The sequence below is a fragment of the Hippichthys cyanospilos genome, chromosome 15, assembly GCF_059441005.1.
Source record: "Hippichthys cyanospilos isolate Australia breed blue-spotted pipefish chromosome 15, RoL_Hcya_1.0, whole genome shotgun sequence".
Classification (NCBI taxonomy): Eukaryota; Metazoa; Chordata; class Actinopteri; order Syngnathiformes; family Syngnathidae; genus Hippichthys; species Hippichthys cyanospilos.
Genome location: NC_142383.1, coordinates 4,477,499 through 4,621,677, shown reverse-complemented (window position 1 = coordinate 4,621,677; position 144,179 = coordinate 4,477,499). Strand labels below are relative to the sequence as shown.

Genomic DNA, 144,179 nt, shown 5'->3' with positions numbered 1-144,179 from the left:
GTTTCAAAATGTGCAATCCCCTCTACACCTTTGTGTTCTACTGGCTGAATGTGGCTAGGATAAAGAATACTTGTTCCTTCATGCTTGGGGGGGACATACAGTATATACTGTGTATATATACAGTATACACAGATATCCATCTGCACTTGTTTTGGTCATTGTCATCTCACAATATGGCAAATTTAAATAATACCACTTGTCGCTTCGAGTTTGTCTATCCATAGCAGACAAATAAACAACTTTTAGGATAGATCACAATTGTTTGCAATTGGCAAGCTACAACTCCTTTCATCGGTACAATAAGCCAGTCCAGATTCTGAAGGATGGACCCGTTAATGTTGACTACTTGGAAAGCATATGTTTCACTTCTATGTATGTCTTTCTCATTTTTCTGCAGCTCAGTATGGAACCTCTGGCCCAGCTCACATGGGCTAAATGATTTTATCAAGGCAAACACGACAACATTAACCAGGAATGTGTGTGAAGAAAGAACAGCCAGCAGGGAACATTTGCACAGCCTCTTCAATATTGTCTTCACTTCAACCGCATCCATAAAAAAACAAGTGAGCTGTGATTAATCACTGTCATGGGGCTGTTAAAATTAGTATATCAACATGGTAGTACATTTCAGATAAAAATCAAAATTATGTGCTGTTCATTTCTCTGCATTAGCTTCAGCAATATTTTGCTGGTGTCTGTGCTGTGGAATTTATGGGGGCCTTGCAGTCCAAAGAAAAATGTTTCACATGAGAAGTGGAAACATGGGATGGAGTGGAAATAAAAATAGCCAACAAAATAAAACAGGGCAAAGTATTGTGTACAGATAGTTACACAAGGAGCAGCAAAAATATGAAAAATGCCCACATCTGTGTGTTTGTATGTGTGTACATGAGTATAAATATATGAATACACACACACAAAGATACATATATATATATATATATATATATATATATATATATATATATATATATATATATATATATATATATATATATATATATATATATATATATATATATATATATATATATATATATATATATATGCATACATTTAGAAAACATCATAAACAAAAAATATAGAAAAGATGCCCATATTCCCTGGTGAGGGGGAGCCTAGGCTAATTTTGTATTTCTTAATTATCTCCAGCTTCATGTAGAGATAAATCATCTTCTCTCTTTAACATCACTAGCAATCTTGGGACCCATGGCAAACCCATTCAAGTTTGAATTAAGCAGTAAAATGCACTATTAATACGGTTTTCAATCGTTGGTGCTAGTGCCATCCCTCGCCCCCCTTTCCGTGATCACCGGTTTGCCATTATTTCAAGCCAAAACCTCGTGGTTCTGTCAATCGTCAGTCAGTCGTTCACTCCCGTCATCTTCGCCACTCCTTCCCAAAAAAATGTAACCTTCATCATCCTACTAAAAAATAAAAATAAATAAAACACGAAAATAAACACGATTTACAATTTGTTCTTAAACCAAAAGCAACATATAACCTTACTGCACCTTTATTTTTAAATTCCTCACCGACTAACTTGGATTTCCTGGCTAAGAGCCAATCAGAGTGAGATTGTCACTTTGCTTCCCAAAATGCTTTGCTCAACTATGCGCAAGTGATTTGTCCAATCGCATCATGTTTAAAAAGCAAGATTGTTTCATTTTCATGAAAAAAATGACTCTGAAATACAGCTGAAACTGAAATTGAAATCCCAGCCTTGTCTTACTCATGACCGGCCCACAGAGACTCACAACTTTCAGTCGTCTCAGGAAAATGCGACATTCATACAAGTTCATACAATGTATTAGGTTGCATTGGTGTAAGCATTTATACTTGGCATCTACTTCATCCTACTTTTGAGCTTTCATTGCTACATATTGAATATGTTGTGATGACGTAGTTTGCAAATGTTTGTCCAATAGATGGTACTGTTTCACTCTACCTCTACAGTCTGCCTTAAAAGATGGGAATAATGACTTCCCATCACGTTACCTTCGATGGCTGTGTGTGTATGCTGGTGAATAAAACTCTGCCAAATAATGGAATACAGTATTGATTATCAAGCATTGTCTGAAATGTAAATTCTCAAATGCTCCTTCTCAAAAGGTATCTGCATAGCTTAAACCTACTTAACACATGCTCTCAAAATGGTGTTGTAAAAATGACACCCACAATAATACACTTTTTTTTGTGTGACTTTGTAACACAGTTTGAGATTTACGTCTACTTTCTTTAGAGTTATTGAATCTCATTGGAGCAGCTGCACCTAATGTTTTGACAGGTGAGTGTATACAATATGCAAGTAACCTGTTGCTGGTTTGACATTCGGCTCTTTTACTTTAAGGCACCCTAGCTGCCTTAGATACACAGAGGGGGCCGTGGGAGAAAGTGACAAAACTTGGAAGGAAAAACACGCAGGAGCTAGGAGAACGTGCCCAGTCTTCACAGAAAGACTCTTACTGTGAGAAAACAGAGATTCTGCACCACTGTGCTGCTCAGCTCTCCGGCACTTTACGATAAACATCCTAAGGTAAATACTGCACATTATAAATCGTTGGGGGACATCCTGCTTGAGAACCTTTGCTTGTACAAATAGTGTGAAAGTGAGAATAAGCAACACAAACTGCAGGCATGACAAAAATTCAGTGTACACCATAAAAAGTGGAGAGAGGAATGCATTCTTGAAATAGATTTAAAGCTGTGGATATACAGTATACGCAGTGGAGTTTAATGGTAAGGGCACAGTTGGAATACTTTCTTTTATGACCAGGAATGGAATCGTCGCTCATTAGTATGAGTTTGCTTGCCTAAAATGATCAAAGTTGACTCGTGAACATCTCCCCAGGAAGTTCCCGCTATGGTTTTGTCTTGTCGCCTGGGGGCTCTGCACGCCATATGGAAGACATGTGCACGTGGTTATTTCCTCATGTAGACAGCCCGTCTCTTTGCTGTGTTCTATGAAGAAATTAGTAGCTTCTCATCGAGAATGAGATTACTGTTTATCTTTGTCTAAACCTGTCCGTTAAATCATTATTAGCTGGCTAAATGCTGTTATAGGAGTGAAGGGCCTCAGTGTGAGTTATGGCCAAAAATCTGCTCTATCTCGCTGCCCAATGATAGATGGCTGTGGTTTTAGTTTGGGTCCATTATGAAGAGCTCCTTGGTTCCTCCAGGCCTGGAAACTGAGGAAATTTGAGATAGGGGCAGCAGTGAGTCACAAGGAGATAATCCCCATTTGAAAGCCAAAAAAGACATGACATAAATCAGTGTAGTTAATTTTGCTTTTGTCCGCCCATATCATACTATTACTCCTCCAGACATTAATAAAACAAAAAGCAGCTTCTCTGGGGCCTTTAAAATGGTTTAATTTCAACATGTTTTTGTCAGGTGATGTTTAGTCTTAATTCACGAACAAGGCAGTCTCCAGCCATATACATATTTTATCTGTGATGCTTTGTTTATTTATTTTGTCATGTTGTTGATGTAATTTACATCGGGGGTCCCCAATCTTTTTATCACCATGAACCAGTTGGCGCTCAAAAGTATAAAGTGTAAAAAAATATAATGTGCACATAATTTATATTGTAAAATGGTAAAGAAAAGAAATTACACTAAACAAACGCTGTCAGAGTCTATCTCTTTAATATCAAACATCGCTTTAGTTCAGTTACTCAGGTAAGTTGCATATGCAAGAATTAAACATCTTACAAAATATTTACACAAATTACATTGATTAAATCAATCATGTAACTGAATTACAAACGCTGTTCATTTCAATACAATATGTTAATTAGATGCAAATAAGTTGTTATCAATGCAAAACTTTGCATATGTTAACGTTTACCAAAGGGAAATACCTTGCACAAATGCAAATACTAATGAGCTAAACGCATAAAGCGGGAGAACTATATAACATGCTGAAGATAAGAACTAACATTAGCTAACTTGTTATCCACAGTCACATGTTGTTAGATCAACAAACAAACTAATTTTGCTCATATCATCATAAATGACATTCTTACAAAGAAAGTACAACTTACAGACACTTATAGCCAGAACAACGTGTGTGTTCCCAACAGTGACTGCTCTCAACAGAAACCACGCTTTCCTTCCTCACTCCGAAATGTATTATCAACAGCAAAACAACCCTAACCCTAACAAGTCAAACAAAGCAGAAAGTAAATGAACTGTTACAGGATAAACTAAATCAGTTCCAAACATCATTATTTTGTGTGCCTGGTGGTTGGGGACCCTGATTTACGTGACATTAAATGGTTCATTCTTAATTTTGAACGAGTGTTACTTTTGTTTTTTATCTTGTGTCTTGTATGTCACTCACGTGAGATGTTTGTGCCTCGTCCCATCCCTAGTACTTATTAAAGGATCGTTATTGTGACAACATACCGAAATTCCCCAAATATACGATACTTTTTTTTTTCCCTAATAATGAAGGCCAAAAGTATGTGTGCATCCTATAAGCGGTAATTTAAAATTTATATATTTTTTTTTCAGGATTATTTGAGGAAGTGTAATCCGTCAACCACATAAACCAAGTTTTAATGCAAATATGTGCATTTTTATATCAGCAGTATTCTTACTTACAATAGTTACTGCAACAGGATGAGTTAGAGGAGCGTTGTCAAACACACGGCCAGGCCCCAGTTCTGCTCCGCAAATGGGTTTAATCCGGCCCCCGAGGTTATTTTGTAAAGTATAAAATTCATCAGAATTTTTTTTAAGAAATGAAAAACTTGAAATATTTTATGCGTAATAGTTTATATTTGATGTTTAACAGTGATGTTGTACTTGTTTTATTTTGGACAGTATTATAAAAGAATAATACATTTGTAATTGTTGTTTTAAAAAATATACCATGATTTTGTTGGTCTGGCCCACTTGGTAATAGATTTTCCGTCATGTAGCCCGCAATCTTAAACGAGTTTGACGCCCCTGAGTTAGAGAGTGGACCTCAGTTGGCCATTAGAAAAGTGCCTGTTGCAGCAAACATCAGTTAGTGCTAGCTGATGTTGTTATGGCATTATTTTCATTAAAAGAAGCGAGCAGACTCACCAAACATCTGAGCACATCCTTATTTGAGTACGGAAATATTACCGTATTTTCCGGATTTAATTATTTTGTAAATGTCTGCCAACAGCAACATCCTCTCTTTAACAGATTGAACATTCCTGCATGTTTAGTCCCAACATATTTATAGAAAATGGAAGGATGGATGGATCTGTTAGTTAAATAGCAGTTCAAAATCGAGATCAATACTTCAATAGCATCTTTCTTTGTCTTCCTTTGTTTGATAGTTTATTTTAGTGAACATAACACATTTTACATAATTCATATCATAAATACATAAATAAAATTACTGTATATAAAATTTACACATCACAAATTTACCCCAAATTTTATACTTTCTTCTTATTTAATTTAGACAAATATATGTATATTTTTTAAATAATATATTGTTTTAAATCTTTTTGAGCACAGCCATTGATTCAAATCTTTTCAGTTCTTTTTGATAGTTGTTCCATAAATTGACACCTCGAACAGATACACACATTTGCTTGCTGGTGGCAAGCAAAACAAAAACAAAAACAAAAAACAAACAAACAATAAAAAAACAAAGACAAGCCACACTGGACTATAAGCTGCAGGGCTCAAAACATGAGGAAAAGATCGCTGCTTATAGTCCGAAAAATATGGGACTAAAATGGAGAAGATCGTGCAAAAGTTATGATGTCTCCAGCTGATTTAATGAAGAGTAGCACTGGTTAGATAACACGGAAAGGATCCTTTGAAAACACCCTTTGCTCGTTTATCAATTGCGGTCTTTTCGCATATACAAACTATCATAAAATTGGTAAAACACGGAAACTGCAAAACTTTTGGTATTTATTTCAAAATGAGACACATCCCAAGGAAAAGAAAAACAATCGCGTCAAGCACTTTCACCACTGTGGTCACTAACCCCTCACAGTGTGGGAAGTCTGAAATACACTTAAGGTAAAACAGATATATAATTTACAAATATGAAAAAGAAGAAAAATATGAAGGGTTTACAAAAGATGAGGTTTATTTAGTTTTGCAATAGTTTTTACATTGCTGTCAAAGTGTTAATGCATCATAGAAATAACATAGACGTAACATTGAAATGATCAGAATTTGACCCCAAAAAGAAGAAATAAAATCACACTTGGTGAGTGCTTCCCTTTACTTATTTTTTTTTTTTCTGACTTCATCCACCTGCATTATACAGATCTTGGCCCGGTGAGCTGCATTAGCACCTCAAGCTGGAAAATTGCACAAGATGTCACCGACTATGCAGTACAATGATTAATGTGGCAAAACACTTCCTGTGCTTATTAAACAAGGAGCAATTGCTTGCTGACTATCAAAGGACAGCCGTGGCCTGAAGTTCAGGGAATAAAGTTCAAGAAGAAAACAGCATGATTAATGCTCCTGGCTAAACTTAGCAATAACATTAATTGTAGCATCATATACAAATATATATATCATCTTTCTCAAATTGCAACTTATAAATATTCAGCAGTCCATAGAATATGATGAACTTAACTTTGTGGGGGGTGCTTCAAGACAAGAACATTAAAGTTGAATTGTATTTATCTTCACCGTTAAGCGCTGAGTTTTGCTTTTATGCAAAATGTTGTGCTGCACAATTGAATATTGCATCCATCCATTCGTCCATCCATTATCTTGACCACTTATCCTCACGAGGGTTGCGGGTATGCTGGAGACCGTCCAAGCTGTGGTGGGACAGTGTTCGGGGTTGATCCTGAACTGGTTGCCATGCAGGGCACATGAATATTATAATACATCAAATGAAACTAATGATTTTCGGTGATGTATTAACTGCCTATTCAAATATATTATGAATTATCAGGTCCATGGGACCTCAGTTTTATAGGATTGCACATAAATCAAACACTGTAGTTCATACGAAATGATATCTTACGTCTTTAAATTACATTAAGCATTGAGGGGAAAAAAAACCCCACTAAACGATAAAACTAATGTATTTACAGAAAGCAAAGACATGCCAGGATCTTTGGATGTGCCTGTATGTGTTATTAATCATTCACTAAAAACGTGAATCACAACTGCATAGCTGTTGGCACATTGATGATAAGAAAGGTATCCAAACTTAAACAAAAATATTATTTTGGCTTCGGTGAAGACGGAGGCTCACTGAGATTAAATGCAGACAGAAACACTCTGCCATGTTACTTTTTTTCCTCTGCTGCTTTGTTACATGTAAAATGCATTTATCCAGACAATTCTTATAAATTAGAAAACAACACGGCCCAGGCTGGGCCAATGTGGTGCTCACCTCCATCGCTGATTTACATGTGCTTACATCTGCATTTGAAGTTTTAACATGACTTTTAAAAGAATTTGACTCTTTTTTTTTTTTTTTTAAAAAGGACATTTTCTTCATTTTGTATCACGTTTTACTGTCAAACAAATCTTGTGAGTGATTTACTGTTGCAACATCTAATTGTATAAACCAAATAGAGCAGCAGGTTTAGCTTTTCTACTGTCCCTCTACCTTTATTTTTTGTGCACTTGGATAATTTAGACAGTTTTGAAATGTTTACACACTTTCTGGAGTTTCTCCAGCACCAAGCCAGTTATTCATGTGTGCATGTATGTGTGCTTGCTGCCAATTTAGACTGTGTTATATGTGTACGTCCATGCTCCCAAGTACAGTATATGGCAGTTCAAAAATTTCACAGAAATTTTGAAGAATCAAGTCGATGACGAACCGTTAGAGCAGGTGTGGTGACAATTACAATGGTGACAGGTGACATAGGCGGTGAGAGATCAGGTGAGGGTTACAACAACGGATACAAAAAAATGTGTTTTATCCGGCTTATTGTTTTCAAAATGCTATCAGCTATCAGTCCAACAGTGACGGACTGCCCACCTCTATATTGTCCTTTATATTAACGAAAAAAATGCCCAAAAATATCCGAGGCGGGTATCTTACATTTTTTGCTGGTTCGACAGTCGACAGTGCCCCGTCCCCCTTCCATCATCGTCGGTCTGCCATTTTTTCAAGACAAGCCAAATTGTAATCATTGGTTCCTCAAACCGTTGAATACGCAGAAACACATTTTTATCTAGACAGTGCGAATTTTCACAGAGGAGCTCAGCAGACAAGTTATGATGTGGACAGTGGTCATACCAAAAAGACCTCAAACAATGGCAGTATGAGTCAATTATCGCATTATGATTACGATTATCCAGGGGCATTTATAAAGCTTTCAACTCCCGTCTCCACCTGTGGGTTATCCAGTGAATTCTGTAGAAGTTTTTGCGAGAGTTTCCTTTTTTGGGTGGATCTTCTCAGCATTGGAGAAATATGGTACTTGCAAAAACTAGTCTCTTGCTCAGAATCCTTAGTTTGTGTTTTGAAATTATATGTTTTTGTATTAGAACAGTGATAATCCATACGAGAGTTAAGTGCGCTGACACGTGTTGTGAAGCTTCATAGTCATAGTGAGAATTGTTTTGTAAAGACTTGATACTCACAGGGTTTTTATTCATAGTCACAAGAAAAAAAGTCAAACCCACACATTTTTAGTTTGCAGTCAGGGGGAAAATATTCAAAACACACAATTTTTCTCCGTAGTCACAATAAAACTTTAATCTTACTCCTTATGAGAGGAGGGTCACTCCATTTGGTTGCCAGTGAATTTGGCTACAGTATATTGGCCACACGATCACGGTGTGCCTAACAGTATGTGCTCATTTAAACCCATTTATACAGTGGTTGTATGAAAATAAAGTAAGGACATCTCTTCATTTTATGAGCATGATGATCCCCTTTTATTGTGGAATAAAAAGGTAAAATGAATCTTAATATGAAATGAATGTGATCAAGACTAAATAATCATGATAAACTTTCCTTTTTGCAAGATTTTTGACATTCTCTCTGTTTTTATTTGTTCCTGTATTACAAACACGACAGGTCACAGGTTCTGTAAAAACGATGACACCGGCTAGACGTGTGTTGCTACTAAAAAGTGCAATTTACAAGGTTACTAAAAAGCTTCAAAGTGTGCAGCAGGATGTTTGTGCGAATAAAAGAAAACAAGTTGACTCCTGACGATAACGAGGCGAGACGCGTATTCTGAGGTCGCGTAACAAGCCTCGGCTGCGGCGCGCCAAACTGTGATTTCCGCCTATTAAAAGCACAAACCCGGAGCTCACCCTGGTCGTCATTATGGAGACTTGTTTCCGTGCGGGTCAACGTTGACGTGGTGCTTGTCTCTGATAGCCTGCCTCCATCTAATTGTAAGAACACTCATTATGGCTGATAAGGAAGAACATAAATCACTTAGAGAGGTTTGACCTGCAGCTGCCCCTGGATGTTTTTGGCTGGGGGGAGGGGGGGCACTCATGGGCTGACTCATAAGATCTCATTACATCTTTGTCTTGACAAAGATAGCCACATCTAGCATAGAGATGGAAAGACCCGCTGTCATACATGTGGCCTCTTTTCTGTGTGGTCAGATGAAAGAAACCTGGCACCATAATAGACAAAGAGTCAGCAGTAAGGACTGTCGTATGTAATGAAATGTTTCCATATTATTCTGTTGTTCTGCATGTTATTGTTGTTGTCTACCTTTGTTGTTGGTAGACTGGTAAAGGATAATCAGTGGAATGTTTTTAAGAAAATAAATGCACATGCTGTTTCCTAAACGACAATAAATCAAATGACTGTTGTGGTTGGTTGTTAATTCACAATCTGTATTCATAGTATTTATGTATGGGATGTCTTTCTGTCTGTCTGTCTGCCAATCAATTTATTGGCATTAATTGTTCCCCAGTGATCAGTCACAAGGGATAAGAAACGTATTTCGCCATTTCAGCAGTAAGAGATTAATATTTCATCTCTAGTTAATTTGATAACTAAATGATTTTTCATGCACAATACCTTTAAAAATACAGTTTACCGATTTGCTCTCAATTAATCAATGACCTCATGTGCTCAAGCCTCACTTAATGACCTATCACAGCTCACCTGTTTGTGTGGTTGATCATTGCCTGAGCCCTGAGTATGTAGATGTTCTGTCATTTTCAGTCGGAAGCAAGCGGCAAGATATGTTTTTAAAGGGGATAATTCAACATGAAAAATCTTTTTTTTTTAATTAATTAAAGCCAAAATATTAACGTTTTACAACTGAAAATAGCTAAATAAGATTTTTATCCCATGAAGTACAATACAAATTTATATATATTTATGAACAAACAGTCACAGTTTGAATTACTACTATAGTAATACAAATGTAATTTGTTATTGGTTTTGCGTCATGGAAAGAGCCTTGAAGTGGCTGTTTAACCCCTTTCACTACCGATTCTTTTTTTGTTCTGCAGGGGGTGGGGGATAACAAAAACTTATGGCATATATTACTTGTTTATACGTCTGGAATACTTGGAAAAATAGTTATAAAATTACCACTTCCATAAATTATGTTACAGGCCCTGGAATTTTTTTGTCCCATAGGATTTAATAATAGCAACCATATTATTATTATTATTATTATTATTATTATTATTATTATTATTATTATTATTATTATTATCATTAATAATAATAATAATAATAATAATAATAATAATAATAATAATAATAATAATAATAATAATGTACTGTACCAGAGAAGTACATAGTAATCAGTGTAATCTATAGTAACACACTTATATAGCACATATTATCAATGTATTTCCGCTGTACTAAATGGTTAATTCACCAGATATTGTACAATAGAACCTACCTTGTTGACAGTGGGCCCAGCACTGGCTTTTTGTGTATGAAAAAGTTGCTAAATGGCACTAGAATTGGTAGATAGTTGGATAATGAACAGGTAGGATCCCATTCATCTTATTGCTACCATTCCTATGCCCACTGCCTTTTTCTGAAAAGTGTAGGGACGCATTGTCCCAACGGAAGTGAAAAAGTTAAATGAGTTTGCGTTTTAATTGTGTACGCTTTTTTTTTGTGCTGAACATATGCAAGGCCTGCTCATGTATCAAGTCTGAAATCAACAGGGAAATACTTGAATTTGGCTATGCAGCCACCTAAATTTGCCTTTAATTGACTTTCAGGGAACCTGTTTTTTCCCCAAATCTGGTTTCTGCTCGTTCCAGTTCATGTAAGACTTTGGCTCCTTAAAACAATCTTCGAGGAGTGCCGATGAACAAACTAGCCCGCAGAAACACAACTGCAAGATATAGCTCACTAGTTCTCATATTAACAAAAAACAGGCTTGCTCGTGGCCCAGCAGACATGAGACGGAATGATCTGGAATGATAAAAGCTAATAGATGTCTCTTAAGGACTGTAGTTGAGCAAATAAATGCCATTGTAAGTGAAAATGTGATAGTTTTGCCTGATGTATGTGTACAAAGTATTTTGTCTGAGTTTTACAATGAGAAAAATCGCCACCCTTCTTACAAGCCTAGTGTTTGTAAGAGTTGGTGGGGGCATGTGGCACTTTTCAGCAGCGGCTGTGTTTCGTTATGAAAGTGGTTGGCCTTTGACCCTGCCTACACGTTAATTCGCTGCTTGAGCGTTGACATGGCACAACGTGTTTCTTCGTAGCTTTAAACACACCTTGCCTGTCTCCTCCAGAAGAGCAGACCTGCGCATGACTGCGGTACACTGTTATTTCAGCACATGGATAATTTTCTTCTTGACACACCAAAATCCAGGACAAATATTCTCTTTCTCTCTCCGATGTCAGTTTGGACTCGCAATCAGCAGACTGAACAGTACGGAAAGAGCAGACTGGAAAATTTTGCTTCTCATGAGCTCTGTTGAGACGCCAAAGGAAAACAATCATTACACTGGACAAAAAGTTTATTTTTACTTGCCAAAGAAGACATGGATGTATTCATGAATCAATGCAAACACTTTTAACGTTCCAGTGCATCGGCTCCGTATCCAAATTTCAACTACCATTGATCACATTTATTCCTACTTTACTTCATGTAATGTATTTTACAATCTCAACAAAAGTGAATGATGATTTTCACATTGTGTATTTTTTATGAAGGCAACGAGAGCAATAATCTCACACGAGTGACTTAAATGCTACCATATTTATGTTATATAAACTTCCACAAATATATCACTCAATTCCACCTGACCACAGAAGACACAAAGAGACAAACGTTGCTTCAACATTTCAGGCATGGAACATTCCGCCTCGCTGAGCTGTGTAAATGGACAATAAAGAACTGTATGATAGCTAACAGATCTGAATGTGGGACAACCCATGAACCAACTCATTCAAAATACACACTGCTGACTTACTTCCAGCAACTTGGTGGTTGAAGCAGATGGCATATTATTCCAAAGGGCCCATATGTCATACTCCAAGCTTCTCACTTATGAGATATTTTGTTTTTGTATCTACAAATATGAAATCACTTGGGAATATGCTATCAGACAATGGGTAATGCTCCCCCTGAAGAGCAGACTTGGGTACACTAAACAAAAATTATATTGTTTCAGGTAAAACGAAAATGAGTCCTCCAAATAATTAAATGAGTAGTAAGTGAAAAAAACTACCGTAAAGATGTTCTGAGTAACTGGTGAGTAACTTCTGATATTTATTTAAATTAGGAAGTGAATGTCAAATATTAGAAACTAACTAAACTAAAATTTAAAAATAGAGCCACCAAAAAAAAAAAAAAAAAAGTTACCCAGGAGCATTATATTTATATAAGCTAAGTGAATAAATATGTAAGGTAATGACAAATTTCATCACAAAGGAAGCAATTACAGCTTATATAGAAAAGATAATAACATTGGGCCTCAATCGCCCGCTTTCTGTATGAAATACAGTACAGTATAGGAAATCTCAAGGACTGGTACGTTTCCATTGTTCTTCTTGAAAATATAGGCAATCTGTATTTGCAAATAACACAAAGGTTGAGATCTCCCATGGACATCTTCATTGTGTTTTCACCATTTCTCTTCCATTATTTCAAGGCTTTAGTCTATCACCATATGCACTTCATGTCAAATTTTTGCTGTAGTATCTTTTTTGGACAGGGTCCACGACACTGATCCCTTTACTGGGCACAGCGGCCGCTTTCGGCTGATCGTCTTATACAGGCAAAAATGGCCTTTATTTGGCACACGTTAAGTATGTAAGTAAAGTGTTAATATTCATAAACAGTACCTATCTGTCTATCTGTCTGTCTAGCAGGCGACCAGTTTGATAGCCTAAATTGTCATTGCAATTAAAATGAAATTAAATGTGCAGCCCAGCACTAACACTAACCCGTGCAACAAACTTTAACAGTCATCCGCAATGCTTAAAGGGCTATGAAACAGAATGGAGTAAAACAAACAAACCCCCCCCAAAAAAAAAAACCTCAAGATGTGCAATCTCAGTCAGCCACTTACACAAGCTTTTTGCCTCGTTTTATTTACAAGGTGGAATAGTGCGCTTCAAGGTAACATTCGTAGTGGGTATTGTAAACACAAATAGGCCTGTTTGCAAAGAATTTAAATTTATATCCTCATAAATAACATTACAATCTGTGCTAATCATACCTCTGGGATTTGGTTAAAAATGTGCCCTACTGATGACCCTGATTGAGGGCTGAGTCGGATCAGCTCACAAATGACAAAGCAGCGTTGTAAAGTTCTAAACAACAAGAGCATGTGATGGTAGAGTCCTTCTGGCCATGCATATTTAACATGGTTACAGTTTTGTGTTTGTGTGTGCATGCGCGTACATGTGCATGGCTGATTTGGTGAAAGCCCTCAACATACATACAACATTTACCGGTGATTATGTAGCTACACATTATACAGTGTTAATATTGGAGCACCAATCATTACACATTAAAAGGGAATAGTATTCATAGAATATATTTTGATAACTTCAACATTCCATACAGGGATGTTATGAACATTACACGTGTGGAGTTAAAGCAAAAAATTTTGTCTCTCATTAAACTGCGTAAACCACAAGCAAATGATTATGGCAAATTGGTGGCTTTTTGTCTCACTGTCGAAAAGGATGGCCACTAAAGATGCATTATCAAATGTTTAGATATCCATTACATCCCAAAAAGGGGACTCATTCACATTTCTTACTTATTACTCAACTCACACACATCCCCAACAGTTGCTTTTAGATGTTCTGTCACTATGTTTCATATTCTACAAATTCTACTGGGGCATAGATCACTCCTCCTTTGACAGGTTGTGTATTTGCTTGTGCATGTTAAATTGTGTTGCGCTGCCCTGCGAGTGAGTTGACTCATAAGACCTCCTGAGGTTACAAGTGTTTATGTAGGCAAACAGTAACAGTGTTCGGGTGTGTACTTTAGTGCCGGGTGGCCTCCTGGGTGGGAGGAACACCTGCCTCTGCGCTGTCTACAGTGGCCCTGAATCCCCTGTGATATGTTTTAATGTTGTTGTTATGTTACTGTAACACGTTGTCAAAGGATTCACTGATATACCTGACAAACCACAGCTATGCAGCAAGTAGAAGTAAGTAGAACCCATTTACCCAATGAGAAACATTATTTTCTTATAACGTTTGGGGAATGTTTATGTGATAAATGTAAACATTTTAGGATGAATTTTAAATTACTGATCAAGAATGATTTGAATGTTTTCTCTCGCTTCTTTACAAGTTTTTTTTTTCGGTTTTTTTTTAGGTGCCAAAAAGTAGACCAAGTCTGGTTTCCACATCATAAAGCTGCATCTGATATGTAAAATCAGCCAAAGTTGCTACACATGAATAAATCACCAAATTAATTAGCCATGTGCGCATTGTTTATGTTTGCCAGAGCATTGCAAACCAGTACTGTGGCAAGTGTCCTGGTGGAATTGTCCGATGATGTGGCTAGTTATAAAGGAAGCCAGACAATACTTCAAAGTAAAACATTACATATCAAGTAATGTATGGAACGAATGGCATTAGGATGATTTTATTTTCATTGTTACTCCCGGAAGCATGGTCACATTATCATGTTCTTGATCATCAAGGTTAACCCTGTGAAGCTCACAGCATTATCCAAACAAAGCTGTGTTCTTTTCTTCCTGATTAACCACGAGATTAAAAACAAACATGGCGCACAAAGTTGTCAGAAACATTCGTAAGTCATCAAGTTTTATTGACTAAAATGCGGATGGACGATTATTAATATTTTGATGTCTTTGTTCTACTGTGTCAATTTGAAACAGTGACTTATTTATCATTCATTTTTGTCTGATTAATCAATCAAATAATCGACTTACACAATACTTGTGTAACTTTTAACTCAAAACACTGATCGTTGATTTGCTTTTTATCCTGTACAATACACAAACAAGACATTATTGCTTGCATAATATACAGACTAGAAGGCCGAATGGATTGCAAGGTGCAGTCTCATTTAACAGATCTGGACATTTTCACATATAGAAAACGTTGGGAGTTGGTGAACATTGAGGAAAACAAACCAGTACTGCAAATGTCAAACTTTATCCAACTTCAATTTAGCATCCAAACATAATGCATAATCTCAATTTTGGAGGAAAATAAAGGACTTGAATTGTGCCTTGATGTCATCAAAATATGATATACATAGATAAGGGCTTTATAGTAATCTTTGTTTCTGATTAAGAGAATTAAGAGTTAGGATAATTCTATTGGCCTTCAGTCAATCACCTGTCACAGATCTCACCCATCTTGAAGTCATCGACACTAAGGGAGTAAGCTGTTTATTTATGTGCTCGCTTTCAACGCAGTCTTTATTCGTAGTGTTGAGTGGAAATACACATGGCTAACATAAAACTGAACAAGGCTTCATTTTTACAGTGGGGCACATAAGTGGTCTATGTGCTATTGTGGTCCCCATTATGGAATACGTGGGAGTTCTGTAATACAGGCCGTCCACTGATGACAGCCAATGTAATTTTTCATGACTTCAAAAATAACTTTCTCTTCAAGGCTTAGGTCTGTATTGCCACAAAGTCGAAGGTCACTGCTACTAAGGAAGATTGTACAACTATTTGGTTTACTGATATTATCTTATTCTTCCCCCAAAAGGTTTGTTTACCAAAGACCCTAGCCAAATTCCATCTGTTTAAGCATGCAACTAAATTGAAGCAGACAGAAAGGAAAAAAAATGAAGTGGAAGCATTGAGACCTGAATTGGATATTTTACAGGAGGCTCCCCTTGTGAGATCAAATTAACACAAGCCGCGGGAGACATTCTTAGGGACTGACATGACAGGAAAATTAATCAAGTTAAATGAAGGATTATAAATTAGAGGGTGTCAAACTGGTAACATGCCATTCTGTAAAATATGTTGGGTATTTTGACGTTCTAGTGAAACCTCACGAAAGTCAAAATACTGAATCTTAGTTAACTTTTAATCCCATCAACACATCTTTTGCATTCTTTCATTTCACTCCACTTTTTTCGATGGTTTTTGTTTAAAAAAATGTCCACTGTGACTTACAGTAAAACAGGTAAGGGAGAGGTAAATCAGAAAGCACAATCACATCAATGACACAACTGTCCTTTGGAGGACAGTCTTTAAGAAGACTTATCCATTTAACTGCTGCCGCTTATGTTATCCCTACCCAGGAATATTTTATTAGCTTGTTCTATTTCTTTCTTTGTTTTTTTCCATGCAACCTGTTTTCATTATAATGCAAGAAGCTGTTAAGCTGTAAATGGGAACAATATAATGTAAGATAATGCATCAAGCATCCACACTATTGTCCGTATATGTATGTCTTCACATCAGGGCATTCCAACCAAGAAGGTCTGCTCCGTAATCAATATTTGAGAAATGTTATATCCAGGTGTCTTTGGCAAAAACGTGTTTCTCTATCATAGTCACACACTTCATTGGCACCTTTGAGCATTTAGTTTTCAAAGAAACTGACAGAGAAGTAAGAATCTTTCATAAATAGAGATGCGAGTGTGTGATCTCTTTGCTAACATGCTAACAGCATTCTAACAACACTAACGTCAGACGCAACAGCCCATTGTGGTATGTTGCACGTGTTTTTATGTGAATGTGTACAGTGTTAGCCATAGCTAATCTCAATTTTATTTTTGTTAATTCTAGGGAGATAGGGTGTGGATGGAACGATGAAAGATGAAAAGTGAAAGATCACAATAAACAACAATGCAAAAAACTTTTGTCTCATTTGTGGGCAAGCCAGCATATTAATAAAACAAAAAAACACATCGCAAACTGTAACATCACGGTCTGTGATAATGCATTACATTACATTCATGTTGGCTCGAGCGCTGTTGTCTTGTGTCTTTTATTCCATTTTCTCCCGTTACCAGAGACAATATTTTTCTGTTGAGGCGTTTCATAAGCTGAATTTTCTGTAACAAAAAAACTGTTTTGGGCCATGCGAGTGAGTCACTAAAAAAAAAAAAAAAAAAATGCAACTATAGGGGCGGCATGCTAACTCCATTCAAAAACCCCATCTGCAATTTCAACTCAGAACATTCCTGCCGGGAGGGAGACACTCAACAACCATGCTGCATGACAAGTGTTTTTCATTTTGACCTGTTCTCTGTTTTACATTTCATTGCAGTTTGGCCAGGCGTTAGTTTGCAGCGGCTTTGTCAATTGACACTCCATCTCCTCTGGCAGACCAAACAAGAGCAGACACACTTCCTGCTCCTTGTGACATTCTCCCAAGGTGGCAAGTTTCATCACTGCTGATTTAATGAAAGTGATGAGCCTCAAATCACCCGCCATGTAGTCTGCCACTTGGGGTGCACTGCACATGAAGGAAGTGACAGAAAACAATCTTTTAGTTTTACAATTTTTGTCTCTCAAAGAAAACACGTCCACCCTTCTGTTTTTTTTTTTTTTTTTTACGCCTCGTTGCACTGAAGTGATCATTTGCACCATTTGATTCCAATATCCAAATGTGATCATTTAAACACATTATTGTAATGGCCTGAGTTTATTTTAAAAGAAGGTGATACTTATCTATTAAGCAGGTTTGTGATATGATAATGAGTTTGTAAAGAATTAATTTACTGAGATAATTACCATATTTTACAGTTGTGAAATGATTTAGCAGAACAAACAGAAAAAGTCTCAAACTATTTCTCATCCAGCTTCTTATATCATTTTGAGTCACTCATTCATTCTTGTAGCATAGCAAAAGTGACATATTTTATAAAGACCAAATACAAAAATAACAAGAGACTGGTCATCATTTGGAAATCGAGGGCAAGACATTCTCACAACCTACCTTCAATCATCAAGAAACAACCTTTGAAAAATGTTGCTTGAATTTACTCATTTTTGTATTGATAAAAGGCTACACAAAAAAGTATAAATCCAGATGGAGTTTCTAAAATAAGGTGCATCGTCTATTTCAGTGATTTTTATGGGGGGGGAGTTCATGAAGTCACTTCAGGGGGCACCATGAGATTATAGCAGGGTTTCTGCAGGTAGTCGCACTTTTAAATGAAAGCTTCATAATGCTGTGGCATTAACAGGATATTTTCTTTTAGCAGTAGCATCTTATTGCTAAATTGTGTCATAGTGATTCCATTACAAATTCTTGTATGCATTCCTTTTGTGACGTTTTATATGGATGCAAGTTATTATTAGTAGCGCATTTTCAAGCAGGTGAGAATTAAACATGAAGGATGTATGACAAGAGTTAAGCATCAGGGGGCAAATCCTACACGGTGGGGTTTTCTGAATATATATATATATATATATATATATATATATATATATATATATATATATATATATATATATATATATATATATATATATATTATATTAACTCATGTTTTCCTACTGCATGCCAAATAATATTTATAAATAATACATGTATTTTATAAAAAGATGATTGCACTTTATATTAATATAATCTATTCTAAAATGAGAGCAGCTCCATGGTGCAAAACTAGTACTAACTGCCTAAACTGCCTAACTAGTACACTTTTGTTGGATTATAATGTGCAGACAAAACTTGTGGTCATCAAATAAGGGAATACTATACCTGTATTATAAAACGATAACCAGGTTTCCAATTTTAGTTTTCTGTATAAAAGCAACTCACTACAAAAGTACAAAAGATGCAGATGAGCTCCTTATTTATACACACACTTCACATTACTTTGCCATTGCCAGAAAATGCCAGCCACACAAAACACACACTGGACTCAGAAGAACATGACACAATTTGAAAGGCAGTGAGATGCCTGGAAATACATATGCTAGCCGTCTCATGGTGGACTGCCTCCAAGTTTTGATACGCCCTATTATGTACTGTCGGGTTTAGTTGCATTCACCCCGTTTCGCTACAGCTGACGACGTTCCTCTTGACTTTCTCATGAATGCCGTGACAAATTCTTTGACAGTTAAAAAAATCTCGCAGCACATCACGGCAATACTGATCTGTTCAGTTTGCCCATCATGCCTGTCCGTGTTGTCTCAAATCATCTTGTTTTGTCCAAAGAGGGATGAAAGGAGCCTGCAGTGGTGTTAGCATGAATGCCGTCTACAATTACAACTTTTGATAATGAAAACACTACATAACAGGGGGACCTAACTTGTCCTGCTTTTTTTGGGGGTGGGCAATCTGGCTCCAATGTCAGCAATATTGCATGCCTTTCAAAAAGACACATGATCAAAGTCAGATTTGACCTTGAAATGATGTGTAATTACATCCAAAGACAGGAACGAGAGAGCCTGCTTTATATTGTTTTTCTCCTGTCTCTTGTCTAGGACATATCGGCAAGGGAAAAAAAAAAAGCTATGAGGCATCTCTCCTTTCGCGATGGCTGACATTTTCATTGAGAGTGACCTTCAGACACGATCTGTGGTCACAGGACAGACTTACGAGGGAGCTTTTGTTTTCCTGATATAAATAGAATTTTCTTTTTATATTTAAAGCAAACTTTTGAAACAATGCAGGAAAGCTGCTAAATTCATAATATTTTGCAATACATGATGTTATCTTCCTCATATGTACATTTACTTCCACTCAATCTACGCTGTAATATATTCAGAATGTAAGTCTATTCATTTATTAGTGGTTCATTATTACTGCCATTACTGTTTTTGTTGTTGTTTTTGTTTTATTACCTCCCTCATTATTTGCTCGATTATGGAATGTAGTCTGCTCGGGGGAGTGAACAGAATAAGAATCTCATTGTGTTACTTTTCATATGACAATAAAACTCTTGAATCTTAAATCTTGAAAAGGCATTAAAAGAGATGGAACATTTGTGGCCTAATTTTCAGGCGCATGTGCACTTGGAAACAAACAAACAAACAAACAAAAAATGGCTCATCTTTCTTTTGTTACCAGGGCAAGTCCTCCGTTAATTTACCACGTTTGAGAATTTGACAAACAGTGATGTGACTCGCTGAGTGTTCCTGCTTTCGCATGAGGAGCGGAGTTTTGGCAACAGGAGCAGACAGAACATGAAGTGGAAATGTAGAAAGTCTTTTTACACAAAATTCCAACAATCAGAAATTAGACCTGAAAATGAAAACTAATTTCAGGAAATAGTCTTGAACACTGTGCGGATGCCTAAAATATGAATAAAACGGCAGAAATGAAAAAGATGCTATGGGCATATCATAAAGGTTTCTTTTTATGTTGTTTGCCCTCCTCCTCTGCCGCCACTTTTTGGAAAATGGCCTCACTTGAAATTTAATGTATTGTAACATTTAATGTGGTGTTTTAGAATGACTTACATGTAAAACACGATTCATAATCTGAAAAAAATCATTATAAACCACTCTGGGGTGGATTGATTTAAAGAAAAAAAAAAGCAAACAAACTAAATATTATGAAAATAAGGCATTTCAAAACCAATACACGATATATTGGAAACAGAACATGATATTGCAATATACGTATTGCGTCACTTTGTATCGCAATATATCGATATCTATTGATATTATCTCCCAGCACTAACAGCAACTCATACCGCAACACTAATTTAAAACCTTTTTTTTTTCATCAAACCCCCTGAGCAGTGGACAGTGATTTTGTTGGATTGGATCCAGGTGCAGGTAGAGAAATTCTGCAATCCACTGGTATGTGTTATGTCACTATAGTTCATTCAGAAATAATACCATTATGTTGATACAAAACCTGTTCAATAACTGAATAAATTAGAAGTCAGTGAAGACTTTTGATTTGTATTTATTAAATGTGATGATCTTTACTTAACTCATTAAAATCAAAGTAAAATCTCAATTTGTTACCTTAACAATCTAATAAGAAAAGCCAAAATCTCTATTAACTTTTGTGATTTTTGATTGCTATGTGACAATGAAAAGAGTGAATGATTTCGCCTTCTGAGATGTGCAGGTCTGTCGGGGTGCATGCATTGTAAAAATGTGGCTATCCATTTAAATTCAAAATGCAGAAACCACACAGTGTGGTTTTAAAGGGCGTATGAAACCAATTCCTGGTTAACCCTCCAGAAGCACCCCCACATTTCTGCAACATTCATCGAAGCTTTATTTTTTTTTTCAGCTTGCATATTACTTTCAAATCCGAAATAAACAGCTGTTCTACTTCTGAACTTAGCCCCTGTGATCCGGCATCACGACAACCAAGACAAACAGACTCCAACTGAGCTTTTATGTTATTTTTGTCACTCATTTGCAACATCATTAATGATACAAATCACACGCCATACTTACAATGACAAAGAAATATTTATTACATCTTTTTTTCCATGATTGTTTAGTTATAGCTGCTCCAACACGTGTATTTACAAATAAACACCCTTTCTGTAGAAAAGAAATCTAGCAAGAGAGGAAACAGAGGGTAAAAGGTTACACTCATTACAATGTTAAAACAAACATTGAGTTTGGGAAGGTGTTTGATGCAAAGGTAACACAAATCTTTTCTCAGACAAAAGCACACCCTGGCATTTGTATGTGCAAAGGATGAGAAAGCAGAACTGCAAACCAGAAACGCAGTGAAAGAGAAACTGGACCCTTCGGACCAACACGTCTAGCGACACCATTTGTTCAGAACATATAAAACATCAGCAATACAAGTTAAAATCACCTCCTGAAACATCATCACATGTCACATACAGCTTGAGGTGATGATTAATCAACAAAGGACCACTGAGATATACTGTAATGCAACACCTGTATGAACTGGAGTGTCTCTATAGAAAAACAGACAGTAGATTTTGTAGCTCTTAAAGGATCCATCTGGTCTTGATTAAGGCCCTTTCCATGATTCATGAGTGTAAGATGACCGCTGAATGTTCAATATTCTCCACGTTTTCACGTCCCGTCGGTGTAATGCATCTGCTTTGTATAAAATACATATAAAATGAACGTTTTCTAATATCAAACATTATTTTCACTGATCACCCGTCAAGATGGGTGTGAACAAAGTATCTAACACTGTATGTTACAATAGAGTCATTGTTGGATACACAGTATCCAGGAAACCGGGTGTTTTTCTCATGGTGACATGGCCGAAGGTAACAATTTTATGGTGAGTAGACTATTGGCGGAAATCAGACGTACGGAGGTTGGCGGTGGAAGGCAGGAAAGGAATGAAACCATTAAGTCCATCTTTTGTTATCTGCATGGATCTGCGAGGATGCGAACACAATAAAAACATCCAAAGACATAGACGGGGAGCTAGTTAAGCGCATCTGATATCATGCGATGCAAATAAGTCAGTGAATGTAGTGATACGAAACATCAAACTTCAACATGCATGTTAATTATGAATGTAGCACCCACATTTAGCAGGATTCTCAGAAATCTAGAAGAGAAATCTAGATGAGAAATCTAGAGTAAATGTGCGCTTCACAGAGAAACGTGAACTATCAATTACAAAATTATTACTTTGTGAAATTCTTCTTTTTGTAGAGTAGTTACAAACTAGATATTTTGCATGTAAAAAAAAAAAAAACCTGCCATTCTTATTTTGATTATATTATTTGAGTTTATCCACAGAATATCTGTCATTCTTTAAACTTACTGGACTAACACTTGACTAAACCAAAATGAATAAAGCTAACAAAGCAGTTTGCTTTCCATCCTGTAGGAAAATGTTATGGGCCTCTGTGTTAACCTTTTTTTATTGCTTGGCACAACAAAGAAATTATGCTAAGCACATCTTGCTTTGTTTCATTTACTGCACGTAGTGGCTTTACTTTTTACCATTAGACAACTATTCTTCCTCTTTCTATGCAGTTGATTTTTCAGAGCAGCAATCGGCAGGTACACCAGTGTAGTGTATTTTTTTTTTAAACAAAAAAGCTTTATACATGACAGCATGTGAACAATATATGGGCACCTGTACATAAAAGCTGAACTATATCTGCATTTAGGTAAATTCTTCCACACCAAACATATCCAAGACTGTTTCTATTTTTCTGTTCCCACAAAGTTGGTAAACATCAAAATGCCATGAGCAAATGAATGATTTTTGATTCAGTGGAAACAAAAGGTGTAGTGCCAAACGCTGCATCATCAACATTCGTCCAAATCTGAAACAGAACTAAACCCACCATTGCTATTTATATACTTCAGTTTATGCATTTAAACATCCCAGAACTCTTTAGGACATGTGTTACTATATACAATAAGTGTGTTATGACAGTGATTCACAAAAGGATTAATGCAAGAGGAAACCTACAACTGTGACATTCATTAATAACACATTTGAACACATATTCCACACTTTGTACACCCTGATAGCACATCAGACTTCTTTTCTGTCTTCCTGGACTTAGTCACCCCCCCCCCCCCCACCCCCCAAATAAAACAAAAAAACAGATACACAAACTATATTTAATATTATTATATGGTATTTCCAAATGAAATGTGTGTTATGGTACTTATCCTGATGAGTTATTGTGTTAAAGTGTTTATTGCCTTTTTACTAGAGCTACAGGCTGAACAGAAATCACAATAAATAAAACACGTTGCCAGGATTAAAAAAGAAATAAAAAATCTTGCACGTAATTTCCAATATTTTACTATACACCCGTGTTGGCTGCTACACCTGAAACGTGCTCTATGAACATAAAAAATACTAAATTGTTTCAATCCTGCCACTAAAAATGAGTGCTTCTTTAATGTTCTCAAAATCTTTTCATCAACGGCTACTCCAGAGTCTCTTAACAAATTGTTCAACACCTTTATCACCTGAGGAAGGTTACATTGTGAGAGGCTTGCCCTCACCCCCCATACAAGCAAAAATCTCCTTTTTTCTGACCTGTGGCAACCAACGATCTTCTCATGTGAGGACACAGACAAATCCTGGAAAGTTTGAGTGGTCCTGCAGCGCTTCTCAAAAGAATGTGAACACTGGTGTTATGTGCATTTGTGTGTGTGTGTGTGTGTGTGTGTGTGTGTTTCTGTCACAAATAAATGTTAAACATCTTAGAGATGAATAGTATGAGATTCTGCCTCTTTTCCCATGGGCCACCTGCTCCAAGGTCAGTCATTAGATGCTTAAACGATTTTCACGGTCCTTTCCTCTTTCAATGAGAGAGATTGTCAGTGTTTATTTTTGTTTCTATTTTATGTAATTAAAAAAAGTGCTCCTTAAGGGGGAGGGTTTGCAGGGTCGGGCAGCATGTGGTCCAACCGGGACAGTCAATTCCTGGGCGTTTCCTCAAAGTGAACGCTATAAAGACAAGATGGCTGCCAGGAGTATGAGGGCAAAGCTAAGCGGGAGCTCGGAACAGCAGCGCCAGGCGGCGGAGCTCACGTCTCTTCGGGAAGGCTCTGGTGACTCGTGACTGATGTCATCTGAAAAGAGCAAAAGATAATCGTTGTTGTTAGTGAATTGGCAAATTATCAAATAGGATTTTTAAACTAAACAGACTGAGAGTGTCTTTATTTTACAAATAGTAACGATAGCATCATGAGGTTAAGCACGCATGCACTCCCAACCCCATAAAATCTCTGTGGGACCAATAAAATAATGATTTGACTGCGCTGTGGTTTTTGGAGCTATTTCAAAACCACTAAATACTACACGGAGAAGACAGAAATTACTTCACACCACTTACATTAAATACTTCCCCTACCCACCTAGAAAAATAGTCATTTAGTTTTTCCATTGCATTTAATTGGTTAGACTTACAATATTCTATTGTGATTTGAACTTTTCAAAAGGTTTTATAATTAGTTTTGGTAAAAATAATTCGCAAACAATGAAAATGTTATTTTATTGGATTTGAAGTTTTCACAGTGAGGCATGCTGAGTCTTTTCAGGCATCCACAATAATTGTCAAATAAGGACTACAGAAATCCACTTTTGACTAAAAGTAGCAGCAGTAAACATTGTAAAATGATGTGGTAATGTTACAAGCCACAGCACGAATTCAGGTGCCAGACAAGTTGTCAGGATAAAATACAACCGGTAGTAACTGCCACGGGGGAAATGGCTATCACAGGGTTCCTTCTACTATTAGTTTCCTAGGTTGTATTATTTTCATTATTTGAAAAAAAACCCCAACACAACAATTTTAGCTGTCGTTGAAGGTATTAAACGACTCCACTTTGTTCTCTTTAATTGTTCGTGTTATTTTTTTTAATAAGACTCAGTTGGAGGAGTACCGACAGTGACTTGCACAATAACTGTTCTTAACGACCAATAGTATGTTTTCAATATATTCGTAGGTCTAGTTATCATCAAATTATATTACATGGGGGGTGGCACGTCTCTGCTGCCATGTTTGTTATAGCAACACCTCCTGCTGTCCGTAATGAAAAACGGTCAAATTATTACACAGTGTCCCTTTAAGGCTATAAACAGAAATGTGATATGTGTATTCGGATACAGAAAGCAAAGTACAGTATGTCAGTAAGCTGATTGTATGTTGAAATTGAGTAAGCATAAAAATAAGATTATATGCATGAATTGATCAGAATTATGAGCAGTTATGAGCAATTGAAAGAGTTAAGAGATACACAGACCGACATGCATTTACAGAAAAGTTTGCATTAATTATAGTTTTACGCATGCACAGTTTGACCTACGGTATTTAAATATGGTCATAAGATGCACACAGAAATATACACACGCATGTAATAATTACATGAAAGCATTGTACATACTATAATTCAAATATTGTCGCTGAACTAGTGCACTATGTAGTGTTTCCTAGTGATCATAAAATGAGTAAAAAGAGGTAAATTTTAAATTAACATTTACCCCCCCCACACACACACACACACACACACACGCACACACGCAAACAGCCCAAAACTTTGACCAACCTCTGGGTTCTAGACTGTTGTGACTGTTTTCGTCAAAGTCGACCCCTTCCTGTACGCTCCCAGTGTTTCGCACACAATTGTCTTGAAACACAAAGAGGAGAGAAGAAGACGTGTGATTACTGAAATCCAACGTCACTCATCTACAGTCCTTACAATGAACAACTTACTTTGTGGCCTAACAAAGACTTTGAGACGAAGGCAGCTCCGTCTTCCTTTGGCGTCTGTGAGGGAAGCTGTGGGAAAAAAAAAAAAAAAAGCCAGTTAGACACATATAACATAAATGTTTCCAGTTTTTCTTTATTCAGATATATTTCAAAACAAACAGCGATTGACATTTTTTTTTGCAGTAAAGTAGCAGCTAGTCAAAAATGTAATCTTCTTTAATTCCCCAAATATAAGACACACCTTTTTTCCCCCAAATGAAGGCCAAAAGTATGGGTGTGTTATATAAACGGTAACTAAAAAAATGTGATTTTATTTTTATTTTTTTATTTGACATCAATCGAGGAATATTGATCTGTCAACCACATGAGCTGAGTTTTGATTCACAGGTGTGCGTTTTTAGATCGGCCGTATTTCTTACTTAAAATAATTACTGTAATGGGAAGCGCTAGTGGAGATGACGCCAATTGGCTGTTAGCATCAAGTGGCTGTTGCAGCTAACAGCTGCTTATGTTAGCTGAGGTTGTTACGGCATTATTTTCAATAAAAGAAGTGGGCAAACTGTACCAAAGTCCGAGTCCATCCTAGTTCACACACAGGTATATTACTAAAACCGAGAGGAAACATTATGTTTCCAGCTGATTCAATTAAGAGTTCACTGGTTAGAAAACACATAGAATTAATCCATTTGACTCATTTATTAATTATGGCCTTCTAGCATATACACATATCATAAACTTGGTGAAACATGGATGCTGCTCTACTTCAAGTATTTATGGTAAAACAAACTTAAATGGCGTCGCGAGGAAAAAAGACACGAGTGCTTCAAGTGCATTCAACAATACAGTGATGAGGCAATGTGGGAAATCTGTAACATGCTTAACTTAACTCGCAAGAAATACATAATTTAAATACATGAATACAAGAAAATATTAATGTTGGCACAGCGTTGGTGTGTTTTATACAAAGAAAATACCAAAATGTCACCCCAAAATTAAGGGTGTGTCTTACACACAAGTGCGTCTTGCATTTGGGGAAATACAGTAATTATCTTGGCTCATTTGCCACTATTCACAAAAACTAATCGACAAAAATATAAAAAGCTCAAATTCAGTTGTAGTTTACTATGAACTATTGGTAAAAAAATAGTTATTTGTGCGTTTAAATAAGTTTTTGTTGAATATTCTCCTTTTGTGTATGACAGTAAATACGTACTTAATGAAATCCGGTCTGTGCTTTTTCTAAATGTGCACATTTTGCCCTTCATTAAGTGACAATAACATTCCTCTTTAAGTTCAGAATGAACGACTTGGCAAGGTCGGTGTTTTTTTTTTTTTTTTAAGAGAAGGAATTCAGCTTCATCTCCTTTAAAATACTCCACCCCAGAGGAACGTTATCTCTTTTTTTGAACTTCCTCATCCTGGTGTAAAAACGTTTAGACTGCATCCACAGCACATTCCCATAAAGCAACTCAATGTCATTTGCACATTTCCATCCCTCATTTCTACTATGCTCACCTTCAACATGTGCAGCAGTAGTTAAAGTGGTTTGTGAAACGTTTAATTTTTTTCCCTTAAATAAAAGTCATTCACAGACTACAAGAGCACTTGGGCTGCCTTCCACTATTGCCTGGAATATTTTGATGTGTGGTCGAGCACTATCTTCGTCTGACAATCTCCCCTCTTTCTGGACTGACCCCGGTCATTTCCTGATGCCTCAATCTGCTTGAAGGGTACATTTACACGACAAAGATCTAGTAAAAACTTCAGGCTTTTTTTTCCTTTGTGATTTTTGTAGTTCTTCTATAGACTGTTTCGAAATGATCCCGGTTCACATGAACCTGCAGAATCGGCTAAGAAATCTGTGACAAGACACGGCACACTTAACCGGTCACAAATATCCTGTTCCTGTCTCGTCTGTCCTCGAGGACATACTGACTGTAGAGGTATTTGTTGACACTGACACTCATTCTTTAACACTCATGTAGAAACTCTGCGTGACAGATTCTGATCCAGCGATGAATCTCAGTCTTTCCACTTGTACCCGTGACCTAGGCTCTCATTTCAAAAAGTGCAGTATTAGATGCTGTATGGCTGTAAGAGGAGATGAAAGTCGTCGTAAACCTCGCCATGAGTGGAATATTAGATGTCAAGTAGCTGAGGGCGAATACATGTGAGAGAAACAATGCCAATCACGCTCTGTCTGTTCATTTCAACCAGTATCCAATAACTTACCGCTCAGCCAGATAAAACTTACGAGTCTAACTTTGTGTTTTTGAAGTGTGCTGCCATGATTTTGCTGTGCGGTCTTATTCAGTTGGCTTGGGCTAGTCCTACATTTCTTGGACTAATATAAAACATGTATTGCTTCACTCAATAAATGTCAAGGGCAATAGATGTATCAATATCACAGTGGCGAACTAATTCACTAGACCACCAACCAAAGTAAGGTTTAAGCTGCAACTGCGTATTGGTAATTACTAAAATATTTTTGAAGGTTCCATAAAGCAGAGGTTCTCATAATAGGGTGCGCAGACCCCTGCGAGTCCGTGGCCAGACTGCAGGGGGTCTGTGAAATAGTTTGGGTTATTAATAAATAAATATATACCTTTGTGTTAATTTCATGTTATTTTATATTAAATTGTGAAAGTATTCATTACTCTTGATCAATTCAACCAGTTTAACTCATGCAATGCCGGATGTATTTTCACATTTTCACAGTCCAGGCATTCAATCCCAGATACTTCAGTATTGATTTAATACTGAAATATCTGGAAATTAATGTCCTTAATGTACTTAAGTATCGGTTGTCCGGACTCTTAAAAATAAATGTAAATATACGACCCTGGCAGTGAATGAGTTAATATATTTTTAAAAATGTAATAATTTTTAAATCTGTCAAAATGCATTTTGTGTCGACAATTGCTTGCTATGGGGGCGATGAAGCCAGTAAATATGGCATTTTATTTTATAATGCTGTTTTTGACCAAATAATTGTCAGCAGCCTTTTGGGGGGAAATTCGCCCGGTTTGTTACAAGGGGAGTGCAATTTGTAATTTTTATTTTCTAAACTTCAGTTTAGCTGCAAAGTAGCAAATATATTTGTATCTGTTGGTGAATAAAAAAGGTGCTTAGATATGGCTTAAATTATGTGGTTTTTTTCAGTTTTGTTTCAACAAACATTTGCAATGGCAGTCCTTAGAAAATTTGCTTTCTAAAAGACGTCCCTGACACCAATATGTTTGAGAACCCCTGCACTAGACCACCAACCAAAGTAAAGTTTACACTGCATCTGCCTATTAAGGTTCTTTAGGGGATCATACAAATGTAGAAACTTGGAAAAAAAAAATCCTATTTTTATTGTTTTAGCTGTTATATAGTTTAATTACATTTACAAAAAAGTGGTTGAATAGTCTTTCAATTTCTGAACTTCTGAGGGAAGCCTAAAACCCGACTGAATTTGATAACGTCCACATGAAATGCCTCAAAATGTTTAAGTAGCTCATTGAAATTAGTCCATATTAAAGCACTTTCTTACCACCACGACTAATGCGGGATGCACAATAATTATCGGACTGATAATTATTGGACCGATAATGGTAAACAATGACGTCATTTCATTCAATATCAGTAAATGCCAATATTAAAAGCCACCTCAAATACACTTATGTTGCCCTGGTTTCGGTCACTTAGAAAAGTGGTCTCCAACCTATTTATCACCACGGACTGGTCAAGGCTTGAGATTTTTATTGCAGAGTGGGACTCAAATTGTACAAAAACGTATGCAAATTACATTAAGTCAATCATAAAACCAAATTACAAGTTATTACTTTAAAGGGAAATACCTGTCACAAAGGAAAATGTGAAGGAGTTAAACGAATACAGGTCATCACTATATAACATGATGAAGATAAGAACTAATATTAGCTAGCATGGTATCCACACTCACAAGTTGTTGGATCAACAAACAAACACATTTTTGCCATATTATCATACATCAACATTCCTACAAAGAAAGTATGTAAGTTGTACTTTCTTAATTGTAAGAAAGTATGTAAGTTATATTTTCTTTGTAGGAATGTTGTGAACCAGATATCACTGAGACAAAACAATTTGTGCGTCACCGACTGAATGCTCTCAAAACCACACCATCCTTCTCACTTCAAAATGTAATATCAACAGCGGCCAGAGGCGGCGCCAAAAAAACAAAGATCAAGGCAAACAAAGCACAAATGAATGAACTGTTCAATGACTGAAAAAATAAGGAGATACACATGCAACCAGCTGAAGTCTCCCCTTGCTAAAGAAAACAATATTTGCCTAAAATATTAACACTTGGGGGTTGTGATGGGACCCATTTACTTATATGAGTGCCACAGCCAAGATCATCTGGCCTGATGGTTGTGGTATCAACTTTTCCTTTTTAACTGTATTTCTAGCTGAAGGTAGAGCTTGCAGTTAGCCGACCAACGAGACCTGCGTGGCCTTTTGTCAGGTTCAGTAGGCGCCTGGGGCAACAAACACAAAGGTAGAGCAGCTAGAACGAGGTATCGCTAAGATAATTACTGAAACGGTTCAGAAAACAGATGGATATCAAACAGTGACACTTTACTGCATCCTGCTGGACTTGCTGGAATACAAATGGCCATGGCTTGTTGAAATGGAGATGGTGAGTGATCGTTTTATTCATTTGTTTTTATTTTGTTCTTGAAGAAATCTTCATATATGAAAAAAGGCAGAAAGCACAGGCATGTTAATTAATATATTCTTTGAAGCATTACTCTAAAATATATATAAAACACTAGTCGGGGTGATAACATATGACTACCTTTAGAAATACAATAGGTATGGATATGAATTAGCACTTTTGAGATTGCTATATTGTCTGAGGAGACAACAGACCAGAAAGCAGTAAAAAATGAGACTGGTGTCACTAAACACTTTTTAAAACTAATTCTCTGGTAACGTGAAATTGAAATGTTTATTCTTTTATGCCGAGGTATCAAACACATTTTTACCGTGAGCCACATTGTAGTTTTAGTTTCTGTCAGAGGGCCGGAATAATCGTGAAGTCAAATAAATTTTAAGTGTGTTCCTCACACACTTACCTAAATTTTGAGATCAGAGGTCAGTACGAACTGTTCAAAAGAGAGATTGAGAACAAAAAAAATGATATATTTTTTTTCTTCACAAATTTTAAAAAGTTTAAGACGACTTGCAGGAACTTCAAAACAGTATTTTGCAGGCCACATAAAATGATGTAGTGGGCTGGTTCTTGCCCCCGGGCCTTGAGTTTCACACCTCTGTTTTAGGCTGCAACAACTGTTATATCAGTAAATATCAGTTATCATATCTGTATTGAGAAGTGGTATGTTATAAGCATCTTATTAGTGGAGAAAAAAACAACAATAGTCATTGTGCATCTCTACTACTGATAGAGTAAATACTAACAGGGAATCAGTCTATGCATGTCCAACTTTTTCAAATAACACAAAGGACACCCACAAAAATAATAGCTGCGTTGTTGCTGCGTTCGTTCAGCAAACTGTTGCAACACGCTTGAAAAATACTGGAGGCTGCTGTCATGTTTTTGAATGCTAAAAAGGCCAAACCACTTTAGAAATAAAAGAAAATAAATATCGGCACCCAAAGTGGGAAACACTCAACTGCTCTTCTTTCTATGACTGTGAGTGCAATTATGCACCATTGGTGTCATATGATGGAGACAATGACAAGAATACATCATTTTTAAATACATGTAAATATATATATATTTTAAATACAGTCTATTTTTAGTGGCCACATATACATTCGTCATGTAGGAATCAATATTCTTGTGTTTTCATTAAGGTTCGCACCTCAAATGTATTCAATTTTTTAGTTTGCCACTCACATTTGATTCTACTGTGTTCTGTTCTCTTACTTTCCCAGCAAATCCAAACATCCCTCCACAGACTCCAACAAACTAGCAATTACACTCATGTATCCTTTGCTTTGCTCATGTCTGCCACTGAGGCCACAGTCTGGCTTTTCTATCCTGAAGCGACACAGCTGAGCTCCACAACCACTCACAGAAACTCCAGTACCACTCCAGTATCTGCTATTCCACTTCCACTTTCCACTCAGAGCAGAACTATATGGTTTGTCAATTTTTTTTAAATTGTATGCAAAAACATAAAATCTACTCTAAATCTTTTCCCCATTCTCTGTGGTTTAAGGAAAAAAAATAATTCAAGGGCTGCGAATATTGAAGCTATGTGTGCTTCAATGACCTTACCTGTTTTTGCATGAGAAGCAGGAAGTGAGAATAGTACAACAAAAAGGTGCAATGATCAACTAGACCTTTGTAATTTGGGGGGAATTGTGAAGAGTGACATACTAAGTGAAACAAATATTTAAATATGTAATGATTTTTAAAGATGTGGAAAGAGACTGAAAACGCTGAAATGAGAACGAAAGATATTGAAAGATGTGAAATCATATTGAATTTAATGTTTTTTAAAAACGTGTCACTGAAGAATTGTGATATTTTTGTGATAAGTGAACATTTTGGCATGTTCATTTCTATCCTCAATTAAATGAGTTGAACATTTAGAATTTGTAATGAGAATAAGGCAAGTTGTTTTTTTTCTGATTGTATTATTGAGAATGAATGGAAATTTCTATTTGTCACAATCAAAAGTAAATAAGAATTTTGGCCATGCACATTGAATGAGCTGTAGTTTTTGAAATTCAAATAGTGACAATGTCAATCTGTTCTGTTCTGTAATTGGAATTTTTTTGTAATCTAATGTTGAAAATGTAAAATTTATGGCATTTGTGGCATGTTGAAAAATGGTTCCCATTGTAACTAAATGAGCTGAACAATATAAAATTCAAACAGAAATGATAAAAATGTGAAATGATGGAAATTGGAACGAATTATGAACAACCTTTGTGGAAAACCTGACCATTGAAAATGAATGGTGAATTTGGGGATGAAAAATGTGTAATTTGGGGAAAATCAAGAATATTTTGAATGAGAAACATACAAGCCTCTAAAGTGTGAATTTGGGGAAAATTCTGAATAGGTTAATTTATGTGAAAGGGGATACGTGTCCCAAAAATATGAAATATTATAATGTACATCATTAGTGGTCAATTACGATCAATTACGAGCCAGTCTGTTTTTCATACTTCCCTTCAACCAACACACCTGAATCAAATGATCAGGGTTGTATCAGGTTTCTGGTGTGTTGGTTAAGGGAAACATAGAAAACAGGCTGGATTGTGGCTTTTGAGGACCAGACTTGGCCTTCCCAGTTATGTATGCATAATGTGAATGTTTTAGACATACACAAAAAAATATGAATAACATGTTTGAAGGACTTCGGCCATTACATTTCAGATCAATTAGTGTCATTGATTTTTCCTGTGTAACACGCTTTAATACTTTATACCAGTCTTTCTCAAATAGTAGGAATTATACTGCTTTAAACTGTTAGTCAGCTTTGTTTCAGAAAGTAGTTGGATACTAGCTCCAAATGTATGAAGACATGCTAAATTATTTTAAAGAATATCATTATCAGTTTATCAGTCACAAAAGGTGATGATGCACAAAAAAAAAAAAAAAAAATATATATATATATATATATATATATATATATATATATATATATATATATATATATATATATTATTATATATGTATTTTTTTGTGCATCATCACCTTTTGTGACTGATAACGATATTCTTACTATACACACACACACACACACACACACACACACACGCACATACACAGTTACACAGTATAGTATGTATGGATGTGGCTGCAGCCTCATGATCAGGATTATTTCAGATTTGGTGCCAACAGAGAATTGCAGTCAGACATGTAAGGCCTCTTTTGCGAAGGGAATTAGCCAGACCCTGATATAAATACTGAGGGATCAGATTGTGTAAGGATCGGTTTTATGTTGGGGCCTTTTGTGCTTGTGTTTCTGTGAGAAGTTAAAGGGAAAGCTGCTTGTGCTGTCCAAGCCCACGTCATTATCGATGTAGATCTACGCCGAGTGTACACAAGCGCTGAGCCTGGGCGTTTGAAGCGTTGGGGGCTTTACAGGGAGTCAGTCATCTCTCTCACACGGGGAGAGACAGACTCTCAACTGTCTCCTCTGAAAATTGGATTTCTATCCCCTGAGATTAGGATCAGGCTTTCCTTGCTCTACTACAGCTCTATAAGAAAAACATGCCGTCCTCTGAGGCCTTAAGAAGCCAGCAGCAATGACTTCATAGTCATCTTCGTAACCTTTGGCCTCGCTAGACCAGCCGGCAATACTGCTTGGCCTTTATGCATGTCTGCCAGACGGCCAGTAGCCAACAGCAGGTGTCATCTATTTGACGTGACCCCGCCTCCACTTCCCTCCTGCCTGGGGCCAGTGACAATCACCGTGGAGGAGGATAAAGGAGTATCTGTCTCACAGAGGCAGGCAGACATGACCCCCACCCCCACCTCACTTTGTCACTTACAGAATCCCAACCCGAAGTTGACGCGCAATGCTTCAATGAGCTATCGGCTATTGTTATGCTTTGTTCCAATACGACACGGTCTGCAGTGGGACCAAAGGCGGCAGCTGCTAAAACATAGTTAACTGTGTATAAAATTAGCATAAGCGTAGCATAATACCAACGTGCAGTCCGAGTTCACTATCTGTTTCTGCATCAGTGAGATATTCAACAGCTGTATCACATTATTTTCTTGCCCATTATGTATAGCACTGAGCATCTGATGGGCCTCCAGTCAACAGCAACAGTCTATGCTAAGGCCCCAGGGTATTTTCACTTTTATAACCCACTGTTCACCCTTTCGAAAACAAACGTAGAGAAACAGCAGCAAAAATGGCCATGCATCATTACAAAACTGACTGTCTACTGTTGATGTTGCGTGAGTCTTCAAACAACCAGCGTGAAAAGATTATAAACTGAAATGCCATGATCAACATGTTGGTCAAGCTTAAAAGCCGACCCTATTTGCTGTCCTCAATAGCCAGGGTACCAGAGTCGTACACATATTGTCAGTTTCAGCGGATACCAAATCCTGAGAGCCAATAAAAACATCTCATATAAATCATGCAACCTAGAAAATCAAAATCCTGCAGAAATATTCCAGACGTAAATTTGAGATTAGATTTGTGAGAAACAAAACATTTACTTTCCCAACATTTGAATGTAGTCTTGTTCCAACGTTAAATATGTGTTGTGAGTTGACAATCTTTTTATTGGTTACATTTACTTGTCCTCGACTTGAAATGCGATCAAAATACCACAAATCTACCAACGGGAGCCACTGTATGTGGTTTAGTCACTCTGTTCTGTTGCTTCAGGGCAGTGACATCACTTATGAAAACATACGTTTCCAGCTGCTTGTTTTCCTGAGTCTTCTCACGAGGAAAAAAAAAAGAAAGCCGAGCTCAGCCAGTAAGCAGCACAAGACACTTCAGTCTAAAACCTAAACAGTCAAAGTATTTTTCTCCTTGTGACTTGCGCTTTGGGTTGACCCTCACACCCCAGGAAACCAGTTACAGATTTATTTTTCTTTCTTTTTGTTGTATTGCTCCTCAACATCTTTTTCACATTTCTAAAGTGATAACATTTTCAAAATACTGCATAGTGGAAAGTAAAACACTAATGCATGATTTGGAATTCAACAAAAATCTTCGGTTAAAAATATTATATTAATATAATATTATTACATTTTCTTTCAAATGGAATGCCAACCATTGTCCATTACCACATAAGGTAACCGTTTGACTTAAATGTTACAAATAATGTCAAAGCCTGCATAACGTAACAGATTAATGAAATAAAGTTTTTGTTTTGAGTGGTTTCTGTCAACGGTAAAAATGAGTACTCACAGATGTAGTAGTACTCTCTGCCAGGACGGAACTCAAAGCCTAATGAGAATGGTGTGAAGAGCTGGAACTTTTCAGAAAACTTGAGCGGTCCATTTGAAGACAAAGGCCTGTTGCACTCCCAGCGTTTGAAGCCCTTGGCAGTGTGGTCACATGAGCTGTAGCCATCATAGTTCACCATGTAAAGCACATAGCGCTCGGCCCGCTCATCCGGGACCGGGCTGATGTAATGTGGACAGTAGACGTCAAGGTAGTCATTTATACACACGTCAATGTGGTAATCTCCCCGATAAAACCTGAAGAAAAGACAGAACAGAATAAAATGTTAGGATATCTGGAAGTGTTAGAGAACATAAATGCATTTGGAACTGATCTATAGGTTTATATGTGTTTGGTGAGTACACTCTGAAATTGTAGGATTTTTCACGGTCCAAGCTTGCAAGATTTTTTTGAAAGGAAACTTAACTAGAGATGGGTGAAAAGGTATCGTTTCAGTGCTGATACCAACCTTATACACTCTATAATATAGAGTGTAGCGATCCTGGGCTGAATGAATAAACTTGACTTGACCTTTTCCTTCAGGTTAAAATGTTTAAGATATTTATGTCCCTTTGTTAATGTTTCTTCCTTACTTGTACTAGCATCTATCTATAAAATATCAAATTAGCTTATTCATAATCTTATTCATCAGCTGTTTCTAGGCTACATTTATGTAGTATTGCATTTCAGTATGCCTGACTCAATTACGTAAAGCCACTTGGAAGACTATACCGAATCCCTTCACAACATTCCATCAATCTGGCAGAAAGCCTCCTGTGATACCCCCTTCACCAGTCCAAAGACATGTATTAGTGTCAGTGCTAAGTGGTGATGGTTTGCGGTGGTGCAAACATTAAAGACCCAGACAGGGTTAATTTTCTGGTTCAAATTCGCCTAAAGAGGAATCCATTCTGGAATGTGATCGTCATCAGCAGAGGAAAACTTTTAAACAGCTTGTGCATGAGTTTAGGAAAATGACACACATGTTAAAGCTTAACTGTGCTACCAAATCTCGCCTACTGTAAATTGTGTGGAAAAGAGACAGAGAGTAAAAATTCAGCAGGGATAAGACAGGTATTCATTTGACACGAGGATGATTGGAAACATATTCCCAAAGGGGCTTAATAAGGTTGCATATTTGAGACTTTTAGCGGACGGCGATTAAGTCCATAGTGGCTGGCTGTGTCACTATTGCTGCTAATGGGCCTTGGATCAGGATCACTGACATGCTACAGAGGTCTTGAATACTCCTCTGTTCACTGACACAGAAGTCGCAAAGAGGGGGAACAAGCCAGCGACTGTGTCCAAGAATCCAACGGGATGGGCCGATGCGGCTGCCAAACAACACAACAGGTTTGTTTGGTTTGGTAAGACTGGAATTAGCTGGATCCAGAACACAAAGTGAGCCAGGTTCTGCTACATGTGGATGCTATTGGGTAAACAGTTGCTGATCTGTAGCCAGGTGAAAACCGGAAAAGAAAAGGATTGATACACAGCTGTTGCAGCTGACATGTTAGGGCTACATGAGACGCGAGTAGCATGATGGGAAGTGTTCGGGGTATCAGGTTGTTGCTACACAAAATGTACATGTGCTGTAGGATTAGTGGGCATAGAGGAGTGGATGTGTGTTTTGTGGCATTGTCATTTACACTCAAATTTTTTTTCTCTAATAATATCCTGGTTAAATATGAAACTTAAGACCATGTTTTCACCAGAAAACCCCATCCCATCCAATATTTTGGCTCCAGGCAAACACATGTCTTCCCATAGCCTTGCTTATATTATGACTAGCAGAGGGCAAGTGGCTCCACGGTATCATGACCTTAGCCAGAAGCACTGGTCTTGCTTTGTCCTCATGTCTTTACTGAACCCCATAGGTCAGCTTTAACTTTTCTCGTCAGCAGCTTTCTATCAAACCTGACCCAAACTGAGGAACTTCCAACTAATCAATGGCAAAGTTTGGATAAGTTTGAACGAGGTTTTGAAGATGGTCAATTTTGTAGTCGTCAGTCTGAAATTGTGTCTGGAGTGGGGACGATGTTTACTCCCGGATTCAACAAGCTTCTACAAAGCAGTCTCTAGTGAACAATTCACACTTCCCCTGCATACAAATGCCACCAAATTACCACCAAACGAGAATTCAAGCAGTCAGGGGCCACATCTTGCAATCAAACAGAAATAGGTTGTAATCATTTAGGATTTGGCTCTTTTGCCAGAGATGATACTTTGAAAACAAAATCCTAAATGTATGTCATGGAAAACTTGAATAGAGTTTTACAGCAAGGCTTAAAGCTCAAAGACTATAACTCACAACACACAAAAAGAATATACAAATGCCTCGAGAGATGCCATGACAAGGAAATGAAAACACAGTAACAAGCAAGATAAGGCAAGAAAATGAAAAAGATTGATTTATGTTCAGATTTTGAAAAAAAAAAAACGTTTTCCCGGTGAGGGTAATACAGACTTCTATTTCCATCAGATGATGCCATCAATAGCAAGATCGACCATGATGAGAGGATGTCCGGGGTCGACACAACCACTGACCTTAGCAGCGGATCATCGAATGATTTGTTTCAACATGTGGGTCAAACATGTCTGTACGCTACAAACTTTTTTGAGACGCATATCTTCTGTGCATACTTACTTACAATCAAGCCTGGTGTCACCAGGTTGTGTTTCAAGCTGTGTGTAAAGTAAGGGACGGGTTCCCATCCAGTGGTGTGAAAAGTCAAATAAATTCCTGTTTTAGTATGGATTCTAAATGACCATTGATTCTTCTTCAAATAATACTGTTATGCTCTTAATACAGGTTTTATGAACAACAATATGCACAATAGGTGGGAAATGTTACAGTGGGAAAGGATGTTCCCATCCTTTAAAGTGAGCATAAGAGGGTAACCCAGATGTTGGCCAGATGAACGTACGTAGATGCTCTTTAGTAACAGAAATAAAATAGTGCAAAGCTACAAAAGCACAGCCAGAGTCAAGATGTAGTCAAATAGACACCATTTTGAGTTTTTACTGTCCTTTGGTTTCGATTAAGGAATAAGCTGAACAACGTTTTTTGTTTTTTTTTTCATTCTGCTTTGATGTTTATTATCTTTGCCCTAAGAAGATCCGGAATCCCCCACTGTGCCTTCTAGAGACAGTTTTCCTCCCAGGTCATGAAATACAGATGTAAATGTGTTATCACTGGCAGTAATATGACACACACCACGATTTCAATTACCGGTAACTCAAAAGTAAGCATATCTAAGACTACGTTAGAATGGCATTTCGGAGTCACTATATCGTAAAACCCAGTCTGTCAATGTAAACAGATTGCTTTAACCTCGAGCTTTTTCCATATTTGTATGGTATTTATTATAAAGTTTAATCTGTACCTCGGTATCCTTTATACTTACTGAATCTGAATTATTAGCTCAACCATACCATAAACTTAACTATGAGAATAGATTGACAGTGTCTTGGGAATTACTTTTAAACCATCAACTCCACAGTATATTCAAATAGAACTTTTATTTATTAGAGTTTCTACAAGATTTGGTTGCTTGTGGTGCCTTTGTTACGTAATAAGCATACACAGACAATTTCAATTGAATGGATTTTCCTTCTTTGTTATTTTTTGGGGGGATGGTATTTTGTTTTGTTTTGGGGGTGGATAACAAACTTTCCACCCTCTCTAAACATAATGAGCCCTCTGTAAATAAAAATAAAATATATGATTCTAATTCCATTTGCAGTTTGGATTAATGATTCGGAATTAGTTGAATGCCTCAGCCACTAAAGGGTTTATCAATGAATCTGTAACTGGAGCTCTTAGCAAGGCACATAACTACAGATAATCCCTCATTTCAGTCAACTCCCTACCTTGTTTGCTTTCTTTATCCCCATCTGTTGTGTTGGCCTGGAACCTTTAAGGTATGACAAAGGCAGTATGGAGAGAAGCAAACACAGTGTTTCATTCGGAGAAGGAAAAAGGAAGTGATTGTAAAACGATCGAGAAGAAAAAAGACTGACGAGTGAGTGATGAAAAGAAATTATGAGGGAGGGGAAACGTTTGACACAAGTCACCAATAAAGAGAAATGGAGGGAAGCATAGAAAGTAAAATATTTTCTTTTGATTTATCATGCATTAAATGCGCTTTTAGATGATCGACTGGAGAATGGTCGTGTATAATGCACTGATTTGATCCAGAGATTGGGAAATTGGAAATATAGTGTGAATGAATGAAAGGAACTATGTTTACCTGGTAAGTGTTTCCTTATAACTACAGTCACGGATTGGCTTCCCAAATTTATTTGAACAAATAAGGAAGGGCATTTGGCTAATAGAAACAAATTAAACTCCTGTCTAAACACATTCACTAACATGTAATGACACAAAGACGCACATACAGACTGATAGGGTGGTATTTATATTTACTCCTCCACAATCTTGTCCTCAAAGTTTTTTAACATCCAACTGAGCTCCCTGGGTTTCCCACTAGAGGGTACTCTGTGCAAATAGGGGTGGAAAGCAAAGGTTGTGACATGGTGTCACTAAATGAGGTCAGGCAATTTGCCCACAGGCAGGGGAGTCTGCATCAACCTTTCTCCCTCTCTACGCATGTCCCATCATTCGTAGTATTGCCGCAAGGAATTTTAAGTCATTATTACAGAGTTAGCTAATTACATACACACATCTGTTTGTGGGATTTTGCTCATGAGCACACACACACCCACGCACACAAGCACACACACAGTTATTAAACACATAATGTCCCTGTCAAGGGACTCAGTTCGATGGGGAGTTGACAGCAGTAAGATGGGAAAATGGAGCTTGTAAAGTATAGACAGTTCTGCTTTTTCCCCCCCTCTGTCTCTGTGTTGGGAACAAAGCCAAGGGAGATGAATAATTGGTCTCAGATTGAAAACACATTTCTGCTTGTGGGAAGCCACCTAAGATACCTAAGAAATACAACAGAGGCTGGAGAGCAAGCGAGAGGAACCACAGACAGGAAGAATGTACAAGTGCAGTCTGTTTATGGAAGCTGGTGGTCCTGACTGTGCAAATCACTACTCTTTGAATACAGCTGGAGCCCACCATGTGCGTAATGTGCTATGTAAAGCTTTGCATACAGATTTCTATTCATAATGCATCATTCACATTCATTTGTGTGTATCAAAATCAATGTCTACACAAAGTGTTTTTACTGTACTGTGTGTTTTTACTGCAAAATTTGTCAAATGACATTGATTACATAGCCTAGGTTATATCATTTGGAACATGCAAACATCAAACAATCAATTTATACTTTTTTCTGAGAGAGCAAAATTAAAAAAAAAAATGTTCCACCTAATTTCACTTTCTCAGTGGTCATGTGTTTTATCATGACATTTTCTTACCATACATTATAATAAAGTTTAGTTCACCAACAGAATAATGATTACTTAGTAGTCTTAAGTTTAAGGAAAAATAGCACAAACGTTTCATGAAATGAAAGTAACTGTACATAATATTATTAATGAAAACAATTACAGTAATAATTAATAACAACAACAACAATACTACTACTACTACTACTACTACTACTACTACTACTACTACTACTACTAATAATAATAATAATAATAATAACAACAGAAAAGGGTTCATTGGTATAGATGTGGACCTTATTAAAGGGAACGAGCTAAAGCAAGGCTGGACTGCAGGGTGGACTAAACAATAGCAACACAAATACTAGTAAGTGTATAAAAGCGCGGAGTTGAAAATATGGAATAAACATTTTTACCGGCAAACTTGTTCAAACACAGAACTACATTTGGACATTACTTGTAATCTAAATGCCGAAAACATAGCAATTTTCCCCATAATGCTACAGGGGTTGCACTTTAACAACCCCTTCCATTATGGGAACAAATGCTACGGTTTAATATTTATATGAACCGTATATATATTATATATACGGTTATATTATATTATATATATATATATATATATATATATATATATATATATATATATATATATATATATATATATATATATATATATATATATATATATATATATATATATTAAACATTTGGCCTACAAGTTTAAAAGTACGTTCAAACATATTTTTAAATGTTTTCATACTTACTTGTAAATACATTTGAACATATTTGTAAATACAAGTTCAAACATAATGAAAATATATAACAAACATACTTGTAAATTTGTTTGAACCTACATGCAAGTATGTTCAAATGGGTTTGCTCATCAAAAAATTCCAAATAGAAACCAAAATTAAGCAACAAAACTGTATTAAAACAAAACTGTTATAAAACATTAACACACTGACAAGACAATGAGAAACACAGGAGCACACAGGCACAGACAAGAACCTAACAAGACAGACATGGGAGAAAGGGACACAAGGAAAACAACAAAAATTCAAACAAAACAAAAACCAGCAAAAAAACACCGATCATGACATTCACAGTGGAGACATGCCAGACCGGTGTTAATTAGTGACAAGATTATTCTGATGAACGAGGAGGTCAAAGCCACAATAGCAGCATGGGGTTAGACTAGAGTCACTCAACATACACGCATTATACGGACACATGTGCGCACAACAGGGCACTGTCATTCAACATGGTGTAAAACCGCAAGGGTCTACAACCAGGAGTCATAAACCCCCCTCTGCATCAACGATTGTTGCTTGGTTGCCATGACACCAGTTTACAAGATACAACTTCTGATCAAAAGGAAGCTTCCGCTTTTGGCTAGCACATAGTATTCATACTTGACTATCTTGACATACAAGCGCACATGAGCGCCGACATACAAGAGCATGCAGCCTGATGCCAACGTAACTCCAGGAGGCCCAGAAAAGGTCCCGTTAAAATAACCCCATTAATAATGTCCTATCATCAACTGCTGGTTGCAAGTTTGCTGCTGAATACTATAAGCAACGCTATGCGTTGGTATGATAGCATAGATGTCCCTTTTGAGGACACTGAAAATGACCTCTAAGAGCAAGCGTCCGACGCTGCCACTCAGCAAGTAGATATTGATCTGACACCGTAGACTGGGAGCTTAGGTCAAGGGTTAGTGACAGTCCATTATTCAGCTTGAGAGCCAGTCTTTGGTCAGTGTCTCAGCCCAGGTGATGGACTAACCTCATCACCGTCCATCACGGTTGCGGAAGAATGAAAGGTAAAGTGCAAAACAGATCAAGTCAAGTCAACATTAAATCCCTGGTAGTTTCTCCCCACTATTTGAAAAAGACTGGACTAATGTAAGTCTGATCTTAAAAGACTATCAGAAAAGAAAGTGCATCCATCCATTTTCGAGAGTCGCAGGCATGCTGGTGACCAGCTGCCTGCGTAAAGGCAGTAGGCAAAGGACAGCCAATCAGAGAGCATAGTGAGACAAAAAAAACATTCATGTACCCAATCACACCTAAGGACAATTTAGAGCGTCCAATACACCTGCCATGAATGTTTTTGGAGTGTGGAAGGAAGCCGGAATGCTTAGAAAGAAGCCACGCTGGCTCTGGAAAAACGTGCAAACTTCACACAGGAATGCCGGAGTGGGCTGGATTTGAACACGGGACGAACGTGCTAACTACTCTTCCATCAAGCTGCCCAATGAAGCACATATTAATTAGTTTTTAATGTTTGTACTTTGTAGGGAAAAACAAATCAAAAACAAAACACAGGATTACAAAGAAGAAATCCAATATTTCTAAAAACAAATACGATTGTCAGATGTTGGCAGTCCATCACCTTTGACAGTCTGTGGTTCCGTCACAGACAGACACCCATTTTGCAGATGAACGACAACAAATGATGAGAAAACTTAAGAAAAAACGACAAAGCAGGAACAGAAAGGAGTTTTCATCTCTCATTGCATTTGTCACTCACCCAAAGAAGTGGGCATTCCTTTGAGACTGAGGTGGCCATTTTGGCCGTCCGTCACTGACATATTTGCAGATGGATGATGAACAACGGGCTAGCAAAAACGTGTAAAACGCACACCTCATGGTAAAAAAGTGACAACAGAAAGATTGGTAAAGTAAAATGACGGAGCGGTACACTGATGATTACAGTTGAGTTCTGCTTGAAAAATGGCGTACTGATGATGATGCAGGGGAGCCCAGGGCACTTATGAATGATGAACAGAAAACATTCATAAGTTGCCCATCCTCTAAATGCTGGCCTGCCTAAACTTTTTTGCTCCAAGATCTACTTTTCCAGCAGCCAACCTCCCGCTATTGACAAGGGGCTAGTTGGTTTGTGATCTTTGGGAAGTGATCTGTTTATTCGCCTAGGCTGTCTGTTAAGCCACTGTATCGTAGTCAAAAAAGCTTTTGAAGAGGTCCTCAAAATCCTTCAAAATAAACTATACTTATGGTACAAGTTACATATGACACGAATGTCATTACGCTTTTAGTTTGAAGTTATTCACGGAAGCATAGTCACGACAGCACTCAACCAACTTGATCATCTTTGGTTGCCAGAGTGAGCAAGCTGCGTGAGCAAAACGGTGCTGTTCTAATGTCAATCACATTCACACAGTGCTGTTCCAAAATGAATGTCAAACAGTTAATATGCCAGAGGTTCTCAAACTGTTTGGAGTCAGGGACACCTTTTAGGAGAGCAAATTTTCCCAGAGCACCCATTGCAAAGGTTTGCGGAAACAAAACAAAACAACAAGAAAAAGTCACAAGTTATTTGGGTGGTCCATCACTGTTTTCCATACATCCAAATTTGTATTGGACAACTTTTCTTTTGTCTTTTCCTCACTAGCTGAACAAACACGTCCATAGCTAAGTAGATAGCAGAAGTCCCACAGGCGTGAGGGTCAAATTCTTATATGAAAACGCAAATTACGTGGGTCTATTTGATAAATTTCTAAAGTATTACATTTTTGAAAATATATTAAACAGGTTGAATTCTGTGCTTTATTGAAGTCATGAATACACTGACAATTTAAGATAATAGAAAATGAAATTAACAAACATATATTTTGTTTTAATAATTTATTATGCAGACCCCCTGCAGTCACGTCACGGACCCCACTTTGAGAACCACTGACCAATGCAATGCATAGAAACAAATAAAAAAAAAGACCACATTCAAATTGTCCTAGTTTGCTTCTTTTTGTATTTGAATATAGGGTTGCCAATATAATAACTTTATTATGACAATACTTTTGCGATGGTTCAAATAAATCTGATAAAATCTGATCTTTTTCAGCTGATGCCAATGAACCGAACATCATGGAATCTGCGCCAATTTTTAATCATACTGAAGCTGGGACGAACCGAGAAACAACTATCCCCGATCAACTATCAAGCAGTAATCCCCCAAAAACACTAAAATAAAGCTAATTATGAACTGAATCGAAGAAGAACTGAAGACATGTACAAGAGTTAGTGAAATGAGCCCAGAATTGGAGTTGTTAGCTCATTCTTATGAACTCCAATTGATAGACAAGCAGCAGTATTTTGGACCAACTGGAAAAATGTCTCCTATAAGCACATATACAGTACTTTGGTGTGCACTTAATTGGCTATTTGGAAGAAGGCATTCAATTGTGATCTGAGGTGAAAACAAGGATTGCATTTATTCATACACAAACAGTCAGATACTTACACACTCACACACATGCACACACACACACACACACACGCATGCGCAGCGGTTCACACCCGAAGTGTGTTTGACGAGCATGGCCCTGATCACCACAGTGCAAACTCAGACCCCTGACCTTTCTCCCCAGGGGCGATCTAAGCTCCCCGGCCTCCCCTATCACTTTACTGCACCCCAGGGAGCTCCGGCCGCCCCTCATGCCGCTGCTCACCACACATTCTAAACCTGCAACCATGGGAGGAGGGAACAGCAGCAAAAGAGGGGAACCCGCAACGTCTGGAGTCAATCAACCACCCATGACAAGCTGCCCCCCAAGACATACACGCACACATAGACACACACATGCTCAAATACACATATTATAACACCAGCATTTATCCACGAGTGGGGTCTCACACACTTCAAAGCGTGGTAGAGCTGTCTTGGTTGAGTAATATGTGCTCTATGGGGAAATCCTTAAAAAAAAAAAAAATCCCAACGAGTGTTTTGTTGGAAGCTTGGAATGGGAGGAACAAGACAACATATGAGTTGCTGAGAGACAGAGAAACACAGTGCAGCAAAGCGGCAAATCAACCACTGAAAGGAATGTGAAAGACAAGAACCCAGAATGATGTGAGAACATTTGAGCGGTCTGGAAGAAGGGTGGGAAAGTACACGTGCGATTTAGGTTTCCCGTAGGTCCTGTTTGTGTATGTTTGTGTGTACGGAATGTCTGTGTCTGTAACTGTGTGTGTGTGTGTATATGCGTGTGCATTCATTCGTGGCAGTTTGGTTCCCAATTAAAACCCCTGCATCTCATAATGCAAAAGAAACAAACAATATGATGATTTGAATAAATCTTATTATAAAAACACATTTTATAACTTGCAGCATGGCAGCACAGCTGGGGTGTTCCACAGGGAGTCTGCTAATTCATGCATGCTGAGGGTCACTTGGTTAACTGAGGCAGGTAAGGGCATCAGTAGGCTAATGCAACTGGTAGAAAATAACAGTAAGAACAACACACAAAGGAGGCCACTGAGACTGTCCTTGAGTTTCCACCAAAACTTGTAAGGTTTTGGAAAACTTAAAAATGCCACATGCCTGCTGACTCCTCATCCCTCTTTTGAGGGTGTTTAAGGAGACCAAGAGTCATATAGTTGCAGGCATGCTGCTTTCTAACTTTACAAAATATTAGCTAGCTAACAAATTACAATTACAAAAATAATGATTAGCTATAGTAGTCAGCTGACTTTAAAATAGCCAGTGACCACTTAGTAGTCACACTGTAGTTTCTTCCCTTTCAACTCCCGCAGCAGGTTCAGAAAACAGCACATGTAACATCATGTAAGAGCTAAACATAGAAGTGCTCCGCATGCCAGTATCGAGCTGAAACACCACCTGGTCCTCTCAATCTGCCCCTGACGGTCCTCATAACACCACGCCAGCCTGTCCTCTTGACACAGGGCGTCTGTCAAAGTCTTGTCCATCAGTCAACAAATCAGAGACCATCTCCGCTAAAATGTTGAGACCCAGCTCTGATTAGTAAATGAAAGATTTTAAAAAGTAAAAGTGTGTATTTGATATTCATTACAACCGCTGAGGCGTTTCAGTTCAAGGTGTTGGTGCAAGTTCTTCATTCACATATTCCCCAATGTGCAAAGCAGTCAGTTATAGTAATAGTTCCACTTCTTGGTTGTTTGTGGGCAAATTTCAATGCATACACAATGAATTCATACTGTTACCCAACATGAATATCTCTGAGAGGAATACAGTAATATGGGATAATGTACCTACAGAAAGGCAAGGGGAGCTACAGGGGTTTACTTGTCATGAATCTGTAACTAGACAATTTGTAATAAATTACGCATAGCAGTTACCACCCCAATTCAACAACTGAGTCACCTCAGTGATTTCAAAATGTGTGCTTTCAGTTTCCGGCAAACATAAAATAAAATCATACCTGCCTGGTGGGTCTGAAATGTTAGTGGTCAACCAATTGAGATACTCTGAGCTTTTGGGGTTAATTGACCTATTTTATGATATACACATAGTTTGTGGTTTAAGTGGGTCATTTAGCTTTGTCTGCCTCCACAAATACAATAATGTGTTTGAAAGAAGCACAACCGTTAGTAATGCTCCGCGCCGCCTTTTACGCCCATCAAATGTGACAAAATTACTACACCAATTAACGTATGAATACAAATTGCCTTTATTTTAAAATTGTTCCTGAAAGCATATCGCGACAGCAGTTGACTGGACACTGAGTTTGATGCTACATGGAATAAGTCGCAAGTTGGGACTCTCGATACAAACAACACAAAGTTGTTCTGAAATTACCGTCAATCACCAATTCAGGGCTCTAAAAAACTTCTTGATACTGCACTGACATTGTGTTGATTTCATCATTTAGCATAGCTTGTAGGATAAACCAGTCACTAGCTAGTGGTACTTAGGTGCAACATACTGGTTGGTGAGTACAGTCGGATTACTTTTCAAAGGCAATTTAATCGACGTAAATGACTGCACTCTGATGCTGACCAAAAATATGGCGAATAAGACTGAGGCAATTAGTAAACACAGCATAAAAAAAAAAAAAGTCGTACAGCACAGCTAACAGGACCCGTACATATTTTATTTTGTTTCTTAACTTCCATATTTCTTGGAGTACAAGTCGACCTCAAATAAAGGTTGACAACCTATGTTCTATTTTTTTTTTTTTTTTTTTACTTCAATTTGGGTGACTGAGAAAAACACGAATATAAGTCTAGTTCTGACTTTAGTGGTTACATAGATCATGGCTGTTCACATAGTGTATGTTATTAATATGTTATTAAAATGACAAAAGTACAATACTTTTAGACACATTTCTTCATTGTTCATCATAAAACATATTGTTGCGGTTATTGGGGGCGGGTGGGGGGGCGAGACAAGTGCAAGGCATTGTTGTACATGTTTGACGCAAAAGCTGAAACTAACGATGCAACAATAAAATGATTTGAAGTTTCAATGCTTTCTTTTTTGACACAGTTGAATGTGAATTCATCGAAATACCCTCATCATCACTGTCTGACACCCCACATAACTCCTCCCATTTAACTCCCAGACATCCTCTTCTTCCTGCTCGTCATTTTCGCAAACATCCTCGTTACACTTCCACGGGTGGCCATCTTCAGACTCGTCCAAATTGTTTGAAAAGGAGGTCTTTGGAAATTATTTGCTGATCATCTTACTTGGGATATTGTCCCAAGCTTTCTTTACCTAAGTGACAACTGTTGTGAGATCGGAGCATGGATAGTTGCCCTGAAGGAGACTTGTTGTTTACAACAGAGGTGATAAGGTGGCGCTTTACGAAAGTGCATTTCTATGAAGTCCTGTGCAAACACACTTAGATGCATGCTATGTCAAATTAGAGGTATATATAATCATTTTAAGCCTTGATATTTCTTATTTCAAATCAATGTTATTCAAACACAGACATGTAGAAAAAAAAATGGCTTGTTTTGAGTTATTCAACACCCTAATTTGAAGGATGAAAATGAGGAAAAAAAACAAACTTGACTTGTATTACGAGACATACGGTATTAGTATTAGAGATGTTCTGACCAATGTTGAAAAATGAACCTATCAAATAAATGCATTTACAGTTTAACATGATTTCTTGAAAACTGTGGAAAATTAATTCATTTAATAGTTTATAATATAATTTTTAATCAAATCTTTTTTCTTGTTCTTGTGGACTCAGTCTTGTGAGACATCTAGTCTTGCTGAATTTGTTCCTTGTCCCTTACTTGTAACATTTTTTTTTTTTTTAATTTGATGCATTTTAAGGAAATTAAGTGCTCTTAACTACACGTGTGTGTGTGTGCATATCACTATGAGGATGTTGTCACAATGGCTATTTTTCACCACCCATAGTTAGGCATGCGGGCCGACAGGTTACCACATATTAAAAATTCAAAATTTCAATAACTGCTAATACCGTCTATAACCGGTAAATTGTGCATTTATTTTTTTCACTTCTAGGAGATGATTGGACAAAGCTTTATCAATCTAATTCAAGCTATGACACTTAAACAAAGTGTTTATGGCAAACATAAATGCTTATTTAAGGGTTTGGTGATAGCATTCAACATTATTTTACTTAAAGGGACAATGTGTAAAATTTAGATTGATTTTCACTATGAACAGCAGGAGGTGCTGCATTTACCATTAATGTACCAAATATTCAATATTTTGTTGAAAAATTCAATAGATTGTTTTCAATGAAGAAAACACTAGAGCTGTAATTTTATTATCATGGTATTCTTGGCTCAAGGTTACCATACTGCCAGAATCTGACACTGATCAATACCCACTCATTGTACATTCACACACAAATGACCATAAATCTCAGTTTTTTAACTGATCTCCATAGTATGGTTGCAATTTTGTATTCTCCAAAATCTGGTGAATAATTGTAAGGGGAAAACAAATATTGACTCCCAGAGTGCGTTTGCTGAATTGATTTCTACAATGATTGAAAAGGCCCGACGTGCACTGTTGTTATATTTAGAAATGAAATACAATGACATCCACCAAACGCACGTGCCTAGCATGCTGCAGCACAGTCTGCCAAATTCCCAAACCTGTGAAATGAGGCCTGCATCTATACCAAATCAAGATGCACTAGTTTTTAAGCCTGTCCAGTATTTATCTAGGAAGATCCCATTAGGTATTATTGAGGGGAGAGGGAAATCTGGATCTGATAGGGAGACTAAACAAAAGTAATATCACCAGCTGCTGGCCACTCACATTCAGCAATGCGCATTTCAAATATTTAACTCAACTCACATGCAAGACACGCACCTCCAGCTCCGCATGTCTCATGAACGGTATCTCTGGAGTGCATAAAGGACCCTGGATCAGCTATCAACCTATTCCTCACTATGATGAGTGTCCTCTCTTGGATCAAAAAAGTTGGTGATGACAAGAAAGGAGCCATGTCAGCAGATGCATGTTAGTTTGAGGAAGGATTTACAACTGGATGTGCTGATGGAGAAGGTCATAAAGGAGCAATGGAACCACTGTTTATAGATCTCCTCATCTCAGGCTGTTTTCCATCTCAGCAACACATGCGAGGAGACATTCGACACATGTGTATCTCTTTTTCCTGTAATGTCTTAGTCAGCATTTAGCAAGTGTCTTTCTTTGCTTATCCGTCCTTTCTTTTTCCACTGTGCACCTGGGTCAAATAAAGCATTTTCAGGCAGTCGATTCCGCCGGTCGGCCCGTCATTATTGGCCTGGTTTAGGGAAACAGACTGCAGTGATTAGCCTTAGCCGCTGAACCGTCTGCCGCCTCATTTAACACACCACTTCATGTAATTGTTATTGGAGAGGTGATGCTATTCTGGTGTCCACACCGCAGCACACCTGCTCTCACACTCCGACCTCTCTGACAGTGAGTGGCGGCACCATCAGTGTTGTTGTAAATCTTGCAGGTATAAAAATAAATAAATAAATAAAAGGTTCAGGGGTACCAAAGACAACAAGATCTAACATAAGTATGAAAACATTAGGGGAAAAGAGGACCTTTTCTGCTTCAAACATGTCGCTACAGTTTGACTATTGCAACAAATAACAGTCATCGTGGAGCAATGGCGAGTTAAATGTTGAACCATTTGTTTTTATTTGCTTCAATCTCGGTTGTCAAATATGTTCGAGTGACTTGCCTGGTCTGTGGTGCAATGACGGTTGCTTGATACCACTGAGAATAGCATGCATAACATTTTTCATGACCATACTTCCAAACATGTTTAGTCATAAACCCAGAATTCTGATTAAAATCTTTTATTGGATTACTTCAATAAAGAACTATGCTTTCTTTACATTTTAACCATATGAGATGGAATGGTCCACATATATTGCTTGCTACAAGAAAGTGCGCTGTATTATTTAAATTAATTTCGATGACATTCACAAGTCAGTCAAACTCCATGCTCCATGACGGATAGCCATTGTCAGACTTCAGAGTCATGCTTCATTAGGGGCTGGTCAAAAAATTCCAAGTTTAGCACAAGTTAAGCACAATGTGTATGTGAGAAGTCTGATGGGTGATTTTTAATTACTCATGTCTCTTTAATTTACAGTTGTTTCCAATTTATGTCGTCAACACTCTGTTAAGTCTTCATTCAGTACTTTTTCTTTTCATGCAGTCTGCCTATTTATGTAAAGGTAAAAAAAGAAGGGAAAAAATCGGATATTGAATGGTATTCGGTGGGAGGGTCAGTGGAGGTCAGGTTAAGAAAAATATACAGCCCTACTGTGAATGACTCCCTCATCTCTCATCTACAGCCCCAAGGGAGACAAAAACAAAGAAGCAGGGTGGACCTGTCATCTTTACCTTTCATCTCTGCTTATTTTATACCACCATCACTTCCTTCAACTCTCCAATTGCCCTTTTTTTTCAATCAAGGGCAGCCATTTTAACTCTATGTAACACTGCATGAAATCCTTTTCTCTTTCTAGATCCATGGTTACTAGCACCACTCCACACACTCTCCTCTTCTGAATGGCATTTGACCACCATTATTACCTTTTGGAAAGAGCAGCGTCATCTTGTGTGCAATATTTTTTCATCCATAATCATTAGAAAGGCTGTAAAAAGAAATGAGCACTCTCACTGAGTCCTCACATAATGGACTGAAGGACTGGTTGGACTGTGGCTGCTCACAATCATCAGCTATCATTATTTTTTATGACTTTAAGTGTGTGGCCCTTAATGTACATCCTTCCTCTCATTGCATTTGAACCCGAAGAGGTAGGAGTAGTGGGTGGGGCATCCGGTTATCAAAAGAGCCACAAGTTTGATGTGTGCGCCAATTAGAACTAATTTGTCAAGCCATTTGGCCAAGGAAGTGCAGCAAATGCACTTATTGGACAATTGGGACTTTCATGTTCATGACAACATGGTGGGATTGCAAACTTGATGTTTTATAATTGGGATACTGATATTTCTTTTTTTCCTGTGTAATCAAACATGGTAATAAGTGTTGTCATTGTTCCTGTATAAAGGGACACTTCGACTTCTGCACTACTGAACAACTACTGCCATTGAGAGTACAGTGGAAAGATGTCATGGGCTGCCCATCATTTGAAGGCAGGACCAGTGAACTTTGACCCCTACAACCAGTGGACGCCATATGCCCTCATTCAAGATTCAAAAGTTTTATTGTCAAATGCATAGTAATACCACATAATGAAATTCTTATTCTGTTCACTTCCCGGAGCAGACTACATTCCATAATCGAGCCAATAATAAGGTAGACAATAAAACAAAAACAAACAAAGAACAAACAAACAAACAAAAACAGTAATAGAGCAATGAGGGCAGTAATAATGAACCACTAATAAATAATAGACTTACATTCTTAGCATATTATGGAGTAGATTGAGTGAAAATACTGTATACATATGAGGAAGATCATGCAATGCAAACTATTATGCATTCATCCATCCATTCAATTTCTATAGCCTCTTATCCTCACTAGGGTCACTGGCTCGCTGGTGCCTATCCAAGCCGTATTTAGACAGGAGGCGTGGGGCACCCTTGCCAGCCAATAGCAGTCCCTGTGTGCCCTGTATATGGAAATTCCCCAAAATAGATTTGTTCATTGAGAGGGCACATTTTAACCTGGTGTACCTTATAACTCCATCTGCCTTATAATCCAATTTATCCTATACATGATGACTTCTAAAAATCGACCAGTTCATTAAGACTGCATCTTATTTGTTTATTTGTACTAAACATTGTACATGTGCCATAAATATAGAACTGTGCATTGAGACTGCACCCGATGCACCATAAAACCTGATGCATTTTATAACCTGATGCACCTTAGACCCAAATGCAACTGACAGGAAATTTTCCAAAAATGGATGTATCCATTGATTGCACTGTATACTCTGTTGCACATTATGGTCTGGAACACAGTGCTCTCCTTTTGTTTTCTTTTTAACACAGTTTTTAAAAAGTTTATACAGACCGAAGCAATGGAGCCGGCAGCACATCGACACTCTTATAAAACGCGACTACGATGCATCCATAAAATATAACAATGCTAGAAAACTTTAGTTGAAAACACTTTTCAACCTGGATCAATCAACACACACAACGGCTCTCAAATGCATGGTCAACCACCCAGTATGCACAGCACACTCAACACTCACTGCGCTAAAACACATAAAACACTTCAGAGGATCAACACTTCTCAGATAGCGTTTACTCTGTGAACAACATCCAATTACACAAACACAGTGGCTTTCAGCAGCAGACTGAGCTATTATAATCACATATGGACACAAACATTTGGATATTTTCCATGTAAATTTTTTAGAATTTAATTCCTGGGTGATATTAATTGGATGTCACACTGTTAACAAAGCATGTCATTGTGGGAGGTAATAGGCAGATTGATAGATGATGCAAGTGATCATGTGGAAAACTGTGCGTGGCAAAGATTGAAGACATCATATAACACATTCAACCTGTCGCATTGCACCTTCAGGTCATCTCAATAGAAGAGAGGTCTCAGTTTAACACCTACAGGTCACAGAATGCTGCATTTCTTTATCATCTTGCACTTGCTGGGTCTAACCCTGAGCGTAACCCCATTGAGAAGCCGCAGGCAGCTAATCCGCCTCAACAAAGCCTTTCTGCTACCCTGACTGTCAAAGCCATCATCAGTCAGGTAAAGCAAACTGCTCACATCTCACCAACCGCACAGGTGGCTTTACTGACCACTCTGAGTAGACTACGGGTGTGGACTTGTGTGTGCAAGTAGCTGAAGAGAGGAGAAAACACATTTGTTAAACATTGTACCTCTGCTTTTGTGGCTAGATGTGTGTGACATGCCTGGGCCTGAGGGTGCATCCATCATTTCCCTCAAAATTGATTCGATCGTCTTTTCTCACGACAGGTTACAACTCAAATCCCCATAATCCCTCACATGATTACGTTCTGGTCAAGACACATGCCTGCATATATACACACACATTGGCACCGTCCAATATTTTCATTTTACGGAGTACTTCATTACAGCAAGCAGTCAACATATGCTTGAGTCTAATCCAAAACAAAATATTTTCTATTTTTACAGTATTCATTTATTATTTATTGGTTTAATTTGTGTTTTCACTATGTATTTTATTGCATGCCCAATTTCTCCACATGTGCGGCACTTTATACGCAGCAATGCCTGTTGGAAAGTGCTACATAAATAAAAGTGAATAAAGTTCACACAGCACAGTAAAGTACACTAGCTGGCCATCATGTTTTATAAGTTTCAATATACAAGAAGCATGGAACTATCAATGTGCAGTACACATCTTTTGACTTTGAGAAAATGGTGTTATGACATTTTATAAATACATTTGAACACAAGAATGCTTGAACACATTGGCAAATATGTACATTTGAACATACAGTATTTGAATAAAATGAAAAGATTATGTTTAGATGTACTTTAAAGTACATACTTGTCAAATGCTAAAAACTTCACATTTATATCCCATAATGACTTGGGATTATTTGCATACGTAAATAGATATGTTTGAATGTGTTTACATTTATGTTTCAACATATTTGCTAATACACTTAACACATCTTCATTTTGCATTCATGATATCAGGAGAAAAATCATGATGTGATATGATACTTCCTACTCTGTAATATTTGATCAAGATTTAGTGTAGTATAATTCAGTGTACCACCTGCAACATTGTAATCTGATCAGGATACAAAGTTGTTAAATCCTGCTCATACACTTTGTTGATTCTATATTATTACACAAAGGGTACTGTATGTTTGAATGCCTGTGCTGTGATAACTTTGTTTTCCTCCCAGGATGAATAAACCATCAAGTTAAAGTTCAGTGGTGTTTGAGTTAATTAAATACTTTTTTTAAATCCACGAGGTCAGTTGAGCGTCAGTTGCCAGAGGCGAAAAAAAAAAAAAGTATTGACCAAAATAAGCCAGGAAGACTAATTCGTACGACCGCCACACCGGCAGAGTGAAACTGCATTCTTGTGTGCCTTCTGGCTCTCGTCCCTCTACGCTTGTCACCAGGAAGCGCAGGGCCTTGTGTGAGTGTAAATGCGTGTATGCACAAGTGTGTGTGTCTGTGTGTGAATACGTCTGTCGGTCTGAAGAGCCTCTCACAGGCCCTGTTAGCATGCAGCTGGTGTCAGATGACAAGAACTCTGGTAGCAGTGTGCAGATGAGAGGCAATTGGCTGGTGTAGCCAGACTCCAGATTTGTCTTAACTGAACAAATGTAGGTTAGTTATGTTAAAAAAAAAAAAAAAAAAAATATCACAGTAATTGAACTTCCAGGCAAATTTAGAGTCAAATGGTCATTCAGTTATTGCTTTATATAATGTGTTAATTCTGCTTACTTAGATAGCTTTTCCATTCATTTTTACCCATTCTGGTCCATGTGTGAAGAACTGAGGATAATGTCAAATATGGCGCCTTTAGCATTAGAATCTTGGTTCTTATGCTAATAGATGTGCCATCAATTGCCGTCGAAGTGCAGTCAGCATTGTCTGTGTTGGATTCTCAACAATGAGTTGCGTAACTCTTATTATTATTATTATTTTCTCTTTTGGCAGAGTGTATCAGTTGTACACGTCTTTTTTATCGTCATAAGGCTCAGGAATGCACAATATTATGATGTTGGATTTGTTTATATATAGTATATTCGTATATATGGATAGAATGTTAGATTATACATTTATTTATATTATACATAATGACGCTACTATTAATTGTGTACAACTGTTGTAAATGCTGTAAACATTAATGTAAAATGTTAAAATGATCATCAAACTTATCAAACAAAAACTGAGGTTGGGTAATAATGTCCCTCTCTTGTCCATTGTTCTGTGTTATTTAACTTCTGGACAGAATACATGCGCATTTAGTCATTTGTATCAAGTTTCTGTGCAGACTCTTGGGCCTAGTTGGCTCAAACAGTAAAGGAAGTGAGCTAAGACCTCACTCATGGGTCACAAGCCAGCTGTGTTCATGTCACTTTGAAGAACAAAAAACAGAACATAAGGAAAATCAGATGTTTGCGACATCTCGCAATAATAATGCTATCATTGAAGCATAAAATCCATATTATGACATTTTTGGAGCACGAACATAATTAGTCTGTGAAGGTCTTGTTGGTCTTGTTTGTCACATATGTTTTGTGTAAACTGTTTTCAAAAAGCCCCTGCAGCAGAACCATTAAAACAAATCTTTGCCTATTTAGAGTTTCCTGGTGATTAATTGATTTTTGATGAAAGCCCCTCACATTAGACTAGCATTCCTGCATTTAATTATCCTAAATTTTGACTGGGATCAGAAGACTGAGGACATGAGGGGGTTAGAGAGGGAAAACAAATCCGTCTTATCAAGCGCAAATGAATCATTTTACTCAGGCGATCCTTTATGTTTCCATCTGATTCTATATTTGTCTTCGTAATGACGTGTTCTGTCAATTAGGAACAAATATTTCCTTTGCTATCTTGTTGCGGCTCTGTAGTGACATAAACACCCGAGCTGTTATTCTTCACATTAGCCCGCACTGACGGTTTAATCCATACAAAGCCATGCTCATGAGCGTAAACTTGAAAATGGTCAGAGAGGGAAAGTCATCAGCCACAAACCGAATGTCTTTCCTCTATCAGATTGTACATCATCGCGGGTTTGACACAATTCTTTGACGGAGCCACACATTTCAAACGGGGCTGCATTCAATCACTCACTAGTTTGCGCTCTAAAACCTTTTTGGGCATTGCCAGCTCAGCCCCGGGGCCTCCCGTCATGACTGAACCACTCAAAGACACACCATAAATGGAGCAAAGCATCAGGGTGGTCAAGCACTTAGTGGGCCCGCTTCACTAAAATGACAAGTCATAGATTCTGACTCAGCAACGGCTGATAGGCACATCTGTGGCTATGCTAAGTGGGTGGCGCTGACAGCCAACACAGCACAATTGGATAATAATCCCATGGATGAGTTTTTAAATGGGCCCAAGTGGTCTCTAAGCACAGAATGGTTGCTTGAACACAACCGTGAGCCTAAGAGTAAAGAACGAGCTGAAAGTGTGACTTGACATCATTATTGATTTGAAGGATTAAGATAGTGGGGATGTGGCACAGTGCCTGAGTGGTAAGCGCATCCGCCTCCCGCTTCTGAGATCGGAGATTTGTATTCGGCCATTGACCTTCCTGTGTGGAGTTGGAATGTTCTCGACATGTTTACGTGGTTCTCTTTACGTCAGTCATTCTCACACATTTTTCAGTGAGGTTTCCCCTGTCATTTTTTTTTTCAACAAAATATCCCTAACTTGCAGTTTTGAATGGAAAAAAAAAAGACCTAAAACAAAGTACTGTGCTATTTTTGTCTGATCCATTAAACTTTGGAACTACATTTGTCGTCTCTCTAGAGTTATTTTATTCAGCAACTCCATAAGATAGATCATGTAACATCATCTGTTTTGTTTCTGGCTGGTTTGCCAGAAACTTGCACCCCAAGTGACAATGCCCACCTATATAACATTTATCAAAATAAAGGCATTTTGTAAACGAGGTGACACAATGTAAGTGGATTCTGATTCCAATTAATCCATTTTTAATTTTAAAAGAAAATGCAATGTTCCTGTAACGGCCTTGATATCAATATAATAGATTTGTTGACAGATGCAGGAACCCTGTTAAAATCTTGCACCCTACCAAAGTATCTCAACATACCCTTCATTTGAGCTCTAAATTGATCTTAAGGGTCCTATTTTCATATACATGCACCTGTGCGATTGGTGCTCAAATGGGTGCATCTTCATTTTCATGCTCGGGTAAGTCTAGTTCACCATTTTTGGGACCACTTTCTATTTCACTGGTGTTCTGGCAGACACAGAGCGCTTGATAATTTGGTGGCAAAAAGCAGAAAAGTGGAAACATTTTCTTCGCCGTGATAGAGCAAGTCAGGTTTAGCACTCACAGCAGACCTGGAAATTTGGTTACAAAATGTCAGTTAGATTTTACATTTGCTAAAATCATGCCTCATTTGTGAGGTAGGTGATGGGACAATCTGGATTGGATTGTGGTAGATTTCATCATATTTTATTCAGAAATATGACAGGAGTGTAGGACAATACCACTTAATCATAGAAGGATTCAATTTTGTTGAACAAATGATCTTTATTATGGTAAATATTTTTTATCACCTTCCCAATTGAGTGGCACAACTATGGGTTTCACCACATCTCCAACTGTGCGCATCACATGCGCTGCTGACTATATCTTCTGCAGTAATACATGTCTGCCCTGCACATGCTCGCCTTATCAATTCTCTACATTTGCCAATATTTACAGTATGCATTGGGGTTTAAATACTTCTTGCACTTTTTGCCAAATTTCCACCCTGCAAAGAATTGCAGAAACTTTTTTTCCCTCAAGCAGGACACCTCTTCCAATATATTTTAGGGACTTTTGGCTTTCTAGAAACTTGCTGAACCATCCATAATTTAAGCCAAGAAGTGCCAACTTCAGTTTCCATTCATTTTAAAATCACCGAAATGCCAGGCAGTATTATTTATTTCTTTTTTGTGTGACAGTTGAGATAAGTTGCACTGCACTCCTACGAGTGAAGAACGGAGGCTGGTTCCAGATATTGAAAGGGTTGGTGAGAATTGATGGAAGTCATGGAGGAGGGGTTGTTAGGGGCCTCAAATTGGGATCTAATCTGCATGGGCTCAAGTGAAGGTGTCGGCTTAGAGTGCTGGTCTGTCAACGCTGACATCCTCCGCCATTTTCTCCTTCATTGGCACATTCCACAGATAAAATGGCATGTAGGGGAAAAGAGGAGGAAGAGAGACCGTTGAAGGAGGTTAAGGCCAGTGGAGCTGTGCTGGGTAAAGACTGCCACTGAGGTCTGATAAACGTATCTCCCTTCCTGGTGTGTGCCAGACAAAACCCATTTGTTTTTCATCTGTTCCCTTGATTTGGGTCTGACAGTTTGGAGTGAGCTTTGAAGATGCAGTGACAAGAGTGAGGGAGAAAATGATCAAATCTTTTACATAGTTTTTTTTAAGTTGAAGTAATGGCTACATTAAAATAGGCCTCAACAATACACTGTTTCTTATAACCATCACCATAGTCATGAGATCCAAAACAAAAAGAAATACTGCAGTGACGCCTGTGTTCTCATCCCAGCCCGGTTGCTACCGATTATTTTTGTATTTGCAAATTAAGGATCCTAGTCTTGTTTTTGTTTGAATTCCTCTTTAAAAAAAACATTCAAACAACTTGTTTTTGAGACTTGTACCGTAAACTTTACGCTGAGTTCATCCAAAATCGATTATAAGGTCATAACTTGCAGAGTGATCAATTACGTAATTAATCAGTTCCACAAATTATATGTTGTTTAAATGTTATGAGGGGCAATAGTATGCCTTTTATTTGCACTACTGTTAATTGAGTAAAATTAATATTTGCCATAGCATCACTTTTTTGTTTTTTACTTGGTTCTGTGAAGAAATTTGAGCACAATATTGTGATTTCAAGACAATATGCATCTATTATTTATGTCCCATGTTGTTTTCGTTTTTTCTGACATTCACTAAGTCCACTCAGTCTTTGAATGCCTTCTTGAGGTCAATCTTTTTTTTACCTATGCATGCTATTTTAAAGAATAGGGAATTTTGTTGAACTGTGCCAAAAATACTTAATTTCATATTAAAATATGATATTAAATTAATTTTCTTTTATAACACAAAACACGCAGTGTGTGATGAGCGGCCTGCTAACTCTCCCCGCAGCTCTCCGGCCGTCCATTACACACAATACAACTTTTTTAAAAGCGCCAGCCTCAGCCTGTGCTGTCATTCTTGCTCATTCCCTCATGCATCCATCCACTCGCCTACCGCTCCCCCACATGTATGTTTGTAGGGAAAACTGTATAGGGTGCATTGGATTATAAGGCCCAAGTGTTTATAAGGCACACTGTGAATTTATGAGAAAATGAATGGATTTTCAATGCCTTTAAGTCTGCATAATGCGGTAATCAATGAAAAAAAAATCCAAATTATACAAAAAAAGGCATTGTTAAATACAGTTAAATATAGAGCTCACTGCTAAGCATACAGATGCATGATGTACAGTATTCATCCATCCATTTCTAGAGACACTTATCCTCACTGGGGTCGCAGGCATGCTGGTGCCTATCCCAGTTGTCTATGAGCAGTAGGTGCTGGATACCCTGAACTGGTTGCCAGCCAGTCGCAGTGTACAGTATCCATATGTACACATCATCGACTGATGATGATGAATTACCATAGCAGTGCTGTCTGGTGTAAAACAACAAACATCTGACTGCACAGCAAAAAGCTCAATTTTGCCGACGCTTCTGGACAGGCTGTGCTGGTGGGGAACTCCGCTGTCAAGACACTATACAGTAGCAGTTAGCGTTTCTGTGTTTCAACACAAACTGGTCTTCCTCAAATAGGTTTGTGGATGTTCTGCTGGTCTGTTGTTTCAAAATCCACCGTTTTTCTTTTTCTTTCTTTCAAAGTCACGATTATTTAAAACCATTCAAATCCGACATACCCCTAAAGTTTTTTTTGTTTTTTTTTTCCCCCCTTCGCATTGTCTGCCATTATGGACGTGAGCAGTCTATCGGGCTAAAGTGTGGGTCAAGATAAGCAAACCCTTGTTAACACGAAATGACATAATCTACATTATATAATTAATTAATACACATAGCAGTTGATTGATTTGAAATAAACTATCACTCAAACAGTAGTTAATTTCAAATCAATCATTGTGCAAAATATTGTGTATTTATTTCTATTAACATTAATGTGCATGGTAAGTGTTTGTTATTTTAGCAAATATATTAGCATTATATATTTTGTTAAAAAAAAAGTTCATATAAACTTGAAAAATGGCTACCAAAAAAGATTTTAAAATCATATATTTTAGAGCTGTATTTTCAATACCCCGATATCGTGATATGTTTGCTCAATGCTTTCATACCCTCAGATTCTAATATCTTCCCATGCCTATATACTGTATTCATATGTCCAGAATGTCAAGGTGTGTATTTTAGACCTGGGTTACACAGTTATGGGCAAAAATAGGACAACCAGAGTGTATTCCTCTTTTATGCATTTGTGCCAGTTGAGCAGAGTGCATGGGCACATAAAAAGGGGATCAAAGTTTCTCTTGTGAAAATTTACGCATGCACAGTATGGAGACGTACTTCGGATATAAGCTGGTTCAATGATGCAGAAAAACAAAGGAGCAAAAGAGACCACGTCTGTTGATAGAAAATGGACTCTCTCTTTGCAGGTTCTCCCCTTACTCACATTCTGCACGGATGTAGGTCTCTCATCCCTCATAATCCCTTCCTCAAACACAGATGAGTAAGTCCTGACACCGCCACATTGTACTACTCGGCCCTGCCTGCTGGGGATTTACTTCCTAAATAAATTCCTAACATGCACACAAACAAATCAGAGCAATGCGCACTGATCTGTTATCAATCCTCTTAATTTGATGTTTCATTCTACTACTGACTAATTTCCAGACACAAGGGCATACTTCAATTTTCGCCATTGGTTAAAGTAATTGTGTTTTTATTTGTTTAATTTATTCATTCCCAGCACAGTTTTGGATCAGCAAAAGTTCTCTCCTCTGGGAACAGCAAACAGTACCTACTGCAGAATACAGAACACATCAAATTACACCAAGTGAAGTTGAATTTCTATTCACACAAATGCAACATCAAATGCGTAGACATGTATTGTGTGCAAACAGAAGCTGCTACTGTGTTAGTGTTCAACAATAATAAAGACAAATCCGGAGGCTTTATTGAGAATGATAAAATTGCAAGATCTGAAACCATTTTAAAAGTCTCCCCTTGCACTTAGAGTAGGCTAATTAAAGTAGTTCAGCATCAGGAGCCTGTCACTTGTGTTTGTAAGTTGTTCATCCAAAAGGAATTCAATTTCAATCTACTCTACACAGCCAAACATATCATTGTCAACCAAACACTGACCCTCTCCAACGAGCTGTTGAATTGCATTATGCACACATTCCATTGCATGAAAGACCTCAATGTCTCACTATGGCTTAGTCAGATGAACGATAATTATTTTCACTGTCAAAAGCAGATACTTAGCACCTAGTGGCATAATGCTATTTCCAAGATGTGGTCAGCTAAGGATTCTGAGTAGGGCTGCAGCTATCAAGTTATTTAGATATTCGGATATCATGTAGAAAATATGAATTGAATATTGAGTATTCAGATTTAAAAAAAAAAAATATATATATATATATATATATATATATATATATATATATATATATATATATATATATATATATATATATATATATATATTTGCTTGGTGAAAAACAATTTTAAGCATAGTGAGTTTTAAGCAATAGAATTGTGAATGACCAACTTTTAAAAATGTTTGATGATCAACATATATTTCACTTAAATTTATCCTGTGCTTCGCAGAATACTCATCTCCAAAAATGTTAGATTTTAGACCGATACTTCCCCATTAATTTTGGCCTGTCAGACAAATTTTCCGGCTGAAACAGTATATTTGAGTCAGCATGGTTTGTTAAAATGTGATCAGTAAGAACAGCATCTGTGTTAGGCTATTAGCATCAAAATGTTCAGATTTATGTCTATAAATTATGCTATTATGATAGGGCTATAATGGAACGCGAGCTACTGGTAAACACTGTCAACAGATGCCCCATGTCAATGTTATTGTTTTACTGTCATGCAGAGCATTAACAAGTGTTGCTGTCATAGGCTTGACATTTTTTCTAACATGTAGAAAAAAACTGCATGGATTTTTTTTTTTTTTTTAATGGAGGTAGGTGAATAACTTGAGGACTTGTTTCTGCCTTAGATTTGAGTGTGCCTTGGTGACATCACTGCTACTCTGGTGATTAAGCAGATTTTTAAAAGTGTCATTATATTTATTTAGGATACATGATGAAATGATCAGAAATTGGGGCTGATATCAGCTTTAATCTGACCAGTATTAATTGAAAAAAAAAGATTATTTCATTTCATATTAATTAATTACTAAAGGTCAAAATGTAACAAAAAATTCTAGTTACCAAAATATCGCAAAGTGAAACAGCAACAGGTTAAGTTTCTCAACAAGTAACAGAGTAAGTTCATTGACAAAAATAAATTGGCAACCAATACAATGGTTTTGCTTCTAAGCAACACAAAGTTAGCCAAACTACTATTTCAAAGACGGTTTTCCTGTTCCCCCGCTGACTTCAACATGACTGCTGGGATAGACACCAGCAAGCCAGTGGCTCGAGTGAGGATAAGCGGCTTTAGAAAATGGATGCATGGAGGGGTTTCCTGGTTTTAAATGAAGCTAAGATTTTTAGTTTTACATTTACAAGGCGGTAGTGTGTGAAATTAATGTATTTCATTTTCAAAATCTTTATTTGTTAATACACTAAGTAAGGGGGGTCAAACTATTTCTTATCGAGGGCCACGTTGCAGTTACAGTTTCTGTCAGAGGGCCGGGATGACTGTGATAAAATACATTTTGGGTGTATTTGTCACACTTCCAACTGGTTTTGAAATCAGAGACATTTTCAAATTGACTTACAACTGTGATATTTTGACCGGAAACTTGAATTGGAATGGGCGTTTCGCGGGCCGCGTGAAATGATGTGGCGGGCTGGATCAGGCCCCCGGGCCTTGAGTTTGACACCTGTGCACTAAGTGCAAGTAAATGCAATTGGCCATGTATTTTTTTTCTTTTTTTATAGATTTTTGAGTTTTTTTAGACCTGGGCAAGATATCTAACATTTCAATTATGTCATTGAATATTATCAGCAGCATACTGGATGGTTTACGAGACCAAAAAAAAAAAAATCAACCATGTTCAAGACTTCACTTTGCACTCTAATTAAAAGATTGCTTGAGGTTAAAGTACAATATATGCAAAAGGAATTAATTATGCTGTTGGTAGCAGTTCTTAAACAAAAGGTGATAACATATTGATGAAGCTCTTTTAAACCCGCATGTTTAAAGTGGCTTAACATCTAACAAGATGTACAAAGTAATCTAAAGGTGCAAATGTAAATCAAGTTCAACACCTAGGATATCTTGTAATAAGGTGAAGCAAAAATAAATTGTCAAATTTTATTATGCATTCACACAGTGCTTAACCGCGTGTTAAGCTGTGCGACCCCCTTTCACAGTACCTTAGAAAATTAATTAGTCACTTTGTGGAGACCTGAAGTGACACATAGGCTGATCTCTTTTCTACAAGCCAACGTTAATTCTAGGGCAGCGTCTATTGTTAACGTCATCTTAGCCAAAGCTTTATGTTGGTCGTAATGTCGAACACTGCCACAGAGACAGGAAAAGTCTCCCAGGAGGTTTAGGTTTCCTCTTTCTTCCGTCTTTTTTCACTGTCTGCTTCCTCCTAATGACCATGTTATCTGCTGGCACATGGCCCGTCTCCATCAATACGCACCTATTTGGTTTTGTGCTGTCTGTGTGGCGATTTAATGAGCTCATGGTGACTGTGTACTTTTAAATAATCAATAAATAGTATGTGTTACTCCACAATTCAACCTAACAGCGATCCCACCGCTGTGAATGCATAGTGTTGGGGGTGAGTTGGGTTCACTAGACTCGAATGAATGAGAGAGGAATGTGGCACAGATGTCTCTTGACTCTTGGACCACATGCCCTAATGACTCAGACTGCAGGGGATTCCTGTGATTTTGATATAAATCATGTGAAAGACTAACTCACTTAAAACATGTAGGAAAGTGGTATCTTCCACCTGCATGTTTGTGAAACAATTTTAAAAATATTATCCCTATACTTTTACCAGCCACGTAATTAAGTATTACTGTTTCATCGACGACTTCCAAAGCGCCGCCTTATAAAACTATCTTTACAATCTTTGTATTTTTTATTTACAGAAGATGGGCTTCCAATATTTTGGATTATTGACTAAGTATTAGACAGGGGTGAAACATTACCAGGCGGTGTAACTCTACACCAGACCAGACAACTGACAAGCCCCAAAAAAAAAAATGCAATGACTCAACCTAATTAAATGTATGCCACAAATACAGGTAACTTTTGTTCTTTAGTCAAATCTATAGTAGAGTGGTTGTATTAGTTATTAGCTACAAATTACAAGAAAAAAAAATAGGCATCAGTTTAATAAAATTCCAAGAAAAATAGGTCTTTCTTCGAAATGAGCTCTCTGTTTTTTATTTATTTTTTTTGAGAAAAGGTATTGGCCTAAAAAAAACAAACTATTATTGTCCTACCTTGGGATAAAGAAACAAATCTAACACTAACACTCTGGAAAATAACAGAAAAATATTAAATACAACATTGTAACATTACAAGTTAAAAACTCATTTTACAAATGGTAAAATTGTGTTCTATATTTGATACATATCAACATGAACAACGATTAACTTCTTTGGAGCAATCATTGACCAGAGAGTCTTCCACAAAAAAAAAAAAAAAAAAAAAGGAAAATTGTGATCTCAGCAAAGCTCCCACTGCATTCCAAGAGAGAAACAAACAAACAACTTCAACACGAAGACAATGAGGCAATAACTCTTCCTCCCTAAAAGGACTATTTTGACTGCATACCCATTAACTAAATTGGGAAAGATTATGTAAAGCAAGTAGTTATTACTATTTAGAGCTACGTGCATCCCTCACTCTGGGTTAAGGCACCCAAACCATGTCAAACGGGTATTTGGGTCATTTCAGGAGGCGTGGTGAGGAACTTGAGTCCGAAGGCTTCCGAACTGGGAAATGTGAGTGTAGACAGACACGTTGTCTAAAAAAACAAATCCTAAGGATTTAGATTAAACAAAGCTCTGAACAAACTCTGGGACCTCAAAACCCGCAACCGGAGGGATGACAGATGAGAGCAAGCCAACTAAGGGATCAAATTTTTTTTACAAGCATTCCACCAAGTCATGTACGTTACATCAACTTACACACGCTCAAGAATATATTCTTTGACAACATCATTCTTTGCCCCTCTAAACTAATTAGCATAGTTTAAGTTAGACCCAGAAACTTGTCAAGTTGAGAAAAAACATGAACCAATGTTTTTATTTACACCCTCATCAATCACATCTCTTTTCCGGGTAATCCATCCAGCAATCTTAGTCGGTTACTGCGGCTAAACAGCATTTTATGAGGTTTCATGTAAAAAGGAAGGGAAGGCTAAAATCTTCATGAATCACCATTCTCATGGGCCGCATTGAGTCTGACAGAATGTATAAATTACATTACCAAATTATAGTGTGGGGCTTAAATCAACATGTTTGGTGTGCATTTAAGTCTAGAAATGAAATACGGGGCAGTGTGAGTGCTCAAAAAGCCACATTTCACAACGAGTGCAATTGTCAAAGCATGCAAAAATATATATACATATGCCTATATGCAGTATATAATTTATATTTACCTCTTTGAATTAGAAAATCATGAGGTAAACTTGTCCAATTTAGGAATGCATGATGTTATTGAACGGAATAGGCTGATTTTGAAAAAGAACATTTTATTTCCTTATAGCATCCTTCTAACCCACAAAAGCAGGAAGCAGGATGGAACTATTTCTTTCATTTTATTCTAGGCTGCATAAGAATCATTTCAAAGACAAAAAAAAAAAAAAAGACCTCATGTATCAAGTTATCAGTATCGATACACAGAAGTAGAAAGTTATCAGTATTTGCGGTTATTGTGCACTGCTAGTCCAGTTGAACACTTTTTACACTTTTACAATGAGAGCAAAGCTGTGACCTCCTGACCACAGATGGCTCTTTTGTCTGGCTGACCACATTGCACGACCAACCCAAACATATATTTGCCATTGACCAGTGCTATGGTCAATCAATACCACTTGTCTGGATGGGTCTCTGGATGGATCACCAAACATCACAGCTGGGCTTTCAATGAGAGTGACACAGGACGCTGTATTGAACTGTTTTGGCGCATCCCCTCTCATCTGCTGCATGCACGAAAGAATGTATGTATGTGTTGTGGGGATGGAAAGCAGAGACACACTGATAAAGTATGTCCCCCGTTACATCTGTTTGCTGATAAAGCACGGAGCACACACACACACACACACACACACCGAGACACCTACAGCAAATCATCAAAAAGACAGATAATACACTAGACTTTATCTACACCTTTGTCTTCATCATTCATTTTTTTCCATGGAACCAATGAAAACAAAAACCAAGCTATAGTCATCAAAATATTCGGGCCATTTTTGTTCATTAAAAACCGTGTATTGTCATTATTATAATATCAGTTGCAAAAAAAGACCCGTGTTTTTAAACGATAAATTATTTGCCCAGAAATATTCCGGTTGCAAGGAAGAATCCATAGCACCCCTGCACAGAGCTCCAAGTCAGGCTGGATTCTTAGTGGAAACTTCGGCTGTAGACAAAAGTCTTATATATCTCATTCAGCGCAAAGCCCATTCAGTCAGCTCTTTCATCTGCGCAAACAGGGCAGAAAACATTTGGTGTAGTCAAAGTTAATCTTTGAACAGTTTTCACTGGCCGTGCTTTGTTAAAACAGCACCTGTTGAAGGGTTGTTTCCAAGATTTTTAAAAAAGGCCATTGATTGTCTTGTCTTGAGATTGAACATTAAAAGACTGTGATCGAAAGGAAATATGTTTACATACATTTACGGAGACTGCTGGGATAGACACCAGCATGCCAGTGACTTTAGTGAGGATAAGCAGTGACATAAAATGGATGGACGGATGAATATAATATATAATATACGTTTGTAAAGCAGTAGCATTGCAATTTTGAAGTTGAGGTTGTTGTTTTGCCACAAGATTTTAGTTTCCACTGGGCAGCAAGTCACTTGCATGATTTGTAAATAGCATTAAACCGTTTTTCAGATTTATTTTGGATGGGGGATAAAAGGACACCCAATGAGGCATCCAGATTTCCCGCATAAATTGTTGCCATTCTCACTTGAGTATCCCAGTGACATAAGCCGGATATTACAAGACTTTTTTTTTTTTTTAATCAGTCCGACTGAAATCCTTCTGATGATCTCTGTTCACCTGTTTATATGCTAATCAGATCAGTTATTGTTTCAGCCATCATAGAGATTGATGCGAATGTAACATGATTTGTCAAGATGGAGTCCATCCATTGATTTATTTAGTTTGTTTCAGAAATCAACACCTGTAGTTTATCCATCTTTTGATGTCAGTTGATCCAGGTGCTATAGGACCACACTGCTCTAAATCAAGAGCATCTGAGATCAGTTTGTAAGACAAGACCACAACAGCACAGGCATGAACAGAGATATGCCCATAGATGTGCCCAGAGGACACATATTTGACGCAAGAGTCATACTCGCCTTACAACAGAGACCCACAAACCTTGAGACAAGGAGACATCACAGGACAACTGGCATAACTGTATGCCCACAGGACAACTGACATAACTGTATGCCCACAGGACAACAGACATAACTGAATGCCTAGTAATTAGCCACACGGGCCTGGCCATAATGGGTCTTTTCTTGACCTCTATTCACAAATCACTCAGCCGAACGCAGACTCATAGGAAAGGCTATCATGTTTGGGATCGCTGCCACGTTTGTCATGATACCCTTTTTGATCCAGGGTGAGAAGGTCTAGCCCCCAGCCCCAATGGTTAAAAAAAAAAGAAAAAAGAAATGAGACAAGCTGTTCTCTTTTTGAGAAGTTTTCCTTGTTTGTTCAAGTGTGTGACAGTTGCAGTGTGAATGGAGGATGCTGTGTTTTGTTCCGGCTCCGTATGAACGAGTGTTTTGTTTGCAGGGTGACATTTAGACAATGACAATGGGGCGGTTGCAGGGAGAGGGTGGGGAAGGGGAGGTGGTACGGGGGTTGTTGGTGACGATCATATGAGCAACGTCTGAAGCTTTTGTAGAAAGCTGAAGAATAGAGGGTCAGGAGGTGAAGACCAGCCAACATCAAGGCACAAAACATAATGAGCAGGAAACTGAATTTCCTAGATGTTGATTTTCCCATTATTGTCAGAACGCAATGAGAGGCCTGCATTCATGTTAATGCTTATCTGCTTCATAAAATGCCAAATGTTTACAGTTAGTGATAGAATTGGCATTTATGAACTGATTAAAACTCTATAAAAAACCAATAATGTCTAGCTCATTCCATATAGATAAGTCATTATTGTTTTCGGCCAATTTTTTTTAGTACTACAGAAAATCACTTTTAAAAAGAGATAAAGAAAAAGCCGTGGTGTAACGACATTAAATTGTTGTTTTAGTCCAAAACAAGATGCATGCAAAGTACCTGGGGATTTGATTGATATTGCAGGTTGTGATGTATTCAACTAGTAAATGTATTTAATTTATTTTTATTTACATTCTTTTATATTTTAACTGCAAATTCTCATGCGATTTTTATGATAACTGCCATTCTTTTTCAGCCACTATCTGAAGTGTGCAGGGTGCTGTGATATAATGTTAATATTCATATGTACAGGAGTGTGGAAATACACACTAAAAAATGAGAGGTTAAATTTATTTGAAAAATTGGTTGTATTTGACCAATGTCAGTTAGTAGTTTACATGCTTGACCAAGCTTCTCGAATGCTATTCATTTCAACACACCTATGCTGATGATAGGGCCAAATGATAGAAATGTGCCATTTTGATCAAGATATTGAGCAATTTTCTCCATCAACCCAAACACATTCACCCAATATCACCCACCCAATATCCTCCTTGAGAAAATTTCAAGTATTCAACATACCAGGATGCAAATCCTCGATTTCTGTATTGGGAAATGGTGACGCTAACCAGTCGGCAACTGTGCCACTTGGAAATAATTACATAATGTTACTACCAAGCTCATTTAATTGTAACCTAATTTATTAAATATTTGGCTAACTACTAAAACTCGTAGTCCTAAATCCAAACAGATTGGTCAAACTCACCAATTTATGGGCTATTGTAAACTCTATCAACTTCATCAACGTTATAAAATACATTCAAACTCCTTTACCAAAACATTCAATCAATGTTGTCAGTACATTGAAAAGACTTTACTATGTTCAAACATCTTTGTCAATTTGTTCAAATGACTACAATGTAGCCCAGTCAGTTTACTCCACATTTGTACTTCCACGCTTCGGTAATATTGAATTTCGACTACACTTCTGCGTTTTTGAATTACTAGTATGAATTCAGTTTTATAAAACAAAACTGTTTATCAAAAAGACATGCAATAGATTAAAATGTATCTATTCTTTGTACCGAAGGTTGCCAGAAATCAGGAAACAGTCTTAAATGTGGTAATATTATACACAAATATTATGCCAGTCAGGTGGAATGATGGAAGATCTCTGCCTCCATACCAAGGTTCTGGGTTTGATTCTGGTTCCGTCTTTCTTGTATGAAGTTTGCATTTTTCTCCCCGTGCCTATTTGGCTTTTCTCTGAATATACGGTTTCTTCCCTTAGGTGTATTTGTGAGTGTGAAAGGTGATTTGCCTCTGTGTACCCTGTGATTGTCCGACAACCAGTTCAGGGTATACCCTACCGACTGCCTACTGCCCAGAGACAGGTTGGATAGGCACAAAAAAGCCCACATCCCTTGTGAGGACAATCAGTGAAGAAGATGGATGGATGGATTATTCAAGTTCTGAATGCTGGCTTATAGGCATGGCCAGCGTAGCTCAGACCAGAAACCGTCACATTGAGAAGTCAAATTGCCTCTCAAACACATATAAACATGCATTTACACATGCATATACACATGTACACATGCACACACACGCAAAACACACACACACAGCAGTAGTGTGGATCCACAAACAATAATTGAACAATGATTCAATCAGCATGCATGGCAAGACATAGGAACCATGACTCAGCATGACTCAACAGGTCTCTGAGTTGTAGACCTTCAAATCAGTTAAGTCATAAGGTTTACTCACACGAAAACAATAGTAGTGGCCACCATGGAGTACAACAACCCTGCATATTCACAATCCTCTCTGCTTGCTCACAATTCCTTGTTTTTATGGAGGCTATTTGCTTTTAAAATGGCAAAAAAAAAAAAAAAAAAAAAAAAGGCACCGAAGCCCTGTCTAACAGGAAGGTAGTAGAGTGATTTCAAGCAACTTTTGTGAAGTGGTACATCTTGACTGAGTGAAAGGCTTGACACAGTAGGTTTGGAAGGAGATATGTTTAGGCTGTACCAATTCCAATAAAGTTTCCATTGCATAGAATGCACACATGCATTTGCGGTGCAACCATCCATTCATCCATTCATTTTTTCAACCGCTTGTCCTTACATGGATCACGGGCTTGCTGGTGCTTATGCCAGCTGTCTTTGATCAGTAGACAAGATACACCCTGAACTGGTTGCCCCCCCCCCCCCCCAAAATCAAGTCATCTGTATGCCAGAAATGTTATTAAACAGTTTCAAAATCATAAGTTGTGGTATTCTTATGGCTAAAACTATAAATACAGCCAATCATTTTAAACATTTTAGGGGTGTGCCTTTCACACTATGTGTGGCAGACCTCGGTTACTTTTCACCAGCGGTTTCTGAATTAATACTCCTCAATTAAAATCATCACAAACTTCCTGTTCAAACTTGAGCTACAAGTAGTATGGTATGCAGAATACATGACTGCTAGCAAAAACTATGGCTGCTGTTTATCAATGAACTGCCTCCCAAACATGAAATTTATGATGGTGGTTTGGACTATGGATGTTTGTATCACTTCTTTTTCCAGAGAAAATTAGACAGGACTCCAAATGGTTTGATCGGCAAACCGCGTTACTTTTAAAAGCTCTGCTCTTACATCATTCCTTTTCATAAGGTCTCAGTCATAAGAATGCCACATCAACCAGAGATTGATAAGCAAACCCCAAAACAGACACTTTTCACAAATAGTAAAAAAATAAATAAATAAACATACGAGCGTCTGTCTTCTTCCCCTGCTGCTTTAAGCCACAGAGAAGACTGACTATGAGATGCTACAAGGCAGTGGTTAAAGGGAATCACATGTTTGGCTTTACATGAGGAAACTTTCTCCGCACTTCCCTGCTATACTGACAGAGTGTGAGGGAAAAGAAGTAACAGGTTTCAGCTGTTGCCCAACTTTGACCTCCAGTTCTGTGGCCGCTGTTTAGCAACATGAATTCAAAAGAACCACATTTTCTGGGGAAATTTTACAGTGTGTAAAATATGGGGTGTTGATAAAGCACTGTGTGGTTGTGGGGACAGAGAACGAGAAACCAAGTGATATTTTTATTCAGTCATGGTCAAACATTTGGAAACGGCTTCAAATTCTTCAAATTAAGATAATAATTAAGCATATATTAGAGTGCAGTGCACACCGTAACACTGACAAATGGAAAACTGTCATTAGCTATGGCTCACATTATAAGTATTTGCATAAAAAACACATACATACCAATTTAGGCTGCTATAAACAAACCGCATAACACTTCTTGAATCGCTTTTGAACTAGCATGCTGTCTTGGAATTGGAAAATAAAAAGATCTAAATAAACTTGTCTGCACCAGCCCAAAACAGTTGTTTGCCATTTCAAGGCAAACAAATGAACTATTCATATGGTCAACCGCTGCAATTAATATTATGAATTTAAAGGGTTTTAGGGCATTTTTTTAGGTTTGGAACAAATTACGCTATTTACATGTAAAAAGTGTCTCAATTTAAGAAAAATTCACGTCACAAAATAACTTTTGGAACAAATCAGTTTTGTAAGTAGAGGTAGCATTACATATTGCATCACGATATAGTACATGGTGGAAAAAAGAAGCACAAAAAAATTATATATATATATATATATATATATATATATATATATATATATATATATATATATATATATATATATACACACGCACACACACACACGTTTTTACATATATTACTTTTTTTTTTTTTTTTTTTTTTTACAATTTTTTTGAGTCTTTTTAAATGGCCCATTAATTCTGTTAGAACAGAGACAATAAAGCAATGTGACACCCATACCCTCTGCATCCGCACAGCCCAAAGAAAAGTAAGAAAAGAAAGTTGGTCAAGTTGTATGTGCCGGTGCCCACAAGAAAAACACCGTCTTTTGAGTAAAATCCTATCAATGTCACAAAGGTTACGCTCCCTCAAGATAACCCGCAGCGTTGCTGTGAGTTCAGACAGTTTTTTTTTTCACTCCCCTCTCTTTTTTTTATGTGATTTGGTGTCAGCAGAATTTTCTTTGGTGTTGAGATGACGCCTTTCATGTTGGAGGTTTCTCATGGTCTCATGCACTATCACTTTAAGTCCACACAAAGTGTTAACAGAGTAGACAATGTGCATTATTTTGTAGTGTAGTCTGGTCAGTGTGATTCCAAAAGAGTCAGTCTCTACATGTAGGGGAAGGTTTGTTCTAGAGAAAAAAAAAAACAAAAATGACAACACAGAACGTAAAGGCATAAGGAAACTAGTGGTCATCTCTAAAACCAGTGAATTAATTGTTTGTTACTGAGCTGAGGATTCTCATTTCATCTTGAGTGTTAGCTTGGACAGTGACCGAGGGGTAGGGAACTCCAGTTCCTCGATAGCCATATCCTGCCTGTTTTTGATGTGTCTCACGTTCAACACACCTGACTGAAATGATCAGGATCGTTATCAGGCTTCCATAAAGCTTGCTGATGAGCTGATTATTTGAATAACGTGTGAAAGGCGAGGGAGACATTGAAAACAGGCAGGGTATGGCTCTCGAGGAACCGGAGTTCCCTACCATTGAGTCCTAAACTTTTAATGTGAATTTTATTTACTCAGCTGCCTAACCACTGTAAAAAAGCCCACATAGTTTTGATTAGTTTCCATCAAGTCTGTATCCACTGATGCTATATTAAAGGATTTGAACTGAATAAACCTTTCCAAGGAATACCATGAATATAAGTCTGGCAAGCCTTACAAGATGGGTTAAAACCTTATAAAGAAATACCAACATTAAACACAAGAACAAAACACAGCTTTAATTATTTGCCTAAAACAGGTTTATGGTTACACATTGTTTTTGTTTTAAAACCAATTCTGCCTCTAAGGCTACATTCACACAGCAGTCTGAAGTGACCCAGTTCTGTTTTTGTTTTTTTTTTGTACCTATCCAACCTGTATCTGATCTTTTAATGGCAGTACGAATGACACAGATCCGATTTTTTCAAGTTCTGTTTCAGTTCTGTTTTTGTTTTGTTTTTTGTACCTATGCAACCTGTATCTGATCTTTTAATGGCAGTACGAATGACACAGATCCGATTTTTTCAAATGCCACCCAGGCCACCTGGGTATGTGGTCCAGGCTTTCTGTCAATAAAAACTAATATGTATCACGAAGAATGATGGAGGTGAATTAACTTTGATATTTTACTTAATGACTATGAACAATCTACCAGGTCATTTAAGTTTACAGTAATTAAATGTGACCAAGTTTAAAAATATTACAGTATGTTCAGTAATATTGATAATTCAATACGTTTACTAAATCAAAATTGTTAAAACCAGAAGTTCAATCAAGTTTTGTTGTCATTAATAATAATGTCATTAATAATAATGTCATTATTGCAAATGTGTGTTTTTGTTTGCAAAATAATTTCTGTTGTAATGGGATTTGCAATATATCTCATGAAGAACACACATTTCAAATTTAGTGTGAGAGGTCGAGAAAGAGAGAGAGAGGAGCGTGAGTGGTGGACAGCGAATGTGAGTGGAATCTATACAGTACATGTGTATGCAGGGAAAAAAAATGGGTTTTAAAGGCTATTGGTGAAAGTCTGCAGTAAGGACTCTATAAAACTATTACAAGTGAGAAAGTGTATTCATTGTCGTGGACTACTCAACAGAAGATTTCAGTTTGTGGACTTAGCAAGCGCTAACCAGAGCGCATACAGCTAGGGACTGGCTAACTACACGAGCAAAGCCTGCGTGAGAGAAACAGAAAAGAGCGGAGGACGACCGAGATCACAGGGGAGCATGACTACATTGCCAACTGACTTGGCCAACATCACATTGTGAATGAGGAATCTTGTCCAAAGTGCCCTCTTTCTTACCATGTGAGTCACAGGAGTGAACCTGCCTCATTGAATGGTACCTTTGTTTATTTTGCCTTTGGGTGAAGGAGCCATTTGGTTTTAGGCTACTACGTACACGAGCTTCGATCTGGCCGGCAACGTGACACTCTTGAACGTGATTGGAATGCCTGTTATAGAGTAGGTTAACTTGATTGGGCCCTTAGATTAAGATGGTGTATTTGGACACTTTGAGTTGACTGTTCGATAGAATTCAAATACTGTAAATTCCCCAAATATAAGGCACAGCTGTGTATAAGACACACCTTTAATTTTGGCAACTATGTAATTAATTATAGCAAAACAGAATAAATCTCATCTCTTATAAACTCTTCATATGTTCTTGTGTTCATATCCGTAAGTTATATATTTGTTGCGCGGGAAGTGAAGTGTGTTTGGTTTCCTACTTTCTGAGCAGTTAGTGAATGCCTCACCAGTGTAGTGAATGGGCTCGTAGCAGTTTTTCCTTTTCTTCGCGACACAGCTCGATTTCATTTTATCATTCATCAGTTTTAACACCGAAGTTGCAGGGCACCCGTGTTTCACCAGGTTTATTAGTGTGTGTATATGCCAAAAGACTGCAATTAATAAACGAGTCAAATTGAATACCTTTCTGTGTTCTCACACACTTAGCTTGAATTAGCTGGAAACATCATGACTTTTACATGATCCTCTCCGTTTTAATAATATTCCTGTGTGTGAACAACAGTGGACTCGGATGTTGGTTCTGTCAGCTTTTCATTTTTTTTTTTTTTTTATTGAAAATAATGCGACGACATGCTCAGTTGACATAAGCTGTTTTTAGCTGCAACAGGCACTGGCATCCAACAGATATCCCTCTCAAGCTCGTCACGTTATGGTAGTTATTGTAAGTACGAATACGGCCAATATAAAAATGAACATCTGCGCGTCAAAAATCGGCTTATATAGCTGACCGATCGATCTTCCTCGAATGGTGCGGAATTTAAAAAAAAAAAGATCAAATTACAAGTTCCTATACCCATACTTTTGGCATTCATTTTGGGGAAAAAATGTGTTTTAAATTTGAGGATTCACAATATTTGCACAAATAATAAAACAGAGACGATTTGTTTCAGATATTAATCTCTATTGATCAATCAAAGAACCCAGACAAACTGTCATTATTGACATCCATGCTATAGAGGCGCTACACCAGGCATGTCCAAACCCAGTCCTCGAGGGCCGCCAATCTGGCATGTTTTGGAGGTTTCTGTCCTCCTACCACACCTGATTCAAATGATCAGCTCATCAGCAAGCTCAGCGGAAGCCTGACAACAAACCTGATCATTTGAATCAGCTGCATTGGATAACGGAAAGATCAAAAACATGCAAGATAGGTGGTCCTCGAGGACCGGGTTTGGACATGCCTGCGCTATGCAAACAATAAGTCTTCCGTCATCCATTGTAGTTCTAGTTGGTATAGCAAGGAATCAAATCAACAGATTAAAGCTAAAACCATTGTCAACCAAATCATTTTGAACCGAAAATGTACTTTGTTTCATAAATCAATTCTTGAACATGGCAACCAAAGGGCAGAGCTAGGGTGAGCGGTTACTGGTAGCTCAGAAAGACGATAAAGGTTAATGCCCATGAAAATAGTAAACACCTCTAATTTTGTGTTTTACTCTTTTTACACTTCTTTTCATCATCATTCTGAATTACATTTGTCATGTTTTGTGCAGTTCCTCATTTGTGGCAAATACGACGGACACATTGCCAAAACCACCCTGCCAAATACCCGCTAGGCAGCTCAAAATACTATTTGTATACAGGCAATTAAAAAGTCTAATTTTCATAAATGTTTCCCGTACGTGTTTGAATTTGATTTCTTCCATTTCTTTCTGCCAAACATCTGGACTGATTGATATGCAACTAGACTTTTCTTTGGCGCATACGCTTGTACATACAATGACATTTGGTGGCCGTCCTAAATAGTTTTTTAATGCAGTGCTGCTGTAGGTTTGCATTCAAAGGGATGCTTGAAATGTTAATGGGAAAGTGATTTACCATGGGAACTTCATTGCATTCTTTTTGTTTTAGAGAACACTGAAAGAAACACGACTTTGGCAAGATGAAAAGAACAGCCAGGCCTCACAGCCAAGAAGTGGTAGTAGGGAAGCTAAATCGAGAGCGCCATATAAATCTTGGCTTTAAAGGGTGCGGCAGCAATGCGCAATTACACACACACATGCGGACGCATGCACACATTGCAGCTCTGTGGCAACAACTGTTCATGGCTGATATGTTAATGGTTCGAGCGAGGCCACTTTGGTGCCAGGGTTCCCACACCGGGTCCGGTTCTATTGAAGCGGCATTCATGAAATGGAGTATAGGGGAAAAACAAGAAAAACACAAGCCTTACAGCCAGTCGCATGTGCAGAGAAGATTGTGTGAAATGTGTGTGTGTTCAGGACATGTGACAGAAGGAGAAGGGGTTAGATGGCAGTACTTAAGGTGAGGGAATACTCAAGGTGTCAAATCCAAACCGCCCGTCCTACAGTTGAGGTGCACCTAAGGCAGGTATGTCAATGCTTAACGGGGGGCAGACGGGGAGAGCGGTCAGTGTGCGACAGAGAACAGATTCGAGTGGAAAGACTGAACTCGCGATGGCAGGGACTGCAGAATGGGAACAAGTCAACACACGGTTGGAGGAGTGTAAAGCAGCAGGTGAGGAAGAGGTGAGGAAGAGTAAGTCGTTAATGTGACGATGGAGTAAGCCAAGGGAGAGAAATGTGTCATGAAGGGGGAGGCCTTTCACTCGAAAGCTAACCTCTGACTGTGAGACTGCCTGATGCCTTCCAAACCAATGATGTGGTGAAAACATAGACGCGGCATTTTAAAAAAAGTGTTTTAGAGATGAAAATGTTGGAAAAAGCTGCGGTCATTTGTGAGTGCCGTCTGTCGTAAATGTGTTTGTCCTAAATGATTCTGCGGCCAAGTGTACGCTGATGACAACACATTTTTGGAATTTATTGTTTAACAGGTTTCATTTGAGCACAAATACACGTAAGCAGCAGTGCAAAATATTCAATAGTTTTATATTCATCAAATTTTGGAACCCATTTAGTAACTATCCCCCAAAACAAGCAATTAGTGCTGCTAAGAAAAAGATGGAGAAACAGGTCTGTTTTCACATTGGTTTTCTTATGAAATCATTTGAAGGAAATCATGACATCACTCACTAAAAATTGTCTTGTATGCTGTCTCCAATTATGTGCACAGAAAGCAGTGATATATTGTTGGGAAATGTGGACAGAATTGAACGCATATTTTTTTTTTTTTTTTAAGAATCGTGTTTACATGGATTCTTAATCAAACAATCTTAACATTGTCACCCCTCTACGGGAGGGTGGGGGCTGGTTCCAGACCATCTCCTGACACATGGCCCCAGTGTCCTTGAGCAAGTCACTGATACCCCAAACTAACCCCTGGGTGATCAAGAGGTCTCCTGCTATAGTTGGTGTTATTAACAGTGTGTGTTCACTGACAAGGGTCAAATTTCATTTGCACCCTATGTTCTGTAAACATGACCATAAAACAAAAAATTACATTAAAAAACAGACTGATGTCTATGGTTTTAGTTGGCCAAATGTGTGTAATGACGTGATTGCTCTTTTTTGATCAATTCCAAAATGTCATTTTATTTTAAGACTTGATTGCTAAGCCATGTAAAGCTGCATATTCTTCTTAATATGCATCTCCAGTATAAATAAATGGGAGTGTGTGTATGTAAATAAGATGAAATTTGTAATGAGGCAAGCAAAACAAACACTTCTTTTTATTTTACCAATATTAATCAAATATATCACTACCATTTTGTCTTGTATAGAGAGTTTTCAGTCATTTTATTGTGTGAGAGCCAGTGGTTTTGCTCTCATTCCGCAGCACATTCAGCACGTGCTCACATGCTATCGGCAGGCCAAGGCCAAATACCCACAGGGAGCGACGCCATCCTTTTTTACACATTGTGCAGCTTCTTACCACCTCCCACTTAACCCTCACCACAATCACAAATATGCTTCCTGCTGCCCGGAGACCAAACAAATAAGCTGATGTAGTTAGGAAACGCGAATAAATGTTGAGATGCAAAGGAAAAATTGGCAAACGCAGAAGCCGACAGCTGAAGGGATGTTGGCCATTCACCAACACAATCTCACACACGCACAAATACACACGCACGCGCGCTTGGGTCTGCAGCAGAGCAAGGTGTCAGAGCCCGTTAGAGGCCTTTGGCTGGACGCAACTAAAGAACAAGCTGGACAAAAGCGTTGCCTGTCTCCCCTCATTAAGTGATTTAGGATCCCATGTTCCCCCAACTTCTTTCATCACTGTCCAAAGTGAACACACTTAAAAAGCTCAAGAAGAATGCCAGGGCCCGCTGACATGAATGGGGTGAAGAGGGGCAGGAAAGCCAAGTTCATGGCAGAGGACCAGGGTATAAATTTGAGTTACGCTGGCCATGCCTATAAGGCAGCATTCAGATTAAGGGGGTGGGTGGGGTCGTTGTGCTCTGGCTTGAATAAACTGGGGTACGCTAGAGCCCTGGCCCTCGGGTGGGAAACAGCAGCCTCTTAATCCATTAACTGTTCTTCATCCGCTGAAGAAGCGGCCATTTCCCATGAAAGTTTAGTTGAGCTGAAATGTGCCATTTCAGGGCGACAGACTAAGTGGGACTTGGAGAATTACAATTGGAATTCATTGGCATATGAAGGATGGCTCGGTGGAGCAGTGATAGCAGGTCCGTCTCACAGTTCAAAGGACCCGGTTCATATCTACCTGGCTCTGGCCTTCCTGTGTGTAGTTTGCATGTTCTCCCCGAGCCCGTGTGGGTTCTTTATCAGGACTCCGGCTTCCTCCCACACTCCAAAATGCACTCCATGTGCATGGCAGTTGAATTGGACATACTAATTTGGCCTTTGGTGTGTTTGGGTGCATGAATGTTTGTTTGTCTCTGTGTGCTCTAGAAAATCGATAGATGGAAAATGAAGCAACTTATTGCTAAAATGTGTTATAGTGACGCCTTTTCAAAACCCTGTGTACCTTTGGTTTGTTAAGTTTCATGCGGATGCACCGTTTTCTGCCAAATAAATATGCAGAGCTGGGCAATCCATTGCTATATCGACATGTCATTGACAGAACGCCCAAGTTTGGCGAGTGCTTCCGCACTTTTAACGAATACTTGGCTTGAGAAAATCCACAGACTGAGAGGGACTGTCTATATGATCCCTGATGGACGAACGTAAAAAACGCTTTAGTCAGTGGTCAGTCCATGTATTTTTTTCAAAAACTTTGCATCATAAGGCAAATGGGAAAGCACTTGCCAAAGGCAGGCGTATGTCAGCAACGTCTCCATATAGCAACGGATTGCCAGCTCTGTAATAACAGAATGATAATAGATGCTGAATAAAATGATTCTAAAGATACCACTAATTATGTAGTTCCCCAATTTAATATTTTGAGAACCAGTGATTTAGAGGAATTGCAATAATGTACTGGATAGAGCCGCATCTCAATCTCATTATGCAAAATGATTGAGTCTCTTTAAAACAAGCTACTATCAAATGTACTTTCTTAAAATAATTGATTATCAAAATAAAAACTTTCTAGAAATGGAAGACAAAAATCCTGAAATAGTACATCTGGGCTGCTGCATTTTGTAATTTTTATTTCAAGTGTCTCATAAAACTTTCTGTTTGATTGTTTAGCGACGGCAGGCTCAGCAGTAGACTCACTAGTCTCAATCCAAACAGCCTCTTTAATACATGCACTGCACTATTTTCTTCAATAAAACACAATTGTCCTAGATTTAATAACAGCAACGTCTCCTTTTGATAAGTGAGACAAGAGTGACTCGCAAAAGGTTCGTCTGGTTCATGGATTAGCCTTTAGATCAGTGGTTCTCAAAGTGGGGTCCGAGGACCAGCATGGCCTGACAGGGGTTTCGTGAAATAATATTATAATAATATTTTCTGTTTATTTCTTGTTATTGCATATTAAATTGGGAAAGTATTCATGACTCTTCAATCAAACAATCAATTCAACCGGTTTAACTCATTCAATGCCAAGGTCATCTTTTCACTTTTTTTTTTTCTTTTTTAAATGTCCAGACATTCAATCCCAGATACTTAATGATTCAATACTTAAGTATTTGGAAATTAATGTCATTAATGTACTTAGGTATCAATTGTCTAGCCTCTTAAAAAAATGTGAAAATACATCTCTGACGTTGAATGAGTTAATATATATTTAAAAAATGTAGTCATAGAAATGTTAAAATGTGTTTTTTTTCGTTGACAAGGCGATGAAGCCAGCAAAGCTAAAGCGGTGTTTAATTTATAATGCTGTTTTTGACTAAATACTTGGAAATGGAATGGTTTATTCTAAGGAGGCGTGCGATTTGCAATTTGTATCTTCTAAACTTCAGTATAGCTGAAAAGTAACAATTATACTTATCAAATTCAATCCGTTGGTGAATAAAAAGGGCACTTATTTAATTTCTAAATTTAAGAATGCTAATAAATTTAAATAAGTTTTTTTTTTTTTTTTCCCCTGCAAATATTTGCAATGGGGGTCCCTGGAAACTGTGCTTTTTAAAAAATGGGTCCCTGACTCCCAAAAGTTTTAGAACCCCTGCTTCAGACCATAAGCATAAGCTATACGCCAAATGCGATCATGGGTGAGGAAAGATGCGACAACCAGAAGAATCAATAAGTGGAAAGCTCTAATTTGGACTTGATACAACCTTGTGATGCATCGGCGCAATCGCTGAATGGAAGGAATCTTTAAAATGCCATTAACAAGAGGCCTAATTGGAGAGTATGTATGTTTGGAGGTGTAGGGGACATGCATATCCTGGACATGGAAGAAAAAGAAAAGATCCTCTAAGGAGCCAATGTCCAATTAGTGTGGAAGCCCAAAAAATGTTTACAAGGCAGGATTTTTTTCCTCGCTCCCCAAGACGGCGGGATCACGGTCGGAGACAACAGAGGTGGGTGTGGCTACGCCTTGCCAACCTCAGGCTCTTTGACATTACACTGCGCAAACCGTGAGGTCAGAGGAAGGTTGATTCTTTTGAGGCACAAAGGAGTGATTTTTCACTCACCCCGTGAGAAAAGCGACAAATAATGAACTCTCTGGCCCACTGCTATCACATGCGGATTCACACGCGTCAACTCCATTCTGGAGCGGAACAAAAGGGCGGTAGACGAAACATTGGTGGGGAGGGCACGGCGTGCACTGGAAATGCCGTGCCGGGTGAGTTTGCCTCATTTTCAAGCATTTGCACTGACATGAACGCTATTGCAAAGTGTTTTCCACTCAAACGTAGCATATTTAACAATCAACTGAGGTGGATTCATGTGGTGTGACTGTTAACTTGTAGTGATAGAAATGAAACCAAAATGTTTTATAATGGCTCTATAATGACCGTGACAATGACTCTTGACTGGTTGGGAGTCATTGAGTTGCTTAACAAATGAGTTAATGTAGCAGAAAAATGGCAAGATTTATGGCTAATACTGATTTTTTGTTTGTTTGTTTGTTTTTTGCACAAGAAAAGGTTTTAAATTGTTGTTTCTTACACTTTTACAAGATGTGTGATCCTCTGGTATTTAACGATTAGAAACGATTGTTATTAAAAGAAAATGTGCTAGGTGGTTTTCCATTATATTTATGAATATATACATTTTTATCTGCTATAAAATTTAAGTTGGTGGAAAATTCAGAAGAAATGTAATACGAATGATCTTATGACCTAACCGTTTTTTGTGGCCAATGCTGTTTTTTGGTGGATAAAATACGGATTACCGATTAATTAGCCGATTAATAAAAGAAATTATTATGATTAGAATTTAAATAATGTTCGTTTTCTCCCCGTGGGTGCCAATTATAAATGACTTTTCACTTATCAAATTGTGGTCGATTACCTATCTCCGGAAATAGCTGGGGTTATCTGTAAATATGTTGTTAAATTAAAAAAATATATTTTTTTTCTTTTTTTTTCCGGTTCCCTGAATGAGGTGTGTGGCGCAATGCGTGTAAATGCGTGTCAGTGTTTTTGTTTTTGTTTTTTTTTGTATTTGGTTTTGTTTTACAGGTACATATTCTGGCATTTCATGGCTAGTCCTGTTCGTTAAGTCTTTTGTTACCACCTGTACCCTTGTGTGTCCCAATCACATCCTTAAGTCACTCATGTCTCGTCCAGGTGTTTCTCGTTGTCTCGTTAGTTTGTTTGTATTGAATTACGAAATTTCATTCCGTTATTGTCGTGTGATTTTCGATAATATTATGTTGCTTGTCGTAATAAATGTTTTCATTTCTCCAGTGCTTTTAATTATTCCTCGGCCTTTTGATTTTATTTCGGACTATGTTTGTTTGGGTATTTGGGTCCTACCCTCGCTATTTGTTTTGTATGACATGTTCGTAGAATGAACATTTATAAAGGTTGCAAGTTTATGATATACATTTATGTGTTGTAAATAATACTACTGGTGTTACTTGTTACCAGTGGTAGTTTATGTTTGATTCCAACTACAAAATGACGTTTCAAATTTCGATCACAGACACAGTTCACAGTTCAACTCCATAATTACATTCACATTTCATATTTTCATTGCATTTATTTTTAATACTTTTATTTTTTACAATTTACTGTTTTTCTGTGTTAAAAAGTGAGAAAAAAGTGAAGGGTGCCTAAATCACAGATCAAGACCTGGTAAATTAGTGATATAGTAGCTAAATGGTGAATCCTTTGCAAGGGAAAATTGTCATTGCGTGTGAGAAAAGCAATGTAAAACTGAATAATGTTGAATGAAATATTTCTTCTGTTCCACTTGGTGTTTGTTGCCATAAAATAATATACAGCACATTTTCAACTTGTTCAAAGCATTGTCTTATGATGTCACATGTTGGTCACACAAATATCATCATCCAGACAAAGCATCCCCTGATAGAAATGCAAGCAGGTTGTATGTTTACTTTTCTACTTTAGGAATGTGCCTTTCAGTTCTTTCAAGTCACCACCTTTATTCCCATTGCTCTTCTGGGATTATTTCAGCAGCCTGTGGCCTGGGAAATGGCTACACTTGAACGAACAGCTGCAAGTTCGATTCAGCGAGCAGATGCTGCGGCCAAGACAAATATGACGAGAACCATGCTGGTGAACATTTGAAAGGATAAAGAATGGAGCTTTATTGTGGAATATTGACTATATGTACAACTGAGTACATAGAATGATAATTGTTTTGATGGACATTTTGAGACAAATTTCAAACTAATACAAAGTACCGATAAAACAAAATATCTATATGTAATTGCTTCCAAAATGTTTTGTTTCTATTATTTTATTATCGGTTATTTCTGAAAATGTCTAAAATGGATGGAAAGAGATAAAAGTTTTTTCTATTTCTATTTTTACTACTGGTGACAAATGATTTTTGATTTGCTTATAAGGAGGCAACAAATTTCAAATGTGCATTTCTATATATAAATGAATTTGGTGTTTATCCATATTCGAAATGTTTGATAAGTTAGTCAGAATAGAATTCTGAATAGCACAATAAAATAAATAAATAAGTAAAAAATCCTCCAATGAATAACTAATTTTCGCCTTAGTCTACTGCACATCAGAAGAGCAAAAATGTGTTGTTGAAGAAATGCCAGACTAAATCGTGTGGCATTCCAGGTACAGGCCGCCACCACCCTCCTCTGTCATCGTCCGCTCGGCTAAACTAGAAAGCATTTTGGACTGGCCAGACGGCTCAAGCCGCACTTAGTCTGACATGAAAAGCTGCCCTTAATTCGGGCTGTCTCATGGCTGATTAATCACAATTTATGATCAAACAGCTGACTTACAGGATCAACATATGACACCCTGCTCACAAGTCCATGTGGGCTTTCCTCGGCGCGCAGGCACGAATGGCATGTTTGTGTCACACTGTCTGTCCAAAGTCTGGAACACCAGCAGGTTTAGTGTGTCAGCAAGAGAATATGCAAATGCGTGCCCCGGGTTAGATATGCAGCTTTAAACAATTATGTTCTTTAAAGGCAAATGGAAGGAGGAGAAAACTTCCACTGACCTAACCATTAAATGAACAAAAATGAAAAACATATTGTTGTCAATCAAAGGTCCAAATTCTGTGGTTGAACTGATCCCTTTGTGTCATCGGGCAACATTTAAACCTTATGACAAAGGTTTAGTCATGTATGTCACACATGGACAAGTGTCAATTGGCAGAAAGTCAGTTTAACAGTCAGCGGTTAAGGATATTTTTTTTTTCCTTTATAGCACTGAATTCTCCGAGCAACATTCATCAGCCTATTCTGACTGACGGAAGAGCTGCAGAAGTCAACATCTGGATGGCAGGCAAGGCCAGAGGAGTGCATGCACACCACTTTAGACAACTAATTCAAACCCATTTCTTTGTCTTTATTTTGGACTACAACTGCACTCATTTCTGAATTCATAACATTTTGGTCAAATCAACTTGACCGTAAAATATTTTTTACAGATAGATGCAGGAATGTGTAATTTTTTATTTTTTTTTTAATAGGATGTTGGTTCTATTTGTCACCATCTAAATATACACATACACACATTCGCTTGTTGTAACGATGCTTAATTGCGTGCAAGAAAGACACAGAATTACCCCTGATTAGATTTGCGGAAGCTGCGTAACCTAGTGTATCTAGCTCTTTAAATGCCTAATATAATATAATAAAATATATAATATAATATAATATAATATAATACTGTATAATATAATGTGAGTTATTATCATAAAATCATTAAGTAAAATATTTTTTTTCAAAGACTTTGATAACAGCTTTAGTTGCTTTCTCAATATCTTTGTTTTCCTGTAACACACAACTGTAGAAAAAAAACCTACCAAATCTGACTGTTATATATTGTCTCATGGCTTTCTCATAGAAACAATATTCTAAGTACTATTTCTCACTTAAAGCAACAGGGCTGAAACAGGAGTTATTTTGATTTATTGCTTTGTAAAATTCAAATTAATCTCTAAAGTTAACACTTTTGAAACACCTTATAATATAATATAATATAATATAATATAATATAATATAATATAATATAATATAATATAATATAATATAATATAATATAATATAATATAATATAAAATTAAAATGCATCGCATTTGAAACAATACGATTCCTTGAATTATGAATATTAGTGTAAGTCACGGTGTATGCATGACAAATGTGACTGACATATTGAAGCCATGTCATTGAGATTGATGTAAAAGGCTCAAAAGAAATTACGATGAAAGCGTTTGTGTGACTTGAAATAAAAGAATTTAAATAAGCATCACTTTTACTAGCTGCATAGTTGAGTAAAAGTTCCCATGGTGATACTTAAAGCAATGTGGCAAAGATCAAATAGAGAAAGTTACACCAAAATAGACTAAATAAAATGTCTTATTCTTTATGATTTACATAGCTACAGATAATGTGTCACATTTGTCAGCACCAGTAATTAGAATGAACAATCACAAACCGTATTAAATGACAAAAAAAAGGGCAATAAATAAAAAATATTGGCATATAATGGGAACAGGTTTTCAGATTCAATGCATATAATATGAAATAATGTGGAATAAAAAAGTAAAACAGTAGTTTAAAGATGAGTATGTGTTTGTATGTAGGTGTGTGGGTGCGGTGTGTATGTGTGTGTGTGTGTGCGTAGATCTGGAAAAGATAGGCGGGAATCGTAAGGGAATATCACGCGACATTTTAAAATAATGTAAGAGACTGCAGGTTCTTGTAACCTTCTAAAGTCCTTTGCAGGATGCACATACAGATCATACAAATAACAAATTATTGAAAAAGTTGCCTTCTCACTTCCCATCATCTCCAAGAAAGCAGCAAGGGGCTGCTCCCTCCGGGCCAAATGAATGGCGGGTTATTTCTACTCTGGTGTATCTGGCAGAGTTTTGGTGAGCCGTTCTCAGCGGGCCAATGACGGCGCAGCTGCTTCATGGCTCATTGGTTCTTTTAGGGTTGCAAGCTAAATCCTGATTGGTGACTTACTGAGAAGACGCACCCCTCCTTTAGTGAGGGGAAAACATTTGCATATCGATCCATTTTTATAGCATTGTTGAGAGGCAGGAAGCTTTTTTTTTTTTTTTTTAACAAGATCAGGATGTAAAATAAGTAACTCTCATCTGGTGCTTGTGCGGCTTCGTTTGGAGTTGAAATTGTACAGAAATTTACAAAACGAATTCAAAATGATTTGTTGCTTGAAAGTATTCATTTTAGTCTAAAAACACATTTATAATTTGTTTCTGTAACATGAATATATTTTATGGAATGTGAAACTGTGTCAGACGGCCTTGTCGCACTTTCACACCACGTCTCCCGCTACGCACTGTTGGGTTGCTGGGCAAACCTTGGAGTGGGCCTGCCTTCATACGGGAGTGGCTTGGCGTATGGTAAACGTGTGTGACGTATTAGCTGTCGTGTTTTTTGAAGCACCCCCACAGCCACAGCGTATCGTGTGTCAAGACCTCACTTACACTACTTCTGGAAGGACCGTATAAACCCGTGGAGCGGCCGTACGACCGCAAGTATCTTTACAGTCAATCAATTTGTCCCCTTTAGTCAAGCCCAAAACCCGACCGACCAAAAACATGAAAGGGAGGGCAAGTGACAGAATTGGAACCTGAGGCCAGGCGCACATGGTGCTTTCAAAGCATGCAAATTATATTTTGGAGGGTTTTGTGTTTTAGCTGTCGTACTCAATAATAATCCTCAGAAGACCAAAAATCTGATTTGTTTGCCTGAAGACAAAAACAAAAACGATAACCACAGTCACACAGAATAACGATTATGCTAGATGTAGCATCGGTCAAATTAAATTAGAATTATTTCATCATTCATGGCAAGAACATAAATAAAAGTGCACAGTGAAATATTCACACGAAGAAGTTTTATTCATATACCTACCAAGTTAAGCAAAAAAAAAAATAATTGACATTATTTTACAAAAATTTGAAGAAGTTGATCAGAGTTGATCTATTTACTATAAAATGTGATGCTTATCACATACTGAAATTAGATATAATACACCACATATTTATAATGATAGAGAAAAAATATATGTAATCATTTCAGCCAGTTTTTATCAACAAAATTATATAAACATGACAAAATTTTTATTAATGAAGATAATATTGAAACAATATTAAACATTTTTAAAACGTGGGTAATTTTCTATTCATGATATGCATTTGTACTGTTTTAGTGATTCTTATTGTAATTATGTGTCAAATTTTGGTGAGAATTTTATTGCGACTGACAAAAATCCACTTAAACCTTTTTGTTCTTTCTCCCATGCCTGATGCAGAGACAGAAATATGAGCAGTGTGCTATAAAGACTACTGATGGAAACCTAAGCAGCCAACCTACTCAGGAAACAAATAAAACATCTTTATGTGTTTGCTTTTATGGCCTTAATAGGCTGAGTCAGGGTCCGGTGACCTCTAGCAAGTCGCTTTTTCTCAAGACTTCAGACACCAGCTCCTGTCTACACAAATTATTTTGCAAGTCGGCACATTGTCACTTTTTTTTTTTTTCAAACGCTGACCAGCAGATAACGGGAGGAACACATCATCTGCCGACAAATAGGTTTCTATTAGCCCTATTTAATGTTTACTTTGCATTAAAGGGCATTACAAAACAAATTGAAGTTTTCAATTTTTGAAGTTTCTTCCTTATAATGGATTAAAAAAATTTTGACATGTAGTGTTTTTTGTTTGTTTTGTAATACTAGTACAGCTAGAAGGAATGAGCGGATGTGTTCCTGCCTTTATCTCTGAGAAAAACAGTTCCTGCCTTTATCGCTGAAAAAAACAATAATGTGCCGACTTGCAAAATAATTTGTGTGTGTGTGTGTGTGTGTATATGTTAATATATTTTTTAATTATGTGTTTATTATTATGAAGGCATGCATTGCAATGTACTGTATATATTGTAGTTTTTCATTTTAGTCATTACTTTTCACCCATTGATCGGCTACAAGAAATATGATCTTATTTTTTGTTTTGTTTTATCGAAATGTCATCGCATTTGAAATTAGTACATCTACTTGATATACTCCAATGTATAATATTCAACAGTTTCACATGCAAATAATGCCTTTTAATAATACATTTTGGTCCTTCAGTTGTGATTTTGTTTATTCATTCATTAAAGTATATAGGAATAAGTATGGATGATGGTTTTGATGAAAGAAAAAACTTTTAGTTATTTTCATGTTTTTCCAAAGCAGTCAATACTTCACCATATTACCTGTTATTGCTAGTGCTGTGAAATAAAATACCACCTTGCCGGGCTGTTTCATTAAACTTAAGAATGCCAAATGAGGAATTTTGTGTCATTCCGCGTTATATTCATGTTACATTTTCTGAGAGATAAGCGCAGCACATAACAAAGGTTTTATGTAAATTGAGCAGAAACTGAAACCTGTCTCCTCTGCTGGTGTATCAGGTTGGTTTGCTGTGACATTGTCTCTTTTGTCAACCAAACAATACAGGCTTGTTGAACTATTAGCTTCTCTTTGTGAAAGCAGTGACAAAAAAAAAAAAAAAAAAAAAAAAGCTTCAGAAGAATTCTCTAGAGAGCCATAACCTCCCTAAGGTCAATTCTGACATTCCAGCTTTCTGTTTAAAGCCTTGAGTAAAAAGCAAATGACCTTGTGAATCAACTCAAAGCATCACTGGCACAAATAAGCAGCAATGCAAGTCAGCGTTACATCTGAGAATGAACGGGTCGCTCGTCCGAGGCCGTAGTACTCGGCTGGAGTAGCGGCCTCTCATTGGTGGAGCACGGGCCGCTGTGGTTGGCTAGCGCCATGACATATTCTGTGTGGACTCAGCGCTGGGACCTGTTCCGCCAGATGCCCTCCTCTCGTCCCCTGCAATGTTTGCAGCCCCACGCACGCGATCCCTCGCTCCGCTTGGCTGCACCCTCTCATCGCATTACTTCTGCTATTCTAACTCCTCCATCAATTATGCACAAGAATAACTCTGGGCCCTGATGGAGCCAAGACATAAAAGGGGATCATGGATGTGAGCGCTCGCAGCGTTGGCCCGCGTGCTGCCGTTGTGCTGCTGCCCTGACCACTGATATGAGCACCAAGGTACCGACTCGCAAACTGAAGGTGTGCCGGATATCAAAAACAGGTTGTGGATAAACACAACCGGAACGAATGCCATTGCGCTAATGGGACACAAACTGACCCGACATCATTTCCCTCCCCTAAAAAAAAAAAAAAAATAGTACATGAATTTATTTAGAGATCACTACTTTAACATGTTCTCTGTTATTGCTAAATCAGGAGTTCTCAAACTTTTTTGAGTCAGGGTCCTTTTTTTGGAAAACAAATTTGCCAAGGAACCCCACCACAAATGTTTGAGGAAACAAAACAAAGCAAAACAAAAATAAAAAACATTTAACCCAAACATTATTTTACAAAATATAAACAACTTAGTTGAAAACGTCATCCAACTTACTAAATCCATTGTATTAATTGATTGATTAATAATCGATTTATTAACACTTAGCTCAACTGATTTTTTCAACTGGACATTACATCAGATACAGTTCTCAAATTATGTTCTTTTTCACAAAAAGTCAAGCGTGTATAAAACCTGTATGTATGCCAATATGTGTATAAGCATGTATATTGTTACTGTAATCAGGAATTGCTAAAGTTTGTGGGGTAGGCAGTAAAATCTTAATAATCACCACAATAAAAATGTGAAAACACTTCTGGAAGCAAATAATTTAGAAATGGTGTTCTGAAATATTTCAAAGGATTCCAAATAAATGTTTCAAAGTGTCAAGTATCGAGATAAAAATGTACACTGCCAGAGGCAAATTTGAGAATTAAAGTATACTTAACTACATAATATAACTGAATTCATACATAACAGTAAGGAGACCCTCTGATGCAGTAGTTGCACATCTTAAGCTGCTCACGTGATTCCGAGATTCGTAACCTACTTTTTATTCTTAGAGACAAAATGGAGTCGAATTCAGGAAATGGCGGCTCAGCTGGGCGCCTCGCCGCACACGGTGTGGAAAAAAAAATACAAACAGGAGGGGTCAGACATGTCGTCACGGAAAAAGATCGAGACAGTCTGAAAGTTCAGCAAATGAACCTGTGCTTAAGTTGATTTGCAATAAAATAACTATTTAATCCCCAGAATCGAAGTAACGGTTCCGGAAAAATATTTGTGACGGGAAAAAAGAAAAGGTGACATAACGGTGAAGTCTCGATTAAAGTCATTGCGGTCTTGACCTGGATTTTTCCTGGTTGCGTGTGAAGGTTTGTCCGAGTCCTATCGTGAGATCACAAACAGCCTATTTAATATTTCACAGGTCCCAAAGCACCAAGTGAGCATAAATCCTACAGGAAAAAACATTCAATAGGTCTCAGACTCACACGAAAGGTCCAGCAAAGTCAGAATGAGTTCATCATCAGCCGACGCTGACAAATTCCGTGCATTTCCTTCAACTATACATATTTGGGTGAACTGCAGAACAAAACATTGCAGAAAGAATTTGACTTCAGGAATGTTCAGGTATGCGGTTATGAAAAAGCAATTGAACACCATACCATATCATATGATTGATTCACTTGGCAAGCAAGACACAAAACATTCAAGGTCCGTTGGGATTAAATCTTTTAGTATCCTAATGGGGATTCAGAGAACTAAATTGCAGTGGCCCATTACCCAAACTGATATAGTCATTAAAAGTTTTATTTCATTGAAAGTCGCAGAATATAAAATTAACCGACTCTAAATTCATAATCTAATCCAAAAGATTGACTATAGTACAGGTATCAAACTCAAGGCGGGGGGCCAAATCCAGCCAGCCGCATCGTTTTATGTTGCCTGCAAAATACTGATTTGACCTCATGTTTCTGGCTAAAATCCCAACCTTGCAAGTTGTCTCCAACTTTTAAAAAATCAAGTGGGATCAAAAAAAAATGTTGTTCCCAAGATCTCTTTCCAACCATTTTTACTGGTCTGTGATTTCAAAACCACATAATTGCGTGACAGACACACGTAAAATTGATTTGACTTCACTTTGACAGCCGTTCCGGCCCTCTGATGATAAAAAAAAAAAAAAAAAAAAATATATATATATATATATATATATATATATATATATATATATATATATATATATATATATATATATATATATATATATAAAATATATAAATATATATATATATATATATATATATAAAAAATCCCAACTCTGTTTAGACACATGGTTTTCTGGAGTGGGTTTCCTTTATTTCCATTAGTGTGGAATTATACTATATCAGATGAGAAAAATAGAAAGAAAGAAAATTGTTTGCTACTGCGAACAGGTTTTGTCATAATATTCATCCATCCATATTCTAGAGCTGCCTATCCTCACAAGGGTCACCTATCCTCACAAGGGTCACAGGCTTGCTGGTGTCTATCCCAGCTGACTTCAGGCATTTGGAGGGGGGACACCCTGAACTGGTTGCCAGCCAATTGCAAGCATAATAATATTGTTGAATGAATAGCAATGGACAAGTATCCGTACGTCGTTAAAGCAGCTTTGTTGGCACATTTTATTAAACGTGAATATTTCACCAATTAGTGTTTTTTTAAGTATACTTAATTAAATAGATGTAATCCTTTAATTAATATTTTTTTTTACAAAACAGTGTGTTTATAATTATTACAATTTGATTCAACATAAAGCTGCAAAAACTAAAACACAGAATGTGTCATTTTCAACACAACTTCAATTATGATATTTTACTCAACAAGTTTGAAATGTTTTAACATTCTGAACCAATGTTTTCGAACTTTTAAGAAAATAATGAGAAGACGAGGAAGACCACAATCCGCCTCTTTTTCCACGCATTGCCCTGCAAAGTGCAGCAGGCTTGTGCAAACTGTTAGCAGCTTAGTCGCTCCTTAGGAGCGCCTTGGAAGCAGTTTTTAGGAGCTTTACCGCAGTCATTAGGAGGTAAGACTGATTAATGTGAATGGTCAGGCAGGACCTGGCTTTCTGAAGGAGGAACACAGAGGGGTGAAGGGTCCCACAGGAAGTGTTTTGTGTCTCCGCACAAAAGGAGGAATGACCTCTTAAGCTCCTTAGAGCCTCTTTGCTAATACCCTCACCGGTGCCTACAAAGACACAGGGGATGCCATTTCACCACTCACATTTAAACAGCATTCACAAAAAAAGCCTCAGTGAGATTCGAACAGCAGAAAAGTGAATCTGTGCAGCGGAGTGAAACTGAGATTAGGCCTAAAGAGTCTCCCGCTAATCCATTGACTGGGGCGCATATCAAACAGAAGAAAGCTAAAGTCACACAATATCTTATCGCGACACGGGGGGGACGTATGAGACCTTTTTTGCTACCACAATAAATCTTACTGAAAAAAGCATATAATTATATATATATATATATATATCCAAATTATTTTGGACATAAACGGCATCCCTACCTTTCAAAACAGGTACAATAAACAATGAAACAACTAATCAAGGAGTCTGTATTCTAGTTTATGTAAATTGAAATCAAACCCTGGAATCTTAAAGAAATGCTTAAGAAGCAGTACAGAGAAGATTATTTTCGCTTTCTAAATTTAGTCAACTAACATTTTAAAAGAGCTCACACAATATAATGACAAATGTTTTATATAAAATAAAATTAAATGATATAATATAATATAATATAATATAATATAATATAATATAATATAATATAATATAATATAATATAATATAATATAATATAATATAATATAATGTAATGTAATATAATATAATATAATATAATATAATATAATATACAAAACTATCAAACCAAAATATATATTTTACTTCTGACATACCAAAAGAATCAATAAGGTACAAAATAAAGTCCTAATTGTCCAATCAGATTTTGCAGCAGATCGGTGCTCGACTTTCTCGCATGAAGTAAAGATGTGCCTTCTATGACTACGCTGAATCATCAACAGACCTAACTGGAGCATTCACACATCAGAAAAGGTCAAGCAATTTCACACTTCTGCCTCTACCTACTATAATGTCACTTTTCCTTTATAGGTAAATATAATTATTGATGCAACCTATATTAGGGACGGTTTGTGTGACTAATATTACGACGCATAAGTCTTGCAAAAAGTAGCAGACATTATTCAAATGCTTGACTGATGAGGTAATTATTTGACGCTTGCTGTCATGTCAGCGGATGGGGAGAAGCATTTATAAAAATTGCTGAAAAAGGATAGTCCACTTATTTTGACCAGCAAAAGATTAAGTTTGTCTGAAATTAATTTGATATTTATTCTCCATGTACAATGAATCCTTTAAAAACAATATTTTCTAGTTGCTGTGACATCAGCTGTGCTCGATCAATCACAACTCACTTATTGGCCATTTGACAAACAAAAGCTGAGCTGCGTTGGTGGTTACCTGAGCCTCCAGCACATGTGATATACTTTTTTGTCGACAGCGAGTGGAAAATTGTGTTTTTAAAACTATTATTTGTACATGAAGAATAACTTTCTCATCACATTACTTATAGACGACAAACTAACGTTAAACTCTTTCAGTGCCATGGATAAGAATTTTTGTCATGTAAAATACTTAGGTTGTGTGCCAGAATTCTTAACAACTATGTTTTTTTTTGCTTGCTTTGTTTTTTAATGAATGGATAGATGACACTAGTGGCCAGTGCTCCTCTAAATAATATGCTAAATGAACACTATTGTACACTGTTCTATACATATGCAAAACTGTTATTTTGCCATCAAAAACACACTGTCACTGTTTTTGTTCATGCTTTATCAAAGGGAAATACTGTTGAGATGTTTTAGATGGTACTAAAAAAAAAAACGATTTGTGTCAAAGTTATTAGGCAGGCAACGCATTTTCACAAAGAAGCTAATTTTCTCCTTTTGTCCAAAACAGCTTGGTGTCACTCAATGACCTATTTTCAGACAGTGATTACTAAAGAACGGAAAAAGGTAGAATGCAACTTTCTTTTTCTAGGTAAAGAATGTTGTCCAATCTATCATATGGTATCATCAGTGCATACATAGTCATACAATATAATACTCTGTCGACCTTGAAATATGCGTCAAAATGCTCAAAATGGGCAGGCCCTGCTAAAAATTGCTAAATAATTGGGCTATACCTATAAATGTTCCAATTGTAGAAATGTTCTGCTTTTGGTGTATGTTATGGATATGCTATGGATAATAAAAAAATAAGAAAAGAAAGCTAAGATGCCATAAAAGTTTTATTTTCCGAGTTACAATACTCTTCTACCTGTAAAATGTGCTGTAAAAAAGACCAGTTGTAAACCAGTACTCTCGCAAGACATCATTGTAACCTCTCGTCACTAGTGGCTGTCAATCAAATCCGAGTCGCCCGAGGGCCTCGCCTTATTAGTCAGAGCGTAAAAAAAGAGGGCTGGGGTCGCTCCTCTCTGCAGGCGGGGTCATCGAGAGCATGAGGAATGACGGGCGTCTCCACAGGACCATTGATACTCGCTCTGTAAAGTTACAAATCAGACTACGGAAACTCACAGTTCAACTCATCTGGTGGTTAATTCTCTCAAATTAAATGTAAAAATCATAGGGGTAACTGCATCAAATATTAGGGAACATGATCCAAATATGTAATTGTGTTACACTGTAATACTCAAGATGAATTAAAACTTTGAAAGAGGGGACGGGGCTTGTTTGACAAGGGGATATTACGGACTTTGTTCTGTCTGGATTATCATTCTCTGAGAAACATCCCTAAATACATGATAGAAATTGCGTTTCATTTTGAGTCGTTTTCGGGTTATTGCACTCTATTCAAATGAAGCCCAATTTTTGAAATCCTTCACTCTGTGAAACTGTGACACTCTTTAATTTGGGGCCTGAAGGACTAGTGCTCAGCGAGGGGTATTAATGGTGCTGCACTAAGTTAATAAAATGGAAGATACCCCCCAGATAAAAAAAAAAGCGTTATCCTTTTGACCTGCACTTATTGATACTTTCTAAACCTCCTGGGCAGGAAATCACATTGAGTCAGATCTCTTTGATCCTCCTCCTGAGATTGACACTTCCTTTCAGCCGACACGCTGGTTCTGACCACACCCTGTGACATGCAGGCCTGTCGCATAGCCTCTGGCTTCTTCCAAGGAAGCCCTTGTAAACCCCCATGTCTATGTTGTTCTTGTTAGTGGTGTGGTTCTCGAGATTTGTCTTGTTCTTGAGGCCACTTTTTAAGGGTCTAAGTCTTGTCGCTGAATCGAAGGCTTTTTTTTTTTTTTTTTTTTTTAACTTAAGTCTTGGCTTGGTCTCAGTAAGGGTCGGACTCAGCATTTTTGATGAAGACTGGGCAAGATCACACCAGTATTACTGTGATGAGTGAAACCATAAATTTGATATTAGTTTTTTGTGACAAATGTAACGGGAAAATAAAGCTAGAGGTCATTTTGTTGGTGTGTTTTTGTTGTGACTTTGATACATGCAGTGTTTGGTCTTCTCAGTGTTGGCCTTCAAAAGTCTTGGTCTTGTCTTGGTTGATGGGGTCTTGACTACAACGGTAGTTGTTATAATTCTCATTGTGTACCTCAGATAACATTCACACTTTGCTCTGTCTCCTCCTCCCTGTACAGTGAAATGCCGGCTACGGACTTCCGAGACAACAATAGCGGTCTTTCAAGCAGACTGTGCTGGCGCTCGGGAGAGCGATTCGGTCCTGAGACCCAGTCAATATTTGGACGTGGTTGCCTTTTTGTGTCAGTTTTTAATCCAAGCGGAACCAAGCGGCAGGGAGCCGGGGAAAGGCTGAGAGGGGGAACGCGAGGGTAAACACTTGACACAATGCAAACGGGCCAACTCATAATACCAATGGGAAACTATCACAATATCACTCTGTCACCCAGTGAAAAGTGGAGTATTGTTCCTTTAAGTGAAGATTAAAAAGAGAAAACAAATAGTGGCAGTCATTGCGCGATGGAGAGGAAAAGTGGACGGGTGTCATTTTGAGGTACTCACATTGCAGGGGTATTAACTCCAACACAAACAAACGCAAACCTCACGTACGCACTGAGTGACAGCGGGAATAAACAGTGCATGATCAGAGGTCAATTAGGTCAATAAGCGCAGTGATCAAACATGAAAACGGGCCACTGAAAAGATTCTTTGATTACAGGATGAAGAACCATCTTGCATCTGCCGCAGAAAGCTTTGGATGACTATTGTCACAGATTAAGGGAAACCCCTGGGGTGGCGGTGCTCCCACAGAATGCCGGGATACCTTCTCTCCCCAGCTGTCAGCTTGTTAGTCCCACCCAATGAGCTACTCTGATGAGCGCGGGTATCAGTTTCCATGGCGTCGGAGACACAAACAGCTTGAGAGATTAAGAATGGAACCCGGCCCCGAATTCTCCTGGTGATCCCACCTATCAGCAACAAATAAACACCTAAGGCCAAATCAACGCCTGTGTGCGGACCATATGGACCCGGGTTGGTTTTAATGAAGCAGCTAAATAGCGGGTGAGTGGGGAATTTACTAATAGTTCCTTGTCAGAGCAGCAGTAAATGCCCCACTCACACAATTTCTTCTTTCGTTCGGTTACTGAAACAGACGGCGAAGCATACAAGGAACATCTGCGGCTCGTTTTTTTCTCACATGAGCATTCCCGCCACAAAACGCGACACTTTTTTTATTTCCATTGCTTTGAATGTGAATGTTTATGTCTGTGTATCAGTTTCTAGAGGCGGGCTGTTAATATACCATTTGGAACTTGTAGCAAGTGAATGAGGGATACATGCAAGCAAAACGTTCTTTGTAGGTCAGACATCAAAGACATTTTGATCCTTCTGCTCGTTCTAATCTATAAGGACATGCCTACAAAAATGTTTGCGTTGTGAGCGACTAACGAGTTATTTTCCTGTTGTTTGTGTAGAGCTGTTTTATGGATTTTAGCTCAATTTTGAGATCTGAAAAAAAAGCTGCTTGACATATGCATTGATCATGGAAAAAATGGGTATGAAAAACAGTCGGCTAAATTTCTTGATTTACTGACTGACCATGCAAATACTGCATTACAGCTTGAAATTAAGCACATGAAATTTCATTGATGCAAGGATAGGTTTGTTCTTACATCACAAAGTTATTATATTTCTGTTTCATTTTTCCCCTTGTTTTGAAGCGGCTTATCAACAAGATAGCAAAAAGTGACTGTACCGCATGTTGACGTGACCTCACAATCTAAAAAACAAAACTTGACCAAATGAATAAAAATTGCATAAAAAAATTGTGACGACAAATGATTCTTTTTTTAAATAATCACAAATCTTTCAAAACTGTGATTAATTGCATTTTCAAACAACTTTTCAACAAAGCTTGTAATGGATATTTATTTGAAATATTGAAATTACCACAGAATCATCAAATAAAATAACATTTATTTTCAAAGACTGTTTTAATAACTTTCTTTTATACTTTGACGCAATTATTTTCCCGTAAGTGCGAAGATCGTTTTTATTTTCCAAGAGTCGCCAAGCAACGTTCTAAAGTAATCAGCAAAGTCTATTTGTCTATTTTTGTACTGGTGACTCTTTTCAATGTTTTTTTCCAATGCTAACAAAGTTCAGCTGACAAATGAAGACAATTTTAACATTATACCATTTTAAAACCCGAGTTAGAACAAATCAAAACCTTAGAATAAAACATTTACATTTAGGACTAAAAGCGGATGTATGTGTGCACTAGTAAAAGGTATTCTGATAATGTAAGTAATTTTCATAGTTATAAACGTGCATTTTTACACTGCACATCGTTGAAAAGAGGTTTTCTCGCCATTCCACGTTGCTAAAATACCCGCAACCAGTACCATCGCCAGATTGTCTGAATCTGCATAGCAACTACAGAAGAGGCACAAGATACGGTGCATGCGGCAGCCCTTGAGTAATGTATCAGCTCTTGCGGGGAGCAAACAATGTTAAACAGTTCAAAATCATGTTTTCTTGCTCCCTCTGTACCAACCAAACTGTTCAACAAAGTCCATTTTGGAGGATTTGGCATCATAAAACATGAGGAGTCACATTACTCTCATCATTCTCATGAGTTTTTCCCAAACAAAATTTCTAGGTGCAGAGAATCCTGCACAGTATAACTCCATTCACTTTTATGAGCTCCACTGTCATTGCGGAAGCTTTTCAAACACTGGGCAAAGCTGAAACATCCTCCGTTTGAAAATCCCTCCTCAGTCTTGCTGTCTGAGTCTTATCAGTAGCATGCATCAATGCAAGGAATGACGTTTCCCGCGCATCAAAGCATCGCATTGATGAATGTTTATCGAACGTACAATAAGGCTTCTTGTTTGCCCCTTTGAAACAATGCAAACGAAAATATTTTGTAATTCCGTATTTTACGACTCGCTTCCCATTTCAATTCCAATGCCCCTGTTGTGAATGTCATGAATGGCTGAGTATTGACTACTGCTCTGGATGCTATTCCGCCTCACTTTGGACAAATGCGCCGCGGAGATAGCAGAAGAAGGGGGTAAGAAAGCTAATCTTGAAGTTGGGACTCAAACGCAGCAGGTTCTCAGAGCTCCAACGGCGGCTGCGGTTACATTAAGCAGCAGGGTTACGGGCAACACAAGCATGTATGGAATACTGAAGGTCAGAAAGGAACTGGGCTTTATGAATGCTCCTATCCTACATTATGCAGCTCAGGTCATCTTTAAATTAAAGTCATGAATGTGAAAGGGACAAAGTCATTTGGAGTTACTCATTTATTTAGCTGCCTTTCTATCTAGACAAAGCCCAGGCAGGGTGCCATGCTGAAACCGTCACTGGGCCCCCCATAGCTGGAGGTACTGCCCCGGTTTTGACCCTGACAACGGGTCTTCTCCGCGCTGCTTAACCTGGAGCTTGCTTGGTTACTACCAAGTGTGTGACCTCAGCATGTGTGGATCTCTCACGAGACCCAACATCATGCTGTGTCTTGGCCGACGCTAAAATGCCCCTGTATGCCCCCTCATTGTCTGCCCCAGCTTGAGCCGGGCGGAGGGGGTAAAGGCGGTATGGGTTTCGGGGGAAGGGGGGTATGACAGCCAAGAAACCAGACTTGGGAATAGTTTGAAGGCCAAGAATAAGGACGAGAGCCAGCAAGTGCAACAGAGAGCTGTTATCAGCTACAAATATCTGCCTTTTAGAAGCCCATCCCTACCTTTGATCTTACCACTGTATTTGCATTTGTATCTCCAACATGCTGTCAATGTATGGGCTAAGAGGCTATCTCTCAACATTGGCAAAACACACACACCAGATGGCTTGTTGAGTGTTTTGATTCTGAATATCACCAAAGCCGTTTCTTGTCCTCAAGAAAATATGGACATTTTATTCCTAACAATAATCATTCTTATTAATAACATTGATTTACTGTTTTGTGCATATTTCAAAGCAATGGAGGATGCATAGTAAAACAAATAAGTAAAAAAAAAAAGTTACACCCAATCATTCATAGATAGATAGATAGATAGATAGATAGATAGATAGATAGATAGATAGATAGATAGATAGATAGATAGATAGATAGATGTTTTGCACTAATATAAAAACCTAAACAAACTTGTTCTCAGTAAACGAGAGTTATTACTCATCGCACGTTTGATTTCCAAATGTGAAGAAGCGTAAAGCAGAATATTGAATGTGTAATGGTGCGCGAAAGCGCACAGTGAGAAAGAAGTATTACGAGTCAGCTGTTAGTAGTAGGCACACTTTTCTGCTTCCCCCGAAAGGGAAATACGATTCATCCCGTGAGTCCACGAGGAACGCAACTTGCATAATTTCAACTTCATGATCATGTTAATGTAAACGCATCTTCTATTGAAAGAACTGCACTACTTTTCTGTGTTGTAAAATCATTTTATTTGCGATTAAGCAAATGTGTTACTCTTCCACCTTCACTGGGTTTTGTCAGCCGGTGAGTCCGAGCAAAGAAAGCCGACGGAGGAGCACTTACTTGGGGTTGGTGCGGTTCCAGAAGACGGCGTAGCGGTCGGACACCACCTTGGAAGCCGGGTCCTGAGCGTACACACACACCCCGAAGATGAGCACGAGGACGGAGATCATTTCCACTTGCGGCATGTTTGCAATGAAGCCAAACCGACGACAGTCCTTCTTTGATTTAAAGGTTGTGATGGATGCTACTTGAAGTCAAGTCCGTTGACCTCTGAAGTTAGTTCACAAATCTTCCTCTTTCTCTGATTAAACAGCAATGTGTCTCTTTTCTTCATAAAAGTAAAATTAAGTTGACACGAACTCTGTTTGCCCAACTTGCGCAGTAAATCTCTCTGGGGGGGCACGTGAAACAGAGTGCAGAAAATCGCAAAAAAATGCTCCACAGGGTAGAAATAAAGACAGGAAATATAGTCCTTATGCTGCCATTTTCGTTGGAATCGTCACAGCTGTAGATCTTCAGCCGATGTTACTCACCAAGAAGCCGACGAAAAAAAAAAACACTAATAAGGGGGAATCGCTCAACGCGTGGATGCAAACCGAAAGTGCTTCCCACCGCCACACGTTCACAACCAGGGAAGCTCCAAACCGGAACGTCCAAGGTCCGTGTCACACGTTCGAGAGCGGGCGAGAAGCGGTGTTAGCAACCAAGAAGGAAGCAGACCAAGTGTGAGCTTTGGATCTTGCAGCCATGCTCCCCAGGACCAACCCCCCATCTTCACCCCCGCCCCCTGTCGCGCACTCTATCTCGCTCCGCGCTTAGGTACCAGCCGTAGCCTGCTGCAAAAAGTGTCCACATGCGGGCACTGCGGGCTGCTCCTGGTTCCTCAATGTAGTACGTATCTCCGAATTCAAACCGAAGGTTTTCCGAGGTAAACAATGAGAATTTAAAGGCTTTGATTCCCGCGTGCACCCACAATGCGTTCTCCGTTCGTACGAACACGTTTTAAAGCATCCCGAGCATCATTTTTTACAGTACACAGTTTCGAGCTCGCACGTTTAGATTTTAAATTACGGCGGTTTCGTGTACAATGATAGCGTCTCTCTTTGCGGGGTGCGTCTCAGATTCCCTAACGGATCATATTGTAAACATTAAAGCATAACGAGCCTCTTTTGACAGCCTCTTAGCACAATACGGAGGTAGCGTTTTATATTTTGGTTTTCAAAACCCCCTTCTATTTTATACTTGCTTGTAATTTAAAGTCTTACGTTCTATTGGCTTTTACGTTTCTTTCACTTACATGCGCCACACTGGCATCATCTTTTTAATTGGAAAGTGGGGAGGATGATTCACAGATCAACAATCTCACAAGCATGGATAATTACAGTCAACAACAAACACAAAACACAATGTTACGCATTCATTGCTTGTTTCCTGTGGGTTTCTCTTTCTTTTCCTTGCTGCATGAAATATTCCCATAGGTTTCAAATCCGAGGAACGTCACTGCAGCGCAGCTTTTTGCTTCGTGATTCACTGCGCCACGCAGTGGTGATCATGGAAACAGCGTGCGTGTTTGAATCCACAAGTTGTTTTTTGTTTGTTTGTTGTGTGTTTTTCTGCATGGATATTGCTTCGTCGTCAAAAGCGAAAGTTAGAATATGTAAACTAATAAGCATAAATGTTGTTTGGTTTGACGGGAGGATGCGTGTGCGTCTGGTGTGTGTGTGTGTGTGTGTGTGTGTGTGTGGGGAGGGGGGGCTCAGTATAATGGAAAAGGTTAGTTGCTGGTCGGCCTCACCGTTCTGAGGTTTTGTGTTTGAATCTCAGCTTGCTTTGTGAGTTTTGCCTGTTCTCCCTGCAGGGCTTAAGTGGATTCTTGGCTTTTCTTGTATTCCAACAGCATGACGCATTATTGCATCTTCTCCAAATTATAATTAATTCCAGGTAATGGAACCTTTAATAAAGCACTAAAGCACTTATATCTACCAATCGTTGACCTCCAATGTCACTGTTTAGCATAAGCAGTGGAATGACTGAATGCACAAACCAAAATAGATTATGAAAATATGTGAGGGTTCATATATATGGGCAAATTCCATCAATGTGAAGTAAAATTGAAAGGGATCCCAGATGCCCCACTTTATTAGGCATACGTGGTGGAAACATATAATGAATAGTTATGAACTATAATCTCTATCAAGATTGATTTGGGGTTCCTCTTGCTACTGGCCTAATACTTTTGTCCATGCAAAGTAAATACAGTTGACCATAATTAAATACCAACAAAAGCGGTAGCAGTTAATGACGGTTACTGACTGGTCTAATAAACATTCAGCTTTTTTCGAGTAAGCATTTTTATGAATGGTTCAAAACACAAAAGTCTATCAGAAGACCCCACAGATGAACAGCTGACCCCAAATAGGCTGGAATAATTTCAATCAAAGAGACATAAACGTTGTGTAGCTGACCTGAAAGCTGTCAATTATCATCTCTGTGGGCTTTGTTTACAGTAAACCACACTCCACACCGTGTTTTTTTGGGTGTCAGCCAGTGTGCGTGTGCTTGCAGCCATGCGTGTGTCACGTAAATGCATAAATTGAGTAACCACAGGCATGCGGCCGTGAGTCTTGATGAGCTTGCATGCGTGATTCTTTTGTGTGGGAGTGTGTGTTGTGTGCGAACATGGGGCAGATCATCCGGCTTGGTATGGCAGACTATTGCATGAGCAATAATCACCTCATCTCCCCTGCTAAAGTAGCTGTCCTACTTCATTTATGCTTGATAAACGTCTGTGTTCCCCAAGACAATAGAGTCATTATAAATTAGGGTCAGTGGGTCTGCCAGCACAAACTGCAAAAGCGCATGCCAATGTTTCTCATGATCGAGGCATCACACTCACAAGCGCAATGATATTCTCCAGATGAAGTACATATGACATTATGAGGAGGGGAGAGGTCAGCCATCAGGCAGCCATGACTGATCTTTTCTGTTCCATTTTTTTCTAATGAAATCTGTGATAAACCATTTATATTGTGACACAAGCCTCACAAGTACCTTGAACTTCCATCATTTACTCAAAAGTAGAATGAAAAATAATATTTCAGTCTTGTAAAGAGAGTTCCCCATAGATAAACATCCTGTAGTCTTGATTGCAACACAGGTTCAAAGTAATAGGGTGGTTTCAAAACTCTGGGACAAAGAGACACTTAACAAAATGCCAAAGCAGCATAAAAATAGAAGAAACACCAACTGGGCATATGTTGCCGTCAATTGATTTTGATGACCTGCTTGTTTAGTATTTTTCAATATACACCAAAGATTTTAGATCAGAGTAAACACATTTTCAAATATACTTAATAGATAGAAGCTTCAGAAAAATAATCCAAAATAGATATTTTTCACTCATTAATTGATGTTTCTGAGTGTTTATGGTAAAAAAAAAAAAAATGTAAGGAATTGTGAAGTTCACAGATTGTCGTAATACGTAGAAGGGCATATTTGAGTAGCTTCAGGTACACGATCATATAGTTTCTTATTATTCATTAGGCAGAGTGCAATTTTTCTAATGAAGCACTACCATCTTAGTTTTAAAACACATAAAATGTTTGTGGCATTCACCCCGCTTAATCATGAAAAAAAAACATTAAACGTATATATACAAGCACAATAAAATTGTTATTATTATTAATATTTAGCTCTTATTTATCACATTGTTGGGGGATTGTTAAGAAAAACGTGCATGATTTTATACCAGATGGTAAAATGTATGTCAAGTTGTAAGGCACACTCACGATATGCCATCCATTCCAACCATGCTTTAGCTCACTTGACACCGAAAGTCAAGTCTAGCACCCTGCTACGTTTGACTTGTGTGAATGCTTTGATGTGACCATACCATGCTTGGTGACCACACGCACTCACAACATGGATGTGACATACCGTCCTAGGAATGTGATAGTTCCTTTCTAGTTACTTACGATATATATATATATATATATATATATATATATATATATATATATATATATATATATATATATATATATATATACATACACACACACACCGTATTTTCTGCACGATAAGGCGCACCTAAAGGCCTTAACTTTTTGACAAAGCTGATGGTGCGCCTTACAATTAGGTGCGCCTTATATATGGATCATGTTACGTCGTAACACCCAGCACTCGACAGTGGACCACCACAGACCAGACACCGACGAATACGAACTCAATAAAAGGGATTTATTAAACGAAGGTTGCACGCACAGCGTGAGAAGGGGATAACGTAAACAGGGAAAAGTAGCAACTCAAATACAGAAAACTCAACCCGTATGTAAAGTCCAACAAAAAGTGACATAGAAAAACCTATGCAAGAGACGGCGAGAAACTAGTAGTCCGACCGAGGGGGAAGCCACCACCCGGAGGAAGCCGCGAAAATGTAAAGTAACAAACAAAAGCAGACACGGGCAAAAAACGCACCAACAAAGTAGCAACAGAAACTCACACTACACTGATACTCAAGCATACGCGGAAACTTGAACGCAGGACCGAGTTGCAATACTCCGACGGCTTCCTCCAGCTCCAGTCGCGTTTATATAGTCCGGTGATTCTAGATGGAGGTCAGGTGCGCGGCTGGTGGCTCCGCCCTCCCGTCAAGGACCCACCTGCTCACAAAGAGAGAGAGAGAGTGAGGTGGAGGAGCAAGAACGTAACAGATCAATATTGAGATTGGGATTGGTAGATGGGGAACGAACTGATAAAGTAAGCTTTACCTGTTTCTTTTGTGTGTTTACAGTTAAGTTATTAATTGAGTTATTAGTGTTATTACTTTGAGTATTACTATATTGTGATTGAAAAAGTTTTAAAATATGTCATTAATTGAGGGTGTGCCTTATAGTGCGGAAAATACGGTACGGTATATATATATATATATATATATATATATATATATATATATATATATATATATATATATATATATATATATATATAATTACTTTTAAGGGAGAAGAGGAACCATGGCTAACTAATTAATTTTTTCCAAGACTTCACTCGTGAATCAAAGTCATGTTGCCCTCATTAAATATGGAAATAGCAATAAACTGTTCATGCCCCAGGAAAGTCATGCTCTTCTTGTATTATAATTGAAGATAAATACCATACGAAATCCATCCGTCCATTATCTATACCTGCTTATTCTCACAAGGATTGCAGGCTTTCTGGTGCCTATCCCAGACTTTGCCGCAAAATCTCAAAGGTGGACATCATTCTCATGGGTATGAGCAACTGTGAATAATAAATGCATGCACAATTGATTGCACTTAAGAAAATAAACACAGCAACTTGAAACAATCTACAAAATCAAGAAAGTTGCAGTTGTACTTGTAGTTGTAGTCGATGGCAAATCAATTACCAAGAAAAAGCTGAATCATTTATTTTAGTTTCTCTTTTGAGAAAAAAAACAAATAAACTCTTTGCTACTCTCATTCAGGCTTGACTAGCACAAACATTTGAGTCAGTATATTAACTGGGGATGTGACCCTGGGAAGATACTGCATATGCAGTGAAAGCGCTTTTATTAAAACATTGCTTCTTCCATAGAGACATCTGTGTTGGTAACCAGCCTGAACTCAAGATCATTTGACTTTTTGTTGACTGGAAGATTTCAAAAGGTTTCCAGGGAGAAACAAATCAAAGTTTTCTATTGGGCAGCATGTCTGCTACAGTCTGATGAGTCATGCGTTTCCCTTTCTGTCTGTTTTACTTTGAGTATTATTGACTTCCTTATACTTTCTTCTCTGTATTAGGGTTCCAATTTTCCAACTGTTTGTGATGCTATTGCCAACTCCACATGGAAAAGAAAATGTGTATCGCTCTCACATGGGATCGGTTTATCCCTCCATCTCTCTTGAAACCTCCCAGCTGGTCTTAAATAATGCTCTTCTCGGAAGTATAAGTGATAGACCAAAAAAAAAAAAGTAAAATGATAGATAGATACAGATTAACGAGGAATAGTGAGTTGGGGGTCAGGAAGAAGGATGACAGAATGGATGAGACCCAGACAGACGTGGGAGGTCTGAGATATTCTTGACCAAATCTGCACTTGTGGGTCTGTGTGTGGCACCTGGTTGAACTCTTTCTGTATATGTGACCCCCTCCAAAAACAAACACACAAACTCTCACATCCACACAAAAGCCATAGAGTGTGTGTAAACTCACATGGACAGGCCAACACACATACAAACATACTTGCACACACACTTCAGGCGCTTCTTTCTTAGCTTCCTCTGTGGTTTTGTAGCAATGTGTGTTTGCTTGTAACTTAGTAATGTCCATGGCCCAAGGAGCTTGCCTTGCTTCGAGCCATTACCACTGAAGGCTGCTGACAGTGGTATGTTAACTATGCAGCTGTTCAGGGTTTGGCGTTTCATCAGATTTGTACGTTTTGATCATTGGCAAGGAGAAAGTATCCGTGTCCAATTGGAGCAACTTCTGGCTCTTCTGACTCTCTTGCCACTTGAACATGGCAAACCATAGTGCCCCAATTCCAGTCTGCTGTGCCAGCACTTGTGTCGTGTCATACTGTATGATGAAAAACATTGTCAGTTTGCTGAGAATTAGGCATTCATTCGACCAAAACAATGTGTGCCTTATAAAGGCCAATGTGCGCCTTATAAAGGCATACAGCAACTATACATTTAAAACACAATATTTCAAACAAACCAGGACATCCATCTCTTGTATAATGGCTGAGTTGCGAACACTCTCATCACAAACACTATGAAAATAAGATTTATTCTTTTGTATATACACGAAACAGACAGAAGAAATGACTTAAGATGAATTAGTGATGCAAAGGTATGATGCAGAGGTGGGCGTGTTTTTTTTGTTGTTTTTTTTTTTTTGCTGGTTCATCAGTTGTCACATATCCACCCCCAACCACTCTACATCACTGTCTTTCTTATATTTTTTTCAAGATTAAAATTTAATTGTGGTTCCATCACTCGTCAGACCGTCACACCTGTCATCAAAGTCTAAAAACCACGATTAAACAGTACTCTCTACAAGTTGTCCTTAAACAAAAAGAAAATGTTAAACTTTCTAGATGATGCCTGTGAAAAATATTACTATCTAACTTGGGTGTCCTGTCTTAGAGCCATTAACAATGAGATTATAATTTTGTGACGTGTCCATTGGTTGGTTTACATGACTGCTGTCAATTAATTCTGAGGCACCCCAGAATGCTTTGCTCAACTATGGGTAAGTCATTTGTTAATTGAAATCATATTCAAGAAGCACAATAATAAAATAATCGTTAAATTCTTAAATTCAAACTTTTTTCTTTTCTGTTTTTACTTTAGTGTTGTACAATAAATGTTTTGATCAAGATTTTGTACAGTATGCATTTCAGTTGATGTAACATGACTCTGAAACCCGACCCAAAGATTGACATCCTAGCTTAAGCGGCTAACATTGATAAAGAGAAAATGTACCTCAGTGGAATATAGTAACATCATTCCCCATAGCCCTAGCAGTGGATAGAGTAAATCCAACCGAAATGTCTCAAGCTTTGGAAGGTTTGGAACCATGTAGACTGCGTGAGCAAAGTCTAGTTTTCAGTTGAACCATAGTTGAAAAACTTCTAAAGTGAAATGCATGTATTACAAAACATATTAACAATGCATATATAAATGTGAACAGACCATCTAAAATGACAACTTTTATGGTGTATTTGTGAAGCATCAGGGTCCAGAAATCACACATTCAAAAAAAATCAACAACTGACTTAAAATTCGCATTTTATGTCCTTTTCGTATCTGTTCCAGTCATAAGTTTCACTCAATTTGTTTTAATTTTAATACCCATGAATCATTTCCTAAATGGAGCTGCCCTCTTGCCCTATTGTTGACCAGCATTCCCCTGAATCCTTCACTGTTTGATTTAAGTGACCCTGACAATCAGCCAGGAAGTGTCTGTAAATATGTCTCGTGACCAGCCCAAGTGCCCCCTTGTTTGACAAAACTACCTCACATTGACACTGGGTATGTTTCTCTTAACTGAAAATAAACTCGAAACCTGCACTAGGATTCTATGACCTTTCTCAACCCTCAACACAGGGTCTGTGTGGCCCAGAATTCCTGCAGGACTGAATGAGGCTTACACAAAGTCATAGCGGAGAGTGACCTCTCCAGAGACCAAATGAGAGGGTGTCAGTTGAACAAGCCGAATCAGCCTTGACGAGTCAACCACTTGGCCCATGATTGCATGTTTTTCCCTTTTCAATCAATCTGCTTTGCCTTCATTTCAAACGGGTATTAAGCATCCTAAAAGTTGTTGACATTTGAATACTGTACTGTTTTCCATTGTGATCTTAATGAGTGGCATGGTTCCAATTGGTCAATACTTGTACACCTGCCAAACATACCTGAAATTCAAAGCTCAGGCATTTAAAGGAGAAGAATTCGAAACTCAAAATGACCATGGATTTGATAGGTTGTTCATCTGGCCAGTAAATTATGTACCTTCCAATTTGCTGCTGACTAATCCAAGGTGTACCTGGTATCTTGGTTAAACTGGCAGGCTTCTGTACGCCAATCAGTATAGAATGTAGATGAATAGTTTTCATGGCACTACTTCATATGTAAAGGGTTCACACCTTCTATATACTATATCTGGGAACACCAAACGTTTTGACACTGAGAGCTACTTTTTTGATACTGAGTATTACGAAGGGCACCGCATTGGTGTCTCCTGCTCTATACAATATTCAAAGTTCCAAACATTTATAAAGTTAGTAGCATTGTATTTTATGAACTTTGAGCAGAGGAGTTTCAAGAAGGACTTTTGATTACTTTAAGCAAGATTATATGCTATAGATTGAAACCTAAAGATGGTTAGACTTATCAGCTCATATGCCTCTGGCCGGTCAAGATCTTGACCTGACATTCTTCAAGCTTTGGGGGACAGGGCAGTGTCAGGTCAGTCTGACGGTGTTTACATCAGATACCGGAGCCACCTCTGGGAATGTCTGACTGAAAATATAACTGACACTTTACAATGAAGTTGGTGGGTTTTAATGTTGGTTTTGAAACTAAATTACTATTTTTTAAAAAAAATGGGCCGAGACCCACTTTTCAAGGTGGTCTCAATGCGTTTCCAAACACACTTGGTGCGGTTTGATCCACACCAACTTGTACAAGGGAAATGCACTTAATTGGGAATAACAAGTCAGGCATTATGTGAAAACATGGCCACAAACATGGACACGACCTGGAAAGTTCTTGACAGTTCCATGTTGGCGAAATTTCTTGATACTGTTTATACAGGAATACCAAGGGCTTTGGAGACGTAACTGTTGGGGCTCTTGTGTTTGCAAATTATTACACTTTTGATGGCTTCAGATAGTTCCTTTGTATTCGCCATTGTAACAAAGTAACAAGGGATAAGTGGTGGCTTTTTAAAACATTGAAATTAGATGATTCATGTTACATGGGCACGGATAGTATATCAGATGTGCTTCTCATTAGTGTTTTACCAAAGGTAAGTCACAATGTGATTCTATACATATTTACAGTTCAAATCCAATTTGATCCGGCCTTCATGTGTAGATTTGCATGTTCTTCTAGAGCCTGCATGTGTTCTCTTGAGGCACTTCTCTCTACACTCCAAAAACATGCACGGCAAGTGTATTGGACTCTCTAAATTGTCCTTAGGTGTGATTGGGTGCACAAATTGTAGTTCGTCTCTCTGTGCCCTGTGATTGGCTGGCAACCAGTTCAGCATGTCCCTTGCCCACTGCCCATGGACAGCTCGGTAAGGCACCAGCAAGCCTGCGACCCTAGTGAGGATGAGCGGATAGAGATAATGGATGCATGGGTGACAATATCAGGGACACAATGCTGGCTTGGCATTTGCCCTTTTGTGTCAAAAACAAGCTTTATGAATTCAAATATTTTACTTGACTACAGTATAGACAACAGTTTGGAGAAATTATAAAATTTTAAAATGGAATAAATATAATCTAAACAGATTAAACAGATGAAATAAAAAAAATCATCAAATGTACTTGTATTTATATTTGTAAGTTGCGTATTTGTTGTGGGTATGTGCCTACTGACAGTTACGTGTAGTTTGCAGGTGAGTGAGTGGGCGAGCGAGTGAGAGAGTGTGCCTGGCGTCTCTTGTACCAGGAGGAGCGTTTGTATGTGCATATGAGTGTTGGGGGGGATTTTCGCGGAGCACTGTTGAAATAAAAGTAAACCTTACCTACTCATTATCGTGTTTAATTTACTACAAGCTCCACTCTAGGTTGCCATGTGAGGGGCATTAGCCCAAACTGAAAGACTCATGGGCTGTAATCTGCTCTACTGCAAAAATGTCTTTGTTCTTGAAAGCTACTTTAATATTTCTGTGTGTGAACAAGGATTGTCTCGGACGCTGGTTCAGTCTGCTCACTTCTTTTATTGAAAACAATGCAGTAGTTGCAGCTAACAATCTGCTCTCGTTTGTCAACACGACGAGCTCTCAGTACATATATTTTCACATAAAAATGTACTTTCACTTATATAGCGCTTTCCTACCTTGGGTACTCAAAGTGCTTTATGCTAACTAGACATTTACCTACTGATGACGCAGCATCAGGAGCAACTGGGGTTGAATGTCCTGCTCAGGGAGACTTCAACATGGTCTTGATGATCGTGGGGATTGAACCCACAGCCTCTCAGCCGGGAGACAACCACTCTACCTCTGAGCCATGCCGCCCAACAGGGCTGGCGCCATACTTGTATGTTAGTATTTGCTGTCTCATAGAATCTAATTGTGAGCATTGGGCAAGGAGCTTAGGATATCTGGTAAGTACAGTATTTACATTTTTTGAAAGAACTGCTGAACTGATTTTAGTACAGCATCAGCCACTTGAGTGTGATGAAACTGATTTTTTTTCAGGCGAGTTTTGTGGACATATAACTCAAAGAAAAAAGAAAGGTGCTGTCGGAGAAAAAGAGTGGTTCGGGTGTAGTCCCAGGAGAGAAGTGGAAGTGCTCTGTGGTGCTCTCTTTTCTCGACCTGCTAAAATGCGATACAAATGTTATCTACCATTCAAGCATCGCCCCTCTCTTTGACCGGTGCACATGAATGAAGCATCAGTTCCCTGTACACCCCCGCAGTGAAAAAGGGGTGTGGAACCCTCATTTTGCATTAAGTGTGAACACGGTATGAGAGATGTCAGCATACCATTAATAAAGCAGTACCAAACAATGGCAGCTATGCAAATGATGCTGATGATGTTCTGAAGCTCCAATCATATATGTTGTAGAAGTGTTACACAGCGATGTAAAGAAACAATCAGTTTGGCAAAAAAACAGTGAAAAGCCTCTATGGAATTATGAGTCAACTGGTTGTTGTGCAATATGTGTAAGTTACTATGTATGTCATGAGCATGCCTCATACCATCACAGATATTGACTTGTTAACTTTGCGCTGGTAACAGTCCAGTCCACGATACAGTAACAATGATTTCCCCAAAATATTTTAAGTTTGGACTCGTCAGACCCTTTTTCACTGTGTCAGTAAGATGATCTCAAGTCTCGATCATAAACTTTGATACAATGTATAAGCATATATAGACACGAGACAGAGATTATGGGTTCACTGCTGTCTGACATCTTAGATGTACAGTAGATGACAGTAGACAGGAGATGATCTAACAGAAAAAAATAATAGAAAAAAAAAAACAAATAATAACTTTCAAACTAAGTAAAACCTGGATAATTTCCTGTGGAACCCTCACAACACTCATAGTGTGCCACGGCACCCTGGTTGAGAATCGCCCTAGTACATCACCAAAACAGCATAGCTGTGATTTTCCTAATTAGCAGGCAGCCTGCAGTGAAGTATGAGATTTAACTGATGGGCGTTAGCTGTGGTTAGTGATGATGGATCACAGTTGTCTGTGCCAGCCCAGCAGTGCAGCACCGCCAAGACTCGGGGACTGATTTCTCCTGAAATTAATCAAAGTAACACAGAATCTCTAAGTGGTGTAGTTTTAAATTAAGTTCAATCACTACACCAAATCAGGATATCATTGTTTTTTTTTGAGTTTCTCAAGTTGAAATTGTAACTCTGTGGCTTTTTCTACATGATTGAAAATCACAAGCAATGTTTCTTTTTTGTTATAAATGGATGGTGTCCAGGGGTAATGACAATAAGCACTATTTCAAAAAGCAAATTTCTTGAATGACAGTTGTCTTTCTATTATTATTGAAGAAGTACAGATTTGTTGCTTATTTAATGGAAATGCTACTGACTCCTGAATGGCTTTCGGAAGGAAAAAAACTGCAATTACATAAAATGATTAAACCTTTATCTTTTAATATTCATTCAGTACGGAAAATTGCAATGGATAAAAGAAGCCATGAGTTGGTGGGTACATTAAGCTGATATTAAAGTTGTTTTTTCCCTCTAATTCATTAAGTATCACTCGAGGAAATTTAACTCATATTCAGATATATAGTTTGTGATTGTCCAACAAGATCACACGCATGCAGCTCTGCAAGGAGAAATTCAGAGCTTGTCAGTATTCTCATAGATGGTGCAGATAGAAATGCTGGCGCATCCTGATTTTTGTGCAGGCATAAGCCTCGCTGTGCGTGGTCGCCAATTTGGCACTTTGCTCTGTGCTATGCTGGGCATTCTGGAATAGTGAGTGTGTCCTTGAACGTACACCTGTCAGAAGGACAGCTTGGCAGCAGTAAGTTGGTCTAAAGAGACTGTTGCTGAGTCTCACAGACCTGTGTATGGACATCATTATGTTTCACTCATAAAATTGACAATCAAGTACAAATTGGCCAGATTTTTGACATTTGATATTAGCTTTTTTTAACAACCGATAACAAATTCATATTAACCATATTTCTCTGAGTACAAGTCAGTGTTTTTTTTTTTTTTTTGTTCTTATTTTAAATCCCCATATTTGGAGGATCAACTTATAACCGCATAACTCAAAATCTGACTCACTTTTTCAGTGGATTTTGATGCATTATGAAAAGGAAAATACGGCTTGACTTGTCCGTTCAAGACAAAAATGTGGGAGTAGTGGCACGCACGGATGTCAGCAGGTGGGGCTGGAGAAACACTGCGAAGGGAAACTTTCCACGTTTTGATTTTGCCACAGTCATCACTTTGGTAAAAAACAGCTTGAACAAGTGTTTCTGGAGACCTCCATTTAAAACAAATTGGACGGAGCCCGAAGATGACTACATGTGGAAGATACTATTTTAGTCAGATAATCATGATGACTTAAAATAAAGAATGGACAGTATATTCCACAGTCAATAAAATAAATAGGAACTTCAAATCATTTCATTATTGCGATATAATTTTCAGTATTTGCATCTGCGCGCATGCGTGGATTGCCTCACAGTCTTGTCTCGCTCCCGCCCCACCACCTCCTCCCATAACTGCAACTAAATGTCATCATTTTAATAACACAAACCATGTGTTTTAGTTGGAAAGCTATGATATAAGGGAACAGAAAAGTCAGGTGTAGACTTATAATCGCGTTTTTGTAAAATGTATCCGTATTCACTGAAACTCAAAGCACATTTTTCTGATTCAGGAATGTTTGAACCTGGTCATCGAGGGCCACTATCCTGCATCCTTTTGCACAATGTTTCCGTTGTGCAATGCAGCTGATTCAAATGATCAAAATGACATCTTTTTTGCGCGCCACTTTGCACAGACAGATTTTCCGCAACGCATACCTTCTGGAATTTCTTTACCACGTGGAAGTGCCGAACTATAGCTTTTTGGTGTTTGCTGGTGAATAGCGGCGAGCATGTACACAGAAGCGAGGAGTCTGATTAAAAAAAAAAAAAAAGGCTTGGAAGAATTTCCACACGTCTTCTCTGTCGCGTCAAGAGTGGGATGCCATGACAACACTGAAGTTGGTGTCACTAGTGCGCTTCGGCGATATCAGGGTTCAATTCTACCCTAAAAGCATTTAGATGACAATGTTTACCACATGCTTGCATGACAAAAGCCTCTGCTTTTCTCATCCCCTAGTATACCGTACTAGCTGTTAATTGAGACCCAGTTTGGAAAATCCAATTGGCAAAAATTCAATTTCTTTTTTTTCCCTGGAAAAAAAGTTTAAGGCTGTTGTTGGTGTTCTTACAGGTTTTTTGTAATATGTGCTTGATTCTAAGTAGGCTTCATTTATTTCAATGGTTTGCACTCAGCAAGTTTTTGCCATAATTATTATTTACTCTATTTTAGTTCATTTTAAGCCTCAATCCTTGTTTATACAGTATTATACTGCTTGTTTTAAAAAGTCCAATAAATGGACTAAATGAATGGTTTGACCAAACATGATGAATAATCATGATTAATAATCATGATCACAATATTGACCAAAATAATCGTGATTATTATTTTGGCCATAATCGTGCAGCCCTACTTTATATGTGTCCTTTTGGAGAGGTGACACATGTAAGGGCACAAATAGTCATAAACTATCAAAATATTTTCCTCCAAAACCATCATTTTTCATTCTGACTGTTGTAGTATAAGAAAATCCACTACCTTCTATAGCTCACATTGTTTTCATACAAATTTTATTGCAGAAGTAAGGGACATTTTAGGGATAAAAACTGTCATTGATGAACAAAAATATTCTTAAAAAAATCAATGAAAACATAACAGTGGGTATCAAACCCTCTGAAAACTTGTAGGAATCATTCTTCTTCTTCCTCTTCTTCTTCTTCTTCTTCTTCTTCTTATTATTATTATTATTATTATTATTATTATTATTATTATAGTTTGGAATGCAGCTAAAAGAGGCAATCGAATGATTGGGTGTGGTATATATACAGTACTTGAGTTTGGTTGGATCTTTTAAGTCACCAGTGGCTATCACCAGCTCATTTAATGAGGGTTCACACTAATGTCATCTGTTGCCACACCTGCCAGTGACAATGCTAAATTTTTCTTTTTTCCTTCTGTTCTTGTGATCTCCCACTTTTCTTTCCCTAGTTACTTTCACTCTCACTGACACATTTGGATTGCACCATTATTCAAATGCCTTATCTAAATTTAAATCACAATCACGGATCAAGTCACAAGAAGCTCCCATGCAGTCTTATCTTAACATTTAATAATACATCAATGCCCCTTGGGTATGATCATTAGAGACTCAGATAAATGTAAAAGTGCTCTGGACTAGCTTTTTTGGAAGGCGTTTTTTTTTTTTTTTAAGCACTTCTGACAACAATGAGGTGGACACTGCAGATTATCAATACAGTAACCCCTCGTTTTTCTTGGTTAATGGGGATCGGAACCCCCCTCCCCATGATAAGTGACAAACTATGAAGTAGTGTCACCCCCCCTCCCCCCATGGGGATTTTCATGCATGTTTAAGAACCTGAGTTTTTTTTTAATGTGAAAAGAGTTTATACTTTAATTATTTAAGACAAATATTACTGCAGTATAAATACTTTACTTAAATCTTATATTATTTAACCTTACACAGCACAGTACCTGTACTGTTGTCCGTTCCCGTTTCCATCCCTTTGACTGTATTCTAAAGGGGAGCCGCGGTTATATTGATGGCGCCCTTAGAGTGAAGCTTGTAGCTGACCAAACATGATAACAATTAGAGTTTCCTTTCAAAATTCCAATTTCCTGTAGTTCAGCGTCTGAGAAGTGCCCGTGGCAAGTGCATTTATAGTTAACTCATCTGTCTGGCATGCAGGAACCCCTCACACCACGTCTCTCCACAGTATAGCATTTAAAAAGAAAAGATCAAATCTGCGATGCACTGAGGGCGTGATAGGGGAGGCCCAAAGTAGCGAAGAATCACTATAATCGAAATGCAAATCTTATCTTGTCCCCACTCTTAAAGAAAAAAATAGATGCTAGAATGCTAGAAATCACCATCAAGAATCTTTAGCACTAGAAAATAACAGTGACATTTTTATAGATGATGTCATATTACATTACACATCTTTCTTTTTGGCTCCTACATCAAGGAGGGTTGTGTGTATCAGAATTTGGAACAGACAAGTCTAGTATTCAGTCCTTTTTAGCTACATGTAGGCTTTCTACTGACCCACAGGGGGTATATGGCTCTCAAGCTGTTAAATGCTCTGCTTAGCTCACCAGCCATGGCACCATATGTCTGTTTGCTACTTGGAGCCAAACACTGGGTCAGCTCCACATTTGCTTTTTTTCTGTCATGCCAAGAGACATTTCAGAAATACAAATTGGTTTCGCTATAGAATATTTGTAAACGTGGCAGCTACAACTTAGTCTGATCAATAAACTGCCTGACGTCATCATCTGTGTTTGTTCTTCCCTTTTGTTTTATGTGCTCACAGAATGTGATTTTGACAGTGGAATTAATTCAATGCAATTTATGAAAACTGGGACAAATTGCAATGGCTGATTTTGTGCTTATTGTAAAAGAAAACACACACATGCATTGAAAGTCATATTCAAACTGCTCTGCTAACCCTTACCCTTATGAATAAATTAGATAAAGCAATTTCTGGTGAAATTGCATGTGAATGCTGAAAGCCGAATGAAAAATTATAAAAGAGTGTAGAATGATATGGAATGCTTTGCGATCGGAGATTATAAAACAGAATTTAGAATAGAAGAATATAGAACTATATTGCAATAGGGCTTTGCAATTCATTCCATATTGGAAGCGGCACAGTGAAAGAGCGGTTAGCATATCTGTTCCACAGTTCAAAGGTCCCAGGTTGAATTCCAGCTCGCCTGTTCTACTTGAGTGCTTGTCATTGGGGAAGACAATTGTACAGAAATTAGTTGAACAATTCAATGTTGGAGCGGTTTTGTCAAAGAGTTCAAATTAGAGAAAAAAATAATTATGTTTCTTATTTTTGACATTTTGACCTGATTTGACCTCCTTCATTTCCATTACAATAATATATCTCCAGGATCTACAAAGTATCTACAGTCAATGCAGTTGATGACCGCTATTCTCTTGGATATGGAACCACATTGGAAAAATCAACATATAAGTGAAAGTAATTGTTTTTAAGTCATATACAGTTATTACTTTATCAGTTCTGTTAACTTGAGGATAGCACTGTAACCCAGTCCCATACCATCTGAATTTCGCTGGTGGAAAATTATTAATATGCTGGTGGGAAATATGGATTTTTTTTTCCAATATCTAGGAATGGTAGGGTTGTTGAAAGATGAATTGACTGAATTTCTAATGAGAAAATATTTTTTATTGTGAATTTGAATTTTGGGGGTGAAAAAATGTTCAATTCTGTAAAGCTGTGATAGGAATGAGAAAAATAATGACCAACAAAGCGTGAATTTTTAGAATATGTTATAGGTGCAATGGTTTCAGGTAAAATGTAGAAGAAATTGAATGAAAAAAATGGAATAAAAAGATATACTCCTACTACTTACTAGTACTACTATCACAAAATCTACCACTTTACTGTACTTGTTATTGCTGTGCTTTTACCCAATGATGTTGTCATATTTCTTTAACCTTCTTTGCATAAAGTTGACAAAAACACAACATGCAAACACCAGGATGAGAAAAACAATGAGATTTTTACTCTGGCACAAACTACTTTTCTACTTTAACTACTGTGGTAAAAATCAAAAGCATTGATCTTTTTTATTTTACCTCAAGCTAAGGTAGCGCCCCCCGCCCCCTGTAGGAATGAAACTCACGCACGCTTGTGAGATAGACACTCAGTCAATTGAGTTTAAGTAAATATTCTTAAAGCCTACACATTTTTGTAAAATGACAAACTGCATTGAGCGGCCCAGTTCATCCAAGGGTAGCAACAGTTGATGTCCTCCTGATTTCAAGGTGATGTGGGTAAGGAATCACACCTGAATGCACCATCCAGTCATTTATGCCACACTGATAACAGCCTTACCTCTGAGACATTTCTGTCCTCCATTACATTTGGGCACCCTTCAGGTGTCTATTAGACCTGTATTTTTAGTGAGACATGGATAGACACAACAGCATGGACAAAGATGCCAATCCAACAGGTGCTGCCAAGGTGTTGAAGCAAAGGCCGCTCTTTCCTTTGCAATCCGTCTGGGATGCGGCTGCGGGCTATCATAGCCGGGCCAGGCGCAGCTTGTCATTGAGCAAACAGTAACATGGTGACAGACTGAGGTCTGTGTACACCTCGGCTGCAGTCCATTTCATAAATGCCTTCTCACTGAGTTCGCAGCTGGATGATTAGATTAGTGTGACCTGTAATCCAATGACAGGGTCTTGTGACACACAAACATACAAACAGAGTTAGGAGGTTTCTGCCTTTGGCTCCACGTCACAACCATTCAGGGAGCTACTGACACACTCCAACCCACCAGATAGAGACGCAAGCATGACAAACAAATCAACAAGGATATATTTAATGAAAAATTATCGCAACTGTAATATTTGACATTAATCCCTTGTTTTTTGTGGTTAATGTTTTGTTGTTGTTGTTGTTGTTTTTCACAAAACAAATCCTCGACGAACTGAGGGTGCAATAGGGGAGGTACAAAGTAGTGAGGGATCAATGTATGTGATTAAAAATATACGTAACTACTTTATACAGAATGGTGATACAAAATATAAACACGGTTAGGATTATTGGAACGTAGACGGAATGTAGATTGGACATTATAATCTTGAGTGTTTTAAAGAAAGACACTGACATCTAAACTTGCAAAAATCAAAGTTGAATCACATTTAAACCATGTTTAATTCCATAACCACGAAAAAGCCATCATAATCACATGCACCACCGCTCTACCCACTTTTTCTTTGCCAACCCTATTCAAGAGGCGCAATGGTGAATCACCATTTCATCTTTTGCTGTCCACCGAAATCTTCTGCTCAAACTTTAACTCCTTTATTTAGCTAAGTCTTTCCTCACCATATTCATAAATCTCCTCTATGCTCTTCCTATTTGCCTCCCACCTGGTGGCTTCATCTGCAGTATTCTTTTATCAATATATCTACTGTCCCTCCTCTGCATTTGCTCAAACCACCTTAATTTGGCCTTCAGATGGCTATGTCTGTGTCTTTCACTCTGTGCTACCCCTGAAACCAGCACAGCCCCGATCCAATTTACCCTCATCATTACCAAAGAAGACGTTAGCATCTTCCACTCTGCCTGCCTGATCCAATTTACCCTCGTCATGACCATGCAACCATTAAGGGGCATTTTGAGACACCTAAACATCCCTGAATTGAATCACAGCACTCCTAGAATTTAAGAGAATATTTTTTCATGCATGTCTTTTCTTATACAAACTAGAAACACTTAGATCTAACACACAGTACCTTGGAAAAATATTTTAACAACATTACAGCAAAAATAAGATGGTACGTAAAACATGTTTTACATTCTACTAATCAGTACCTTACCAACATTTTATTATCATTACCAGTCATCATTGTTGCTGAATTTATGCTGCAGCTGAGATTGTGCTATAGCTCACTGTTATTGTCACTGTTTATGTCGCTAGGTAGGAGTTAGCTGACAGAGATCGCACCAATGTCCTCTGTTTGAATTAAAATATGAGACGCTAGCGCAGGGATGGGCAATTCTGGTGTCCTGCATGTTCAGTTTTCTCATGTCCAGTTTTCTCTCCCCAAAACACCTGATTTACTCAGCCCTGCTCGAGCAGCATGTCCTGTCTGTGTTTTAATATTGAAGTCAAGGTACTTTTGACAACTTAACTGTCTGTGTGTCCAGAGGTAAAAAGTCTTATGCTCCTCTAGGTTTGGAAATAAAATTGCATGACAATGTGCAAACGATTACATCTATCTTGCTTAGCCAGTAGTAGCTTAGCACCCCTAAACCTCCAAATCTGGAATCACTCCTGCCACCAACAAAATAATATGAAAAACAAAGATATGACAAAGACACAATGCAAATCAACAAAAATAAGTCCACATGAGCAAACAATTAAACACCATAAAATCACATGTGTGTGTGTGTGTGTGTGTGTCTATATATATATATATATATATATATATATATATATATATATATATATATATATATATATATATATATATGTGTATGTGTGTGTGTGTATGTGTGTGTGTGTGTGCGTGTGTGTGTGTGTGTGTGTGTGTGTGTGTGTGTGTGTGACCATGCACAAAACCACAAGATGAATGTGTTATCAAACAAATATAACATTCTGTATGTCTGTGCACCTGCTAAGTGGCTGAGGCCGCACCTGCCTTTAGACCAATTCTGTGTTTGTGGTGCAACAAAATAGAAATACCAGTAATTAGCCCACAGCCTCCTTGTGAACAGATAGATATAATTATACTTGCTTTAACCGTAAACAACATGATTACGGTAAACAACGTAAAACTTGTTAGCGGCTTCACTTGAGCCAAAAATGACATTTACACAGGCATCCTGACTGAACTGCTTGGAGGACATTCAACTTTACTGTCATATAATGTCAAAGAGAATGATGTAAATGATGTGAGAGGTCAAGAGTAAGATGAGGGGGAGGGTACACAAATAATCAGAAAAAAGAATTACCGTCAAAGATAAGATTGAACACTGTAAGAAGATAGGGAGCAAAAAGCCAGCAGAAAAAAAAACACATTTTGTGAAATTTGAGAGCGAAAGAAGAGAGAAAATACAATGTCAAGGAAAGGGAAATGTGAGAGAATGACACGTTAAGGACTCTGAGATTAAGCAGCTACAGATAGATGGAAACGAAGGATAGGTAGGAGATGAATGACGAGTGGGAAGAAGAGTATTCAGCAGGCAGCCCTGCCTGCAGGTCATGGAGGCCACAGCTGAATCCACAGATGTTCCTCCGACTGGAGGATCCAATGGTGGCCTCCTCCCAGAAATAGGAGGTGATTTATCACAGCAGCCATAAATCAGCATGTCTGACCTCCCCTGCATACAACTCGCACCCTCAACTGTTTATTTTAATGCCCGACAATCCGTTTTGAGAAAATTGCAGCAGATAATGAAAACCAAACAGCCAATTTCACTTTAATTTGTAACTTCCAATAAATTCATCCCACTTTTTTTTTTGATGAGTAAGTTGTTTAAAATTTTTGTAAAAATTTACAACTCACTCCAGCTCACTTCAACATAGAGTTTTTATGAATGGTCAAGCGTTGTATTTTCTTCTGGATCTCGTGTACAGTATTTGCAGCAATGTAAATTTAATATTGAAATTCATATCACAAAGGCACATTTCTGAATCATAGAAAAATCTGATCAAATTAACTATTAATTTGTTATTCCAACATGCTCCCTTGAACAAGGTCTTTCTGAGGTCAGGTCTGCTTTGACCCTAATTGCAAAAACAATAACACTAAGAACTGGACAAAACTAGAAATTGGGCAGTGTAAACATTGACTTGTCCATTGGTTGAAGGATGAGAGCCTTTATGCCTTACTGCCGTCATTGAATAGACCAGAGGTGAGTGCATAAATCACAGCCGTCTATTTGCTTTGAATAGAGACAATGTGTTGTTAACTTTATCCAATGGGTCATAAACTAACTCCAGGGTTGGAACTAAACCATTCCCGAATGTTACAGACTTTCATTTTCCGGGGATTTTAAAAATTCTTAGTCATAGAAAATCATGTATGCACACAATTCTAGGGAAAATGATATAATAGTTTTAACATAAAACCCTTTAATTTAACACATCTTGCATTTTTACATGAACAATTTTACTCATTGATCCAAATTGATTGATATCAGACTTTAATTTAGACTTAGCTTGATCGTGATCTGCTAATAATTGCGATTTTATGCATGATAGGTCATTAGCCTTAATGTCAAAATTTGCAGAGTGATAAATATTGGCATTAATCCGCTCTGCAAATAAATTCTATGTATTTTTGAAGGGGCAACATGATGCATTTTATTTGCACTACTGTGATTGTTCATTGTATTGTCATAGGACTGTTTGTTGTAGAATCAGTTCCTTATTTGGAGTGGTATTTGAATTATAATTAAATTACTTTACAACACACTTACAGAAAGTTGTTGCGTCACCAGTTGTTTTAGTTTTTACCTGACTGAACTTTCACTCAATAGCCAGTTTTTGAATGCATTCTAGAGGTCATTGGTGGTTTTACTTGTGCATCGTTGTCAATTTTGGCCCTAGGAAAGATTGTTAAAGCATGGCAAACAATTTGGTTCATAAATATTGCATGAATGTTGTTGATATTGTCTAAACCACATATATGCTGTAATTAAACAAATTATTTCCACAGACATATTGCCCCATCTCACGATAGAATCTGTGATGTATTTTTTTTTTAATAGCTTCTGATTGGCCCCAAAATTCTGATTTTGTCAAATAAACACAAACTACAAATGCTCACTCGAACAAGTCATACATCATAACCCGCAATATTTTCTCTTGTAAGATGTATTTGTCACAGTTTTTGATCCATTTGTATAATTTATTGATATGCAGACTTCCCTACAAATGAGAAACATGAGTTCTTTGCACTGTGGTCTTCCACTGTTCATGTTTACAAGCTTCCTCCACACTTTCCACCAACAGTATACATCGTAGAACTAACAAACATAAAACTGACATTAGCTACGGCTAACATTGTACATATTCACATGAAACAGATACATACCAATTTGGAGTTCTTTAAACAAATCCCTGAACACTTCCTCTTCAATCGCTATCCTCTTCAATCGCTAATTAACTAGCGTGCTCTCGCGTCTGACGTTAGCGTTGTTAGCACATTGTTAGCATGTTAGCATAACATAGAGGAAGTACTTCAGATGACCTTAAACTAACCTTAAATACATTTAAATTATAAAATGATCCAAAAAAAAGTATAACACTCCCGTGGACTTGTAAATGATGCCTAGTTAAAAAAAAAAAAAACGTACAAATTAAATGAACTGAACAAAACACATTATATCAACTGAAACAAATAATATTATGAATTGAAAGGGTATGTGAGCTTTATTTTAGGCTTTGAATGGATTAGGCAATTTTCATGTAAAAAGTGCCTCTACTTACAAAGAATTGACTTCTGGAACAAATTGATTTCGTAAGTAGAGGTACGACTGTATAATAGCGTACATATTGCATCACAATGTGATACATGGAGGGCACTGCAGTCAAAAGGAAAGTGATGTGGGTAATCAACACCACCAAGACAAATCACTTGATGTTCTCTGCCCTCCCTGGATAACATTTCCAGCTCTTGCTACCTGAGCAGAGTGAGGAACATTGTCAGAGACACAACTCATTCTGGTTATCAAGCTTTGAAACTGTTGCCCTCTGGTCTGCACTACAGTGCTAAAAAAAAAGCTGGACAAACAGGCAGAGACAGAGACAGCTTTTCCCCTAGAGTTATTAAGCACACATAAACAAATAACCATTCACATAAATAAACAATCACTCACACCTCCAAACAAACTTAATTTGGAGTTTCCAAATGGTCACTTCATCAGACATATTTCCAAGATACCTCATCTGTTGTGCCGGCCTACTCATCTTGGCAGAAACCTATCTACCGAATTGTCAAACATGCACAAGGAACCTTGTGAAAAATACAGATTGGCACGCATTTGTACCAGAGAAAAGACACCACTGGTTTTAACTGACAACTAAAATGTAGCATGTAATAATTAATGTGTTCTATGTAAATAGGTCATAATTTAGGCCATGTTTTATACTTAGCTTTATTATCAGTGAATCATGGATGTTTTTATGTGAAATGTGTTATAATACATCGGAACATATCAGCATCATGCACCCTCATGGAACAGCCATGTGCTGTTCTGACTTATTAAAAAGAGACAGGGTGCAAACAGCCTGTCATCAGTGTCACTTTTCTTTTCCTGTAATCGTTGTATGTACGGAGAAAGACTGAAAGAAAAATAACAAACAAGTATGACTGAAAGTCAATCTTGGTATCTGTACCTAACTTATTTCACACATTGGATGCATGAGGCTTGTGATATCACAGGATAACAATTTGAAGTCAACTCTTCATGGTGGAACACATGGAAACTTGTTAATTCACATCAACAAGGCAAAAACGTGGCCAACCTCAGATGGAAAGAATTAGACCAGAACCACACATGCTCGGAAGCCACGCTCAACACTGTTGCATTGACAACATACACATGATAACATAACACAAACACATAAAAGAGCCGCAAAATGTGCCTGTTCTTTTAAAATATTATTTATATGGAATGCAGTTTGTTCTGAACATATGGTATCTTGCACATTTAAATGTGATGAAAAGGCATCTGAACAAAAAGTATGACAGTATGATGCAAAGTAGTTCAGTGCAAATCTGTTTATCCAGCCATCTATTTTCTATACTGCTATATTAGGGTGCCAGGTGAGGAGAAACAAGATACCAGCAGGTAGCAGGGTACATCCTAAAATGGTAGCCACCAATCATTCAAGGGTTCTTATACACAGAGATGGATAATCCAGGTCCAGAGACCTGTCCTCCTTAACCTGCTTCCCTTGTGTGTACCTATCAGCCCCATTAACCTATTGTGTCATGCCTAGGTGTTCCTTTTTGTGTCCTCAGTTTTGAGTGGATTTAGTTTCCCGTTTCCTTTCAGTTCTTTTCGTGTCATTGTCGATGTGGACGTTGCTGTTGCTTTCACTATGTTTCATTGTCTTCTTGAAAGTTTTCCAAGTCCTGTTTCTGTTCTGTTTTTTTTTGTTTTGTTTTTATGCAGTCGATGATTCCATTTTTTTTAAAACATTATTATATATTACATATATATTATTATTTTGGCCGTGCTCAGCTGTATGGTTATTTGGCGATTTTTGAGAAAACCTTGCCTCTTGGCTTCCCTGCATTTGAGTCCACAACCCCCACACCCATGAGGAAGCCTGATAAATAAATGTCTTTTCAAGATTCTCTATTTTAACCCAACAACAGTAAAATAATCACATTATGTTGTTTTTTGTTATTTTTGTGGTGGGTATAATTTTGTTCTATTGCACAAATTTACCAGCCAAGAATGGAAATAAACAGCTGAACATCAAACCAGCTCCATTTTCCCACCAAAGTTATCAAAGTTATCTAATTTGCAGTAATTTCTTGCATGAAATATCAAATCTTCACATCTCGTTTCAAAGACCTGATTGTTAATTTGTCTAATTAAAGCCCCATTAAGTGTCACAGTAGCAAAATGGCGCCAAGTATCCCTTTATCACTAACCATGTTCAAACTACAACCTTTTAAAATAGTCATACTAAAATGTCACAAACAAAAAACCCAAGGTTGAATACACCCTTAGACATCCTGTTCCCAAAACATTTGTAATCTGGACCTTTCCCCTGGAAAAGGAATCCTGCTAAACACTACCGCCCCACTCCCACCAAGTGGCCTGGACCGATATGGACAAAACTTTCTCCATGGCATGCAAACCATATGCTTGCCGCGTCAGCTAAATGACACTCCAATGCACACACATCAACAGAAACCATTGACACACCCTTATTTTCAACACCACATTTGGCCCCTAAATTCTACCCATTAGGAGCTACAGCACCTGTCCTTGATGGCTTCCTGCAGCAGAATGGCTGCCAGTCAGAAAGGTTGAATCATGTGGCATGTGGAAGGTTTTTTTTGTTTTTTTTACACTTATACTATGGCCCCCACTGAGGACATGGCCTGAGTCATTGTTTTACTTCTTTCTCTATCCCTCATGTTTTTCTTTTATCATCTAAGTTCTCAGGGCCTTTTCCATCTTGTCTCCTTTTGTTGGTCATTGTTATTGTATGTTTCTCAGATTGTTCGAGCCTGTTCAGTGAAATTTCATCGTATCGTACTTGCACAGATGTCATAACAATAAAGAAACCTTGTACCTTGTACTCGTAACCCTTGTAACCAAAGTGCCGACGATTATTGAAATAGGTCGCAGCAAAAATATGCCGACCTCTGCAAACAACTATTTTAAGACTTAAAGATAGTTAGAAACCCATGCAAAAATCAGAAGAACATGCAAACTTCACACAGGAGCGCATAATTGATAATCGATCCTTTGACTTCTCAAAAGGGATAGCATTTCTACTTCACTGCTATATATCCTGATCAAAAGTAACCAAAAGCCACAGCAGAAAAATTTAGACTTTGTTGTCTTTGTAAATGTAAAATGTAGAATCCAATTTTTGTATATATTTAGTAGATATCATTGTACAGGTGGACCGATTGAAATATCTTTGGAGGAAAACAATAACATTCTAAATTCAATTCACTTGTCCCATGGCCAACTGCTGGTTGGAGTTTATCAAATTATACTACATGAACTCCCTCCCCTGCCATGCCTGTGAAATCGTACAGATGTAATGCACTGATGCACTGTCACCTTATCTCGTGTCATGAGAGCAAAGCCGTGCTAACCTCCTCCCGGCGCACACAAGGAGCCCGCATTCCACTGGCTGCGTTCACCACAGACCTCCAAACAGGGGTCCTCATTAGCAGGAACTTTTCTCTTAATAGCTCTTAATTTCACATGAGCGTGGTGACCTTTTGAATGTGGAGGTCAAGGGTTGTGGCCTGCCTCTCGTTAGCTCCATGAGAGGACACTGGTTACATTTTATATCCTGGTGATTGAACCTAAAGCTGGGGCTCACCCTCATTTCAAAAGAGTCTATTAGTTTACTCAACCTTAACACTCAGCTCTGTTTAGCGCGGAGCAGAGGGACATGACCTTACTCATAAGCCGAGGGCTTTATAGAGGATGACTCACCCCGTATTTTTTTTTTGGTTTGTTTTCTGCAGATAAATCAGTTCTAACCATACTGACTGTGCATCTTCAAGAATGGCAGGTTAGGATGCAGAGCAAACATAATTTTATTAATTACCAATTATGTCAGTCAAAGATATCAAAATACTATTGGCTTATTAAAACAATTGCTAAAAAAATGTGAAATATGTGCTTCAGAATGCCAGTGCAATGAAAGGACGGCAAACATATCGGAATGAAACTTCTATAATAGAAGGGATAACATTCATCAATATATACTACTTACAATAAATTAGGGAGCTTGTTAATTGCATGAGTGCAGGCCATTTTGACAATTTTATGGAAAACACAAAAAGAGGTGTGACGCTCATCCCAATACAGTTGAAAATAATGATCAGGTATGGCCTTAAGTGCGGAAGCTGCAAAGTTGAATCAAGACCAAGCAGAACTTCACTCATCTGAAAAGAGAGGAGAATGTAAATACAAGGATGAAGTTACCTAATATAACCAAACAGCGGGACACAGGATTCTCACAAATAAACGTAGGAATTTATTAATGGAGCCACTGTTATTTGATAGAATACTTCAGAATAGGTTTGGTGGGAAAGAGAAAGAAATGGGAGCTTCAGTAAAAGTGAATAAAATACTCCTTGTAACAAGCAATCATTGTGAAGCATTTGAATATGGTCAAAAGTAAAAATATATGGTGTTTAAACCTAAACCCGACTCATAAAATCGAACTCACACTCAATTCCTATTGATTATGTATAATTGTGTGTACTTTGATTATTATTTAACCACAATCAAATATATTTTGAAAAATATGTTTTTGTTGTCTTTTTAAAGGGCCTGTATCATGAAAATACATTAATTTCCAGTTCCTTCACACAAACAATTTTCCGCACTATAAGGCGAACCTAAAAGCCTTAGATTTTTAAAAAATCTGACGGTGCACTTTATAATCCAGTGTGCCTTATATATCTATCATATCATATGCTGGCTGCATAAATTACTGACTTCTCTGATCATTGAGTTGACATTCCCTTGAGCACAGCTTTATCAAGTGGACACAAATCAGAATGCAAATGCAGCCCCAGCCACTACTGCAGTTTTGATTCCATGTAGCTTTGATTCCATGCACCTTAACTCTGGTGCGCCTTATATACGAAATTAAATAAAAATATGCCATTCGCTGAAGGTGCGCCTTGTAACGAGATGCGCCTTATCGTGTGGAAAATATGGTAGTAAATTTTCTTTGGCTTTCTGGCGGGCTTTCCAAATTGCTCAACCAAGTCTTTGAGTATTTGCCTCTTTCTCAAAATGTGTCTGTGGGCAAGCTGTTCCGCACTCAAGTCCCTCTTTTACATAACAGTGGGGCTAATTAACATATTGTAATAATCATCCGTAACCAACCAACCAACAAGTTTTCTCAGTAGAGCTGTACGTAGTTCCAGAGCTGCTGAAGCATATCATGCAAAAGCCAAAAGATTAACACAGCCGCAGTGTTAGCACATATTAGCTTTAGCTAACAAGGCTAACAATGTTACTATCATAGGTTTTCATATAATGGGTGGGTCGTGTGCCGATGTCATGTACCGCAGTACCACAATAACCACAGTAATTGACATATATTTTTAGTGACGTGGAACAGAATTGAAATAAATGAAAACCAATGACAACACAATTGAATCTTTGTGAGCACCCGCCTTATGTGTGTTGGGCAAATATGAATAGGCCAAATAATAAGCAAGTGTAGAACTACAGTGAGTGATAATTAATACAGATTAGTTTGTGTTTGGATTGACCCAGATTGAATTACAACCTATGTGATTATTATAATTATTATTATTATTAAGGCCACTCTGTAGTCTATCACAGTGGTTCTCAAATGGAGGTACTCGTACCGTTGAGGGTTTTTGAAAGGACCTCAGGGGGTACTCAAGATTTTAAATAAAACAAACAAACATGCAAAACTCAATTAAACATAATTATTGAATTCATTAATTGTTTTGGGAAAATATAAGGTCATAAAGAAAAAGTTACGTTTTCTGTTCAATTTCGTTATTGTAAAAACTCAGCTTCTCTCCCATACTAGAATGGTTCGACCCAACTTGTCATGTGCCGCCTCTCAGTACTTGTCAAGTTAATGATTTATTTTATTTAGAGGACACTTTAAATTGAATATTTTTGCGTTGACAAATGTTTATTTATAATTTTCTTTTTGAGAACAGGTCTGAAATTTTATGTTGATTATTTTTGGGGGGTAGAAATATGTATTAATAATTAAGTTAACTACTTATTTTTGTGAAGAGATCCCTACATTGACCCCAAAAGAGGATGCTTTATGTTTAATATTTTACAGTGAACAAATATTTATTCATAATGATTTATTTTGAAAACAGAGTTGACACTTCATATCTATATTTTTTCTTAGTTAGTTCTTTTGTGTAACAGATTCCTTTTATGATCAAAAATAGGACACTTAAGGTTGACTATTTTTTTGTGGACCAATACACATTTGCATGTGAAGATGCAAGAAAGTTAATGGTGAGTAAAAAAAAATAATAATTTGATTTTAGAATCTGTGATCCTTCGAAGGTTTTGACAAAACCATGACACATCTTTTGGACACATGGGATCTGATTTTAATTATGAATAAAAGCATAATGGCTTTTATCATTAAAAGTAGACATACGATAAGGCATGTGCTAGAGATTATTAAGAAACAGTATGATCATTTCAGTCTTCAATTACACACAAACACATCACGCAATCCCCTCTGGGCCCAACAACAAAGATGTCAACTGGAACGAAGAACTCCTAATGATAAACAAAGACACACACATAGAGCACACACACACCGAGTTTAATAAAACTGGGAATTAATCCTGGCAGCGGATGTGCGTCTCAGCTGGTGGCGTGACGGGAGACAACAGAGTGTTCAAGGACTGATAGAGAACATGCTTATGCATACTCACTACTAATATTCAGTAGCGCCTACTAAGTCTTCAGCTCTGCAAGCAAATAAAACCACTAATGATTTTTGCAAATGCAACCGCATTAAACACTGCAATAGGTAATGTACGCATCAGATACTGCTTGATCATATTTTGTGAGGATTTTGTTGTTTTGTATTCTTTATTCTTGAACTTGTGTTCAAGAGAGTTTCTCAAGTGTCAAGTTTTACTGCGTTATTGCTAAATAAGGTTACCGCTTTCTTTTAAATGAAGTAGAAATGTCATATTAGAGATCCCAGTTTGGTTCTTGGAGGAAAACATGAGGAAAAAAAATGTTCAATGACTTTTGGGATTCATATATCACAGCAAACATCAACATCTTCTCAGGTGTTAATCATAGTTTAGGGCACTGCTTCGCATTTACTTTTGCAACGCCCCCCCTTCCCCCACGCACACACATGCGCACACCCACGCACACACATGCACACACACACACACACACACACACACACACTTTACATGGTGACTATGAATAAGATCATTATCTATAAAAATTGCATAAGCAGACCAAAAAATGTATCCTTTTAACATGAACAAAAACGAAATATAAATTGTCATTCTTCAAAAATATGTACTTTTGACAGGGTTTACCAATGTAACAGGTTTGTCTGAAAAAGAAAAAAAATACTTAGTGCATCGGAGCGACAGAAATTTGTCATTTTTGACCAAATGAACCATTTGATGCTGAAAAAATTATTAACTAAATAAATAATAAATGGAAATTGATCTGAAACATTGACACATTGTACTGATTGTTGTCTAAATCATATCCATTATTGATATGAGTTAGAAAGAAAATTTTGTTGATAGAAATGTAAAAGTTCATAGCTGCGGCACAGACTTTGCTAAGGAGAGGGCCACTGCACCACCTAGTGCCATGGGTGTGCAATTACACATTAGAAAGTTGGTGACGCTTCAACAGTACAACGTCAGTCCGTCAGTTTTGACTTTGGATTCACTCAGATCAGACAAAATTGGACCAAGCAAATGGTGCCTGTTCAATAGGGGAAACGGCCTAATAGGAGGCTGTCAATTCCCCTGCGACACATCTACACCCCTTGCAGGCAATTATGACTATGTGTATTGTATAGCAAATTAAGCCAATCTAAGCTTTTTTAATACAACAAGCAAAAAATTAAATATATATATATATATATATATATATATATATATATATATATATATATATATATATATATATATATATATATATATATATATATATATATATATATATACTTTTTTTTCCCCTTCTCAGCACCACAGGTATGCTTTAATGATCTACCATATTATAGTCTGTGTGCACAAATACATGCATATAAAATATGCATCTCTAATGAGCAGGAATCCACCAGTACATCACACTTGCCTGCGGCCACATAAACGACGCTATTAACATACATGTACATGAACGTCTGTGCAGATATGTGTGCACATGGAGTAATGTGACAAATGACCCCTATATAAATGCATTCAGCATATTTGTATTATTGATTGATAACCTTGTTGTTTGTATTAAGGCTCCTGTGGACAGCCGTACAGGGATTTAGCACAGGCTTTGTTCAATCCATTCCAATGTTGCGCATAAAGCTTGAGACTGAGAGTACCCCACACCAGCATCAATGCTGGAATAGGAATGTGTTTTAGGCGTATTAGCATATTTTTCAAACGACGAATGTGTTAATTTCTCAAATCAACATTATAACCAGGTGCACCTCCTAGAGCGACCAATATATGGAAATTTTCAACAATAGACCTGATCATTGAGACTGCAGTTTATAATCCGGTGCCCCTTATAGTCAGAAAAATATTGGACTTGCTTTATAACCATCCTTTTCATCCTGCCAACTGTAAGACAAGCTAAGCAGTTTCCTATTTTAAACTGTGAATGCAACATGCATGTTTGATAGAATAATGAACTGAATAAAACCTGCTTCCGTATTCTACAGTTTTGTGCAGACTGTGCAATCATGCTGTCCTTGTATCTCGTCTGTTTTTACTATACAATGGTTGTATGAAAGGTTTTAAGCATTGTGTATAAGGGTTGACACATGTCCCAAACAAAAAGAATTCTTCTACATTGGGTTAAAAGTGGTTCTGTGCCTTTGAAGCAAGTGTTCTGCCTTTGACAGGGACTATGTTGAAAAAGAGATGTTCAAAATTCTTTTCTACATTTTAGTTATTCAGATGCCAAAATCTTTTCTTTTTTTTCCCTCTTTATACTAACCTGTAACCTGTAAAAACACTACAACCGCGAAAAACAAGGGAACACTGTACATTTGAAAATAATGACAAGACTCCTGCAATTGTAGGTGAATTAAAAAAACCCTAAGCTGTTTAAAATGACTCTAAATGACAAATACAATGTATTTTCCTCATTCAGAACATTACATGTCTTACCCTCTCACCTTACATTCAACCTTAGACTAGAAACACTCAACTAGTAATAAAGGCCTATAGTTGGCAATGTCACTAAATCGTCACTCAAGGACGAAAACAGCGTCTTCCTAACAGAACCCCAAGTGACCTTCAAATGCATCTTTTTCTCCATGGCCCGTTATTTTATATTAACCTTTGCACTGTAAGTATCCCTTGCCTTTATTAGAATTTTCCACTATCCCAGGATCCCTTGCAATCTCAACTCGCAAGAAGCAGTGCCATGTTATTACTGGCAACTGCTGGTGCAACCATGACTTAAATCCCCCCCGTATCAAATAATTTAAGAATGAATAGCTCTTATCAGCAGTTCCAAAAATGCCCTTGGATGGAAAGAAATCACATTAGAATTCTCAATATATAAAATATATAGTACTGTATATCATCCCAGCAAATTCAAATTCAATTTTTTTTAAATCAATTTTAAGGAGAGCTACAACAACTTGTGCATTGTTTCCTAGTTAAACAACAAGCAAGCAAATAAAAAGTTAATCTTCCATATGTCTGCTTTTCAGCCCCAAGGAGTAATTGGAGTTTACTCCCAACTAAATGTGGGCAGCTGAATATAGCTCATAGTTACAGTTTGTCAGACCGATTAAAGACAAAAGAGACATTCAATTTACACTGCTTACACTGCTTATTGATTGAGGGTATTTAAAATACAAAGACAAGCATCTTCAATCCATCTTGCGTCGATCATATGCTCAACTCTGTCCCATTCAGCAATATTGCTCATGGTTAAAAGTAAACAAAAAATACATAGTGAGATTGAAGTTTTGACTTTCCAATGGCTTGTACAAACCATTTAATTTAGAAATATCAAAGAGAGTAAAATTGGAGTAATTCCGCAACGGAATACCAGCTTGATTAATGAATCATCAATAGTCATCCTTGTTGCATCATCAGTCAACTCCCAGACTGAAACTGACAGCTGGATTGGGTCTGTCACATCAGAGCGTAGGCCAATATCCAGAGTGGGCTGCCGTTAATCCTAGCGGGCAAACAAATAGCTTCTCATCCCTCCTCAGAGAAATCATCTTGTCAGATCATTCAGATAGCACTTGTGCATTAAAATGTTGTCGTTAAAAAACATAAAGCCATTACTGTTCCATGTTGGAATGTTTCCTGTCCCTGGGTCTTGTAAAAACAGTTTCAACGGCTTGAATAGATCAGCGGCTTTAAAAGCAGAAATGTGACATGAAATGTCATCAGTTAATAGGTCATCCATGTTTTTTTTTTAAATCTTGCACTCAACACCAGGGAAAATACTTAAGCCATTCCCACTTGGCAGACAATAATAGCTTCTTCATCCAATGAGACCCTCAGTTCATTTAGAAGCCCACCATCATATTGCAGAGCAAACATCCAAAATTGTGTTACACTGGACAATCAATTATGAGGCCAGTTTGGAGTTCTTGTTGAGCAACAGGGGTTAATGTGTGTGGAAACACAGCGCACTTTCCCTCCTGAACTCTTGGTTGGCAGAAAAGTGGGACATTCGCACAGTCCAAGCTAATTTTCCCCTGCACCCTGACATCATAGGTGTCATCCGGAATATCAGGTGTCAGGTAGACTAGACTTACACCAGGCTGCACTGCAGAGGCCCATAAAAAGGCCATATGTTTTCAAGTGGCTTTCCAAGGGGTAGAGTGCTGCCTAGGACCTGATGCTGTGCACCAGATGGCTGCATTAAGCACAGTGCTTATTCCACTTACTCCTTTCTGTGAACTCTTTCTGAAGCACACATTAGGGAGAGCAGGTACCCAGCGCTGAGTGACCGAATCATGGTGACAAATACAACGGTTCTGCCCAAATGAGTTTTAAGATGTGATATCCACCAGAGATTGTTTTCGTTTAATAGTTTTTGTGCATTATAACAAAAAGTAACAACAGAAAATACATTTGAGTGCGTATTACTTAAAGCAGCAACTTTAAGTAATTGTGTTTGGTTGTTTTTCTGTATCTCTGTTCCTCTCGCGTGTTATGTGCTCTTTTTGTTACTAAATTTCTTTTCCTTTTTACTTGGAGTCCTGTTTCTATTTGGGTCCAATCATTACTTTTATTTTAGTGTCAAACACCACACATAACATCACTCGAAAGGTAAAGTATTGTAACATTGAATGTGGTGTTTTTGAAGCGCTTGGAATGATTTACAAAGTAGCACACGATTCATAATTTGACAAAAATCCTGATACTCCAAAGGGGATTGATTTAAGAAGATGAAATATGAAAATAAGGCATTACGCGATAAATCAGAAATTGAATCCAAAACGCGTATTGAATCACTTCGTATCACATTATATCGATATTATATTTAAGAACGTCATCACAAATTACAATGCAATAAATTAATCTCTTACCTCAAATTTATACACACAGTACCCTATTATGACATTTTTGAAAATTTTCTGATTTTTTTCACCATTCATTAGAAATATAAAACTAAGTATTCGCAGCATTTGCCATGAAGGTCAGAAATGAGATCAGGTGCATCCTTTTTTCCGCTAATCATTATGGATATGTTTCTACAGCTTAATCAGAGCCCACCGCAGTAAATTTATTTTTGCATCTTGTCACGGATCAACCAGGTGATGGTCCATCGGGACGAGGAGAGACAGTGTTGTTTTGCAGGGGTGCGTGAACCACCAATTTGTCTGGGAAGGAACCGACAATGGGAGGAATGACATCATGGAAGGGGCGGATGTTGTGATGCGGGGTTCTCCCCTGCCGTGGCTTTGGAGCCTGGCCCTTCTAGGATCGTGATCGTGGCTTGTTGTTTAATCCTATGTTAAAGAGTTAAATCTGGTAGCTCTGGTTGCAATCTACTTACAAACCATAAAACATTGTGTTTTAAAGAAATGCGTTCACAGTAATAACCTCCTGTGAGACAAAAGAAAACCAAGTTTAGTAAATTTTGCTTAATTTTAGAGAAGAAAAACTGGAGATAGCAGTGTAGTGAGGCAAAACAACTTTTAGCAAAACAGAAAAATAAATCTGGCCTGCATCTGTGTCAGCAAGCATGAGTGCCATTTTATTCCATTATTGCTAATGTTTGTTAAATCTCTTGTCATTTTTCTCCAACAGACTTACTTGTGAGCAGAATTTTGAAATAGGAGTACAGAACAATCAAGACATGACTTATGCAAAAAAATATGATGCACATAAGCAAGATAAAGAAGGTACCGTTGAGTCTAGAGTAGAGATAAACATGATTAGTCATGATTAGACTAATTGTGTGACCTGCTCTGTGCAACCCTTCAATCATTGTCAGATCAAATAAGAAAAAGGACAGAATTAATTCAGGTGACTATTATCATTATCCATGGCAGGATATGATCCCCGTCTAATCTCCTCATAGCCAGGGGTGAAGAAACCAGAGTAAAGGTGACAGAGCAATTTTGAGACACTTGATCATTCATTCATTCATTAAACAGGGTTTAAACACAGTTAGGCCTGGGATCCTATTATGGAAGCTACTAGCTTCACATACTATAGGCAAATTTTTGGCACGGCGTCAACGCTAAAGTTTTTACTAGAAACTTCACAACATGTTAGCACTTTTTTAATGGCTTTAAAAAAACTCAAACATAACAAAAACAATAAAAAAACGAAGAACATTTGTTATGTCATAAACAGCAGTTTCGTCACAGCATTAATTCATAACATTTTGCAGTGGTAGTAAGAATTATAATTATCCAGAATTTTGTAAAATTACGTGTTCATTAATTCCTCTGAAGTAACATTTGAAAAATTTAAAAAACTAGTTTGGATGCTTTTGTCAATTTCTCAATCTTTTGGTCATTTTTGCTGCTGAGCAGCTTTCATATATTTAAGGTTGAACTGACACTTTACCCTCAGAATCAAATGATGGATTCACAGTACAGTACATCAATCTATGTCAATCAAGACCTCTGGACTTCTGCTAATGTGTGGCGGTGATTTTGTCCTCAACCATCCCTTCCCCGCCGCCTGTATTTTGAGCTTTTGTTTTGGTTTGGTTTCATCCAAACGCTTCTGGGACGGAGAGTGATCACTTTCACACCAGCCAATCACAGAGCAGAGGGCTTGTGACTGTAGTGACCCAAGCAAAGGTATCGCCATCCACTTGAGTTGACATGGTGCATCAAATAAAAGCCAAAATATCTATAGTTGCTATTGTCAATTTATGCAATAAATGAGCATTTCTTAGCATGTTTGAGACATCCTATGGTATGACGGAATAATTGAACACATTGCGAATTAACTGCCAAGCAAAAGTACTGATGGAAACAATGTATATATGTTAGCTTTATTTGAACTGGAAATATGTACCCCCTGTTTGCAAGAATGTGTAGACTATGCATGAGAAGGGTGACTCAGCCATGTAGATCAGTGGTTTTCAGAGTGGGGTCCAGGGACTCCTGGGGTCACAATTTGGGTTATTAATAAATATAAGTATTAATAAAAAATATATATCTGTGTTAATTTCATTTTATATTAATTTATGAAAGTATTCATGACTGTTTAATAAAGCAATCAATTCAACCAGTTCAATATATTTTTAAAATATAAAACTTTCAAATTTGTCAAAATGCGTTTTTTGTGTCTGCAATTGCTTGCAGCATTTTAAAGCGGTATTTTATATTGCTGTTTTTGACAAAATAATTGGCAGCAAGCTGTTTGGGGTAAATTGACCGAGTACAAATATACTTGTCAAATTGAATCTGTTGGTGAATAAAAGGGTGATTTCTTTTGTTTTTTTTTCCATAAACATTTGCAATGGGGGTCCTTGAAAAAATTGCTTTCTAAAAGGGGACCCTGACTCGAAAAAGTTTGAGAATTCCTGATCTAGACTACAGAGGTCCCCAACCACTGGTTGGGGGCCAGATACCGGTCCGTGGATCAACTAGTCCCGGACCGCATGTGCTGCATAATGATGTTCTGGAACTGATTTAGTATATCCTTTAAGAGTTCATTCAGTTGTGCTTTGTTTGTCTTGATCTTTGTTTTTTGGGTCAACCTCTGGCAGGAGGACGAAGTGGCTTCACGATCTGTGGCATAAAAATCTCAAGCATTGACCGGTCCGCAGTGGTAAAAAGGTTGGGGACCCCTGATCTACATCGAGTGTCATTGTATCGTTCTCTCAGTATATTAACATATATTAATAGGTGAAACTACAAACAAGCAATACGAGGAGGCGAGGGGATTAGAGGAGTCAATTTTGAATCGTGTTTATAAATATTTCTGAGGGAAAAGCCAAGGCACCTAAGTTTAATTTCATGGTTAATACTTGCTTTCTCACTAGTTAAGTGTGAATTCTAAGACATGGGTCTTTGAGCTAATAGTCAGAAATGACTTAAGTCAAGACATTTAAGTCATCACAATTTTTTCATCATGATGATGATGGTCAAGTGCAACCTCAAGACGGTTTTTTTCTGAAATAAGGCGCAGTGCATTTTCTTTTATAATTAATTAGCTTCACCTCTGGGAACAGATGCTTAGTATATTCTCCTTTTTTTTTCAATTTCTGCAGTGATGGAAAAAAAAATATTGTTACTTTAGTAATGATGGGCAGCTATGATATTTTATAGTGAATTTGTTTTATCTGTGATAAAGGACAGCAACCGCATTCCTCCTTTTATTGTGGGTCCTTCTTTAGGTAAGCTGTTCTATGTCACTAACCCCTTTCTGTTGGTTCCCTGCCACAGACAACAATACAGCTACTAAATCCAACGTCCCTTCCCCCCGTTTTTCTTATAACTAGAATCCTTGCGCTGCTGCAGCCACATGCTAAAATGAACATTGTGGTAGTAATACCAATAGTATCCGCTTCATTTACAAAGTGCTTTTAGATCGTTTTTGTTGTGAACTGCTGCAATGTAAGTAAAATAGACCTGACTTGAACCCTGTCTGTTAATTACTTGGACACACACACAATCATGACTCAATGGGAGCTTAAACTAACATGTGGGCACAGTATGATTACATAGTAAAATCACACAGTTTCTTTTGTTCTCTAGATAAAACGGCACAATGCACGAAAGTCACTGTGTAAACTTGCATCTGGCTCTCAGATGACGAATAATTTAACGTCAATTTAACGTACCACCCATTCACTTTGCTAAATCTTTTCTCCAATGTGACACCCAATCTTTTCTTCAAGGTGACAATTAATGGAAGTTGTTTTTGGATCTAGTACATATATATATTTTCTGTCTTAGATTCAACCTTCGTTATCCCTTTTCAAAGTACATTTTTGTTCCTCTCGAAAGTTCAGTCACATTCCCCTGATCCCATTATCAGAATCATTTTACTATGCAGAAATGGCTTCCCGCTTCCTGCCTGAGACAAGAAGCCGGCTTTTCACAGAAAAGTGCTGCCTTTCCCATGAATGCATGGTAAAAATAACCTCTACCTAGCATGCAGCTTCCACTGCGGTTTTATAAATGGAAATGTTTTGTTCAAAACTGGGTATCACACATTTCCCTCAAGAAGTAAGTGCTAGACTGCTGGCCACACTGTGATCATTTTTACCTCTTAGAAATGGTTGAAATATTGAACATTTTGGCTCAAAAATGTGAATGATGAAAATAAATTACAGACTACTATTTGTGAATTAAACCATTACTATTTAGAAAATAGAGTTCATGTAAGCAGCAAAAATGTCTTTTACATCTCACATTTACTAATGAGTTTGTCATTTGGTGTTAAACTGATTTTTAATTATGCACATAATAAATATTACTGTCTTATGGGAGGAAGACTCGGACCCATGAGTAGATAGCAGTGAACTCAAAATAAGTTCCAAAAAAAAGTAGTCTTCCGTCAATTCATTTTTTAAAGCCGCTTATCCTCACAAGGGTTGCAGGCTTACTGTTACCTATCCTAGCACGACTGATTTCATGCAGGAGACACCCTGAACTGCTTGCCAGCCAATTGGAGAGCACACAGAGATGAGCAACCTTTCACGCACCAAATCTCAGGGCAATTTAGTATGTCCAATACAACTGCCATTCATATATTTGGAGTGTGGCAGAAAGCCTGGAGAGAACCCATGCTGGCTCGGGGTGAACCTGCAAACTACACACAGGAAGGCCAGAGCGAGGTGGATTTGAACTGTGAGAAAGACGCGCTTAACACTGCGCCACCAAGCCACCCAATTAAGTAGTCTTTACATGCAAAAATCCAGAGGTGGGCAGTCCATCGTAACTGTCGAACTGTCTGTAACTACTGTACCGCTAAATGACCAAAAAGTTTGAAAAACAATGAACTAAGCCCGACGGACAGTAGATTTCATCGTTAATTTTGGTCATAGTAATCGTCACCACATGTGACTGTTAGTAACAGTTTATGACCCTTTAACTGCCAAATACTTGGGCGCGGAAGTATAAATTGAGTCTAAATCGGCAGCAACTATACATACATTGTTACAGGTAAAACTAGCCAAATGACAGAACATTAGTATAGAGCAGGTACTATTAAGAGAGATAGTGTTTTCAATGTATTGTACTGAGCAACACTTCCTTCTCATTGATCTTGCTGAGCATGGCTAGGAGGTCAATGTTTTGCCTTTCAGAGTCATGGATTTATGAACTGAAAGGCACACGCTACACAATCTTGCTCAATGCATTCTTTGTTGTATGCATCAAGTAAAAAACAATGATTATAATTTAGCATTAGGAGATTGTTATGTTATTTTGCTCATTAAATATGATTTGAATGAATTAATCACGTGCACATAGTTACACAAAGCATTCTGGGATGCTTTTTCACAAGCCAGGGGGTGATGGCGTTCAAAAAAAACAATGGGCAAATCGCAAAGTGACAATCTGGTGCTCAAATTTGAATTTTGTTTTTTACGTATTTGTCTCTGTAAATGGTCTTTAAAAGAATGATTCTAGAGGTTGAAGGTGGACTGCAATACAATGATTATGTACTCTAGTAAATGTGATTTCTTAGAGCAATCTAGTGCCAGAAAAAAATGATAAAACCGAAGTACAGCATACATGTTGTTGCATGCACACTAGGCATTATGGCGTGGGTTTGTGTTTTCATAGGTTCATTGACAGCATTAGGGTAACTTCTTGATTGAGGGGAAGACTCAAAGGTATGGGTCACCAACGTGGTGCCCGCGGGCACTGGGTAGGCCCTGAGGATCACATGGGCCGGCAGACCTCTTCTGCCAATAGTTTACAAGAAATAGAATATTGTGATTTTGTTGGAATTTACAAATGACTATGCATATATGACATTTACGTTACACTTGATTCACATCATTACAGCTGTTTCTTAATTATTGTGAGAAATCAATAATATGATCAGGGTCTTCACAAAAACAAGTAGCTCTTGGCATTACTCAGAACCAAAGAAGTAGCTCTGGTTTCAAACAGGCTGGCAATCCCTGCTCTAAGGTTTAGCTTTGGTTGTTGTTTTTAGGATGACGAGGATTTGATTGTTTTGTAGTTTGACAACATTTTGGCAATGATTTTCGACAATTGCAGTTTGGGTGAACTAAAAAAAAAAAAAATGGACCAACGACCATGGAAGTTGTCCACATACCAATGGACAAGCAAAGAAATGTAAAATGCTCACATCTCCAAAATTCCAACGCAACCACAGCGAGCATAGAAACAGATACATCAAGGGACAAACTAGTCCCCACCAGTCACATCATTACATCCACAATAATAAAGTATATGTGTTCACATGAGAACTCGGATTCACAACTAATATATAACCTCTTTACGGTCTGGACACTAAGGATACCAAATTTGTCAGTTGCACTGCAGTTTGCAAAATGAAAAAGATAAAAACTAAGAGTTCTTTTAAGGCATCAATTGCAGCCATTCATTCAATTGTGTGTTTGGCCCGATGGTCTCCTGTTAATAAATGTGCTCTTAAATACAAGATGTTTTTTCAGCTACAAGTGTTTTTATTGTAGTGTTTGGATCACTGCTGTTTGTTTTGAATTGCTTTTTTAACGCCTGCAGTTTACAGGACCCATGCACAATGAGGGTGCCCAGTAGGACCACTTCAGCCTATTCCTTGCATCACTAACTAAGAATATAACATGGTCAGACAATCTGCTCTTTAATGAAAGAAGTGGTAGAGGTAGCAACACCATGCCCGTTGGCTCCACTTTTTATCTCCACTCAATCAGTATTACAGGTAATGGAATGACATCAGTGGCATAAAAGTGGACGTTGTACTCTTTGCTGGACGATAAAACAGACATCTATAAATTATGGCTTTTCACATGAGGTTTGGAGTGCTAATCCCGAAATAATTCGAAAATAGCTGGAATCAAATCTAAAGAAAAGAATGATAAACCACAAACTACTTGGAAAAGGAAGTGATTATCCTTTCTTTTAGTTTGTTTTTTTCATGATTTTTTTTTGTATTCCTGCTATCCGATATGAAATAATTTCCTTCAATTTATTGCTCTTATAGTTTTAGAACTTACAAGCCTGTAATATACTGATAAGACGGCTGGAAACAGACTGGAAACAGACAAACAATACACTTGATGCGGATTGTACAAAATGAAGGGCAAAAGATGAGGCCAGACATTCAGTACTTCAGAGTGTTATGTACAGATGTACGCACAGGAATCTACCAAGTCCCTATGTTTGAGTAGACATATTTGCAAGACCTAATCAAATTAGAACTGGGACTTGCTCATATATTGTTGATTAAACTCCCTGGCTAACAGGAGCATAAAGAGATAGACAAGTTACAGGTGGGTCAAAAAAAATACAAA

General features: G+C 37.7%; 1 protein-coding gene across 1 annotated transcript; it reads right to left on the bottom strand.

The window, feature by feature from the left end:
* Positions 1 to 23,850: 23,850 nt before the first annotated feature.
* LOC148411418 (ephrin-A5b-like) lies at positions 23,851 to 102,985 on the bottom strand. The gene is made up of 5 exons (XM_088435190.1): positions 102,298 to 102,985; positions 36,350 to 36,642; positions 26,463 to 26,528; positions 26,296 to 26,376; positions 23,851 to 24,819 (listed from the first exon to the last, which is right to left on the bottom strand). The coding sequence occupies exons 1-5, from the start codon at positions 102,420 to 102,422 to the stop codon at positions 24,695 to 24,697; spliced, it is 690 nt and encodes a 229-aa protein (XP_088291316.1). The 5' UTR covers positions 102,423 to 102,985; the 3' UTR covers positions 23,851 to 24,694.
* Positions 102,986 to 144,179: the final 41,194 nt, after the last annotated feature.

Coding starts and splice junctions, on each gene's coding strand:
- LOC148411418 (XM_088435190.1), bottom strand. CDS start 102,422: ATGCCGCAAGTGGAAATGATCTCCGTCCTCGTGCTCATCTTCGGGGTG. Junction 36,643..102,297: donor TGGAACCGCACCAACCCCAA/GTAAGTGCTCCT, acceptor TCTTTTCTTCAG/GTTTTATCGGGGAGATTACC. Junction 26,529..36,349: donor CAGAGAGTACTACTACATCT/GTGAGTACTCAT, acceptor TTTTTCCCACAG/CTTCCCTCACAGACGCCAAA.